Source organism: Neofelis nebulosa, chromosome 1 (assembly GCF_028018385.1).
Source record: "Neofelis nebulosa isolate mNeoNeb1 chromosome 1, mNeoNeb1.pri, whole genome shotgun sequence".
NCBI classification, from domain to species: domain Eukaryota; kingdom Metazoa; phylum Chordata; class Mammalia; order Carnivora; family Felidae; genus Neofelis; species Neofelis nebulosa.
Window position 1 is genome coordinate 181,727,237 of NC_080782.1, and position 144,179 is coordinate 181,871,415.

The 144,179-nt window shown below is 34.7% G+C and overlaps 1 long non-coding RNA gene across 3 annotated transcripts; it reads left to right on the forward strand.

Annotated features, from left to right (window-relative positions):
• Positions 1-12,923: 12,923 nt before the first annotated feature.
• LOC131483694 (uncharacterized) lies at positions 12,924-116,854 on the forward strand. 3 transcript variants are annotated; one of them, XR_009247883.1, is made up of 3 exons: positions 12,924-13,157; positions 54,261-54,455; positions 116,609-116,854. It is a non-coding gene; the product is annotated as an uncharacterized LOC131483694 (long non-coding RNA). The 3 variants fall into 3 exon arrangements; XR_009247881.1 differs by lacking the exon at positions 116,609-116,854 and adding an exon at positions 84,600-85,827; XR_009247882.1 differs by lacking the exon at positions 116,609-116,854 and adding an exon at positions 58,354-61,472.
• Positions 116,855-144,179: the final 27,325 nt, after the last annotated feature.

Here is a 144,179-nt window from a genome sequence, read left to right on the forward strand (position 1 = left end):
CAAGACACTGTCTATAAAAATGAGGCAGGGACTAGAAGCTATAGAAAGAAGCAATGAGAGTTTTGTTAGATATCAGGGCCCTTTAAAATTTCCCTCTATATCGCTTATATTTTAAGCTAGTTTATTTGTGTTTCTTTCCCCTGTTTTCTGGCTAGAATGAATAGTAAACTGCTTTCAACTAAAATAGTCTCTTTGTTATCTTTACGAACTAATAAAAAATAGACAAGCTGAGGACACAGATTCTAGTCTGCTGCAGGCTTGAGCAAAACAGGAGGCCAGGTGGGAGCAGGATGGGTTGCGGGCTGAGGAGAAAAGAAGACACAGATTGTTTGCCTGGGGCCTGCAGGAACAAAGGGAAGGCTTAGCTGGCAGAATAGCCATGGAAGAATTATTCAAGATTAGGGGACATATTTCATTTTTAAGACTTAATTACCCCAAATCAAAAATTTTAAGTTGTTTTATTGGTTATCTAATATTTTTGATATTCTGGTTTTTTCCTCACACATCCCCTCTATAGATGATCCAAAGAAATATGTAGTGTGCTTGATTTTTATAAAGAAGAATCGATTGAGAGAGAAATACAGGATACAGCATTATTTTTAAGATCTATTTTCAAATTTGGTATTTATATGTGAAAAGAGTATAAGTGTTCTTTTAGCTCCTTTTAATATTCCATTGAAATTTCGAAATTTTATAAGTATTTATTGTAATAAATATGAAAAGCAGTATGTATTATTTTAAGTTAATAATTAGATGACTGCTAAAAAGCTACTTTTTTGCATGAGTGGTAGCATCTATTATCATGTTTCTTCTTCCTCTTTCATTTTATACTTTGGTCTTTCATCCAATGGAAAGCATATCCAGAGGCTGTAAAACTTGCCACATGCTGCAATATAAAAATGAATGAGGCAGTCCCAGGCTTTGATACAATCAGCTTGTTGTGAAAAGACCTGCAAAAAAAAAAAAAAATCAATTCACTGAGAATAGAGAATGTTACAAATGAGGATGCTTCTAAAAGTCAGCCTGAAAACATAACTGTTTTAGAATGTGAAGTAATCCCCTAGTAGCAGGACTAGCTAATGGAGAGGGTTTATTTTTAGATCACCTCTTGAAGGGTGATTTAATCAACATTTGATTTTTTTTTTGTTTCCTCTCCCCACCATAATACTCCAACGTGCGTAGTCCAAATTGAAATCATGCTTTCATGCAAACCACTTCCCTTGGCCTTTTTCCCCTTTCAATCATATTCTCTTCCATTAGAGACATTCTGGAGCAGCCACTACTATTATGGAAGATTGAACAATGTTGCCAAGCTTAGGTGGAATGATTCTGAGTTATCAGTAAGGATACCTCAGTTTAGGGCTACACTGACATACAGAGTGCCAAACTGCTAATGCTCTTACACATTATCTTACTCTTCTTAAATGAGGAGGGAGGAAGATGCAGTAAAATACTCCAAATAAAATTATACTTGTATGAGAATCAAAAATCATGCTCCTAGTCATAAATGTGGTGCTGATTAACCATGACGCAACTATGGTCATTCTCCGAACAGTTGTTAAGTCATGTGATAGTTAAATAACTCCCATTAGAATGTGATGTGTGTATGCCTGTCTATATATAAGCATGCATGTATGTATTTATTTCTACCTGCAGTAGTTTCAAAATCTCATTGTGTTTTTTAATAATTTTCAAAAGGTTATTTTCAATTTCATATGACAAAAATATTTTCTTACGTTACTAATCCTCTGAGTTATATAAAATGACTAATGTAAATTCACACAATAATATAACTACTAAAACACAAAAATAACTATAATTATATTTTTCACACATAAAATGAAGATCACAGGAAATACGTTGGTAAAATTTTGCAAAAGAAATACATTAAATGAACACATTCAAAAGTATATTGATTATTTCACCTTCCCTTTCATTGCAAAATAGAATGTATACAATCAGTCTTAAAATACCAAGGATTATCTTAGAAAATTCCTAACCTGGGGCAAAAACTTGATATATCATGGGAATTTTCATCCATTAACTGCTTTTGAAACACGCTTTATTATCAAAATCATCAAGTTTAACCAATCATTCAAAGTGAGATTCTTGAATAAAATCATTCTGAGTGATGTAACTCTAAGAACACTGAGGCTGAATCCATCCTTAATAATTTATAATACAAATTCTGTAATTTAAATACTATCACCGTGTCAAATGAATTTTCCCATCATGAACTGAAGGGAATTTTATCATGAAAATACAAATGAACACATACTCCAAACACAAATCTGAACCAAAACCACTGTCATGCAAATGAATAGGTACCTATATTTTCTAAGAAATATATATTTTTGAGATGTGAATTTGTAATATTCTTTTGATATTAGTGACAGTGGAAAGAGAGAGTGACGATTTCTAAGTTTTATTTTTCTTTTGAACTAGCTCACACCTGTTTATTCAGATGAATGATTATAAAGTAATACAAAAAAGATTTGCAGACTGGTTTCTTAGACTATCAGTTTTTATGAATAACAATAATTATTAAGCCATTCAGGAACAAGCTAAGAAACATATTATTTTTTTTTCTCTTTATTATTGTGTCAATGAGATAAGAAAGGGAAGGGGCATTTAGATTATGAGTGACATATTTAAAAACCTGAAACCTGAATTTCTATAAAATATGGAGTGAACTGCAAGAAAATATACCTGACCTTCTCTTATGTTCTGTGTCTGAGCCTGTGATTGAAAGCATTTTTTACCTGGCTGAGGGCACAATGGCTCTGCTATACGCCTTCCCTCTGCATCCCGAGACAATATGCACTATCCTTCTACACAGCACCTATTATAACACCTGCAATCATGATGCTTTGAGAGGGGATAGAAGAAAATTCCTTTTCTCACTCGACTTGTACATACTTTCACGTGTGAGTGTTAGGTATTGTGAGGAATAGATGCTAACATCTGGAATATCAAACTGGTCATTCCAGAAGTCCAGAAATAACTGGAGACTTAATGAATTTTACAGTCAGAGAGAGTTCTTGTCACAATCGTTAGAGAGTTTGGAGGGTAACCGACAGGAATGATCTTGAGAAAATAGCAATTGCTATAAAAAACAACACAAGTGTTTTGAGCACTCTGTTTCTCCGAATCGCATTCAAGGTGGAACTCAGGCTTCTTCCTGAGCCAGGAGGCGTTTCTGGTTCAACAAAAGATCCCCAATTCTTCTGACTCTCAAAAGCATAATTACTTTTTCTCTGCTCTGTGGATAGAATCCAAGGGTGCATTGCTAGAGTGACATCTTCCACAGCAGCAAAAGTGGGTGGTGATCTGTAAAATTGTAAGGGGATTTTACTGTGTACATTGATATATAGCATTATTTTTTATTTGCAACTGTAGAAGTATAAAAAAATATATGCAATGTATCAGTTGTGTAAAGGAAAGAAAACAGTCTAGGTATTTAAGGTAGGAAGGGATTTAATCTAGGGTGTTTACAAAATCGATGGGAGAACTGAAAAACAGGCTCTATTTTGAGTTTCCCTCAAGAACATTACAGATATGAGTGAACTGTACTGTATTTCAGTTTACTTGCATGGGGCTAAACCAGGAGCAGAAAATCACTGCTGCTGCCATAGCTACCTCTCACACCCAGGAGACAAAACCAGAGAGGAAGGATGTCCCAGGGATGGCTCATATTTCCATGTCCTTGCTTGCCACTAGCATCAGTCAGGTACTGCAGTAAAGTGACCAGTAACTAATTTTTTGCTTCCCAGTCTCAAAATAGTACATGAAATGTTCAGTTGAAATCCCCAGGTGCAAGTGCTTGGGCAATATAGTTCCTAATTTTCCAACATTCTCAACTAAGTGAGATGGAACATGAAATGGAATGGAGTCCCCCCAGAAAACCCAGCACATACATCATATGGCCTACTAAACTTTAATGGACACAAATAATGCCAGACATTTGAAAAAAATGATATCATGTTTCTTTCAGAAGTGTAGATTCAGTTTATTTGAACCTTGGGAATTTTTTAAAAAGCTTAACTTAAATTGTTTTGATAATTCTGTTTCAAAATCATATTATCAAGTACTATTCAGATATCCTAATATAACTGATTACAGATTTATAGACATTTGTCAATTATTGAATATTTAAATTTTGTAAATTTCTCAGTTGTCTGCAGTATCTCTTAAACACATGTAGATATAAATAATTAAATGTGTAATGATTTGGTGTTAGTTACCAAACCATCTGAGCCTTATGCTGCTCTTCTGTGAAGTAGAAATAATAAGAATTGAATGTTCAAAAGTTTAAACACCATAATCCATTACAAAGCTTAGAAAATGACTTGTGTATGGCAAGCATTCAAATATTATTAGCTATAATGAGAAGATGGGCATGATTACGACTGATGATGTAGAAATCAAAGAAGACTCTTATTAAAATACCTTCAACATTTGATTCAGTGAATATTTAATACTAATATTTTTCTCTGTGACTCTTAAGACATTACCAGCATCACAGAGATAATTTGTCTTTATATTTTCTTTACATTTCCTTTGATGTTGGAAATTCAAACATGTTATCAGGTTACATGTTTTGCACTTATTTCCTAAATTTTGTCATGTGCCAAATAAATATTTTTCTCCCAAAGCCTGAGATCTATCTTGAGTTTATTATTACATATATACCCAAGTATACAGTATATAATATTATTATACATACTGTGTATATTTATTGTATCTATGTATATACTCTATATATGATTATATTATTTTAATTATTGTATTATATCATATAGTTATATAATTATTACATATAATATATAAATATACAATATGTATATATATCCCTGGATGCATAATCTAATTATCTTACATTCTCTTTAATCATATTTATCTCTATTTTTCCCCAATATGTGATATTTTCAAATATACATTTAAGAATAATTTGGATTTAAAAATATTTTACAAAGTTAGTACAGAATTCTTGTATATCCCATACCTAGCTTCCCCTCTTGTTTAGATCTTACATTACTATGATATATTCAACACAAGTAATGAAACAATGTTGACGTTTTATTATTAGCTGGAGTTCATACTTTATTCCTATATCTTTATTTTTTAACTAATATCTTTTTTATTTTCTAGAACTGCATCCAGAATACCATATTACCTTTAGTCATCATACTAAATCATACATATCACCTTAGTTTTAGTTTTGAGGGTTTCACAGCCTTTTTTTCTTTCTTTCTCTTTCTTTCTTTCTTTCTTTCTTTCTTTCTTTCTTTCTTTCTTTCTTTCGAACTGTGATAGGCTGGATGAGTACTAGTCAGGGGTTTTGTATAATTTTTCTCAGTTTAGTTTTGTCTGATGTCTTTCTTATAATTAGATTTGGGTTTTGCGTTTATATGAGGAAGAAACAGAGTGAAAGAACCATTCTCATCAAGTACTATCCCTAGTACGTACTTTGGGCATGGTTTATGACTGTTGATATTGACCTTGTCCACCTGGCTGAGACAGTGTTTATCAAGATGTCTACTGTAGTTACTTATTATGCACCCTTTCCATCCAGTACTCTTTGGGAGGAAATCACTATGTGCTTCACACACATAATAAGTGGGGAGTTATGTTTTACTTTCTCGAGAAGAAAGTATCTATATAAATTATTTAGAATTATGAATGGGAGTTTTATTTATCCTTCATTTATTATCTTATTAATCATTAATATTAGAATGGACTTGTAGGTACCTATTTATGGTTTAGTTTATAACTCAATATTACTTTATATTTTAAGGCGCTTAAATTTTTTCAACTTTAGCCATTGGAAGCTCTTTTAATTGGATCCTGTGCTCCTTTGACATATTTATACCAGTTTGAATTTCTTAGCATATCCTTACTTTCAGGTATACAGGATACTCCAGGCTCAGCTCGTATATTCCCTGGTCCAATCTTAAAATCTGTAATTTCCCCAAGGATCCCTTGTTCCTTTTTACATTAGCATTTGAAAACAAGATCTGAGTAATTGACTATTGAGTGTACTTGGTCTTAGAGTATCATTGCTTCTAGGCTCTCTCAGCAAACAGCTATTGGAAATGTGTGTGTGTGTGTGTGTGTGTGTGCGCGCGCGCGCGCGTGCGTGTGTAACTCAGTTTCGTGTTTATTCATCTGTATCTACATTGAGCTAAACATGAGTTCATACTTATGTGACCAACTCTAACCTGCCATCACATGGTTCATTATAGCCTCCCCAGTGCTTCTTGTCTATGACTTTCCACTCCAACAGCGAGAAAACTAGCTCTCACCATCAACCATCCACTTATTTATTTGTTCAATCCCAGTACGCAAGTGGCAAGTGTAGTAGCTTCAGAATTGTTAATCTTCCCCACTGAGAAACAACTTGGCTAACTACAGTGCACACTGCCTAAGTGGTTTGGTCTTTTTCTTAGAGTTACCACTCATTTCCAAAGTCGCTTGGATCAGTAAACATTTCCACCCACTGCTTCCATTAAATTGTTTAATACTTAAAACACAGTTTTGTGGGGTTTTTTTGGTCACAGTCTATATTCCATTCTGGAATCACTAACGTTAATAATTAATGTTCAAAAAATTTCTATACACTAAGGTTCACTTTTTTTGCTGTGTCTTTCTGTGCATTTTGACAAACGCATACTGCCGTGTACTCACCATTATAGTATCATACAAAATAGTTTCATAGCCCTAAATTATGCTTCATTATTCAGATAGTAACTATCTAGGGAGAGTGTTTTGGGGGACGTACACACCCATTCTGATTTCTTCAGTGGATATTGTGTTGGCTTTCACAGTTACCTCACTGTAAAGCTAACTGTTGGTTTTCAAAGCTCCCAAAAAGCTGGGAAGAAGTAATGGGAACAGTACAAGTTAAAATCCCAGAAAATTGCCATTCATACTGACAATCAGATATATTTCTTAAATAACTTCTCAGGTTTTTTAAGCCTTTCATTAATTTCCAGAGTTAAAAAAAACTTTATTTTGACAATTTTCCCAGGATTCATGTTCCTTATATGGAAGATCAGATTTCCTAAAGTCCTTAATACACCATCAGGGAAGTGGTTCCTTTTCACCTTCCTTTAGATAGATCTAGGTTTTTCCCATGACTTGTGATAAGGAAACATTGGATGCTATTTTTGTGCAAATATAAGCATGTTAGTAATTTATTTGAAATGGAACATTGGCTCAAAATAATTAAATATTATGTGTGTACTGGGCACCTGGGTGGCTCAGTCGGTTAAGCGTCCAACTCTTGATTTCGGCTCAGATCATGATCTCATGGTTTGTGAGTTTGAGCCCGGCACCAGGTTTAGCACTTACAGTGTGGAGCCTGCTTGGGATTCTCTTTCTCTCTCTGGCCCTACCCTCTTCTCTTTCCCAGTCTCTCTCTCTGAATAAATAATCAACTTAAAAAAAGAATTTAAATATTATGTGTGCATAAAAAGGAATGAAATGTTGATACATACCACATTGATAAACTTCGAAAACATTCTGAATGAAAAGAAATTAACACAAAAAGCCCATATTACATGATTCCATTTATACAAGATGGCCAAGATGGACAAATATGTAGACAGATTGTAAATTAGTAGTATTGGAAGAAAAAATATATCAGTATGGCTGGATAATAATAAAACAGGAAAAAAAAGGGGTTAGATTAGGTTGAAGGAAAAAAAAAGGGCCTAGATCATGCAGTTCCTTAATACTGTTGATGAGGAGCAATGGGAAAGTCATTAATGGTTTTAAGGGAGAAGTTATTTATATTAAGTGTGATGAATTGGAAGTTTGGAGACAGAAGAGGTTATGTGACAAATGAGAAAAGTATTATACTTGATGCTAAAGACAGTAGTGACCTGGGATATGTTAGTAGTAAAGATGAAGTAAGCAAATGCATTTGAGAAATAATTTGGAGCTAGAAATGTTAAGATCTGTTTATGTGCAAGTTGCAGGAGAAGGAAAATAATCAAGATCACTTGATTATGAAACTTGGTAAATACTGATAAATTATCTAAGATACAGAAGGCTACTAACAGATATGGGTGGTAGAGGTGGTAATCAAATATCCATTTGAATTTATGCTTGAAATGTCTATGCAAGGGCACCTGAGCGGCTCAACCAATTAAACATCTGACTCTTGGTTTCTGCTCAGGTCATGATCTCATGGTTTATGCGTTTGAGCCTCACATCAGGCTCTGTGCTGACAGTGTGAAGTCTGCTTGTGATTTTCCCTCTGTCTGCCTCCTTCTCTGCCCCTCCTCTGCTCTCGGTCTATATATTTCTTTCTCTCAAAATAAATAAACATTAAAAAAAAAGAATTTTCTATGCAAAATCTACATGGAGGTGTTGAAAATAATGAGTAAAGACCCAGGACTGAATCTTAAACCCTTCTATACCTAAAGGTAGTTGAGAGTAGGGGGATCAATTAAGGAAAAAGAATAGAAAGAATTCAAAAGAACATCCAATGACCTCAGAGTGAAAGCAAAAACTGTTTCAAAATACAGTAGAGAAACAACTATTTTGACAGCACTTGAGTAGACTAACAAAATGATCAGACAAAATGACCTGGATATTGAAAATATGGTGATAAGCATGGAAAAAAAAATAGCATGATGAAGACAGGAAGTCCAAATGGAATTAATTGAACATTTTAAATTATAGTATTTTTAAATAGAAAATATCATTTAATTTAGATTAAATCCAATAAGTATAATCAGAAGAAAACAAACCAATCCAGGAAAAAAGTATTGTATATTATATTTGGCAGACAAAGAGCAATTGTCTGAAATTAAATATCAAATATTGGTAGTCAAGAGATTCTAAAATACTTGAAGGTGCTTGAGTCCTAAGTCCCTGGATTAGTAATAAAGATTTCCCATTAAATCTTTAATCAATTAATTGTTCAAAATCACTTACACACTTGAGATAAATTACAAAGGTTAATAATATACAGCAATTTAAAGTTACAAAGCCAAAAAATAACAGAATGAATTGCTCTTCCAAAATGTGGAGTCTTAAACTTCTTCCCCCTCAGATCTCAACAAATATTGTAGAAACAGATATCAATTATTCTTTGTGTTATTTCTTCTCAAAAAATAGATCTATAATGTGTAAAATTGACTGAGTTTATCTTCTCATTTAGACTTATTATTATTATTATTATTATTATTTCATATATTTTTAAACTACAGATATAGAGAATTAGTCATGGTCTACATATGGCCTAATACCAGCACTGGTTGGTCTGCACAACCCCTCACTTATTTTATTGATCTATTCATTCATCCCATTTTATTTCCATTCACTCCTTCCATTCCCTACTTGCAGCACAATAAACCATTCTGATGTATTTGATGAGAATCCTTTCACTTGTGTGTGTTCTTACAGAAGGTATAATTTTATTTTATGGTTTTAAATTTTAATATAAAAATAAAATGATAATGTTACATAGACTCTATTCTCTTTCTATTTTTTTTTTTTTTAGGAACCATGATTTTAAGCTCTACTCTTATTTATGACCGCTCATCTTGTGTGTTGCTTCTAAATGCCATTTATTCAAGAGTGCATCTCTACCAAAGGCTACTCATTTATTCCAGTACTGATGAGTCTCTCCATTGCCTATACAACCACCTAACCCACAAATAGAACAATAGTGAATATTCCAATACATTTTCTTTTAGGGACTGGTGTAAGATTTTATTTTGGATATTTATCTAGAAGTAATGCTGGGGTATATAACAACTATATTTAATTTTATTTATTACCACCATTCCTACCTCCAGGATATCTGCATCAGTCTACACTCAATTCAGCAAGCAATGGGGATTCTGTATCCTATATTCACATTATGAAATTTTACTTCTGACCATTCTGATGTCTATTAAAGTTTCTATAATTTATACAAAGCATTATTTTTCCTGATAGTAAGTGAAGTCTGTAAACTCAATATATATCCAGAAAAAAACCAAAACAAAACAAAACATGCTTCAGTATGGATACTAAATACCATTTAGAAGCCACATATTCAATTGGAAAAATATTCTAGTTAGCTTTAAAAAAGAATCCAAAACATAGATAATAATTTATTGAGCACTTAAAATGAGTCAGACATTATTTTATATGCTGGGAAACAGTAGTGATAAAAACAATCAAGTCAAATAAACAGACCAACCAAACCGAACAAAAACTTGTCATGAACCTTTTAACAATAAGCATTTATATTGCTCATGAGTCTATGCATCATCTGGGTAGTTTTTCCAATTTTGGCTGGACTCCCCCATGTATCTGCATCTGGCTGTGGATCAAGTAAGCAACTCTGGTAAATTTGTCTGGGGTTTTTGTTTTTGTGTTCCACACATTTGGGGCTTGGCTGACTATAGCCTGGTCTAGAAGGTCCTGGCTGGGACAAACAGGTTCTTCTCCAAATGGTCTCTTATTTTCCATCAGCCCAGATTAATTTCTTCCCATAAGGGAGGCAGGTACGCATGAGAGATAATAGAAATGGGCAAGGCACTTATGGCATAGCCCCACAAATTGCACACCATCACTCCATACATATTTTATGAAGCTAAAGAAAACCACAGGAACAGTCCAGATACAAGGCATGGATAAACAGGTTTTACTTTTTAAAGAGAGAAGCTGCAAGGTCACATTGCAAAAAGCATGGATACAGGGTTGAATGGAAAGTTGCTATTATTTTGCAATCAAAACACACACAAACACAGCATATGTTTAATATATATGAAGAGCCATGGTTTGTGCTATGGAGAGCAGTAAGAAAAGAGTTCAACAGGATAATAGAGGCCTAATGGCACAGAACTTGTGGGCTACTGTAATACATTAGGCTTTTAATTAGAGTAAAAAGGAAAACTCCTGTAAGATTTTGAACAGAAGGGTGATGTCCACATTGGAATGAGGAAGCAATTAAAATCGCAAACTTGGAGTTCAAATGAGAGGTCTGAACTGGGAATAGACATATAATATAATCTGCTAAAATTATAAATTCTATTTTTTCATTTATATTAAATATAAATTTAATGGATTTCCTTGAATTTTGTTTATACCATTATAATAGGTCAGCAAATAATACTGATTTCTGGTTTGTGAGATCTATGTGAGAAAGCTGTATCATTTACAAATTTGATAAACATGGTTTCTACATCTACACCCAAGTTTACCATATAGGAGATGAGCTCAATTGTTTGCTTTCCCTTTCCATACATCAGTGGCTATTAGAAACCAATACATTTTAGTTTTGGTCCCTTTTTGCTGTGTTATCATATAGTTAATTTGAGTGTTGCCTTCCTTTGCATTTTGGTATTTCCATGACTCTCCTTCAGGACGGGACTACTTTTCACCTACATAGTTGTTAAAGACAACAACCAATGAAGTGTTTTACATTTAGTAAAAGGAGACATATGTATAAATTATTAAGTAAATGTGTACAATTGGGAGCAGTCAATGTAGAACTAAAAAAAACAAAACAAAACAAACAAATATGGCTTCCTTCCAACAGAAAAGGTATGTGCTGTGGTGTTTCTATATTTCTAGAAAGCTAACACAATCAGTCCAACTATGAGAAATTCCAATTAAATAGACATCTGTTGAAAACACAACAGAACAGCACGCAATCTGTTTCAAACGTGTTTGCATAATGTGGCTGACAGACAGTTTAATAAAACAAACAATAGAGGTAATAAGGTTAGCACTTACTGACAATTAAGTATGAGTAGTTGATATCTGTAAGGAAAGGCAATTCAGAAAATCAATGATAAGCAAGAAGATAATAGGGATTTAAAGCAGAATTTTAAGCAAAAAACACAGAAAATAATAATGAACTTCAGGAAAATATAGCATTCTGTTAATAATAAGAAGAAAGATACATTTAATACATGCTATGAGAATTATAAAAACAAATCAATATGATTATTAAAAATAGACAAAGATAATAAAGGTACTCTAGAAATAATATACACACATAAAAGAATAGATATGTATGTGTGCATATAATGAAGGCAAATCCCTTCTTCTGCTCCTGTTTTATGTTTTACCTATTTCACATTCTCATCAGTCCCCAGGAAAACGTATCTCTTTAAGATGTCCAACTCCTCCTCCATGAAACTGGATAGTTTTTATTGTAAAGTTTTTTCATGATTTATATTTAAATTTTCTGATCTGTTTTGCTTTTTACTAACATGGACATTTTAAACGCTAGCATTCTACTTTCTCCCTTTGTTGATGACATTTATTTCCTTTCTCATCACCAATTTAATTTGACCTGTCATTCTCCACCATTTAAAACCTCTACTTTATCGTCAGAATCTTCCTTTTTGCAGACTAAATTCCTTTATTTGAGGATATCTCCTTTAAAATATCTACTGACATAAAGAACTCTCAATGTACCATTAGTACACAGATCACAAACTGGCAAGTAGTAGTTTGAAACAAGGGTGCTTATGGGTTGGATTCATCTATATAATTTTCCTATTTTATTAAAGCAAATATATAAAGACTGATAGATTTCCTGTGTTAATAACAAATGTGACAGTACTTGGAGAAAATACTGACATAACAAATGTAATCTAGTCTGACTTCAGTTTTTAATATTTGGGTGCTATATATTTTCAGGCTTCACTCTCTCTTCACTTCCTGGCCTACGTTTGCACAGGCTGGGAACAACGTCTATGTGCTCCCTCATCTGGTGTGAGGTTCAAATCTCAGAAACAACTGGGACACGTGTGCCCACAACTAGAAATGTGGTGTCCAGCCCCACACCCTCACTATGATAAAAACCCCAAGCCAGTCTCCTTTCAGACTCTCACAAACCATTTCAGACTCACTCAGGAGGCTTACTCTGCTCTCCCCCAAAACTCTTATTATGCTAGTAATAAACTTTTCTATTCCTTTCTGTGTGTGTCTGCAGCATCATTTTATGACATACAAACCAGATTTTGAGTGGGTTCCACCCTGCCTCTGCAGAATGTTCTAAGGAGCAAGGATCTGCGGAAACTAGGACAACGCTCCCTCAGTATGATATTTGCATGGGCGCTCTGATGCTTCTCATTTATTCCTCACGTGCTGATCTCAATGGACATTTAATTTTGCAGCCGACTACCTTAAAACACATGGTAGGTAACTTTTTATATTTTTATATATTGAAATTTATTGATTGAAAAAGATCTATGAATTTTCTAATGATATCAAATGGAACCACAATCATTAACCAAAAAGTACTGTGTGGGGAAAAAGGATGTGGTAGTTATAAAAATGAAGAGAAGTTTGTTCCCTAAAAAGATAATGATGTGATTGGTATTTTTCTTTTGGAAAAACTTTGAGGGCTCTAGCTTATTTTTTTCTTTTAATTCTAAAACCTAGCTTACGGACAAAGGCCCGGTTTAGATGTTATATAACATTTTAATTTGTAATAGCATTTCAATTGTGCTAAAGGACTAGGAACTGTTCCAGAGAAGCAGATAAATGCAAAGTCAGGAGAGACTAACCAATATTCTAGTATCTTGAAGTGGTTAAGAAAAGCAAAATATTTTTCATAATTACCTCATTATTTAGCAATTGGAGACATTTGCTCTTTGTGAATTGTGATGTACTTATTTTATCCCTTGACAGAAATGGAATAAAAAGTAATTACAGTGCAAAAAACATTTGTATAAGAACAGAATGAAATATGGAACCGATAAAAAAAATCCTGGGTTATTTTGAGAATGAGTCAATGAATTAATACATATAAAAGGCACAGAATAGTACCTGGCCCATAATAAACACCCAATGTTGCCTAATATTATTGGTGCTGTTATTGTTGTTATTGTAAAAGTAAGGGAACAGGTATCAGACACCTATTGCTACAGTCATATTGTTCAGTTAGATTTCAGTTGTGGGGAATGTCTTGCACATTTTCTGAATTTGTATTTCTTTATCTACGATACATATTTATTTAAGTGGATGGGGGAATTAAAGTGGACTAACAATTCTAGTTCAATTCTTTTTTATTTAATTGCTTACCAACAAAATAGTTCTTATAATAACTATCAATTGCTTGTTAACTCTCACCCTTCTTCCGTTTTTCCCCTTTAATTAAAGTGCATCTCTAATTCTTAAATGATAAGATTGGTTTTGATAATTTTGCTGGAATTCCCAGTTTGAAGGTATTTAGAAAATAATACAAAGAAATATTCAGTGCCAGCTACTGACCTTGTGTCATCAGTGTCCAGATTAAGAATCCCTGCTCTTTTTTTTAAATTTTTATTTTCAGTTTCTTTGTTTGTTTGTTTGTTTGTTTTTTTGCTTATTTTTAAATTCTACATATTAGTGAGAGTATTCAGTATTTATCTTTCTGATTTATTTCACTTAGCATAATACCCTCAAGATCCATCCATGTTCTAGCAAATGGCAGGATTTCCTTCCATTTTATAGCTGAATAGTATTCCATTTGTAAATCCTCGCTCTTAAATGCCTCAGAATCCAGGGGCACCTGGGTGGCTCAGTCAGTTGAGCATCTAGCTTCAACTCAGCTCGTGAGTTCGAACCCTGCGTCAGGCTCTGTGCTGACAGCTCGGAGCCTGCTTCGGATTCTGTGCTTCCCTCTCTCTCTGCCCCAACCCACTCGCATTCTGTCTCTGTGTCTCTCAAAAATAAATAAACATTAAAAAATTTCTTTTAAATGCCTTGGAATCTGGTGTATTATTATAACTAATATTTATTAATTCATTTTTAATTCAAGGGTTATTTTCGGGAGATTCAAGCTGTTCCACTTGGCATGAATCTAAGCATAGCCCCTGTGTTTTTTATCCTTCCAGTTATATTCCTGTCCTCAAAAGAGAAAATTCAGTAAATAGATGTGCATACCGTTTCCTACTTTCTGTATTTCTAATAGAAACTCAATGTCTCGTACAATAGGATTTTCCACCAGGATGACACAACATCCCATTGAATAGTTTACTGTTTTATTTATGAGACAGTAAATGAAATTACAAAGATAACTCTTTGTGTTTTATTTATGAGACAATAAATGAAATTACAAAGATAACTATTTGTCTTTGAAGAGTTTCCCATATTTTTTTTTCTCATCAGTTGAGATCATTTCAAAAAGCACAATTAGGTTAAGATACCTTGTAGTTGTAGGTCAAATATTTAGCAAATTCATAAATAAATTTGTGTAAGTGAATTCTAATCACTGAAAGCAAGTAAAGTAACTAGCAGTATGCAAAAGCCTAGATTATATAAAGGCTTATGGGAAATGATTACATGTGTCATGTCTGAATGTTTGTGTCCCCTCCCCCCCACATTCGTATATTAAAGCCCACAAGGTGATGGTGTTTGAAAGTAGGGCGAGGCCCCCATGATGGAAGCAGTGTACTGATAAAGGGAGAAAGAGGGGACACAGTGTGTTCTCTTCCTAACACGTAAAGTTGCAGCAAGAAGGCAGCTGTCTACAAGTCAGGAATAAGTCCCTCACGGGAGGAGGCAAATTGGCTAGCACTTTGGTCTTGGACTTCCTGGAAGTCTGCAGAACTGTGAGAAATAAATTCCCGTTTAACCCATCCATTATGCTGCACTTTATTATAGCAGCCAGAGTTGAGAAATACCATACGGCAGGAGTTAATAACTCAAAAAGTAATTAAATACAATGTAGTTTTAATATATATTAATGTCATAAATGAAAATGTGATGTTTTAATGTCTCAATAATAAAAAAAATCAAAAAGAACAGAAAAAAGGATATACACCACAATTTTACAAGACACAAAGTGAAAACCGCTAGCGTGTATTGTGGTATTTTACAATTAGTCTGTCAAAAGCAAAATATAGGTATCAGTTATTTCTAGGCTAGAATTAGACTCAGGAATAGCCAGAATATGTGAACTTTTCTTGAATAACTCTTTCAAAATGAATAAATATTTTGTTTAATATTATATATATTCTTTTATTACCCTAGTTTTCTGATTATAAAGTATACTATTGTAGCTAACTTAAACAACATCGAAATATAAAAAGAGAAATAAGTTACTATATTTTCTATATTTTTTAATTCTCTGAGACACATACACTCTTAATAAATTCAAATTATATTTAATGTTTATATGAGTATGAAAATGTCAAAATTATTTTGAAAAATTTAAATGGCATTAAAATTTTTTATTTCATTATCTTAATTTCATATTCTCTTTTGAATATTGAAAATAGGTTTAAGATAAATACAGTACCTTATAGTTTCTAGTACTTGTATTTTTTTTTTATTTTTTTAATGCTTACTTATTTTTGAGAATGAGAGAGAGGGGGGGGATAAAGGATCTGAAGCAGGCTCTCTGATGACAGCACAGAGCCCGATGTGGGTCTTGAACGCACAAACCATGAGATCATGACCTAAGCCAAAGTTGGATGCTCTACCAACTGAGACACCCAGGTGCCCCTTTACTACTTCTGTTAACTATGTACTCCTGTTCTTGCCCATCTCTACCAGAAGACAGGAGATATTGTTGGTAGGTTTTTGGTAAATTAAATTTTTTTCTCATATAAAAAAATAAATGACATTTCCTTGCATATATATAACAAGTTTTTCCAGTTAACTTGTGTGTATGTTAAAATTTTCTTTGTAGTATAGTCTTTATGATTTCTAAATGTTGACTTGTAATGGGAAAATCTATTTTCTCAAAGGCTTTCTGAGCTTGCTTTTGATTTGATGGTTTTATTGATTTGAGATCAACGTAAATGTTTGGTATATAATTTACTTTTTGATGGCAATGTATTTTAAACATAAAGATATTATATGTTCCCTAGAAATTTAGAAAGTACAAAAAAGATTAACCTCCTAGTAAGCCTAAATAAAAGAGTATCTCTCTTAAGTTATTTTTTCATTACTGTGAAAGAATAGACTATTCTGTAATAATCTTTTAGAATCTGAAGATTTTTTTACTTAATATATTGCATTAGAAATTTGAGAGATTCTTTACTACTTAATTTGTAAAAGTGTTATATTAGCTCATTGTATTAGTATTTTATAATATATTAGGTCTTTGTTTTTTATTTTTATTTCTTTATTTTTTAATGTTTATTTTTCAGAGTGAGAGAGAACACAAAGTGGGGACGGGCAAGAAGAGAGGGGGACAGAGCATCTGAAGTGGGCTCTGTGCTGAGAACTGACAATGTGGGACTGGAACTCATGAACTGTGAGATCATTACCTGAGCCAAAGCTGGACACTAAACTGACTGAGCCACCCAGACGCCCCAGGTCTTTGTTTTTTAAATGATCACTATTACAGATAAAAGTAGAAAAATTATACCTTTAAGAAATCATGCTTCAATAGTATGCTTAAAAATAAATTCCTAAAACTATAATTTTTTAATAGAAAAGTGGAAAGCCTCCTAAAAATTTTAAAGTATGTTGGAGAGCCTCAGTGGCTCAATTAGTTAGGCCTCCGACTTGGTTTCAGCTCAGGTCATGATCTCACAGTTGGTCGGATTGAGCGTGTCACATTGGTCTCCGTGTTGATTGTGAGGATCCTGCGTGGCATTCTCTCTCGTCCCCTCCCTCTGTCCACTCCACACACTCTTTTATCTAAAAAAAAAAAAATTAATATATGTTAGTAAACACATCGCAGTTTATAGTTCTACCAAGAGTCTGGAAATTTGGTCCCTTCAGCCACTTCTTTTATTTATATTACAGGGACCACATTTTTCACCTTTATTTTCTCAATATACTTGAAATATATAAATCTCATTCTGACTTCTAATGTTAATTGCTTTTTATCTTATATTTACTTTATTTTTTTTTTTTTTTTTATTTTTTTTTTATTTATTTATTTTTTTTTTTTATTTTTTAAATTTTTTTTTTTCAACGTTTTTTATTTATTTTTGGACAGAGAGAGACAGAGCATGAACGGGGGAGGGGCAGAGAGAGAGGGAGACACAGAATCGGAAACAGGCTCCAGGCTCCGAGCCATCAGCCCAGAGCCCGACGCGGGGCTCGAACTCACGGACCGCGAGATCGTGACCTGGCTGAAGTCGGACGCTTAACCGACTGCGCCACCCAGGCGCCCCATCTTATATTTACTTTAATACCAATGGTAACCACAATATAATAAATATAAAACCTGACATATAGTTTATTTCTTCTTCTTGGCCAGTTTTCTCATCTTGCCACGGAGAAGCAACTTACTATTCCTAAAAAATACATTATATCTCTTGTTTTACTATTATATTCCACTTTTACCTTTTATGAAATAATTATTAAGCAATTTTAAATATTTATTATTAAATCTCACCATAATGCTAAAATAATAAAAACTGAAATCACAAGTTCTATATGAAATCCTAATACATAAATTTTTTTTCAATATATGAAGTTTATTGTCAAATTGGTATCCATACAACACCCAGTGCTCATCCCAAAAGATGCCCTCCTCAATACCCATCACCCACCCTCCCCTTCCTCCCACCCCCCATCAACCCTCAGTTTGTTCTCAGTTTTTAAGAGTCTCTTATGCTTTGGCTCTCTTCCACTCTAACCTCTTTTTTTTTTTCCTTCCCCTCCCCCATGGGTTTCTGTTAACTTTTTCAGGATCCACATAAGAGTGAAAACATACGGTATCTGTCTTTCTCTGTATGTCTTATTTCACTTAGCATCACACTCTCCAGTTCCATCCACATTGCTACAAAAGGCCATATTTCATTCTTTCTCATTGCCACGTAGTATTCCATTGTGTATTTAAACCACAATTTCTTTATCCATTCATCAGTTGATGGACATTTAGGCTCTTTCCATAATTTGGCTATTGTTGAGAGTGCTGCTATAAACATTGGGGTACAAGTGTCCCTATGCATCAGTACTCCTGTATCCCTTGGGTAAATTCCTAGCAGTGCTATTGCTGGGTCAAGGGTGGGTCTATTTTTAATTTTTTGAGGAACCTCCACACTGTTTTCCAGAGTGGCTGCACCAATTTGCATTCCCACCAACAGTGCAAGAGGGTTCCCATTTCTCCACATCCTCTCCAGCATCTATAGTCTCCTGATTAGTTCATTTTGGCCACTCTGATTGGCGTGAGGTGATATCTGAGTATGATTTTGATTTGTATTTCCCTGATGAGGAGCGACGTTGAGCATCTTTTCATGTGCCTGTTGGCCATCCGGATGTCTTCTTTAGAGAAGTGTCTATTCATGTCTTCTGCCCATTTCTTCACTGGATTATTTGTTTTTCGGGTATGGAGTTTGGTGAGCTCTTTATAGATTTTGGATACTAGCCCTTTGTCCGATATGTCATTTGCAAATATCTTTTCCCATTCCATTGGTTGCCTTTTAGTTTTGTTGATTGTTTCCTTTGCAGTGCAGAAGATTTTTATCTTGATGAGGTCCCAATTGTTCATTTTTGCTTTTAATTCCCTTGCCTTTTGGGATGTGTCAAGTAAGAAATTGCTGTGGCTGAGGTCAGAGAGGTCTTTTCCTGTTTTCTCCTCTAGGGTTTTGATGGTTTCCTGCTTCACCTTCAGGTCCTTTATCCATTTTGAGTTTATTTTTGTGAATGGTGTGAGAAAGTGGTCTAGTTTCAACCTTCTACATGTTTCTGTGAGTTCTCCCAGCACCACTTGTTAAAGAGACTGTCTTTTTTCCATTGGATATTCTTTCCTGCTTTGTCAAAGATTAGTCAGCCATACTTTTGTGAGTCTAGTTCTGGGGTTTCTATTCTATTCCATTGGTCTATGTGTCTGTTTTTGTGCCAATACCATGCTGTCTTGATGATTACAGCTTTGTAGTAGAGGCTAAAGTCTGGGATTGTGATGCCTCCTGCTTTGGTCTTCTTCAAAATTACTTTGGCTATTCAGGGCCTTTTGTGGTTCCATATGAATTTTAGGATTGCTTGTTCTAGCTTCGAAAAGAATGCTGGTGCAATTTTGATTGGAATTGCATTGAATGTGTAGATAGCTTTGGGTAGTATTGACATTTTGACAATATTTATTCTTCCAACCCATGAGCACGGAATGTTTTTCCATTTCTTTATATCTTCTTCAATTTCCTTCATAAGGTTTCTATAGTTTTCAGCATACAGATCTAGTACATCTTTGGTTAGATTTATTCCTAGGTATTTTATGCTTCTTGGTGCAATTGTGAATGGGATCAGTTCCTTTATTTGTCTTTCTGTTGCTTCATTGTTAGTGTATAAGAATGCAACTGATTTCTGTATGTTGATTTTGTATCCTGCAACTTTGCTGAATTCATGTATCAGTTCTAGCAGAGTTTTGGTGGACTCTATCAGATTTTCCATGTATAGTATCATGTCATCTGCAAAAAGTGAAAACTTGACTTCATCTTTGCCAATTTTGATGCCTTTGATTTCCTTTTGTTGTCTGATTGCTGATGCTAGAACTTCCAACACTATGTTAAACAACAGCAGTGAGAGTGGACATGCCTGTCGTGTTCCTGATCTCAGGGAAAAAGCTGTCAGTTTTTCCCCATTGAGAATGATGTTAGCTGTGGGCTTTTCATAAATGGCTTTTATGATCTTTAAGTATGTTCCTTCTATCCCAACTTTCTCGAGGGTTTTTATTAAGAAAGGATGCTGAGTTTTGTCAAATGCTTTTTCTGCATCAATTGGCAGGATTATATGGTTCTTATCTTTTCTTTTATTAATGTGATGTATCACATTGATCGATTTGCGAATGTTGAACCAGCCCTGCATCCCAGGAATGAATCCCACTTGATCATGGTGAATAATTCTTTTTATATGCTGTTGAATTCGATTTGCTAGTATCTTATTGAGAATTTTTGCATCCATAATCATCAGGGATATTGGCCTGTAGTTCTCTTTTTTTACTGGGTCTCTGTCTGGTTTAGGAATCAAAGTAATACTGGCTTCATTGAATGAGTCTGGAAGTTTTCCTTCCCTTTTTATTTTTTGGAATAGCTTGAGAAGGATAGGTATTATCTCTGCTTTAAAGGTCTGTAGAACTCCCCTGGGAAACCATCTGGTCCTGGATTCTTATTTGTTGGGAGATTTTTGATAACTGATTCAATTTCCTTGCTGGTTGTGGGTCTGTTCAAGCCTTCTATTTCCTCCTGATTGAGTTTTGGAAGTGTGTGGGTGTTTAGGAATTTGTTCATTTCTTCCAGGTTGTCCAGTTTGTTGGCATATAGTTTTTCATAGTATTCCCTGATAATTGCTTGTATGTCTGAGGGATTGGTTGTAATAATTCCATTTTCATTCATGAATTTATCTAGTTGGGTCAACTCCCTTTTCTTTTTGAGAAGCCTGGCTAGAGGTTTGTCAGTTTTGTTTATTTTTTTCAAAAAAATCAACTCTTGGTTTCGTTGATCTGCTCTACAGTTTTTTAGATTCTATATTGTTTATTTCTGCTCTAATCTTTATTATTTCTCTTCTGCTGTTGGGTTTAGGGTGTCTTTGCTGTTTTGCTTCTATTTCCTTTAGGTGTGCTGTTAGATTTTGTATTTGGGATTTTTCTTGTTTCTTGAGATAGGCCTGGATTACAATGTATTTTCCTCTCAGGACTGCCTTCGCTGCATCCCAAAGCGTTTGGATTGTTGTATTTTCATTTTTGTTTGTTTCTATATTTTTTTAAATTTCTTCTCTAATTGCCTGGTTGGCCCATTCATTCTTTAGTAGGGTGTTCTTTAACCTCCCTGCTTTTGGAGGTTTTCCAGACTTTGTCTTGTCGTTGATTTCAAACTTCATAGCATTGTGGTCTGATAGTATGCATGATATGATCTCAATTCTTGTATACTTATGAAGGGCTGTTTTGTGACCCAGTATGTGATCTATCTTGGAGAATGTTCCATGTGCACTTGAGAAGAAAGTATATTCTGTTGCTTTGGGATGCAGAGTTCTAAATGTATCTGTCTAGTCCATCTGATCCAATGTATATCATTCAGAGCCCTTTTTGCTTTATTGACATTGTGTCTAGATGATCTATCCATTTCTGTAAGAGGAGTGTTAAATTCCCCTGCAATTACCACATTCTTATCAATAAGGTTGCTTATGTTTGTGAGTAATTGTTTTATATATTTGGGGGCTTCCGTATTCGGTGCATAGACTTTTATAATTGTCAGCTCTTCCTAATGGATAGACCCTGTAATTATTATATAATGCCCTTCTTCATCTCTTGTTACAGCCTTTAATTTAAAGTCTAGTTTGTCTGATATAAGTCAATTTACATTCAGCATTATTATAGAAAGATGTGAGTTTAGAGTCATTGTTATGTCTGTTGGTTTCATGCTTGTAGCGATGTCTCTGGTACCTTGTCTCACAGGATCCCCCTTAGGATCTCTTGTAGGGCTGGTTTAGTGGTGATGAATTCCTTCATTTTTGTTTGTTTGGGAAGACCTTTATCTCTCCTTCTATTCTAAATGACAGACTTGCTGGATAAAGGATTCTCGGCTGCATATTTTTTCTGTTTAGCACACTGAAGATATCGTGCCAATCCTTTCTGGCCTGCCAAGTTTCAAAAGAGAGATCAGTCACGAGTCTTATAGGTCTCCCTTTATATGTTAGAGCACGTTTATCCCTTGATGCTTTCAGAATTTTCTCTTTATCCTTGTAGTTTGCCAGTTTCACTATGATATGTCGTGCAGAAGATCGATTCAAGTTACGTCTGAAGGGAGTTCTCTGTGCCTCTTGGCTTTCAGTGCCTTTTTCCTTCCCCAGATCAGGGAAGTTCTCAGCTATTATTTCTTCAAGTACCCCTTCAGCACCTTTCCCTCTCTCTTCCTCCTCTGAATACCAATTATGCGTAGATTATTTCTTTTTAGTGCATCACTTAGTTCTCTAATTTTCCCTTCATACTCCTGGATTTTTTTTTATCTCTCTTTTTCTCAACTTCCTCTTTTTCCACAATTTTATCTTCCAGTTCACCTATTCTCTCCTCTGCCTCTTCAATCCAAGCTGTGGTTGTCTCCATTTTATTTTGTAGCTCATTGATAGCAATTTTTAGCTCCTCCTGACTATTCCTTAGTCCCTTGATCTCTGTATCAATAGATTGTCTGCTGTCCTTTATACTGTTTTCAAGCCCAACGATTAATTTTATGACTATCATTCTAAATTCATTTTCTGTTATATTGTTTAAATCATTTTTGATCAGTTCGTTAGCTGTCATTATTTCCTGGAGATTCTTTTGAGGGGAATTCTTCCATTTTGTCATTTTGGATAGTCCCTGGAGTGGTGTGGAACTGTGGGGCATTTCCCCTGTGCTGTCTTGAATAACTTGCATTGGTGGGCGGGGCCACAGTCAGACTGTTGTGTACCTTCTCTTCCCTTCTCCTAGGGGCTGATTCACTGTGGGGTGGTGTGGCCTGTCTGGGCTACTTGCACACTTCCAGGCTTGTGGTGCTGGGGATCTGGCATATTAGCTGGGGTGGATTGGCAAGGTGCAGGGGCGGGAGGGGCAGGCCTAGCTCACTTTTCCTTTGGAGGTCTGCTTTGGGAGGGGCCCTGAGGCAGTGGGAGGGAGTCAGACCTGCCGCCAGAGGGATGGATCCTCAGAAGCACAGCCTTGGGTGTTTGCATGGTGCAAGCAAGTTCACTGGCGGGAACTGGTTCCCTTTGGGATTTTGGCTGGGGGATGCGTGAGGGAGAAGGCGCTGGTGAGCGCCTTTGTTCCCTGCCAAGCTGTGCTCTGTCGTCCGGGGCTCAACAACTCTCCCTCCCATTGTCCTCCAGCCTTCCCGCTGTCAGAGCAGATCTGTTACCTTATAACCTTCCAGATGTCAAGTCCCACTTGCTGTCTGAACACACTCCGTTCGGCCCCTCTGCTTTTGCCAGCCAGACTTGGGGGCTCTGCTTTGCTGACAGGCTGCCCCTCCGCCCTGACTCCCTCCTGCCAGTGAATGTATCACGCACAGCCTCTCCACCCTTCCTACCCTCTTCCGTGGGCCTCTTGTCTACACTTGGCTCAGGAGGACCCATTCTGCTAGTCTTCTGGTGTTTTTCTGGCTTATTTAGGCAGGTGTGGGTGGAATCTAAGTGATCAGCAGGACGCAGTGAGGCAAGCGTCCTCCTATGCCACCATCTTCCTGAAAGCTCTTGAGGTTTTTCTACTTTGCTTTAGATAACCTAACCTGCATCATGCTCACCATCTAAAACAAATTTTATTTAGGGATAAACAATCCCATTGGCAATTTTTGTGCCAGGTAAAATTTTCCACACCATTACATTAAAAACCATGACACTTTGCACAGAAAATGGAAATGGTATTTAAATGAAAAATCTTCTCGTATTTTGACACTTGAAAGATTGTCGTAAGTAGCAAATTTCCCCAATCTTTAGCTTAAATTATGGCACACTTTATAAATGTCCTTTTCTATCTTTCACATTAAAGTCACATTTCCATTCACCAGCATTTATGAGATTGGGCATTTATTGGATTCTTTAATGTCAGGAACTTTTTATGCACTTTACAAGTATTTGTATATTAAAATTTAACACCGTCTCTGTGAAATTGATATTGTTTATGTACCCATTTTACTGATCAAGTCTTAGAAGCAAAAGAAGACTAAGGGCTGTGTGTCTGGTAGCATGACCAGTAAGTTTCACAGCTGGGAGTAGAATTGCAGCAGCCTGGTTAGAGATCCCACCTCTCACCCACTCCACATTGCAGCCTCTTTAGGGTGAAATAATGACATAGATCAAAAAATCACCCTCATCCTTTTCTTTATGTAGTATGCAAAGGCACTTTAATTTAATAATTATAGTTATTTATAGAGACTAACGATATACATTGCTTTCCAGAACTACAAACATCAGGTACTTGTATTGGAGGCCTGAAGTTCAAGTTGTGTTTATAACAGGAAAGTAAAGTTTTGTGTTTTCCACGTATACAAATAACTGTCACCATAATAAAAACTTCACATGATTCATATCCAGAAACTTTCATCGCCTCCTCTTTGTTCCCTCCACTTCCCTTGCATGATTCTTTGAGCATCAGAGCAGTCCCCTCTCAAATCCCACTAGCATTGCATTGTGTTCTCAGCTCCTTATAGAATGTCTTTCATTGCAGATAACACCCTTCCCAAAACCCAGACACATAGATACACATACATCATTGAAGTACCCATTTCCAATACCTACTGGCCAGCATTGATTTCTGAATGATCTAAGGTACATTTCATAGCGGATGCACCGCTCCCCCTAACACACACGCACATACACACACACACACACACACACACACACACACATTCACGCATGCACGCACTCAAATAGATGTAAAAGCAGTCTTGAATTTCATCATTGGTGTATTTTGCTATTGTTTTCTTTCTTCTTTTGCTCTAGGTTCAGGTTTCTCTTTTCTAATTCCCTTATTCCTTTGTTCTCTGTTAGGATGTAAAAGATAAATCACTGTTAACCCTAACCAGATTTAGAAACTAATTAGTTTTTATACAACCCCTACCCTTTTATTTTGAACTAATTCCGTATATACTTCTTAATCAATCTTTTGTCCCCAAACTCCAGACTGGAACACAATCCATGTAGCTAATCAGAGAGTTTTATTAAATGACTATTTGTTGGGGGATTTCTCTATGGAAGCAAGATATTTCAGGTGTTTTAAGTGTTTATCAGTTTCTATTGTCTTTGTCAGGATTATGCTAGCCAAACTGAACTTCTAGAAATGAGAATTATACAGAAATAATATCTATTTCTAATCAGTCATCCAAGTAGTCTTACTATTTGTCTTATGTTACATAAAAAATAAAAAAAAGAATTAAAAACAATCAGCCTACATTTTATCTGCCAAGTGTTCACCTTCTCCAGGTTAAAAAAAATCAAAGTAAGTCCAGAATTTTCTCATTAATAACATTATGAATATTATAATAAATATTTTCTGGATAGAATTTTAAATAACCACACTCAAATTAAAACAATATATTTATCATTACCTGTTTTGTATGTTGATTCCAATATACTATACAAACAAAATTACTTTTGAAATTGCATAAACATTGAATTTAATATGAAATATAAATGTATTTCTGTGAACTATGCTATTTCTAAAAGTCCAGAGGACTCAATAGAATGCCATATAAAGATTTCTATTCTACTGTTATTCTCTTATTAGTTCACGATTACTTACTGGGATATTTCATCTAATTATTGTTTAAATCCAATCACATTCTTATAAAATTGGTTATAAATCCAGTTTTTATTAAATTTGGCATACCACTATCTTTAAAAATAAAATAGAATGAAATTAAAGAGGCAAGAAGAAACGTACATTAAAAATAATAAGAGGTAAAGTTTTTTTAATGTTTTTTAATCCACAAGAAGCCATATGGCAAGATAAGATTCAGAGTGATGGCATTCAGTTAAAATCAAAGTGATGGCTTAGATATTTCTGGTATTTAACAATTTATTTGAATGGGAAATTACTATCTTCTTCTGACCCAAACAAACCAAAACATTTTTCGTTTCCCCCCTAATCTTTGTAGGATTTGAAAAATTTGAGGAAAGGTGGCAGACATTTTGCTTGATATAGAGTGGTAGGAGAGAAATATTGACATAGGGACTACTAAGACTTTGATTTCCAATTCTCCAAATCCCAGTATACAAAGACAGAACACAAAATGGAAAAAGAAAATAAGCTCAGGCACTACATTCCCTAACCTAAAATGAATGCTAATAAAAACACACCGGGGGCGCCTGGGTGGCGCAGTCGGTTAAGCGTCCGACTTCAGCCAGGTCACGATCTCGCGGTCCGTGAGTTCGAGCCCCGCGTCAGGCTCTGGGCTGATGGCTCGGAGCCTGGAGCCTGTTTCCGATTCTGTGTCTCCCTCTCTCTCTGCCCCTCCCCTGTTCATGCTCTGTCTCTCTCTGTCCCAAAAATAAATAAAAAACGTTGAAAAAAAAATTAAAAAAAAATAAAATAAAATAAAAACACATCGGTTTTCAAAAAATAATATAATACATAATAATATGTAAAGTGCTTACAACTATGTCTAGCATATTTTAGTCCCAAATAAACATTAGCTATGTTAGTAAGAAAAACACAGAAGTATGTAACATTAGATTAAATATTTTGTGTTGTGTCTGAATTAATTAATTAGCATTGTAAGGAAGAAAATAATTGGTAACAAGAATCCCTAACTATAAAGTTAAAATCACACTGAAGGGGGGTGTCAGAAAATTACCCAAAGAGTCACAAAGATTTTTAAAAACTCCATCTCCTCTTGACTCCGACATCACACATGCCAATGATACCCATGTCAGAGAAGGATGCTTTCTAGTGCCCTAAGGCTCAAGGTCTTGCTCTCATTCCTTAATATAGCGCATGGTACTTTCCTATCAGCAACTGTACCCACATGCCTTTCTCTCCCTATAGCCATAAATGAACAATCTCTACCCATGCAGTGACCAAGGTCCTATCCTTTCTTGTCTACTCAAGGACACCACTCCATTGTTCACTCTTTCCCTTCTAGAATATCTCGTGATCCCTAGCTCCTGAAATATCCTTGTCAATGCCAACACAATATAATTTCTTCTTTTCTTTCTTAATTTTATTTAGACAGAGAGAGAGAGAGCAGGGAAGTGGGACAAAGGGAGAAAGAGAGAGAATCCTAAGCAAGCTCCGTGCTGAGAATGGACCCCCAATGCTGGATCCCTCGACTCTGGGAACATGACCTGAGCCAAAATCAGGAGTCAGGTGTGCAACTGATTGAGCTACCCAGGTGCTCCTCATATCTTCCTTTTGAAACACAGATGCAAGCTTTATTTATTCCATTTGTCTCACAAGCTACTTGGCCCATTTCTTTGCCAGTAAAAAATCAGCAAGAATCGCCTATAAACACTTTTCAGTTCCTCTCAGAACTGCACCAGTCTGACTTGAACCTCACCTTACTTTCCCATTGCTCATTCCAATTACTGACAATGTATCAGCACTATTCAAGAGAATGGATGGCTCTCTCCCCTTTGACTGCATACTGTCTTTGTCCCTTTGGCCTTGATGTCCCTTTTTTTCAATCTCTTTGCTGGTTCCTCTACTTACTCTCTTTTAGGGGAGTTCCCAAATGCACAGGCTTTAGCCTTCACCTGTTTTCATTCTACAGGCCCTCCTTTTATGATTTTGTCCAGTTTCTGTAACAACTTGCAAATTTATATCTTCAAGTCTGACTAACCTTCTGAACTCCAAACATATATAACTCTCTGCTTGAAATTTCATTTTAGTATCGATCTCATATGTCAAACTTAACATGCCCAGATCCCTACCATGCTCACCTCCACTCCCAAACTTGCTTCATCTACATTCTTCTCTCAGTCGAGTGAATGGCAACTAAGTCCTTCTAGCTGCCCAGTCCAGAAATCTTGGTTGTTCTCATTCATTTCCAGGGATACTGTCTGTTTCTCCTTCTTAGAAAACACTAAGGAAATTCCTCCTCAGCCTTTTTTATTTGCTCTTCCCTCTACCTAGAATAACCTTCCCCATTCGTCAGGACTCTATCAAGTAAAAATTTATTGAAAAGGCTTCTGCGTGTACCTTGTGCAAGAGTAAATACCATACCCCTTCTGAAAGCCTCTTCCCTGCCTTTACCCAACTCTCCTTAATATAAGTCTTTGGTATATGTGTCTATCAAAGGAAAAAGAGGTAAAATTACATACTCAAGCCACTAATTAAATTTTTTAAGTTAAAATTTTGTTTTCCAAACAAGAGTTAGATTTTGATCACTTCTTGATTTTCTTCCACATTAACTAGAAACATTCATGAAAATATTGACTTTTTCTATGAATAAAAACATAATCACTAACTACACTGTTAATCATTTCAACATATAATACAAAAAATATTAAGAATATAATACTAATAGAAGCTCATTAGAAATAAAAGTGTAAATAACAAACCACTATGTACCTGATATTTTGAATGAACATGTTCAATACTTTCTTATCCAAATAAATATGTCATTTTAATAAAACTAGGTTTCTCTCTCTCTCTCTCTCTCTCTATCTGTGCGCGCGCGCGCGTGTGTGTGTGTGTGTGTGTAATCAATGGAACATCTCAATTGACTCTATCATGGGATTCACATTATGATTCTGGTAACTTTGGTAAATTGGTAACTTCTCATTTGCTCCGCGGCATCTATTTGTATAAGAAGATAAATATGAGACATACATTTGTACTTTAATTGATTGTTTTCTTCTTTTAATTTTTTCTGAGACAGTGTGAGCTGGATTGAGGAGCAGAGGGAGAGAGAGAGAGAGAGAGAATTTCAAGCAGGCTCTAATTTTTTACATTCCCTCTTGGTTGTAATCATGGAATATATATAAAGAAAACTAAAATAGTGAATGAATGTGTGTGTATGTGTGTGTGTGCATGTTGCAAAAAATAACTTATTATTCATCACCCCGCATGGGCATCCCTATATGTTACCTTAAGAAAAAAAACAAAAAAACAAAAAAACAAAAAAAACACTTCCATTTGAAAGATCTTTGTCAAAATTGATACTGACCAAAATTAATTTTTAAAAATCTGACCACAGTGAGGAAAAACACTGACAGCAAGTCAAAGGCTGCGATAAGAATTTGCCAGGAACTGAGTGATGGTTTCAAAATATATAAAAATGTGATAAAAGCATGGGCATTATATTTCTGTTTCTTTAACTGGATATTGAGAAAAGTAATGGCTACAGACAAAGTGAAAGAAGCCCTGCTATGTGAAATAGAATGGGTGATCTTAGATTTAGAAATGACATTGACCTCTAATCTTAGACAGTGGAGGAGCTGAACACGGTGGAAGCAAGAGGGAGGAAGAGAAGAAAACAGATTATTTTATTAGAGCTGCAGTTTGTCTGAAGTAATTACAAAGTAGGACAAAAGTGTGGCAAAGACTTCTAGTGATCATCAAAGCTAGAGATAAAAAAACAGACCAATAAAAATAGAAGCAGACATGAAATGATGAGAGAATTACTGCTTCTGAATATGAGAACGAGTTCAGAAATTTAACTTTAGTTTGAATCTATTTACTCTTTATTCTGCTAATGTTAAATATTTAAAATGTGATAAAATGTTTAAAGGATACATAGAATACAAAAATCATAAAAATAACTGGACAGGTTTAAAATTAAAAATGTAAATTTGTAGTGATATTGGATCACTCTGTTATGATAAGATTAAAGAACCCAAAATAGATTTCATATTTGCAAACTTACTAAGAATTCAAAAGGAACATTTATAAAAGCATTTATAAAAAATATTTCTTGAGGAGTGCCTGGGTGGCTCAGGTGCTTAAGCGACCTACTTTGGCTAAGGTCATGATCTCATGATTCGTGAATTCAAGCCCCACACCGGGCTTGCTGCTGTCAGCACAGAGCTTGCTTCGATCATCTCTCTCTCTATCTCTCCCTCTCTCTGCCCCTTCCCTGCTAGTGCATGTTCTCTCTCTCTCTCAAAAGTAAATAAACATTAAAAAATTCTTTAAAAGTGATTAATAAATCATATAAAATGTCAAAAGAGCACTATATCACAGCCCTTACATATAAAGTCAGTTCCAGTACAAATAGCATTTAAAAATATTATCCACATGGAACAAATTTTACCCATTTTGGGGCCAAATTTCAATGACTACCATCTTTCCAAGGATTTCCGCAGTATTTCTCTTTCCTAGACAGAATTAACAACCTGTTACAGAACAGTATTTACAATGATAGCATAATGGTCAGCTTTTCTATTTATTTAAGTAATAATCTTTGAATACTTACATGTGAATAAATATATGAACAATTAATTTCAGGATGTGATGAATCTGATGAATAAATAATATAGATTACCATGATGAAAATGTGTAGGCAGATTCTTAAAATGAAATTGTCAAGGAGAACTCTTAGAGGAGATGATAATTAACCAAATCCTGAAAATCCAGTAGGAGCTAGCCAAGTAGGTCAGCGAAAGGGGTTGGTGAAAATCATTTTAGTGGCAGTGGCAAGGAGATTGTAACACTGTCTACATGACTTTTTCAGCATTACACAGTTTGTTCACCCACTAAAGTAAGGAGAAGTTAGAGCAATCCTATAGCAACACAGATGTGGATTCTAATACAACCAATTTCCAAAGAGACGTAGTGCTTGTGTCATCCCAAGGAATGTCAGCTTAATATGAGCTTGTTCCAGGGTGCTATGTCCTTATAAAATATCTTTTACATTGATGTTCCCACTAAAGTGAAGGATAAATAAACGGCCTCTCAGGTGAAATCCGCTGTTGTGTTTGGTGAAACTCTAGGCATGGTGGATACTGAGATACATGAATTCTCTAGAAGGAATTAAATGAAGTACTAAAAGAGATGTAAAACTGTTCAGAATTGGAAGATAATCCTTTTTTAAAGGAAAATTCATCAGTTGAACAAATCCACCAAGAAATAATAAAATACGTTCATCTAATGCAGGTTTACATATGTATACAGCAAGTTTGAGTCATGAGATTATATCAGGCCATGAGATTCTAAGCAATGATATATCAGTATCCTTTGAGTTGTAAATCAAAGAGGAAATCCTGGATTCTATGGGAGATATCAGATACAAGAACTAGAAAAAGGAGGAAGACATCCAGCTAATGAAGGGGAACTTCAGAGTTAAATATTTATCTACAATCTCAAGAGAGAGAGAGAATGATGGATGCACTATCTCACTGACACATGCAGCCAGTCATGAAGAGTCAGCTAGGTTGGACACATAGAATTGACCTAGAGTAGAAAGTTGTAGTTGAAAGTTCAGATGGATTTATTTAGTTATAATTAATTAGGCATCCAATAGAATAGTGTGTTGGAGTACAGAGAATGAAAGTTATAGAATGAAATACAGTGTAAATTTATGCCAGCCCATGCCATAGCAGAACAGCAACTATCAAAAGTCTCCTTGAGAGAAAGTTACATTGCATGTGTAGGATAACAGAGATTTCTGGATCTAACATTTAAGATATTTTTTGAGGGATTTCTATTGGCGGTTTATGATGGCAAGAGAGCTTCCAATGGAAAGAGAGAACAACCCAAAGACACTCAAATGTAGGCAAGCCCAGAGATCATGGACTATAGTTGATAAGTACCCTACATTAGCTAAAATATATACTACAATTTAGAGGAACTTTGATAGAGAATACGAGAAGGGCAGATTGAGGGCATATGGTCTCCAGTCTTAAATACCAAAATGTCTCAGTTTTAATTAATTTGGTAAGCAACAGGGGAGCAAATCATGGTTATTGAGCAGATTACATGGTTATACGAACAGAATTTAGGTTTAGAAGAGATTAACTTGGCAGCTGTGAAAAGTCTCCTTTGAATATTTGATATTAATGTTTCACAGCTTGCAAATAACTACCATAGTTGAAAGAGTATCACGTTCACTATGACAAACTCTCTTGCTGAAAAGTACATTTAATATTTTTATAAAAGTCACCCTAAAAGTGTGCTGATTTTGTTTCTGATTTACATGTTAATCATAAGTTTGTTGTTTCTTTAATGAAAGATGAATGAAATAAAATGAAAGGATGCAGTATGGACTGAATATTTCTGAAAATATGATTTTACAAAATCATGAAATGATAAACATGGTATCTACCTACATAAAATAGTGATCTGTGTTACGGAATAGTCTCAGAATCTCATAAATTATATGTTGGCAAAATATATAATAATAATTAATTATAATGATAATATATCTTCACTTATAATTGGCCAATATGTTTATTTATTTTTATTTTATTTTTCCAACTTTATTGAGGTATAGTTGACAATTAAAAATTATATATATTTAAAGTGCACAATTTGATGATTTGATATAGTCAAACTATTGTACATTAGACCTCCACAATTTTTTATCTTGCTTAATTGAAACTTCGTATTGACCAACATCAGCCTATATCCCTCTTTCCCTAGCCCATGGTAAACGATATTCTACTCACTGTTTCTCTGATTTTGACATTTTTAGATTCCACATACAAGTCATATCATGCAGTATTTATCTTTCTGTGTCTGACTTACTTCACTTGGGACGATATCCTCCAGGTACATCCATTTTGTTGCCAATAGCAGGTTTTCCTTTCTTAAGGTTGAATAATATTTCTGGGTGTGTGTGTATTACATTTTCTTTATCCATTCATCCATTGACAGACATTTAGGTTGTTTCCATATCTTGGCTGTTATTAATGCTGAAATGAACATGGGAGTGCAGGTATCTATTCAAGATACTGATTACATATTCTCCTTTGGATATATACCCAGAAATGGATGGTTATCATATGATAATTCTATTCAAATATTTTGATGAATCTCCATATGGTTTTCTATAATGGTTATACCAGTTTACATTTCTACCAACCATATACAAGTGATTTCTTTTTCTCTATATCTTCAGCAACATTTGTTACCCCTTGTCTTTCTCATAATGGCCATCCCAACTTGTGTGAAGTGATATCTCATTGTGATTTGGATTTGCATTTCCTCATAATTGAGGAGGCTTTTTACTTTTTTCTGTTGTCTTTTTTTATATCTTTTTATGTTTTTTCTTTGTTTGTTTGTTTGGTTTTTTTTAGTTTTTATTCCAACACCAGTTAGTTACATACAGTGTGATATTAGTTTCAGGTATACGATACAGTGATTCAAGCTTCTATACAACACCAGAGGCTCATCAGGACAAGGTCACCCCTTAATCCCCATCACCTATTTCACCCATACCCCCTCCACTCCCCTCTGGTAACCATTAATTTGTTCTTTATAGTTAAGCCTGTTTCTTGTTCTCTCTCTCTCTCTCTCTCTCTCTCTCTCTCTCTCTCTCTCATTCTCTCTCTTTTTTTTCCCCTTTGTTGTCTGTATTGTGTCTTAAATTCCACATATGAGTGAAATCATTGGTATTTTTCTTTCTTTGTCTGACTTATTTAATTTAACATAGCTCCATCCATATCAGGTCCTTTGTCCATTTTTTAATCGGGTGATTTGTTTCTTTTGCTACTGAGTTGTATGAGTTCCATATATATTTTGGATACTAATCTCTTATCAGACATATGGCTTAAATATGTTTTCTCCCATTCTGTAGGTTGCTTTTTCACTCTGCTGATTACTCATTTGCTTTACAGAAACTTGATCCAATCCAATTTATCAATTTTTGCTTTTGTTAACTATACTATTGGTGTCATACCCAAAAAATCATTGCCCAGACCAATATCAGGAGGCTTTTTCCTTATGCTTTCTTGTAAAAATGTTATAGTGTTATATGTTATGTTTAGGTCTTTAATCTGTTTTGAGGTGAGTTTTGTATGTGGCATGACATAAGAGTGTAATTCATCCTTTGGCATGTGATATCCAGCTTTCCCAGCACCAATTATTGAAGAAGCTATCCTTTCCCCAGTCGTGTGTACCTGGTGCTCTTGTCAAACACCACTTGTCCATAAATACATGGATTTATTTCTGGGCTTTATATTCCTGTTTTTATACCCACAGTATACTCTCATGATTACTGTAGCTATGTCGTATATTTTGAAGTAAGGAATGTGACACTTCCAGCTTTGTTTTTCTTGCTCATTGAGCTTCTTTGAAATAATTGTCTTTTTCATTGAGCTTCTTTAATTTGATTTTTAATTTAATTTTTTAGAGAGAAAAAATGCAGGTGGGGGGAGAGAGAAGAGGGAGAGAGAGAGAGAGAGAGAGAGAGAGAGAGAGAGAAAATCTTAAGCAGGCTCCACGCTCAGTCCAGAGCCTGACATGGGCTCAATTCCATGAACCCAGGATCATGACCTAAGTGGAAATCAAGAGTTGCATGCTCAATCGACTAAGCCACCTGGGGTTCCCTAAGATGATTTTTAAAAATTCTTTGTTGGGGAACTTGGAGATCTCCATTTCTTTAGAAAATTGTGTTTCATTGGTGGTGTCATGTTTTCCTGATTTTCATGTTTTTATAGCCTTGAATTGGTGTCTACGCATTTGAGAAATAAGTTACCTCTTCCAGACTTTATAGAATGATTACAAAAACCTTCCCCTATGTGTGGGTGGGAGGGTGGCAGCTGGGTGAGGTGCAGTGGTTCCAGCTCTGGGGAGGGACAGTGGCATAGTCTCCATGTGGATCAATCAGCTGAGTTCAGCATTGGCAAAATGGTGCAGGTCATCAGCAGCCAAAGCTGTGGGTGTCCACAGTGGCAGTGAGGGCTATTGGGGTTCTCAGTGGTGGACTGTTAGGGTCCTTTTGTTCTCTTTTTCCACTATGGGGGAAAATCATGACCAAAGGTGTTCCTCTTACCCCCGGGTCCGGCATGCAGGCATGCTCACTGCAGCAGTGGCTGCACTATTCAGTGAGCAGGTGAGCCCACTGTGACAGTGGATTTTTGTGCAGGGGCACTCATAGAGCCACCGTGGAGTGCAGATTGCAGGCCCACACTAGGAAGCTGGATGCTCACCTGTCTGGCTCTCCTCCCCATGGGGGGCACTTCTGGGTTTGGGAGTTCCTCTTGCCAGTGAGCTGTGCTGGCCTGTGGGGTGGGGTGATGCAGGTCAAGTGAAACTGTCCTTCCTACCCTTTCTGTGTGGTGATTCTCCATTTTTTCATCACACCATGTTGCTGTACCTTCTTAACTCATCTCCTGTGCTCCCACAAAGCTATTTTCACTTGTGGATAGCTGTGTAATTGCTGCTTTCTGTGAGGAAACGAAGGGTGGGATCTCTTACTCTACCATTTTGCTGATGTCATTTTTCAGTGAATTAATAAATGTATTTATATTTGAGAGAAAAAGTGCAAATGGATGAGGGGCAAAGAAAAAGGGAAAGAGAATCCCAAGCAGGCCCCACACTCAGCGTGGAGCCCCACGTGGGGCCTGATCCCATAACCCTGGGGTCATGACTTAAATGGCAATCAAGAGTCAGGTGTTCAAATGACTGAGCCACACAGGCACCCCTGAGTGAATATATTTATGATTCAAGGTTAACTTACATGCAAAGACATGACATTGGCTGAAAAAAGGACTTTTGAAAGAAAGTGGCTTGAAAAATTCAAATGCATTATCCTCTATGGAAAATAAATATTATTTTGTATGAGTACCTTCAGGTGTTTGAGAATAAACAAGAGCAGGCACATATGAGATTATTATGAGATATTAAACCAGATATGTGTTTTACTAACTTGCAACTATTTTGTATAGTAAAATCTTTCTTTCATAATAAAATTATTTCACTCTGTTATAAAAATTTTATTGAGTAATTATCTCTAACTAGAATATTATGAGTTCCTTGCAATAGCCAGTGTATTAGTGATGAAAAAAATGTACTTTACTAGCTGTAAAATTTTTAGAAAAAATGATGGAAACTCAGGGTTAATTTTGTTATAAAGAAGAAGTGGCCATGTCAGACACTGGAAGGCCTTGGCTAAGGAAACTCAGAAACTTTGTAAGATTTAAGGCATTAGTAATATTTTAAATTAGTCATAATCTATATCTGTCTTAATTTTATACATCGAAAAATTTAGTTGCTGAGTACTTAAAGACATGTATAATGTTATAGAAGTTAACAAAGCACAAAATGTTATCCACTAATCCTAATTTCTATTTTCAATCTTGTTTCCCCTAAATAGAGAAGCATAGAGTAGAAAAAATTACTGACATTATTTGTCAGCTGATTTTATTACCCTCTTCCCATATTTATTACTTTACTTCCATCATTTACCCTCAGCATGTATTAATTCACACAATTTCACTATTGAATTAAGTAGCAGGCATTGTACCATTATGCTTATCTAGGCATTGAAACATATGGTAGGATGAATACCATCTGGTGGAAGCATCCTGGATTAGAAAGTTCTCTGGCACAGCACTTGTAGAATACTGGCTGCTGGGCTAAATATTATTAAGCTAGGCTGTGTTTAAAATGCCCTATCAGTTAGTTGAATATTGCAACAGAGCATCACATTTGGCCTTATTAAAATTTGCTAATACAGAACACTGGAAGGCATTGGCCACACATGACATAAGCTGAAAGTGGGTCAATTTAGTTCTTACCAGTCTATTACACAAAATTTCTATGGAAATCATTGTTATTGTTGGTTAGATTCCAATTATTCATAATATCCATGAAATGGATAGGACAATTTTCTGCATAATGTTCTTCAGAATAATAGCAAGCTAGAGAGCATAATGATAATTTTCTTAAGAAAGTAATTCCAGAGAGTTATTTTTGGACAATGTGGTCCTTGAGTCCATAAAAGTAAACACTCACTCATACACATAATATATATTGATTCTAACAAACCATGGGGAAATTTCTAACTATAATAAAATTTTATATAATAAAAATATAGAATTATAATCTATTATACAGTGTAGGCAGTTCTCACATTTCATAGTACTGTATTAACTGCAACTAATACCATTCACAGTTGTGTCCTCACTTGACACAGTTATGTGGAAATAGATCACTGTTATATATGGCCTGTAACCTACTGAATTAACATCTTGTTCAACTCAATGACCTTGATGGTCCAAAATGAACAAACTCCTTGAAAATGGATTTATGTAAATCAAATTTATACTCTAGCATCTACAGACAGCCACTTGTCAAAGAGTTTAACACCGAAGATGGGTTAAATTCTCTTCTCTATATTCTCTTAGAATACCTACATATTTTTCTCCACCTGTTGTAGTAATCTAGTTATATGCATCTGTCTCCTGTTCTTCTATACTACTGATATTATAGATTGAAAGTTCTTTACATAAAGGATATTTTTCCTATTCCTTTTGAATCAAAACACAGTATGCTTATACAATTTAATTGTGATATATTCCTTTGGGTTGTGTTACAATATTTATTCTGAGTATGATTAACAAAAATAACTAACTAAATAATAATGTTTTGCAATGTAGCCCATCATTTTGACTCTGTAATCTAAATATAGACATATTTAAGGGATCACTGATCACTCACAGGTATACATAAATAATTATTTGCAATCATATTACTTTCACCTTTTTTGTAATAAAATGTTTGGCATATTTCAACCTAATTTCACCTCTTTACTGATTTTGAAAAATATTTTTAACAAATATTAAACATTTTTTCTAACTTCTACATGTTTTGTTTATAATTTTCCAAATATGTTGTTATTATATAATCTGGCGATATTTGATTCATTAAAGCAACCTTGGACATGCAGTCCACAGTCTCCATCTTTCACTCATCAACCGACTGTTTTTCACTCTGTTATGTGTATATACTCAACCCAGCTCAAAAAAATATTTATCATGTTATCATAAAATCATGCAAGGTTCAATGGCGCAGGTTTCTGTAGGTATTAATGGCTTATATTTGTGAAACGTGTATGGAATGCATTACACTTGGGATCATGATTCCTGGAGGGAAGTTCATTTTGAGCTAGAGTTGAAATATAAAAACTAGATGGAAATATCTCAGAAGAAGGCTAGATCCCAGACCCACTATGAGGCAAATAGGTAACCACAATGAATAGAAAAGTTAGAAGATTTCATGAAATTATAAGGGGGAAAAAAGTGTGTGTGTGTGTGTGTGTGTGTGTGTGCTATGTGTGAGAGAGAATGGGAGAGAAGGACATCAGACAATTTTAACTCAAACCCAATTTATAAAGTTTATAAATTTATTTTTATAAATTTATATTATAATTGTATAAAGTTGAGCCAGGAATAATTTCCCCCTAACATATCCAAAAAGTATTAATTCAATTTCAACATTCAGATTTTTATTTCTTAAAAATTGTTTCCACAGCAACAAAAACAAAAATAAACAAAAACATCCAACTAAAAATCTTCTATATATGAAAGCAAACCATCAAAAAAATGAAAAGGCAACCTACCAAATAGGGGAAAATATTTGTAAATCAAATCTTTATAAAGGATTAATGTCCAAAATATATAAAGCTCATACAATTCAACAGCAAGAAAACAAATAATCTGATTTTAAAATGGACAAAAAAATCTGAATTAACATTTCTCCAAAGAAGGCATACAGATAGCTATCAGTCCAATGAAAAGATGTTCAACATCACTAATCATCAGTGAAATGAAAATCCAAAGCACACTGAGGTATCGCCTCACACATTAGTATGCTATTACCAAAAGTATAAGAAATAACAAGTGCTGGTGAGAATGTGGAAAAAACCAACCCTTGTGTACTCTTTGTGAGAATGAGAATTGGTGCATCCACTGTAGAAAACATCATGGAAGTTCTGTAAAATATCTTAAATAGAACTATCATATGATCCAGCAATTCTTCTTCTGGGTATTTATGCCTCGAAAAAAGAAAAAGAAAGAAAGAAAGAAAGAAGAAAGAAAGAAAGAAAGAAAGAAAGAAAGAGAAAACTTTAACTTGAAAGAAAGAAAAGAAATAAAGAAATAAAACTTTAACTTGGAGAGATATATGCACTTCAATGTTTATGCAACATTACTTACAATAGCCAAGATAAACAATAATCTAAGTGTCCATTGATGGATGAATGGATAAAGAAATTGTGACATACGTACACACAGTGGCATATTATGCATCCATTAAAATGAAAGAAGTCTTGCCATTTGTGACAATATGAATAAATCTTGATAGCACAACAGTAAGTGAAATAAGTCAACAGAGACAAATACCATAGGGTCTCACACACAGAATGTAAAAACAAAACAAAACAAAAATCTTAGCTCATAGATACAAAGAACAGATTGGTGGTTGCCAAAGGCAGGGGGTGGGGATGGGCAAAATGAAGAGGGTTGAAAAGTACAGAATTGAAGCTAAAAAGTAATTATCCTTGGGTATGCAATGTTATAAAATAAAGTCCTGGCTATGTAATATACAACACAGTGACTATAGTTAATAATACCATATTGCATGTTTGAAAATTATGGGGAGAGTGGATTTTAAAAGATCACATCAAAAGAGAAAAACTTTGTCTAATTATATATGATGACAGGTGTTAACTAGACTTATTGTGGTAATCATTTTGTAATATATACAAATATCAAACATTATGTTGTACACCTGAAAGAAATATAGTATTATATGTCAATTAGAGCTCAAATAAATTGAAAAAAAAAAGAATAATAGTAAGAATAATATTATGTGGAGAAATCTTGAAGTCAAAGAAGAAAACTCTTACAAATTTCTTAGGTAAGATGTTTTAAAAATGATGAGATATAAAAATGATATAGTTTTGATGCAACATCAGGATACATATTTGGATAATATTTTTCTAATTGGGATTTTGTATTTAAAAAAAATTTTAATGTTTATTTATTTTTGAGAGAGAGAGGCAGAGCGTGAGCAGGGGAGGGGCAGAGAGAGAAGGAGACCCAGAATCCGAAGCAGGCTCCAGGCTCCGAGCTGTCAGCACAGAGCCCGATGCGGGGCTCAAACCCATGAACCTTGAGATCATGACCTGAGCAGAAGTCGGACGCTTATCGACTGCGCCAACCAGGAGCCCCTCTAATAGAGATTTTTAAAATCACAAGAAGTCAATACAGTATATTAGAAATAACATTTAACTTAAAATCAAGAATCTTAGGAATCTTGGGTTACAATTCTGGCTTTTCAATATTCCACTTGTGTGATATTGGACAAAGCATTTTATTCTCAATGTCTGAGAGATAGAGGGAGAGAAAGAGAAACTGATATTGCATGAGATTTCATCTGCCCTAATTTCCTCACCAGATGTTCTAAGGAGCAAATAATATATAGCAAGAACCTAAGCCACATATCTACAACGAATCCTACAGATCCAAAAATACATTTATAGACATGTGGGGTAAAATCTGTACCTCAAAGTTTGCAATGAACTGATTGTGCCTTCTGAAATATATATGTTGAAAGAAACCCTAATCCTATTACCATGGTTTTCAGAAGTGGACCCATTGAGTAATAATCAGATCATGAGGGTGGAGACATGAAAAATGGGAATAGTGCCATGAAAATGGGAATGGAGCCATGAAAAATGGGAAAGAAGCTAGATCTTAGAGTATACAAGCTCGCAGTATAAGATTAGCAAGTTTGGGGATCTAATGTACAGCATGGTAATTATAACTAATAATATTGTATCATACACTTGAATGTTGGGGAGAGGAGACATTATTGTTCTTACCACACACATACACACACACACACACACACACACACACAACTGTTAACTATGTAATGGGATGGATTTGGTTTCTAATGCTAGCGGTAATAAGTTTGCTACATATAAATACATCAAATCAATAGCTGTACACCTTAAACTTATATAATATGTTGGGTCAATTGTATCTCAGTAAAGCTGGGGAAGAAGAAGAAGAAGAGGAGGAGGAAGAAGAGGAAGGGGGAGAAGGAAGGGGAGGGGAGGGGGAGGGGGAGGAGGAGGAGGAGGAAGAGGAGGAGGAGGAGGAGGAGGAGGAGGAGGAGGAGAGTGTAAGAAGAAAGAGAAGAGGCAGCTGCCTCCACCAGAGAACAAGTTAGCCCTCTCTCTAGCATGTGAGGATACAATGAGAAGTCATCAGTGTGCACATTCAAGAGGGCCCTCATCAGAATCTGACCATGCTGGGATCCTAATTTCAGATGTCAGTCCTCCAGAACTGTAAGAAATAAATCTCAGTTCTTTAGAAGCCAAAGATAGATAGATAGGTGATAGATGATAGATGATAGATAGATAGATAGATGATAGATAGATAAAATTTCTTACCCTGGCCTCACTTACTTAGATGTTTCCACATGAGTGAAATCAATACTGAAGGAAGTTTTGAATTTGATATCTAACTCCCAGTATTTTAAAGGAATTTTTAATTTAGTGTGAGTTGAAAAATTGATTTAGTTTGAATGTTTTATTTATTAATTTAGACTTTAAATACATTTCTGGAAAGTGGAAAATATAAATATATAATCCATAATTTTACTATCCTGGTGTAAATTTATTGATGATCCAGGTATTTTATTTTATTTTATTTTTATTTATTTATTTATTTTAATATATGAAATTTATTGTCAAATTGGTTTCCATACAACACCCAGTGCTCATCCCAAAAGGTGCCCTCCTCAATACCCATCACCCACCCTCCCCTCCCTCCCACCCCCCATCAACCCTCAGTTTGTTCTCAGTTTTTAACAGTCTCTTATGCTTTGGCTCTCTCCCACTCTAACCTCTTTTTTTTCTTTTTTCCTTCCCCTCCCCCATGGGTTTCTGTTAAGTTTCTCAGGATCCACGTAAGAGTGAAACCATATGGTGTCTGTCTTTCTCTGTATGGCTTATTTCACTTAGCATCACACTCTCCAGTTCCATCCACATTGCTACAAAAGGATATATTTCATTCTTTCTCATTGCCACGTAGTATTCCATTGTGTATTTAAACCACAATTTCTTTATCCATTCATCAGTTGATGGACATTTAGGCTCTTTCCATAATTTGGCTATTGTTGAGAGTGCTGCTATAAACATTGGGGTACAAATGCCCCTATGCATCAGTACTCCTGTATCCCTTGGATAAATTCCTAGCAGTGCTATTGCTGGGTCATAGGGTAGGATCCAGGTATTTTAAATCTTGTTTTTATTTAATGCTTTATTTCTGTCTCACCTTGTTACAGACATGAGCTCATCTCACTTTGAATTTTTTGTTTAATTTTAAATTATAGGTAATTTCAAAATATTATTGTACTATCTTATTGATAGAACTCTTCCATAATGATATCTTTTAAGAAGATTATTTCATTGGGGTGCCTGGGTGGCTCAGTCAGTTGAGTTCCTGGATGTTGATGATTTTGGCTCAAGTCATAATCTCCTGGTTTGTGAGATTGAGCCCCGTGATGGACTCTGAGCTGACAGCACAGAGCCTGCTTGGGATTGTCTCTCTCTTTCTGCCCCTCCCCCACTCACTTGGTTTCTCTCTCTATTTATAAATAAATAAACTTAAAAAAAAGAAAGAAAAAACTAACACTAATGTTAAACTTTACACTTGATCTTCGCCAAAAGGCCAAGAAGTGATTAATGTTAAACTTTAAAAATAGGAGTGAAATATGGAAAGCATAAAATTGTTACCAAAAATAAAATTGCAAGAAGCACAGACCAGATACAGATAGATACATTACTTTAAAGTGTTCAATCTCATTGCCACGTAGTATTCCATTGTGTATATAAACCACAATTTCTTTATCCATTCATCAGTTGATGGACATTTAGGCTCTTTCCATAATTTGGCTATTGTTGAGAGTGCTGCTATAAACATTGGGGTACAAGTGCCCCTATGCATCAGTACTCCTGTATGGAACTGGAGAGTGTGATGCTAAGTGAAATAAGCCATACAGAGAAAGACAGATACCATATGGTTTCACTCTTATGTGGATCCTGAGAAACGTAACAGAAACCCATGGGGGAGGGGAAGGGAAAAAAAAAAAAAAAGAGGTTAGAGTGGGAGAGAGCCAAAGCATAAGAGACTGTTAAAAACTGAGAACAAACTGAGGGTTGATGGGGGGTGGGAGGGAGGGCAGGGTGGGTGATGGGTATTGAGGAGGGCACCTTTTGGGATGAGCACTGGGTGTTGTATGGAAACCAATTTGACAGTAAATTTCATATATTAAAAAATAAAAAAAAATAAAAAAAAAAAGTTGGGAAAAAAAAAAAAAATAAATAAAAAATAAAGTGTTCAATCTCAGCAGATAGGAAAAAATAATGATTTATCACAGTTCATTTATCAAATTGCTGACACATTTTTATTTAATAATAAGTAGGATTCGTGTATAAACAGATATTTATAAAGTTGCTAGAAAATCATTAATTTCTACTCCTGAAACTAATATTACTACTGTATGTTAATAACTAGAATTTAAATAAAAACTTGAAACAAAAAATATAAAAAACAAAGTTGTTGAAAAACAAATTTGTAAAATTTGTATTTTTGAAAACTAAAATTAAACTAACAAAAATTGAACAAAAGAAACTTACAAAACTCCCGGGTTTCCCATCTTAAATTCTATTTTTATGGATATATATTGAAGACATAATAGATAGATGCAATGTATTCTTGGGAATTACTTCAATTGGAAAATATTTAAATTTCAAATATGGATGACTTATTTAATAAATAAATAAACTCAGCTACTCAATAAGATACTATGTAACTATTCACATAAAATATTAAAAGTATTTAATAGTATGAAGAAATGATCAGAACTTATTGAAAAAGGGGCGCCTGGGTGGCGCAGTCGGTTGGGCGTCCGACTTCAGCCAGGTCACGATCTCGCGGTCCGTGAGTTCGAGCCCCGCGTCAGGCTCTGGGCTGATGGCTCGGAGCCTGGAGCCTGTTTCCGATTCTGTGTCTCCCTCTCTCTCTGCCCCTCCCCCGTTCATGCTCTGTCTCTCTCTGTCCCAAAAATAAATAAACGTTGAAAAAAAATTAAAAAAAAAAAAAAAAAAAAAAAAAAGAACTTATTGAAAAACTTGGTAGATAGCACATGAGTCCATTTTTTTAAAGTATTTTTTATTTGAGAGAGAGAGAGAGAGCAAACAGGGTAGAGGGGCAAATGGAGAGGGAGAGAGAATCCCAGGCAGGCTCTGCCCTCAGCACAGAGCCAGATGTGGGGCTTGATCCTACAACCCTGGCACCATAACCTGAGCTGAAATCAAGAGTTGGATGTTCAACAGACTGAGCCATCCAGGAGCCCTGAGCCCATTTTTAAGTAAAACAATTACACACATACATTAAAGCATTTTAACAGTAGTTATCTATGAAGTTATCCCTAACCAAATATGATTCATGATATTTAAAATATATTCACGTTGTTGTATTTCTCAAAGTTCCTAATTAAGGCTATATTATTTTCATAATAAAATATTTATTATAAAATATTTTTATTCAGCTATTTTCTGAAAGCATGCATGATCTGTGCATCTTACTAACGTGGCATGGAAAGGAAGTACTTTCTCTCACACTGAGGAAGCACTGTCCTTCCACCCCACATCTTCTCCTCTCCTAGATGCTGATAAGAATCCTTAGTGTATATGTCTCATTGACCTTCAGAGATTACTTTTGAAAATAGAATTTTATGTCAGTACATAAATTCCTTGTCAGTAAAAATGAAACTGTGTGTCAATGGATTTCTATTCCAGATGACTGAGCAAATTACCAGCTGTGTGACTTTAATATCTCATCTTCATTTCTTGAGCTTCAAAATGAGAGAGTGAGAGAAGATAATAATCTCTAGAATTTCTATTACTGGATTCTCAAGCTAGATAGTAGCAGTAAGAGATTTTTCAGTTGTTAGATACTTTAAAGAGTGCTAAGACATATATCGTTCTGTATGGATCCCTGAATATCAGGATTCTCTCTATGGGATACTTTACATGTATGAGATATTGAAGTCACAGGAGATTATACATAATCACATAATAATTATATATATATATATATATATACATATCACATAATAATGTGATATTATATATTATTAACACAGTGATGTTATTAAGTTAATTTCATTAAATATTAAAGAAATATGAAAAATTTCTTTCTGAAAAGCTGCAACCCATCCAAAATACCAATACATACAAAGGTAACTTATTCTCACATAGATGCCAGAAAATCATGTTAAATTAATAATTATAATTTTTGATATTCTGAACAATGCAATATGCATGTTTACTTGATTTTTTAAAAATTTGTCTGTTGAGTAGTAATTTTCATCTTCTAGTCTTTTTTCTTTCTTTCTTTATTTTGGCCCAGCTCTTCTCTAAGCTGTCTATTCATTGCCTCCCTATCTTTCAATTAAGAACTAGCAAATATTTTCTTTGGAAGAGTCCTGATGACATTGGATGATCCTGATTCAAATTTATGGGCCAATACATTAAGATTAGAACTTTAAAAGTGAGGGTAACTTTTTTTTTCTTTTTGCACGCACGCACGCGCGCGCACACACACACAGTTATTTAAATAGCTTTCACTGCAGTTTATTTTAGATATAAACTGCATGCAATTTCAATCTCTATTTTAGTACGCTATTGGAAAGCATGAGGGAGAGCATGATAGAGAACTTGACCCTGAAGAAAAGTATGGCTAGGGAAAATTTCCCAGTTGCAGAGCTTTCAAATGACTCTTAAGGAAGGTAAGACTCCAATAAAGTTTTTAAGAACACAGTGAAATAAAGGGTAGTTCCACAATCATACACAAATGGTTACTATTTATGTGTTATGGACATGTTAAGATCACCAAGGACTGGAAGACGGAGGGGAGGAGGAAGAACAGAGAGAGGAGAAAGGAGACAGAAGGAGGTACAGTGAGAAAGCATGGCAAGATAAAAAATGAATAAAATGAAGCCTGATAAAAAATATGGCAAGAGACAAAGTTTTAGTTGCAGAGTTGCCAATTCACTCCAAAGATCAGAGTTTTCTGTAAAACTATTACATTTTAAGAGTTTCTTATTTTTCCAAAATCACCTGCTTTGGTGCATGTCTTGCTACATATATGCCTGAGTGAGTGATGTGGGGAAACATTAATAGAAAGGATCCTTGTCCTGTATCTGAGTCGAGAACAAGGAGACAGAGAAGCTGTGGAAATACACAGTAAGTACAATTAAGTGGAGAATGGAGAAAATTGAGAGTCAGAAATGGTCACATTCTTTTAAGCTCCAAATATCCTCAGGTATCCTGGGAAGGGCACTGAATTTCCCACAGGAAATTTTCTCAAAGGACTGGGAAATCATGCAAGTCTCAATTACTCAAAATCCCAAACCTGTTTTTAAATATGTCATTTATTTTTAATACCTGTTTTATCTCATTTCTCTTTGTAATTGTATTTTTCTCAGTTTTTAAATGTCTTTTCGTCTCTTCTCCACTTTGCTGTACACTTCTTAGTCTTCACAGTTCAGCTTAAAATGACATCTTTGATCAACTTTCCTGGAGAACATATTTTATAAGATAATAAGGATGATTGTCATTTTATGAATTCATGTTAAATTTGAGGTGTAAGAAATCTTGGCAGTTAGAAATGCAGGAGTAGGCCTGTAATAAAGATAAAGACAGAATACACTGATAAGAAATATTTTACATAGAGGTGACAGTTGAAAATGCTCATGTGCAAAAGATCTCCAAGAAAGTGAAACTTTTAGGAAGTATCCAGAGTAGGAAATCAATTTTGAAATGAGTTTTGAGATACGTACCTTGAAAATCATTAAAATACAAAATTCAGTACAATACATATATAGTATTTAATATACTTCACAGTGCTAAAATTATTTGGAAATCAGGAATACATATGTAGTAAATAGAAGGAAACTATGAATACTCAAAAACTAACTTCCTCTACCAGACTAGCTAACATATATAAGGCATTATTTTTTTTAATGTTTATTCATTTTTTACAGAGAGACACAGAGCATGAGCGGGGGAGGGGCAGAGAGACAGGGAGACATAGAATCTGAAATAGGCTCCAGGCTCTGAGCAATCAGCACAGAGCCCCACGCGGGGCTGGAACTCACAGACCGCGAGATCATGACCTGAGCCGAAGTCAGGCGCTCAACTGACTGAGCCACCCAGGTGCCCCAATAATGCGTTATTTTTTAATTGGGATGTAACAATATTTTCTTTATGCATATTTATAGATTGCCACATGATAGAAAAATAGGAACAATCATAACGGCTTAACTGGTGCAAATTTATGCCCAGTGACATCTATTTCTGTTGTTTCATTAGCATATTTGGTTTCAATGCCTTTTTGAAATAATACCCAATTGTGTTTCAATCTTTTCTTTTTATTTTTTTCTTTATTTTCTTTGTCTGTAGGGAAAGTAATCATATATAGTTTTTCTAACCCATAGGCATATTAAGAAGACTGCACAGAGGCCTGGTATGTGTTTAGCGCCCTGGTACATGGTTTCTTGAGGCTAACATTGTTATGTACTTCTGTAAGTAGTCGTTTTTATTTTAGATGTGCTGTATTTAAATTTCCATGAAATGAAATAAATCATTCCAATATATTATGTCAATACTTTTCATTTAAAAAGACTAGGATTGTTTTCTCTGTTTTATACAGCAATAATTTGATTTTCAGATAGAATATATTACATTAGAAATCATTACAATTTTCATAAAAGAATCACTGTTCTCCTAATGCAATTTCATCAAAAATAAATCTTACTAAATAACATGATGTGCTATACTACAGTTTTTCTTAACTTCCAAATGTGCAACATATTATCCTAAGAATATTACATGATGTGCAATTCTAGCAATGTAAGTTTTTTTTAAGTTCAATATGAATAGTGATTTTCTCCACAATTATTTGGCATGTTGAATAATCAAAGCTACTTGTTGTTTAATAAGTTTTTATTACTAATATAATAAGCTATTATAATTTAATAGTATACTGTGATGCAGTTTAAATAGATCCTGGAAAGAAATAATAAATAAATAAATCCTGGATATAATATGAATAAAATAATTAATCTTAATATAAACAGATAATATTTCATTTACTAATATATATTGCATTGATAATATTACAGTCATATAATTATACCATAAGTGAATATGTTAATAAAATAATTCATATTAGTATACCCAGTTACATAATATAAATCCATTTGTAAAGTGGAATAGTATAATCAACACTTACCATTTTTACATTTTGGCAATTATAACAGGGAAACATTTCTTAAATATTATGGAAAAGTTGCTATCTTATGATTAAGAACGCAAGCCAATCAATCAGGAAATGTTAAGGACACCCCGAAACATCCTTAATCTTTAAGGTGACTTCTTTTAAGTCAACAATGTGTTATATCATGACTACTGAGTAGTCCCCTTTCAACACCGGTGAAACACCTCTGTGGTGCAAGCTTTTGCTCTAAGTATGCTTCTGAGTAAATGATTGTTTCTTGATGGGGAAGGGGGGAGCCTAAAACTAGGGAAAAAACGCACAGAATTTAAATGTTATTATTCCTATTGATATTACTATAAACTTGAGGTTTACATTTTATATTAACATAAAATATAATATAAATTATTTTATAGTTTATTATTCTAAATAATTAAAATAACTTATTGATATTATTAATATCTATCAATAGTTTACACTATTACTTTTAATATTGCCATAAATATTAATAGACTATATTATTACCATTCATGTAAGTATATAGTAAATATATATTTTACCTTGTATAATATGTATTTTAAGATGTATTTAAGCACATAGAAAGTATGGATTTTGAATCTCCAGATTTCTCACATATCTATCTACCTGTGTAAGCAATAGTAAATTCTCAATAATATCTATTTTTATGACATACTATAATATACATCCATTAACAAAAATTGAACTAGAACTCACACTGAAAATGTTTTGAGTTGCTGTATTATTTTATTGTTTCACTGTTTTTCATTGGAAATGACAATGATATTTACAATTTATGAAAACTATACCAATATAGCAATGCAATTTATGACATGGCATTATTTATGTAATTTCACAAAAATTTGTATCTTCAACCTCCCTTGGAGTCATAATTCACAATGAACTCATAAGTGTTTTCTTGAAATCAGATATTTTATTTATGAATTATGTTCTTTAAGCTTTAAAATTATCTTATAGTGATATATGTGCTTATTTAAATATATACATTTGCATTTATAATCTTTATAAACAAAATAAGCAAATTTCTATGACCAGAGTGAGTGATTCTTACTGAATGTATTATCTTCACATAAATAACTGCCACACTATTTGTACTATGCTGAACTCACAGATGTGATATTCAATATGATTAAGTAGTACACATTTCAATTATAAGGGATGAAGCAAGGATGTGTACTGAAAGTTGGTAATGTGTATTTTTAAGAAATCACAAAGAATGGAAAGGAGGAAGACAATGGGAGATGTTCACATTCCTTTGGGTTATGAAAATTAAGTTTGCATGTTTATAAAGGCTTTACTTCTTTATAGAATATGAATACAGATCCAGCCTCTGCCTCAATATTAGAACATATGTAGTAAAATGAGGACAAGAATAAATCATTAAAATATGATTAGGGTCACTGTTTGATTTTGCATAATCAGTTTGACTATTGAATTATGCTAAAGCTCAGGATTCTTCTCTGTGTAATAGATAGTTCACCAAAGGAAAAATAAGAGTCCGTTAAATCAAATTTGGGGAGTTGGTGGTTTTCTTCCTATTATCCCTGCAGTGAATGAAATTCTTAGCTGTAGTTTCGATCAATGCTGATGCATCGCTATTGACAACTCTTTGAGGGGTCTTTAACTCCCTATTTCAACAAGGTAATGGAAGTACTGAACATGATTTGCTTGGAGAGGCAGTCCACCATGGGCCCTGCACAGCCTTGAGGAGTGTGCCAGATGGCCAGGTTTCTCTGTCTTCTGATACGGAACAGTTCTGTGCCTGGTTACATAGTCATCTAGTAGGTCAAGACAACTACAGTGAGAGCTGCTTATTCTCCAAGGGAAAGTAGACTCACTTATTTCCTGCTTGCTCTAGGGTAGGTTGCTTGCTTAAAACCGGTGGACTTTTGACCCTGAGTTTCTCAGCTATTCCAAAACTCACAGGAAAGTGGGGGGCCTTCACTGGAGTCCATCAAATGACTCCATAGACATGGTAGACAAGGTAACCAGTGCATATATGCATATCTACTAGCTATTCTGTACTTTTTTCCTCTCTGATCCAAGAGTTTTGTAAGTATCATGTTAGTTTGCAAGTAGGATAAGATCTCAAACCCTTCACGAGTTCTGATATAATTGACTTCTTGACTATAAATTTTACCAAAATTTAATTTGAGCACAAAATATAAATACATGTCATTGTACAGTTCTGATTAAGTTTCAAACATCTTTTTAATATTTTTTCATGAATAACATTTCACCTGCCAGTTGGTACTATGGCTCAAAATACAATCATCTGGATGGCACTTTTTCATTATTGTAATTTTGCTAATCACCTTCTCCTTGTTTCTTATCTCTTTCCACATCTACATTTGTGAAATTTTGCTTTCCTCCTAAATTCCTAAACTCTCAGACTTTTTCACCTGTTAATGGTCAAAGTTTATTTTTGGTATTCTTAATAGAACTACTTCTCTCCAAATCAGCTATTCTATATGAATTACTCTTAATGTCTTTAATATGTATCCTAAAGCTCATTTATTACTTGCTTATTCCTACAGCTTCCTTCTTACACATTTACTATTTTTATTGGATCTATGATTTCTGCTGTACTGTGCTATCTACTTTATTGTGTTCTCTCTCTCATGGTAGATATTTTGCAGATTAGCCTTTTCTTTCTTGAAGTCAAGGCTAAAATCAAATTCGCTATTTTGTAGAACTATGATTATATTAAACACCTTGCACCTAAGAATCAACATCAGAAGGTGTTTTCTCTAAGCATAAAATATGAAAATATTAATTGTAGATAACATGTATATCCTTACCATGTAGCAAACAGAGGTTTTACATTTTTCTGAATAATAACTTCTATCCTTATAATCTCCACACATCTTTAAGTAAATTATACAGGCAGTACCTGGAAGAATTAGGATTTAAACTGGGGCAGACTGGCTCAAGTATTTAATCTCTTAACTATTAGGCTAGAAGGCATTGGTTTGACGAGTTAGTAAATTCAAAAATTGAATTCCAAGGTCAAATTTTTCTCATTACTCTTATGGGAGTAGCATCCAAATTAATAACTTGAAATTTGGGAACCTGTCTTCATTACAACCAAATTTTCCCCAACATGCCACCAACAGAAGCACCTAGTGACAACATTGTTGTCACTACATACCTAAAATTTTCCTTATTATTATCCTTTGTGCTACTATCTTAGAAAAGAATGTTCCTTCTGATATAAAATAGAAGGGTGTAGTGGACAGATGATAGGGAGTCTTCAACCATCTAAAATTTCTTGACTGACCTTGGACTAAGTTGCATTCCTTGGATTTTAGTTTCTTTCACCGAAAGTCTCAGATAATAACATGTTCTTTATAGGGTTGTTGTGAGCTTTAAATGGCACTGCTATTTATGTAGTGCCATGTAAGCATTCAATAAATATTATTTCTTTCCCTTCCTTGTAAAGTATATCATGGATTGTTATTTAATATCCAACATCTGTTTCAATTTCACACATCACTGCTCTTTGGTGTACAAAATGGGAAACTATAGTACATATTTATTAAATTACTACAAAGAATATTAAATTAAAGGCTAGATCCTTTATTATAGTGAATTCCAAGGTGAATTCTTTGTAAGGCAAATATTTTTTTTTTGACAAGGGGAATCTTCTCTTACATTTTCTGTTTTTTAAAATTATTGAATCAGCTTTAGTAGAAAAAGGCATATCAATAATAAGTTTTCAATATTTGAAATTGAATTAATGAGAGCAACTTATTCCAGTGAAACAAACATATTTTTCAAGTGAAATACATAATTAAAATGAAGGATAGGCTTTATAATTTTATTTTTATTACTCCCATAAATTTTTAATCCTCTTTTATTAAACAGAGCTTTGGTGGTAACTTCTAAATGTCCTAAGACAAAAATCCATGTCTTCCTTTTAACCTCAGAGTTTCTATTGAAATTAAACTACCCACATAGGCCAATAAAATCAAATGGCTTTTAATATAAAGCTCTTAAAAATATAAAGAATAGGAATATTTTAATCTATTGGGATTTCAGAACAGTGAGCCAAATTAGGACTCTACACAGGCTAAGCTCTAGTGTGACAGAGTATTAGTCTACAGAATTAGATAATCATATCCTCATGATGTGATTCTCCTCTTCCCAAATTCACAAAATAGCTTGTCTACCATCAACATCTACCACATCAGAAAAGTATTAATCTAGAGAAAGTGGGGTACTGGAAAGAAAGAACGTCTATGAAGTCAACTGAGGCCCAGAGAGTTAGTATAGTCTCAATCCAAAACAGCAATTCAATTTTCCATAAATAACAGAATAACTGTTTTACTTGGTCACAGATACTGATTTTAGAACTGAGAACTGGAATTTTATATAAGATAAGAGCAAGTGTATCACCTGGAAATGTGAGTTGGGCTTTCACAAACTGGTTATCCATGTGTTAGTGACAACCTTGAATCAGCACAGATAGCATAATGACTCAGTCCAGCTGTCTCCTGCTTTATTGCCGCCACTGGGTAGTAGATAAAGACAAGTAGCCTCAGAAATTTTCATTCATCCATGGCCACAGCTGAGAAACAGGGGTGCCACATGTCTCCAAGAGATTTGAGAAAATTCCTTTTAGTCTGCCGGAATGTTGATCCAGAGAGGAAGGGCTCTGGATCTTTGCCATTGCATAACATTGGGCTTCTACCTGGGATCTTTAGCTATACAGGAAAGTCACCATAATGCCACTTTGTTTCCATGTTAAGATTTCAAAAAAGCTCCATAATTTATTGGGTCACTGAATCTATCTCTGCTGATGGACAGCTCCATTGGACATCTCTCAAAGAAAAGGCAAAGCTTTTTGTAGCACAATCTCCAGCCAGAAAGGAGGAAAAAGCACATTTTGCAATTCATGATAGTATCAATTGTATGTTACATATTATATTCCCTACTACAAATACCACATATCTTTACTATATATTGTGTATAACATATTATATATTTACACATGGAATATATACTATATACCATACAATTTAATGTATGCAACATATTTTATGACACATATAATATGATATATATTATAAATTTCATATTATATACACTAGACACTTGTATATGCATTTTAATTCATTTAATTTCTTACAATATTGTTACGAGTTAATAGCTATTGTCCAAACCTTACAGATGAAGATTGAGACTAGCTATACAGAGCATATTACTCTTACCATATTATTATTATGCCAAAAAAATTACAGTTAAAAATCTGAGATAAGGGTAAATACTATTACATCACATATAAATTTCTCTGATATTAGTTGTGTCAGGAATAACTAATGCCTAGATGCTAGTGGCACTCAGGTGACCTTAGCATGGCATTTAATCTTCAGGGCTACCCAACGCACCTTAATTTTCTGCCGCTTGGAGGCACTCTTGCACCATAGGACGAAACCTTCTGGCTTTAACCTTGGTTTCTTATGAGCCTCAAAGGTTAGGACAGAGGCTTAAACCATACCGCAAAATTTGGAAATAATTTCTGCATACTTCTAAATCAATAATTCTGGTGAACAAAACCCATATTTTCTGGACTGGTGTCACTATTCAACTGTATCCTAAATAGGGAAACAACGAAAAGATCCCAAGTTCTTCAAGTTAAGAAAATTCTACCCCTTTCTCCCTTCCAGACAAATGCTAGTATGCAGCCTAGAGCCTGGAAACAGGAATTTAAGCTGAGCCCTGGATGTGGTGGTGCCTGCCTGCAGACTGTGGCGCCCGCGGCCTGAGATGACTGTATGCTTGACTGAAGCAAAACGGATAGGAAGTCCTAACAAGGAATCCATCCGAAGAGCCTGGACTTAAATGTAGAGGCAATGCATAAGGTAAGATATCAGAAACCTCACACCTTCGATGGCTTTGATGGGAGAGTGGGAAATCGAACCCAGTGGGCATCCTGGAAGGACTATAGCTGAAGGACATTTTTCCCCATCTCACTGGCTGCAGATGGTGAGCGAGCAGTTAGGGAGCTAATGTAGCTGAAACAGAATTAGAACTATGATTAACAATTGTAAAAACAATTCAAGTTTTAGTGTTATTAATACTATCCACATGTATAATGTAGGAAAATTAACTTTAACATATTATTCATATGAAATCATTTTTAGAATCATATACAACTAAAACTCAGTATTATACCAAAATGCACTTATTTTTTAGTAAAAAGTTACCTTATTAAAGTTAATGTGGCATACCTATGTATTATATGCAAAAACACTAGAATAAGATTCTTTTGCTCTTGGTCTTGTCACCACCTGACTTCGAGTTGCCCAATTTGGCCCCACTGAAAACGTTTTATAATATTTTAACTATAAAATGCACTTGGGATCTCTGACCTCCTGGTGGCTTTAAATACTGTGGTTTCCAAAAAAAGGCACACCCACAAAAAATACATTTTTTAATTGATGGGAGATTGTATCTCCTTTAAATGAAATAGAAGAAAGAGTATTGTTCTTAAAATGTTTGATATAGTGATTTCTCGTAATTGTTTTTCCTCCCGCTGTAAGAACATGGCTTAACAACTGTGATGTTTGATGAAAACTGAAGATTTTTTTAAGTCAAAAATAAATAAATTGGAGTGGTTACTCAGAGCTACAACAGCTGTGTTTTGATGTTTACAAGCACAGATGTTAGATGTTTCCAGATGGAAACAAGGTTGTCAGTCTTCAATTTCCTCGAAAAAGAACTATATAATGACGGGTAGTTAAAAACCAGTTTCATAGTTTTTCCATGATGCTAGTCATGAAATGCTATAGTCTGCTTGCAATATATGTCTAATGTAGCTCTCTGGTGGTATATTTGGTTCAAACATTTGAAATGGTCTCTCCGTTTGATATTATTCCACATCAAATACTGACAAGAATGTTCACAGCAGTGTTTCAATTAACGTCACCATAAAAAAAAAAAAAAATCTTGGATGTTACCTAGCTAGGTTATGGCCATGGGACTTAAAATATTAGCAAATAGAATGTGAGAACTCCAAAAACTTCACATATTTGAGTGATTATGTCAATCTCCTCAATATTTGACTAGACTGTTTTTATAAATGGTAATAGTGGGTAATACAATATTCAGCAGTATGCTGAATATTTTATAAACAATTCTATTTCATATGCAAACCTTGCAACCATACTATGAGGAAGTTACTGTTATCCTCATTTTCCAGGTGAATAATTGAGGTTTAGAGACGTTATATAACTTTTCAAACTTCATAACAACCAAGCACATGATGCACTGAGTTTCAGATCCAGAAATCTTGATTCCTCCGCCCAAGTTCTTAACCAATATCCCTCCAACCTCCAATTATGCTATGTTTGTGCCAAATATGATCCTACTTCATAATCAACCCAACTGTAGGAGAAAAATAATATTTTTCTAAATCATTAAAGAGAGGAAACTAAAACATAGAAATGATAGATTAAGAATAACAAAGATCATGTCAATGTTCCAGACCCAAAGGTTCTAAAAGTCCTCCTTGCAAGCACTCTAACGCTGTAAGTTAAGAGTCCCAGAGGGCTCCATCATTTTCTGTTTCCATATGAACAAGGAAAACCCCTTTTTAACACAAATAGGTGGCCAGACATGCTTAGTCTCCTTTGACCTACCCTCAGAATACCCAGAAGCTAAATCATTGATCAAATATTAAGGTAAAATGAAGATATTTTAGATATAAAATTCTCCAAACTTACCTGCTATGCATTGTTTTTTGCTTTTCAGTTTCTTTATTTCAGCTTTCTTGAGATATATTTGACAAATAAAATTATAACATATTTAAAGTTTACAACATGATGATTTCATGTATCCATACACTATAAAAGGATTTTCTCCAGAGAGTTAATTAACATGTCCAACACTTCATCTATTTCCCTTGTATTTTTTTTAAGACTTTACACATAAGCAATACCATGCAGTATTTATCTCCCCTGTCTGGTTTATTTCACCTAGCATAATGCCCACCAGGTTAATCCATGTTGTCACAAATGGCAAGATAGTCTTCTTTTTTAAGGCTGAATAACATTTCATTACATATGTATGTGTGTATATATATATATTTTTTTCCTTCATTGGTATATTCATAAACAGATCCTTAGGTTATACCATACCTGTTATGAACAATTGAGTAGGAACAGGGGAGTAGAGATATCTCTTCAACATAAGAGATGTCTCTTCAAGACATTTTGTTTCCTTTAGATGTAATACCCAAACGAAGTGACATTGCAGGATCACATAGCAATTCTATTCTACTTTCTTGAAGAACTTCCATACTGCTTTCCAGAGTGGTGGTACCAATTGACATTCCTATTAACAGTGTATAAGAATTCTTCTTTTTCTTCATCCTTGCCAGCATTTGTTATCTATTATCTTTCTGATTATAACCATCCTAACAGGTAGGAGGTGATAGCCCATTGTGGTTTCAATTTGCATTTCCCTGATGAGTCGTGATGTTGAACACCTTTGATATACCTGCTGACATTTGTCAATATCTGACCTTTTTGAAGAGGCTAATTCTTTTTTTTTAAATTTTTTTTAATGTTTATTTTTGAGACAGAGAGAGACAGAGCATGAACGGGGAGGGTCAGAGAGAGAGGGAGACACAGAATCTGAAGCAGGCTCCAGGCTCTGAGCAGTCAGCACAGAGCCTGACGCGGGGCTCGAACTCACGGACCGTGAGATCATGACCTGAGCCGAAGTCAGGCGCTTAACCGACTGAGCCACCCAGGCGCCCTGAAGAGGCTAATTCTTAAAATAAACATAAAGGAACTATCTAATCTTTGGATCAGAAAACTTTATACAGGTATATTTGAGGTACAAATCTAGAACTTTTTTGAATAATTATATGGTGCATATCTTCACCACGTTCTAATTACCAAAAGCTACATTATTAAGTAGGAAAATGATAACAACAGAGAAAACAAATATTCCAGAGTATTCTTTGAGTTACTTATTAGCTTTATAGTGCCATTGGAAAATATTGAGGTTGCTGATAAAACAAAGCAAAAACACTACTCATGTTTAAATCCCCAGGGTTTCACTGAATGTTCAGAAATACAGAAAAATGAACACAGCCTTAGTAGAATTTCCTGATGATACTGGTTGTTCCTTTATCCCTTATGAAAATAAAGAAAGATTGGGAAGAATTTTTTTAGCCTTCATACTTTTAATATTAATTCCTACAAGGTTTGTATCTGTTAACAGGTATGACCCAAGAACTCAAGTGTAAGACCTTAACCTTGGGCATATTATAAGAATGAGAGACCCAATACTGGGCAATAAGTGAAATAACTTTTTAACTTACTTTGAGTATCATGAGTATCAAAGGCTAAGAATGTTCAATAGAAAGCTTAAATACCCAACATTTGGAGTTGATTATATTCTTGTACTAAACAATTTTCAATAACAATGGATAAATATTTGATTATATTTGAACTCATGGAGAAACCAGTTACTTCATACTCTAGGTAAATAGCACCCCCTAGAAATGTGGCATTTCCAACTTGCACAGCTATATTTGGCACCCTTGTATGTAGGAATGTCAGTAATAAGAGAGTAGGCAAAAGTCAAGTCTCTTTTGTATTTACATGGAAGACACTGTAACAGATGATAGGATAAAAGGGAAGGATTGTTTGAGGAAGCATTAATATTAAGAGCAGTATTCCTGAAAGGTATGTTTTATTAAAACAAGTTCCCACACCACAGACAGCCTTTATAATACTTGTATTACAGCATGCAAAAGGTAAATGAAAATTGAAAACCAAACCAGAGAACATAAGGTGATGACACAGAAGATCTGATAATTTCTGGAAGTATGGAGCTGGAGATTTCTTGAACTCATGTAAGCACACATGTGTGTGCACTTGTGTGTTTGTGTGGTTTGTCTCACGTGTCGTCCATTCTTATTCTGTTAAAAAAATGCCAACCATTTCTCTAATTCAGGAGATGAACAGGATCCAAACTAGAATACCTGATTCATTCTCCGAGGTTTAGTGAGTACAACTAGTGGGAAAGGTTTTTCCTGGCAGGCCATGAAATTGTTAGTGTGAATTCAGAACTACCAGCAACATATCCTAATGCAGATAGCCTTGACTGCTCTAAAATACAGCTAAAATAACCTAGGAAGGAAATCATAAAAGACTAATGCAGAGAGAATCTTGAAGACATTCAGTTTTCCAGTTCCATTCAACCTCAGTATCACCTTTGCCCTTCCTGGATATGTGGACCAATAAATCTCATTTTGAACTTGAGCTAGTTTGCATCGACTTTCTGTCAGGTACTACTAGAGAATAGTGGCTATTACAGAGGACTTAATTCAGTGGTTGGAAACTATGCCCCTGGCTCTATAGGCTTTCAAGGAAAATACATGTGTGTATGGGTGTGGGGAGGTTGGGGAGTGGGGTTGCTTCTTGCTAGCTCTTAGGCCCAGAGAGCTGGGAAAAATATAAGTGACCCAGAAAACCAAAAGATTATATGCAAACATATTAGAGCTAAAAATAAAACCATACCAAGCTTCCTATGGTTGCAGAAAATTACAGAAATCTCAGGAAGAGGCAAAGGGGTCTGGCACTCACAAAAATAAAATCATGTCGGGTGAATGTTCTAACCCTAAAACACATGGCTTGGTGAAGCACATAGTATTGGTGTTGAGTAGTGGTGCTGGTGGATATCAAGTAATTGCACTTGGAAACTCTTTTCTGGAGGCTACTATTTAAACCACATTTCATTATAATAATTGTGTGGATTGATATTATTCATTCCGAGTAGAGAAATCTGTATGTATCTTGATTACATGATATTTGTAAACTTGAAATTTTGTGAATTACTTCTATAAATTTGCATATGTGATTATAAAAGAACCCACACATTCAGCACTCGTTCAGAACTAGCACTTGGTCTTAGACCCAAGTAGAATAAAATGGATGACCACACTAATAACACAACTCTGATATATGTAAACTATTTCCCCAGGCAAGTAGACATGAAGTTGGTCAGATTTTCGTGATCTATATCCTTTATGCAGAAGCTCAAATAATGGTAGGGCCCATTGTTTATATGTTACAAAGCGCTGAAATTGTGCTAATCCAATTCCTAATAAAAGTTAGAACGCTAACTCTTCTAGACGTCTCTCCAAATTATATGGGACCTAATATTATCATAAAGGGGAAGAATAGAAATTATCAAAATATACACCTCTTCAAGAGTTACCCGCTTGACAATTAAAAAATAATTTTGGTATTTCAATGCTTATCACAGTATACTTATGAAAATCTACTGCAGGATTAGAAAGCCTCATAATGTCTCTGTCAAAAATTTGTGGAGCAGGAATTTCAGACTAACAGAATGAGGGAAATACAACATTACAAGAGTTAAAGGCTGAGAATTTTTCAGAACTTAATGAAGATGTGACTGCTTATGTTTCAGTCACACATAGGATCCTGAGCAGGAACTCTGAGCTAGGGCTAATGCAAGAACAACAACAGTGCTAGAGTGTAGAGTTATAAACTCACATATAACACATATTTTAAAATAATAATAAATATAAGCATAATAGAGTTGTGGAGATAGTCTCCTATATCTAGACATTTTACCCTCTCTGAATCCACCCCCATATCTCATTTTCTTTATTTTTAAATATTTAATGTTTATTTATTCTTGAGAGAGACAGACAGAGAGAGAGAACATGAGCAGGGGAGAAGCAGAGCAAGAGAAGGACACAGAATCCAAAGCAGGCTCCAGTCTCTGAGCTGTCAGCACAGAGCCCGACACAGGGCTTGAACTCACAGGCCGTGAGATCATGACTTGAGCCGAAGTCAGATGCTCAACCCACTTAGCCACCCAGGCGCTCCCACACATGTCATTTTCAACAGCCTTTATCTACTTTTCTGCAACTGGTCTCCTTGCCTATATTCTTATTAACCACATATCCATTTTCTACTAAACACCAGGAATAATCTAGCTAATAAACAAGTATAATAGAGCTCACTCCTGTGATTTCACATAACCTTGAAAAATAAAAGTCCAAAATCTCTGCACAGTGTGTTAGATCGTCTATGCCTGTCCATACTCATATCCCTATTTGTATTAGTTATATTTGAGCTGTACTTAAATCCTAATGTTTCCTGGTCTCTAGACCATGCAATCTCCAGCCTCTTTCTGTTTTCAAGTATTCTTGCCATGGCCAGGACATACCACTATAGTGCCCTCTCCCACCTGCAACTCCACACCCCACCCCATCCTTGCCACACACAGAGCTGTCTCTGTTCAGATATGTAAATAACCAAGAAGCACATGGCAGGCTTAGAAGGTACTCTCATTGTTTTGATGCTACCATGAGAACATACCTTCCATAATATTTATGAAAAATGGCAGTGCCCTTTGTCTACCTCTCTAACCTGAAGGCCTTTTGGAAAAGGGATTTTATCAAATATATTTTTATTGCTTTTAGTATTTGGAGTGTTTAAAACAGTCGACTACATGCTCAAAAGTCATTTATCATATGAACAAACAAAGGAGCGTATCTTCTTATTTGCTCATATTTGTTTATGCACCAATATCCAATCGTACCTTAATTCATTTAGCAGATATCATTAAACGTGTGATCTAAAAACAATCTCTATTAATGTGAAATCTGGTACAGTGATATGAAAGTGTTCCAAATGATGTGAGAAGAACTCATGTATTGAAACTCTTCTAAGGTCTGTTGATGTTTTTACTCATAAAACATTACATAAGGATGCATTACTTAACATTTCTGAATCTCAGTTTATTGCTATGCAAAATGTATATGCTCATAAATGTCTAACTTATTATTTTGAGAATTAAATGTGAAACATATGTTCAAGTTACTATCTTACTGGCTGACAAATTGTAGGTGCAAATAAATACCATTCTCCTTTCTTGGTTGAAATGCATATATCCAGATGTCTCCTCATCTCAAAGAAATAAAACTCCATGAAGGAATGCGATGGAGTGATATGGCAGAACACTCCTGCCACAGCCTCAATACTAGGTCAGCTTTATTTACCATTGAAATTTTAGTGAGACAATGTATTTACTCATATTTTATATTTGTTTCAAGAGAACAGAGTAATATATCACAAATATTTAGAATGGAAAACCATCAGTTTCCTCTAAAGAATTATATTCATTTGTGGTAAACATTAAGCTGCTCTCTCTCCCCTTCCTTGCCAACTAAAGCCCAGTTTCATTTAAGGTCACTAATTCCCTCACCACAGGGATATATCTTGATGAATCTTGAGCAATTATAGTAAGCCCATTCTCCTCTACCAGATATTCATGTATCCACTTTCCCTTATAGCCAGGGGTGGCCACGTGACCAAGTTCTGGCAAATACAGCATAAAGGGAAATCTGCAGGGCATAGACAGTGGTTTGTAGGAAGTTATTGCTTTCTGATACCAGACATATCATGAGGATAACTAATTTCTGCAGTCCACTTTTTTTCTTCTCTTTGAACACGATTTAAGGATGCAATAACAGAGGATAATTACAATGTTCATGTGATCGTGAAATAATAGAACAAATTTCAAGTCTCTGAGGATTTCAGAATAAACACATACGGGATGTCTGGTACCTTAACTACTTCGCAAGGCTGCTGCATCCAAACTACAAACAACTGCCTGAAAATTTTATGTGAGTGAAGGGTAGGAAAATGTGCCTCCCACCCCCAGAATGTGCTGCTTGGGTGTACTGATTATTTTGAGCTGTAGGCACTTTAAAAAAATGGAGCAAATGGCTTTCTCTGAATGCCCCTTATCTGCCTAAAAACAGATCCTCCAAAAGAAACTAAGTTGTCATAAATCCCCTCCTCAAGAGTTTCATCAACCAGGGAAGATTGACTCTCATCATAGTCAGCTTCTAGGATACCAGAAATGGACACCACGCTTAGACAGACTTTGTCACAAGCCATCATATCTCCCATCTGCTTTCTGGGTGATTTGTGTCTCTTAAAAATCATTTACTCTCCCCCAAGAGGTCTATGTACATCTCCCACCCCCCTGTCCTTATTAAGATGATATTTAAACTTAAATGTAAGTCACTTCAGAGAGTTACACCTGTTCTTTTCTGGATATTGACTGTGTACACATTAGGTGTACATGTTAACAATCTTCTGTTTGCTTTTCTCTTGTTAATCTGGTTTTATTATAGGTTTCACAGCTAAGAATTCAAAAGAGTGAGGGAAACTGTTTTTCCTTCCTTACATGAGAAAATCATGAGTTTCTGTTACTCAGTTCTTCTGTGACTTGTGATTAAAGCATTCCTGCCTGGTGTTACACCCAAATAAAGATAACCCTGAAGTAGAAAAAGAATGAGGTATGACACCAGTGTTGCAGTACTGTCCTGAAGAATGTGAGGGTAACGTGGATTGCAAACTCTATAGCTTCTGAAAAATCTTGTGTATGAGTTAAATTGACAAAGTTATATAAAAATGGATTAATGCTGACAAATTGGGTGTATCCAAAGTCTGTTGTATGCTTGACTTCCTGCTTATTTCCATAGAGTTGATATTGCTTATTGCTCTTAAGAAACGAATTCTTGGAGTTTGGGGAGACTAGAAAAATTTTAATAAAATGATAATAAGATTATCAAAACATCGGTTCATATTCTGTTTTCATTTTCATTTTATTTTCTGTTCCATGTAATGTCTTGTGGACTTTGCGTGTATGTGTGTTTGTGTCTGTGTGTGTGGCTGATTGATACCTCATAGCTTTCAAAAACACACTAAACCTTGAAATAACTTCCAACCCCATTCTCCACATATGCCAGGCCTCCTAATTCTTATAAAAGATACATTTTCAGGGAAAAATACGTGTACTCTTTCATGCTGGTAGACAAATGATTTGTAAATGTGCCCATCAGTTTTCATTTCTAGCAATGTTTAATTTGAGTAAATGATTTAATGGAATCCAAGTATTTGTCACAAGGAATGAAGATATTTTTTTTAAACAAAGATGGCCTACCTGTTATCTTTAAAATAATTCTTAGGTGTCAGCTTACTCATGAGGAAAGCCATGCCTGGAGCAAGTGTCTAACTATGTCATAAAGTAACTGTCATGGCAGGAGGATGAAAGATGAAAACTACTAAACATTTTGGATAATGATTCAAAAAACCTGAAGAAGAACAGATAATCCCAGAGCATAACTTCTGAAAATAGTTTAAAAATGTATGAAACTGTTGCTTCTGCATAATTTCAACACCTTTTGAAGTAACACAATCAAAGAGGCACAGTTCTTCCAGATTAAACATATTTTATTGATTTTTATCTTCAATGGAGTGAATGCTACTGAGGTTTCATTTGTACAAGTTTGAATACCTGGTTTAAAGTTATATTTGTGCACTGTGAACTTCTCCCAAGTGTACATTGATCAAGTCGTGCTTTTTTTTTTTTTCTTTTGATTTGTTCTGTTTTATCAAAGAAGCAGTCTGTTCATATCGGTACAGCCAAAAAAGTGGACTGTCTTTTGGCACACATTCCCAATAGTGAAAGTTACTGTGAATTTAAGTAAAGTGAATTAAACCAAAGAAAAATGTGAATAAACCAAATTTAACTGTAATAACAGGATGAGAGTTGTAGTGATATGAGTAAGAAATTACTGGTCACATGACTAGAGTTCTGTTTCTGGCTTTACATTTTCATACACATCCTGAATAAGTTTTTAAACTCTTCTAAAATGCTGTTTTCCTATACAAAAAAATGGGAATTACCTGATCATAACTGAACTATTTCTTAATAATAAAAAGTGACTGAAGGGATATTTTAAAGTGATATAATAACTTACATTTTTTAATTCCTTTCAATAACATTCCTCTCACCTTTGGTGAAATTGCTTTAAATTTCACAAATAACCTTCTTACTTGAGATTTAGCTAAAACTTGGAGATATTTGCTATAACTGATCACATCATATTTTAAAATGTTTACTTTATCCTGTATAGGCTTTCTTATATTCTGTGGCTGTTTTCTTTTCTGGACCACCCCTCCCTTCCCTTCTTCCTTTTCTTCCTTTACTTCTTCTTTCATTCCTTTTACTTCTTAAATTTCGAATCACAGAAATCCTGAGAAAGTTATAATATCCTTGTCTACTCTTCTTCATAAAATATTCATATTAATCTCTATGTATCTTTCAAAGTGTTCATGGACCATCTATCGCCCACCTATGGTGACAAGATAAATAATTTTTGTCCCGGAAAAGTAAAATGAATGGATGAATGAATGAATGAATACATAAATAAATAGATAAAACAACACAAATGGAAGGACCCAAGACCAAAGAGGATGCAAAGGAACATCTGATTTCAGATCGTATTGTTCTGCAAGGCTCTGATTCTATCACTTCGCTTTTCTCTCAGCTCCTGCTCAAGAACATTTGCTTGAGCAATTGGACTTAACAAAAATGAGGTTGTTAGTAAAATTGTTATAAAAAATTGGTATAAAATTGATAGATAAGTTAGAATTTTTATGAGCTATATTAAAGTGTGTAGCCAAATATGGTAAAGGAGTGGTCTTACGAACCCACAAATGAAAGAAGTCAGCTCAAGGCTATGAATAACACCAGGGATTACTCTAGTGACACCACACGACAGGAAGAAGGCATGTGTCAACACGAATGCAGTATCCTGCACAACAGACATTAACGGGGGCTTGGCAGTGTCAGTCAAGCCTTCAGAAGCCACCTTTGAATTGACTGTATATTCAAAAGATGAAAAAGTACCATCTCTTATATCCATCCCCAGCCCTACTATTACTCCTTAGCATGGTATAAAGTTTGGTATCACAATGTGTCCCAAATATCTTCATTTTAACTCAGTGAATATCACTGTAAATCCACAGAGTGCCAGGTCCTGGAGATACACTGATGACCAAAGAGACATATTTCCTATAATCATGAAGCTTATGGCCTCTGCGTAAATCTCTATAGCTCTTACTCTGGCCTAATGATTATTCTGTAAGTATGCTTTCTTCTGCAGATCATAAACTCCAGGAGAGTTCATGCTTTGTGTTTGTTTGTTTTATGGATGTATGCTTATTACAGTTATTTGTATATGGTATACATCCAATGAAAATTAATTTGAGTTAAAAATCTCTTGGACTTGATTCAGAGAACATAATAGGTCATCAAAATTTGCCATTGATTTTAGAATCTCCTCTCATTTTATCTAATTCTTTGTGTTCCTTTTTTTCCTATTTATTGTCTTAAGTATGTTTCTAACTAAGCACTAAATCCACCCTTCTCCACTCACTAAAAATCATATCTCAAATCCATGCAAATGGCTTTGATTCCTAAAGCAGTGCTCCCAGTCCATTGGTCTGAAAGCAGAGCCCCCAAACATATGGATTGTTTGATCAGAGACTTCCTCTGTCTTAGGGTTGAGACAGAGCCTGACCATATTCGTTGATATTCTCTAATAATGCCGTCAGCCACCTAAGAGAGTAATCCACCAGCACCCTCTCCCAGCCTGCACTTTCCCTTCATCACAAGGACTCACAAGCATGCAGATCCTATGGGACAGCCCCTCACACAGATGGGAGTTTGGAGAAGATGACAAATGACCCATATCCCTTATTAGGACTATTTTATCCCATTAAATGAATGACGGCTTAAAGAGACTATTTGTCACTAGGGCATAATTTAATCAACCTCATATAGGAGGAGGAGAAAATGAGGAATTAGAACAAGTGCAGAGAATATGAATCAATTTTTTTCTCCGTCCAGATGCAAATGTGCTTCAAGCTATTCCTGTCTTCTCACCTAACTGCTGCACTTACTTGAAAAACCATTTTTAGTCATTCGTGCCCATTAGCTAAAGCTATTAATTATGTGAAGGCTTTCAAAATTAAAAAAATGATTTCTGTTGGATTATTCTAAAATAATAGCAAATCAATTAATTTTAAAAGTTAAGCTTTTCACCAGCGCTTTCAATGTAAAATTAAAATTCTTAAATAAAAAGCATGTGAAATAAAACAATTTGATTCGCAAATTATCCAAATGTTAACTCCAATTAATTCATACTTAGTGAGTTCAAATTCTTAATGAATATAATAAATCCATGTGATGAAATAATTAATTAGATAAATAAAATAATTAATATTTTGATTTTCATGTTAAATACATGAAGTCAACATATAGTCCTAAGGATATAAACTGTCAAACACATAATAAACCATTCACGAACAAATCCAAAGATAGTACAACTATGTAATCCACTCAAAATGGTAGAAAATGTATGTTTTCTGCAAAGAACAATTTACAAACAGAGTACATAAACAGATACGATGCACACGTTTCAGGAACTAGAATTAACTTTGAGGATAAAGAGGAAAAATTAATCTTAAATGTTATGTAAAGTTAATGGTGCATACAGTTTTTATGTTTATTCATTTATTTTTAAGAGACATACAGAGAGAGAGAGAGAGAGAGAGAGAGAGAGAGAGAGAGAGAGAGAGAGAATCCCAAGCAGGGTGGCATTAGCACAGAGCCCCACGCAGGGCTCGAACTTGCATACCATGAGATCATGACCTGAGTGGAAATCAAGAGTCTGGCGCTTGACTAACTGAGCCATCCAGGCGCCCCAATGGTGCACACATTTAAGTGAGTCAATTATTAAATATCTATGGTCTTTCTGCTGATTATTATCATTGAATCATTGTATTGGTTAACGGTCTAAATTCACAATCAGGAATAGGATATTTCCCAAGTCCATCACTGCAATGATACACCAAATCTGGTGCAGTTTATCTGCCTCTTTTTTTTAAATTTCTTTGTTTTGTTGGCTCCTGAGAATGGAGGTTTTAATGCTTTTGTAAAGTATTATAGCATCCTTAAAGGTTTACCTAAATAATAATATTTTTATTTAAATTTTTTTTTTCCCAACGTTTTTAATTTATTTTTGGGACAGAGAGAGACAGAGCATGAACGGGGGAGGAGCAGAGAGAGAGGGAGACACAGAATCGGAAACAGGCTCCAGGCTCCGAGCCATCAGCCCAGAGCCCGACGCGGGGCTCGAACTCACGGACCGCGAGATCGTGACCTGGCTGAAGTCGGACGCTTAACCGACTGCGCCACCCAGGCGCCCCAATAATATTTTTATATTGTTTATTTATAACTAAATTTGGATAAAAGAACAATTAAAACTGAGGAAGAAAATGACATATCATTTTAAAAGAAGCATCTGTAATAATCTCCATCACAAAATAAGAATCAATCCAAATCTTAATTTACATGCCACTTTTCCACGAAAACTTTCCCTGCTATTAGGACTAGGCCATATGGTCCTAATACACATTTTCTAAGCATGTAATATTGTCCTTTATAGAATTTACCACAGTTACAGCTAGTTGTTTAATTCTTTGCATACTATTTGTCTTTCACAGGAAACTATGGGTTACCATTTGAGGTAGGGATCAGGTTTCTTTCATTTATCAATCTACTCCTGTCAGCTAGCCCTGTGTCTGGCTTACAGAAGATACTCAACAAATATAATTATATGAATAATTACTAGTCAAATGTACTATTTTAGCCAGCAGTGCAATAATTAAACCCCCTCCAAGCCTCCAAGAGCTTCACCATTAATAGAGGGAGGGGAAGATGTTTTTGTTCAGATTGATGAGTTTTAAGGTTTCATTGAGATATGGATAAGTTTGTTCTTGCAACACAGACATTTATCTTCCCTTCCATTGCACTCCTACAAAAGCATGCTTAAATTTTGGAACAAATAAGTTTATTGTGTATGAAAGTCTTTAAGAATCAAACAGGATAGCAGTTCATAAAAGAAAATCACAGGGCTGTGTGAAGAATACAGTCACTTAAAGGCAGAACTAAGAGAATGAATATGTACTTGTCTCTATGTACTTATGCTTGTAAAAAAAGTTTATGGGTGTAAGGTTACATAAGTTACTTCAGGAACTAAAATGTTAGATTTTGTACATGATGTACTAAATAACCTGGCAGAATAATAACACTAGAATTTTATCTGGTATTATTTCTTCAAACTGTGGAACTGCTATCAAATACATCAGTCATGATGAGGCAAAATGTGGGAAAGTATATAAAATTAATTAGTTCTAAAACAGCCTTTTGAATCTCAGGCAAACATTCGAAGACATGCCAAGCAAGCATATTTTTAATAAATAACTACATTCAGAATTATACCAGGCAACATAGTTGGTAAAAATAAATTTTACATAACACATAGATGTAATTATTCTGTGCAATAAAAAATGAAGATTTTCAAAAATTTTGTACTTTAAGCTTTAATTTCAAAGATCTTCAAATTGAGTATTTTCTCCAAAAAATATTGGAGCTTTTGGTTAAAAGGTAACTTTACACATATACCCATAAGAACCCAGGGAAGACAGAATAGAATTAAAAAAAATAAATACGAACTACATTTTAGAAATAAGGAAACTAAAATTCAAATGGCTATGTGACTTGCCCAATGTCCCCTAGGTAATAATTATCAGGAGTGAAACCATCCTAATTCATTTTTTCTGTTATTACATGATGATATATCTTCTCAGATAAACTCTCAGAGTAAAAATAGAAACATTAATATTATAAGACAATCTTTACATATTTTAAAATTAATTAATATACTGTTTACATTCAACCAATAAATATTGAATGTCTCCTGTGTCCCACGTCTCCTGGATATGTACAAAATACTTTGCCCTTAAGAGGTTATAGTCTGGTATCCTGAATAAAGTGACATTTGTTTTAAGATATCACATGAATCAGTTCAAAACAGTAAACACTTTTAGAAACATAATCTAGGATGCATATTTGAACTTGAAAGAGCTAGACATGTCTCAGAGGGGGTAAATGTATTTCACATTGCATACTTCGCCATACATAAAATATGAGGATATGTAAAATAGAGAAACCCAGTATTTGATATTTGCTGTTTTCATGTAGATGAAGAAAGCTTTCACAATTAGCTTTGCAGATCCACTATGAAATAGGTATTTGTCAAGAAATGTTTTCATTTCTCTTGCTCTTTTTTTTTCCTTCTGATTCTTGTCCTGAGTAGCTATTTAATTATGTATTTTACAACTACAACCCATTATTTTACCTTTCCCTTAGAATAAATTTTTAATGAACACTACTTTCTCATAATTTGAATTATAGACTATCAATATATTACTTGACACCAAACAAAATAATTTTCCATCATATATATTTCTATGTATAAGCTATGATATATTCAGGGTAAGTATATCAATGTATTTATTCATGACAGGTTTTGGTCAAATTTGGAATTCAAAAAACTGATATATTCTGGAGTCACAAATTAAAACAGGATCCACAAAATGCCTACTCTACCAGGAAAAAAATAATTGCCTTCTGGCTGAAAATAACTAGGTATTAAAGTTTTAAAAAATTGTATTATGCTCACCAGTGCCAGCTGATTGAATCTTTTCAGACTCAATTCGCTAGGCACAAGGTCATTTATAATGTTCTCCATTTAGTATCCGAAGGGCAATTTTCTGATATTCCCCCATATGTTTTAGTCTTTGTAACATAACTGACCCTTTGGAAGACAACTATTTCTATCTACATGTGAAAAGTGCTGAATGTTTCCTTTAGTGAGATTTAAATTGCTTTTAGCAGGTCAGGTCATCTCATTTAATAGTTTCACATTACTTTTATTCAGCTTGCAGCTCTTAGAAATACAAAAATGGCTCACTACAATTCTTCTTTTCAACGGTACTTAATATTGTGTTTGTATGGTTAAAAAAATTACTCTCTGGTATATGGGTTTCTCTTTTCTCATATTCTCTACCTTCTTATACGTTTGGTTTTAAATGGTGAATAAACTTTTAGAATTTTAGATTTTAAATATGATTGATGGTGTAGGGAAGGAGAAATAATTTTTCTCTACTTTTCTGAGTTCTTAGCTGAGACTCCTGTAATAAAAGACAGCTTAACAAGAGAAAACAAAACCAAAACCACAAAACAAAAGTTTGTTAACATGGAACCTCAAGTGTACATGGGAATTATGCAGAAGAAAATGAGTAACTCCCCAAGGTGGCTTAGAATTCAGGCTTAAATACTATCTTAAGAGGCAAAGGGAGAAGGATGTAGGCTTCTTAGGGAAGAGTGAATGATTTTCAGAGAAGATGAATAGGCCCTTAGAATAGATGGGAGGTAGAATAGATTGGGACAGTACGTCAGGGTGTGGTGCAGACATCTAGTCTCCTCTCCTGTGATAAAAGTCAGTTTTCTCTGGTTGATGAATCTCCTGCAGAGGGGATTTATGACATTTGAGTTCCTTTTGGAGGATGTGTCTTTAGGCAGACAAGGGGAGTTCAGAGAAAGCCTCTCCCTGCATTTGCTGTTTTTCAGTTGCCTACAGCTCAAAATAATCAACATGACAAAGTGGTTCATTTTAGCATGTGCTGCAGGCCTACAGAGATGGCATTTGGAGTGGCATATTCTACTACCTTTCACTGGCCAGACAACCTCTTGCCTTGTTCCTATATGCTTTGATATCCCACAAAGATGTTTTGGAATGCCACTGTTGACATTTAATTAGAAGTATGTATTGAGCAATGATCAGGGCTAGATTGTCTTGAATAAGTTTCAACGTTTTAATTCCTGAGTCTCCTTTCACTACGCACAAGCTAATTCCTAAAATTTCCCTTTCCCTTAGGGGCTTAGGGGCATTTGAGTTAAATGACTACCAGTTTAAGCTTTAACATACTGTTAAATTTTCTAGGGAATTCCCTGGGGAAGTACCTCAAGCCTGACATAAAAGCATACCTCTAGAGGCTCTCAACCCTGGCATGCTTATATTAAATAAAGTTTTCTGAAATTTCTCACTTCGGGTATTATTGGGACCTAGCCTCAGGCATTCCGTTTGCTTTCCACTTCATATTTTTATTGTCAACTTGCCTCTTGTCTGCCAGTCACAAGCCTGTAGATCTTTTGCTTTTATGATCATCCTGTTTTCTTAAGAAAATAAAGTGACTAGTGATGTAACAATAGCAAAATATAAATCACCTTTCATGATTTCATGTAAACTGTGTGTGACATTTGAAAGCTTTTCAAATTTGAACAACTCCTTTAAATTCTTTTCATAATGAACATTTTTATCTGGTTTGTGTTAAAGAAAATCTCCCTAGCATCTACCATGTGTGCTCTGAACAGCAACAATAACAAAATCGCCTATATTTCAAAACAAATTGTAGCTAAGAAATACATAGAATACAAATTCTATAACCATAGCAGTGGTTGGAACTTTTTGCTATTTCTATTGCTTTAAAAATAATTGATTTTTTTCATATTTAAAGACTTAAATTTACAGTAGTTTTAAGTTCACAACAAAACTGGGAAGTACAGAGATTTTCCCATATATACCCTGCCCTCACACATGCACAGCCTCTCCTACAATCAACACTACACATACAATGGTACATTTGTTACAATTGACAAACCCACACTGACACATTATTAATATCCAAAGTCCATAGTTTCCCTACAACCTCACTCTTGGTGTTGTACATCCTATGGGTTTGGACAAATGTGTAATGACAAGTACCCATCATTATAGATTCATACACAATACGTTCACTGCCCTAAAAATCCCCTGAGCTCTGCCTATTCAATCCTATCTCCTTATGTACCCCTGACAACCGTTGATCTTTTACTGTCTCTATAGTTTTGCCTTCTCCAAAATTTTATTTACAGTAGTCTCCCCTTATCTTGGGGGTATGTTCCAAGACTCCCATTGGATTCCTGAAACCACAGATAGTACAGAACCCTCTATATTCTGTTTTTTCTCCACATACACATCTATGATCAAGTTTAACTTGTAAATTAAGCACTTCAAGAGATTAAGAACAATAACTAATAATAAAAGAGAATAATTATTAAAATAACATGTGCAGTGCATGTGGTCTCTCCCTTTCTCTCTCTTTCATAATATCTTATTGTGTTGTACTCATGCTTTTTCTGATGATGATGTGAGATGATCAATGTCTATGTAACGAGATGAAGTGAGATGAGTGACGTAGGCATTGAGACCCAGCATTTGGCTACTACTAACTTTCCACCTATACATCAGGAAGGTTTGGCTCCTGGACTGAAACTTCGGACAGGGAAACTGCAGATGAGGTGGAACTATGGCAGTTGGACTCATACACTATGTGGCCTTTCAGATTGGCTTCTTTCACTGCTTGTACCTATTTAAGTTTCCGCCATGTGTTTTCATGGGGTTTTAGTTCATTTCTTTTTAGTGCTGCATAATATTCTAATGTCCGAATATTCCACAGTTTATCCATTCTCCTCCTGAAGGACACCTTGGCTGCTTTAAGCTTTGACAGTTATTAAAAACGTTCCTATAAACTTCTGTGTGCAGGTTCCTGTTTGGACACAATTTTCAGCTCTTTGAGGTAAATACCGAAGAGCATGATTGCTGCATCATATGGTAAGATGGGAGAGTGTGTTTAATTTTGTAAGAAACTAATGAAAGGTAGTAGAATATGCCTCCCCAAAACTTGGCTATTTGGCATGGGATTATTTTGAGCTGATTATTTTGAGAAACTACAGACACAGAAGTTCTGAAAACAGAATAGAAGTTACTGTTTTCTGTAAGGGAAATTTACATTAGAAAGGGAGCTTGTACCAGGACTAGAGTTAGTATCAGATATCACTTTTCCACCCAAGAAACTTATCGGCATGGCAGGACAAACTTTGTTTACTAAACTTCTCCTCTTTCCTTCCTAAATTGTATTTCTCCCATTCGAAGTGCAGAGCCCTACCCTTTTCTTAGCTCAGGATGGGATATAAGGGCTCAATCATTTGGTCATGATTTTTGAGTGCTCTTTCTGTATGTACAAATATACAAAAGAGAAAAGAGAACCTGTAATACAAATGTGTCCAGAACTAAGGTGAGATTCTCCAAGAAGCCTGCTTCAACCATTCCGCTCATCAATGTCTTTACACAGACGCTGAATAAATAGCAAGACCCATGTTTTAAACTGACTTCTTTGTATTTTCTTCCTCAGCAATTATCAACTTATCAGTTTCATAAAATGAGTTCCAAGAGGTCTATAATGTGTACACTGAAAAAGGTACTTTGGTTTCTTTAACTTTTCATTTTCAAGAAATTTAAGAGATTTAAAGATTGTACAAGGACTTTTAGTCCCCACTGTAAAACTGAATAAAGGAAACCTCGCTTGAAATGGATTTGGGAGGCCAGAGGAAAAGCTCTTACACACTACCACTTCCCCTCAATTGCAGACCCCGACAAGAGGGGCATGCCACATTCCCAACAGGGAGAAATAGGCTTCAGTACTCCAACAACAGGAAGAATTTCTCCTTGACTAGCAACAAGCACAGCCAATAAGAAATACCGCAAGTCAGCCAATAAGAAACTCTCACTATCGGGGCGCCTGGGTGGCGCAGTCGGTTAAGCGTTCGACTTCAGCCAGGTCACGATCTCACGGTCCGTGAGTTCGAGCCCCGCGTCAGGCTCTGGGCTGATGGCTCAGAGCCTGGAGCCTGTTTCAGATTCTGTGTCTCCCTCTCTCTCTGTCCCTCCCCCGTTCATGCTCTGTCTCTCTCTGTCCCAAAAATAAATAAACGTTGAAAAAAAAAAAAAAAAAAAAAAAAACTCTCACTATCCTGAACTCTCCTTTTCTTCCAATGGATTTTCATTCAAAGCAGTTCTTCACAACTTCATTCTTTTCTTGATAAGGTAGTATTTCACTCCTTTGATCTCTGGGCTTGCCTATGGTTTGGCCATATCTTGCATGTCTCAAATCACGATTTCCCTCCTATTCCTGAATAAATAACTAGCTGTTTTTCTTTTAAGTTTGACATCACATACCCTTCACAGAATTCTAAAGTAAATATGTTATATAAAGTTAAATTAATAATACATGCAGACTTGGATGAGGAGGGACTTTATTTGAAAAAGAACAATGAGAACACTCTGAAATATGATCTGTTAGTTTCACAAGAGTTGGGCAAAAGGGTTTTTCTTTTATAGAGAGTAAACAAGGCTAGAAAGAACTAGGGGTTGAGGGGTAAAAGGAAACTGTTGTATAATTGGAAATTATATGAAAAAATGTTTGATGCTGAGGCACTTGCTCCAGAGTGGCCCTTATGGAAAGGCTCTGTGGTGAGTCAGTTTGAGGGCGGACCAAAGTTCAGGGATCCCAGGGGAAGAAGAAGATCCTTAACTTTGGTTTTAGTTCTGACTGATAACTAGTGGCAAAACAGTTCATCTAATAATTTATAAGGTGACAAATGGGAATTTAGAGGGACCATGTCTGGCCTTGTCACAGGTAAAGTTTTATCCAAGTCTTATGAATGTGGGTGGTTCTTTGTAGTGAGTCATTTTCTGGAACACAAAAGGGTGGTGGGAGGGGGATTCTCTAACCATAGGTGTTTTCCAAAGTCAAGGGCTTGGGTAAAGTTCAACATTGTATACAGTATAAGAAGTAAGAAAAATAGTGCAAACCAATTAAAAAGTAGATATTAGCATAAAATTCTCAACATGAATTTTAAACTTAAATCATAGCTAGGTACGTTGTTATAGCTGAACTATTGTTTTATTCAAATAAGAGTTGAGGGAATAGCAAAGCATCAGTATAATATGATATCATGGCAACATTTTCATTTCTTATGATCACTGAGTCAAATTCTAAAAGCAGCAATTTGTTAGAAAACTGTAATAAATAATATAAAAAAAACCTTTTTTCTCATTGGCCAGATGGATTGGTTTTACTCTAAATGGCAAAATGTGTTTTTAAGCTTTTATTTCTAGTTCATATTTATTTAATTTATCAGTGAGCATTCTGTGAGAGAATAAAAAAAATATTTATTTTTATTGATTTATACTTGCCATGGCATTTTTCATTCCACAAATGCTAAATGACACAACATTTAATTAAAAGCAAACATTTGATATATTGACACTGAATGAATTCCTGTTTCCTTTAGCTCTCTCTCTTCGGGAGGTTTAGCATGGAAACTTTTATGAAGTAATTGGGCTTGATTAATGTGACCATACAAGTGCCTCTTAACCAAAGGCCAAATAGTATACACATTGTTTCACTGAAAAAAAAAAATTGTCTCTTGACTAGAACTCTGTGCCCTCTGAAAGTAATTGGCGAAATATGAAGACATGATTGGCAATTATTAGGAAAGTCAGTATTACAAAGAAGAAAAAGATAAATGTGTTGTCTCTAAAATCTTAACCATACATGTGACTACTATGCCAAATATAGCACAATATGGACAGTAAGGTTTAAGGGAAGAAACAGATGGTATGTTTACATCATGTTCATTTTTTCTCGAAAACAAATATTGCTAGAATATCTGGGGCTTCTTTCTTGCCTTTTATCTATAAGTTAGTTTTACACAGTTTATGAAAGTATTTTTCAGCTTCAATTCCAATAATATGCCATAGATTGGATTTATAGGATTTTCAAATATAAAAGTAACAGAAAAAGAAAATGAGGGGTGAGATAGAAAGCACACAAGTGAGAGAGGGTCATTTTTTACTTAGGCTGTTCAGGAACCTTAATTAAAAAGGAATTGAAAGGATTGTTACTGCCTCTGTGTGGGCTAAAAGCAGGGTAGGTCTCAGGGTCATGGGATTTGAAGTTCAGGCAATTATAGAAATTCTTTCCAAGAAAAATAACACAAAATTAGTCACAAAGTAAACAAATTTTTAGATAGAGAAAATAAATCACAGCCAGTTATAAATTTAAGTAAGCTGGAAATAACAGACATGTCAAAATCCAGAAAAGTAGCATACTATATTTATGAATTTAAATGTTATGAATAGATTTGCATATAGATATAATTTATATTTATAATATTTATAATTAATTGCCTGATGCACCTCTATAATACTTATTCTGTACATTTTTGACTCTCTACTGTTTGTATGTTGAACCAATAAAACACTTGTTGCATATGTTTTATTCTGATTAAAAATTTTATAGAATTTTCTTGAAAGACAGAAAAATAATTGTCTTTTCCCTAGTATAGTTTATGAAACTTTATTTATTTTTTAATTGCTAGTTTAGAAAAGTGTTTTTTGTTTCACAATATGTAATTGGTAGTACTTGATTATGGAAAACTCCTACCAAGTTTCTTTCATATCCTCTCCCTGGTCAAAGGAATGGCCAGGGCATAAGCACTGAGAAAAACGTTTACTTTGAATAATGAAAGAAGAAGAAGTGGGGAGTATTCTTGGAATGTTGAAGGCAAGAGAATACATCATAGGAGATGAGGTTAGAGATATAGGAGGTCACGTGGAGTCTTGAGGCCACTATAGAGTATTTGCTTTAACCTGAGCAATACAGGAAATGGTGGAGGATAGTGAGCCATGGACCCTCATACAATTTCACTTAACACTTTAGCATTTTTGTCTGCTGTGTGTGGAAGGGACTACAAAGGACATGAGTGGAATAGGGAGCTAAGTCTAAAGATAAAGAGTAACAAAAATAACTGCAACAAAAACATAGTTTAAACATTTGGATTAGTTATTTCCAAGCACAGAATAGGGACCATCTTAAGCAGAAGAACAAGTAAACTGAAAAAGGTAACCAGTCTTTGTCTGTTTCCTTATCCTATGGAGGTAGTTTCTATACTCCTATGGGTGAATATCCTACATCCTATAGTAATAGTAAAAAATACAATAATGTTTTAATATCTTTGTATAAATTTAGGACCAAGTTATCAAAAATGTAAAAGTTAGATTTTTCTTACAGTAGAAAAAAAAATACCCAGCTTGAAACAGTAAACTTAATGTCTGATATTGAAATAAGAAAAATATGATAATTTTATTTACAAAAAAAATCTGAATTTAACCTTTGGAAAGCAAAAGTCTTTGTATTAATTAATGTTTAAGTGTTCATTTTATAGTTTCTGACTTTTCTGGAATTATTTATCTGTTCCTTCCTATAGACTGTGAGACCCTTAAGCAAAGAACCAAGTTCATTCCATTCTGCTATTCTTAGCTTTTCATATACTGAGATATAGAAAATGGCATATAGAAAATGTTTACTGGCATATAGAAAATGTTTCAAAAACATTTTAAGTAAAGGAAGGAAGGATTTAGACAATCTTTCATCAACCAAAAAGCAAGCACTTACCAGAATAATGGAGGGAATAGATCTACTATGAGGTTGGTTAGCATCAACCTCTCAGAAAACTGACAAATTTCCTAAATTTCTTACCCTTTAATCTTGCTAGCAGTATCTCTAAAGAGATGGGACATCTAAGCAGAAAGGATAACATGTGAATATTCCCCTAATTCTTACCACTCAAGAAGCCTACTTAAAAATCAAAGATAATGGGGCGCCTAGGTGGCTCAGTCGGTTGAGCATCCAACTGCCGCTCAGGTCATGACCTCTCAGTCCGTGAGTTCAAGACCCGCATCCGGCCCTGTGCTGACAGCTCGATGCCTGGAGCCTGCTTCGGATTCTGTCTCCCTCTCTCTCTGCCCCTCCCCCGCTCATGCTCGCTCTCTCTCTCTCTCTCTCTCTCTCTGTCAAAAATGAATAAATGTTTAAATTAAAAAAAAAATCAAAGATATTTATTATATTCCAAGTTCATTAAGCAAGTAGTTGAGATTCTAATAAGCTGAGATAGTTGATTTAATAATGTCCTCCAGAGAATGCACTAATAAAGAATTCCATTGGGAAGCACAAAACAGAAGCAATTTATGTTTCTTTACATGACGCTGTTGACAGATTTTAGGGAGTAATCATTTCAAGTATTGGCTTTGGATTTAGATTGACCACTATTTGAATCATGATTCGGCTACTGACAAATGATCTACTAACTTGTTTAAATATTGTAGAAGAAACAAAATCTATGAATCAGTCAACTATCTTATATCTAATAGACTTCCTAGGTGCTAGAAACTTTGAGGCCTTAGGAAATATTCTGAGTGAAAATTTTTCTATTCTTTTTTTCCTGGTAATCTTTAAAATGAAAAAAAAGTTAAATGTGACTCATTCAGAAAACACACTATAGAAAACTTTTCTTCAATGGCCCTTATACAGTCATCTCTCTACTCAGCTATTGTTTGCATGAATAATTGTACAGCAGTTGCACATGAAGTATTCTTTATCATCTAGGCACGTTGCTGATTTGGGTTCTTTAAAAAACCTTTCTAATTTTTGCAAGTATGTTCTAAATGGGCGTGTATGAGTCAGACCAATGTGCCACCACAAGGGCTGCTTTTATCACAGTAGTTCTGATGATGCATTAGTATAGGATATCTTCAGAGCAGTGTCTCAGTAATGATTTATTAGGATGATACATCATAATATTGATAGAGAATAGAAACTGGCCAAGGAATGACTTGGTCATTTGCAATATTAAAAATTATACATTATATATGGAGCTTGACCCCATTTTTAGGAATGGAAATATTCATTTATTCTATCTATTTAAATAATGGCTACATCATCCATCTACAAGAGTTGTACTATGTCAAATTGAAACCAGTATCACTTAATATTTTATTTTCCCTGCATGTATATTCCATAGCAGTGTAAATAAAACATGACAAAAATGCACGTAATTTCTTACCAACTTGAACTGATTATTTAAAAAAAAGTGTAAAGGAAGACATTATAATATTAGTAAACTAATTATTTATGCTTTGTAACTATGAAGACTGAATTCCTTTATATTAAAAGGATAATTTGCATGGATGTTACTAGTTTTCCTGAAGAAATCATGGTATTGCATTTCATTTTTTTTTTTTTAATTTTTTTTTTTTTCAACGTTTTTAATTTATTTTTGGGACAGAGAGAGACAGAGCATGAACGGGGGAGGGGCAGAGAGAGAGGGAGACAGAATCGGAAACAGGCTCCAGGCTCCGAGCCATCAGCCCAGAGCCTGACGCGGGGCTCGAACTCACAGACCGCGAGATCGTGACCTGGCTGAAGTCGGACGCTTAACCGACTGCGCCACCCAGGGGCCCCTCATTTTTTTTTTATGAAATGAAAGTTTATTTTCCTATGGCCACTAAATTAAAAGTAAATAAAGCATTTACTTGTTGGATAACTTGAGTTGTTAGTTTGTTTGAGTAATAAAAAAAAAAATCAGCTGAAACTAATAGAAATGTAGTAGATGTACTGTTCTTCTCAAGGGGTTGTATTTTTTCACCACTGATAAAATTCTCGTGATCACAGTCCTGGTGCTAACTCCAGGTCTCCTGATAGTCTACCACTTGTTTTTTCAAAACCACTGTTTTCATTATTTTATTGGAATTCTGGCCTTTTGACTAAATTTGGGATCCAATTTAAGTAGATACAATATGGACAACTTTTATGAGATGTACAACTTAAAGCAAGTTACTTCGATAAATGTGGGAGAAATTAACAACTTTACCTTATTGCCTCCAATTCATAGAGACAAAATGTCTTTCCATAAAACTACATTTTCTTCATAAACTTCCTTCATAAATGTTACAAATTTCTTTTTTAAATATTTATGTTTATGTTACTATAAATATGCATTATTTTTACTGTATTTTCTAATTACTCTTACCAATGCCAAGAAAATAAATTGATTATTTTTAAGATTACATATCCAATCACCTAAATTTCTTATTAATTCTAGTAATTTGGTAGTAGATTTTATTTTGGATTTTCTGTGAACAAAATGACATCAACTGGGATTGATGAGGGAAATAAAAGCAAGAGAAATAAATGTAGCATAAATTAAACCTCCTTACAGCTCACAGCCTACTGATAGACACCTGAAACATGCAGAGTGTGACCTTCCTCAAGCAACACATGGCTGCCTTACCTCCTTAATGTTTTTGATTTATTAAAGACCAAAATTAACCTTATCTTAACAGTAGCTAGTCCTTCAAGGTCCTGAAAGCCTTGCTTTCAAATTCCTTAGAGACTTATGCTATCCCTAGCTCCCACTAACTTAAAAGCATATAATCAGTCACTCCTCACAACCCCAGTGCAACTCTTTCTGCCCACAGGTCCTGTGCACGTGCTTTAAGAAAACCACCTATTTGCACCAAAGATGTCTCATGAATTCTTTCTTAGCTGTTTGCTCAAGAACCGCATCAGTTTGGCCCCTTTATGTGGTCCTTTGAGTCTTTTCATCTAGACTCTGAACCTTGGTGCAAACTTGGTGAGTACGTTCTCTTTTCTTCCTTTACTCTCATTTCACGGGTTTTTCAAGAGGTATGATCTTATCGGCACACTTTCTTGTTGATTGGTCAGGCTGCATTCCTCTAGCCTGTGGCTACTCTGTGGGGAGGAGAAAGCCTGCCTTTTGGCTGGAAGTTAGTACCCTGGCCAGAATGGTAATAAGACCCAGAAACTTGATGCCCTCTTTATTCCGGTTCTTATACCAACTAATATGTCTAGGGCAGGACACAGCCACATAAGTGACTGGCATGGCTGTCAATCTTAAGACTCCCGTGTGAAGTTTCCTTCTCATTGGTCTAATGTGATCCCCTCCACATCTCTGGTCTAGCTGCTTCTGGCAATGGGACCACCCCTGGGAGCCGGCTGAAGCCAGTACCTGATTAAATTAAACCCCAAACAGGGACTGTTTCCTAGGGAAGTTGGCTGTAAAGACTATATGTGTTGAAATGTTGCTTAGATCATGATGGGATGGATTTCCATCTTTACTGTTTTCTCTCAATGCCCTCTACTAACTGCTTAAATTACAAAATTGGGTAATTACCACTTGTAAAACTTTTCTAGTGTTTTCCACAGGATTGAAAAAAAATGGCACACCCTTCAAGGAAACTAAGGTATAGCCTTCATGACATGCTCCTCAAAACAAAGTAAACTAAGGCACGGCTTTGTACAGCATGGCCTTCTACAGAATGGCTTTCAAGGCATGGCGTGGCAGTTTCATCCATATGCCAGGCACCCATTTGTAGCCTAGGATGCAATAAGGAAGCAAAGGGACTCACATCTCTTCTCCGGGGAGCTTAGTGGCTGATCGGTGTTCATAGTAATTTTGTTTGAGGGACACCTCCAGTCACTTTGACACCAGGAACCTCTGACATATCCTGTATTGGATGCCACCCAGCAGTCAGGGCTGGGGAAGGGAGGGATTTTTGGTAATGGACTTTCTCTATTTTTCTAGGAACATGGGATTTTCTTCTTCAGTCCCAAAGACTCTCCCTTGGGATGCCTTTTAACCCACTGTAATAAATTCATATTGAAAAATTTAGGAAAGGACTAATCTTCCGTAACACTGCATGGCTTAAATGGTATCTATCAGATCTCTTCTGCAAGAAAAAGGGAAAATGGACTGGGGTACCTAATGTCCAGGCTCTCATGGCCCTAGATCAGGATCCAGAATTTGGAGGCTTCTTGCAGGATCTGCTTGGCCACTAACCAGGATGATAAACTCCCTCCTGATATATTGGTTGATTTTTCTAAACAGTCCTCTTCCTCCAAATAAACCCATGTTGTTGGAGGAAACAAAGGCCAACCCTAATGAAGGGGACTCTGACACTCTCTCTTACCTCCTTCCTAATAGACTCAGGTTACTCTAGCTGTACATGGGGGCTTCTCCTTCATTCATTTCCTGGGTTAATGACTATGATAATTGGAGCCAATTTTCTCTGGTTAGTCTACCTTGGGATGGAGAATTTAAGGAATATTCCAAAGGAGCTGCCAAGACTCCTTTCGTTTTAGAAAAGTTCCCTGTATTTTATGACCTGACATGGACTGCCCATTTCTACTGGGTGGAAAAAAAAAAAAAAAATCTGCATATGCTCATCTGTCTGAGCTGACAGGCTTTAGGACTGGGAGATCTCTTTCTCTGTCCACTGGATTTTGTCCACCTCCAGCCTGCTTGGCTTGGAGGCACCTCACTTCTTCTGCCTTCTCCTCCCCCTCCTCCTGTTTCTGCACCACCTTTGGTGCAACCTACATCTTTCATGCCTCTGGCGCCATCAGCTACTCCTCCTCCCCTCACTGTCAAGGAGCAAAGGGCACCCACTTACACCACTCACTTCAGATTTCCTCACCAATGTCCCAGGTAAAAAGTCACAATGATGAACAAATTGCTTGACTTTTGAGTGAACCCAAGTGGAACTTGTTTGACATTTAAAGTAATTTAAGTTTGTTGGTTTAATTAAGATAGACAAGTCTTTAGCCTTCTCAGCATTAAATATATGAGACTTTTTCTACCTAGGTTTATTGAAGGTCAGATAAGCTTATGAATATCTCTGTTGCAATTTGTCAGCAAATGTATGACTTAAAATAGTGGTTCATTTTGTCTTTCTCCAAGTTTTCATAGGTAATTATTAAGAGAGCTTTCAAGGTCTTTGGTAATCTAAAACTTTAAGGTTTTGTTTGAATGATAAACTGGATTGAATTCATTGGACATCTAGGTCCTTTCCAAATAAGATAAAATCCTAAGCATTGATTATTAAACATAGCTTTATGCTTTTAACTTATTGCAGGGAAAATAAGGATATTTGAGTCTATTGGAAAACCTGGTTTGTACTTAGTTGATTCATAAATTGCCATGAAAGAATTCTGATGTAACAGTTCACACTTGGTTACTACTTAGTTTTCACTGGAGACTAAGGATTCTAAGAGTTAAAATTCTGTTAAATGTAATTAAGAATGATGGAAATAGGGAAAACAACTCTGTATGTAGAAAATTAGGAGATACGTCAGAAAAATATAATAAATGAAAATAAATTTTTGTTAAAGGTAAAAGAAAGTAATTTTGTCCTAAATGAGACTACTTGTTTGGAGGGAAATGGCTTGGTACAAAATCTGAATGAAAAGGAAAGTTGTAAAATGTTCTCAAAGGGAAATCTTTGGAAAGGGATTTTATATGTAGTTAGGATGGACTAAGGTTGAAGTAAACAGATTTTAAAAATTAACAGATTTTAAAACAGATTCTAAAAAGACAAAGTTGTCTTGGATTTTTCATCTGCTGTTGAAAAAAAAAATGTAAGCAAAGGTCTTTTCTCTTTTGTATGCCAGAACCAAAGCTTTATGTTTTGTTTTTATCAGGTCTTTGATTACTTAGTTAAAACTTCTCAATGTTAAAGGAGCTAGGTTTTGCTAACAACTATATAACCTTACATATTTGCCTTTAGAATCTCTTATGGCCACGTTGGTGGCAATCTTAATTAATAATTAGGATTTGTAATGATCTATAACCCTATTTAGGATGTGCCTTATAACTTCCTAAGGTTTTAACAAACTTCCCAGGATTTAAACTATAATTTAAATCTTTTTGACCAATTGGGCCTTTTTATTTGGTGTGTTACTTGGAAAGCCCTTTCAAACAAATAATGGTAAACCTTAGGTTGTATTGCTTGGGTAAATGCTATAACTGCTCAAATATACATATAAAATTACTAAAAGTTTTAATATGTTTGGTATAAGGTCATCACTTGATATTCTGATTATCAAAGTATTATGTGTCACAGAAATAACCTGAATTTCCTTGTCAACTTCATCTTAATGAACTCTCATATCAGATAGTTGACCATGTCCATTTGTTAGTCTTTTATCATTTATTGTTGTTTTTCCAATTCTCTTACAAAATATGTTCCATGTTCAAGGAGATTTATAAAAAGGACTTTTAAGACAAATACCAGTATTTGACATCTTTGAGATCATAGAACAAATGGGTAAAAATTTCCAGGATTAAAGGCTGCATTCCAACTGAACAAGAATTAGTAACATGGAAATAAATAAATGGAGGAAGAGCATAGTTTTGTGACTCTTGTTGGAAATATTGCTATTTCTCTAATGTTTGCTCTTCCAGAATAAGGAAACTTTCTCTTAAAATATCTCTGACATACAGAAACGTGAAGTATTCATTTGTGAACAAACTGAAGCGTTTAATTTTTCTCTGTACCTGAACTCTCTGATATTCAAAAGATCTCAGTAATTAATTCTTTCTTTCATGGCAATTATAGTTATTTGCATAAGTTCAATAAGAATCTATTCTCCTTGTAACAGGTCACCATTGGAAATACTGGCTATTTTACCAAGGCTTTGACTAGAGTGTCATATTTGAGAGAGACATGAATAGACTCAGATACGACCAAACAGTTTGAAGGAACTAAGGTTGACTATGAAACATAGAGTCATAAAGTCTGTTGGAAATGTTGGCCTGGTACCCTTCTTAAAAAGTTCCCAGCAGCCTTACCAGGTGAGTAAAGAATGTCACTTTCTGATAGGTGCAGGAACCTCAGGATATCTTTGGGACCTCCTGGAAAAAAATTCCCCCGAATCCACAGGTATTGCAAGTATATCTGACAGCAAGTACTTGGCTTGGCTTCTGGCCTGGAGAGGCTACTAATAGTTCAATCTAGATTCCTTATAAAAAGTTCCAGTAAAGCAAATTTTGAAAGATCTATATGACTAATTGCTGTTCTTGCAGAGCTTATGTAAATAATTAGGCTGAGTTTGTTAAAACTGGGCTTGTTCTACGAATGAATTAGTTTTGATTTGGCTATCTCTGGAAATGAGGGTTATTAGAGAGAAAAGTTATGTTTCAATAATGCACCCTTTTGGATACTTAATTCTAATTCTAATTGTCTTTAAATGTTTGTTGTTTGCCTAAACTAGACAACTTGAGGTAAACTTCAGAAAAATTGTCACAAAACTCATATTTGGCACTTTGTCTCTGTTGCTCTATAGCCCACTCAAAAGAATCACCACAGACATTTGAATTACAAACAAGAAAAAACCATCTGATTCCTTTTGCTCCAGGAATCCATCTGAGCATGCTTCAAGCCTGACATCTAAAAATCTTCTCACTGGGACACTGGCAGACCCTGGGTTTGTAATTTGCTCTAACACTTAACCCATATTTTTGTTGTTTCTGTAAAATGCCTCTTGTTAATTACCTGATTGCTTACTAAGCAAAACAGAGTCTATATGATGGTCAATACCACCTACTACACAATCACGGTCTTAAATGATTCTCAAAATAACTTTAGATTATTAAATACTAAAATAACTCAAATGCATTAAACTGTTCTACAAAATAAAATGACGTTAGCTATTTTAACTGCTGTACAAGATGGAGCTTATGTTCTCATAAAAAAAGAAAGCTGTGTATACATTCCAGATTATCACAAAAAATATTTTTGTGCACTCAAATTGATGTTTTAAATTATCTCTCTTTTCTTTAATATTTGGCTAAACTCCTGGGCTAAAAAGATTTTTGTCAACTATCAAAGGACTCATACTTGGGCTTCTTTTTCTTTTTGTTAATCATGTTTTGCTCTTTTCTCCCATGTCTCTCCTTCTAGTGCCAAGACTCCTTGATCCTCTCTACTCAAGGAGACTCCCATATGTTATCAACTCTAGTAACAGATGCCTTCACTTTTCTTAACTCCTATTAAATTCTCAACTGACCAACCTTGACCCATTGGTAGGGACATCTTTATGCTCCAGTTCAGCAGGAAGAAGCTATAGAGATGAGACATTCAAGGGGCACCTGGGCGGCTCAGTCGGTTAGGCATCTGACTTTGGCTCAGGTCATGATCTCGCGGTTGGTGAGTTCCAGACCCACATCGGGCTCTGTGCTGACAGCCCAGAGCCTGGAGCCTGATTCAGATTCTGTGTCTACCTCTCTCTCTGCCCCTCCCCCACTCACACTCTGTGTCTCTCTCCTTCAAAAATAAATAAACATTAAAAAAAGAAGAAGAAGAAGAAGAAGAAGAAGAAGAAGAAGAAGAGACCTTCTGCCTTCAACAGCCTTAAAGATTTAAGGGTCAAAGTAGTTCCAGGGGAAAAACGATGAGGGGAACAAAGGCAAGAGAAATGTAACATAAATTAAATCTTCTTACAACTTGCAGCCCACCGATAGACACCTGAAACATGCAGAGTGTGACCTTCCTCAAACAACTGATGGCTGCCTTACTTCCTTCATGTTTTTGATTTATGGGTCTAAGAGTAACCCTGTCTTAACAGTATCTAACCTCTCAAGGTCCTGAAAGCCTTGCTTTCAATTCCTTAGAGACTTAACGCTATCTCTAACTCCCACTAACTTAAAAGTATATAATCAGTCCCTCTTCCCAATCCCAGTGCAGCTTTTTCTGCCCACAGGTCCTGTCCTCATGCTTTAATGAAATCACCTTTGCACCAAAAACATCTCAAGAATTCTTTCTTAGCCATTTGCTCAAGAACCCCATCAGGAGCAACATTAATTTTGGGTTTTGTTTTTGTTTTTACCTCTAAACTTTATATCTTTCTTTGTTTTTATTTACTTCTGGATAGGCTAGAACACTGCCTTAGAGGGTGAGATGCTGGAAATCAGAATCATAAAGTTTCATTTATAAATAATGACAAGTCTTGGGTATGCCTGAAGAGGTAAATGGATGAAGTGAGAGAGGGGATGAGACTATTACCATCTGGGTGTTCACAGAACCGAAAAGCCTGCTTATTCTGGAATCTAGATAGAAACTGAAATCACAAATGATGTTACAGGCTTAGCAATTGAGAGAGTGACTATAAATCAGAGGCTACAGGCTTGAGGGAATAAAAAGGAGTGGCTCTAAGAATAATAGTTACTTCACTTAAAATATTTTAATGTCATAAAATTCAAACCTGAAGTTTTTATAGAGGACAGAAAAAGAATTGTCTGGAAATGGCAGTGAAGATTAAAGAAGACACCAACCCCATTCCAAGCATTAAAGCAGGTAGTTTGTTAGGTTCTAACAGGATACCTGGAGGCCAGCAAAGCAGAAGTCAAGGTCAGCTATTGGGAAAGTCAGAGGCCTTCTGGCAGCATCTCACAAAAAGGCAGATCAAACCAGACACGCCCAAGATAGCCACAGCCATGACAGGAAACCTCTGACCAAAAATTAGGAAGAAAAGGCCTGAAACCTTGCTTCCAAGAAATCCTGTTCCCAAGTAATGAATATTCCACCCCTTGTTAACAATTGTCAGTAGGAGATAGAAACCCAAACCCCTAAACTCACGTGCGTGTGTGCTCTTTCTCTGGCTATCTCTCGTATCTTGAGGGTGTACTTTCGCCTTAATAAACTTTCCAATTTGTATCATTTTTCTTCTGTGTTGTTTGTCCTTGAGTTTTCTCATAAGGAGACAAGAATCTTCAGCAACATCTTTAGCATGAGCTGGGTCGAGGACTCTGGGCTTGTGGTCTCCCCAGTTTGTCCGGCAACACATGTATGTGAGGGTGAATGTAACAACATCCAACACTGGGAAGACAATGGGGAAGCAGTGTCCTGGGAAAAGCTACATTTCAGTTAAAACAAGAAAGCAAAGGAAATTTTCAGAGAATATATTCAGGTTGTAAGGGAATTCATTATTTACCAGCTCTTCCTCTCAAAAGAAGGCACAGTGAAAGGTTTCAAAGTTGATTACAGTTGGAAAATAGGTTAAGAGAAGGAGATGTGCATGACCACATGATAATTAGAGTCTCAGCAATGAGAAACCAGCTTTATTGTGGCCACTTATCAAGAAGTTACTACTAATAGGCTCAGTAGTGACGGGGCTGTGCATCTTAAGGGTACAAAGGAGAGGTGATGCTAACACAGCAATTCAGGGTTTTGGGGCTCCCATTTTTTTCTCCTAGTGATTAATGCGTGAAGAGGGGATGCAGTCTTATTTTGAAAGAGAGAGAGAGAGAAAGTGAGATCCTAAAATGCATATAGATTCTAAAAGAGGAGGAAAAACAAAATATCTTAATTATAGAGGACTGATTTCCTAAATTTTTTTGATTAAATACAGGTATATTAGCTGCTTTAGACCAATTAAATACAATAAGTAATGACAAGATACATTTTAAATACTTCTTTGATCTATGTTATTATTTGGATTATAATTTATTCATAAATGTGCATTTTTTGAGAAAGTACATGATTGGTGTTTTAGGTCAGGTTCTCTAGAAAATAGAACCTGAGTTTAAACTTTGTGGAGGCACATGATCTCCTGGAGTAAAAAAGGGCAAAAGAGAAGTAAGAAACACATGAGAAAAAAGGTGGGTTTTGGAGCGCCTGGGTGGCGCAGTCGGTTAAGCGTCCGACTTCAGCCAGGTCACGATCTCGCGGTCCGTGAGTTCGAGCCCCGCGTCAGGCTCTGGGCTGATGGCTCGGAGCCTGGAGCCTGTTTCCGATTCTGCGTCTCCCTCTCTCTCTGCCCCTCCCCTGTTCATGCTCTGTCTCTCTCTGTCCCAAAAAAAAAAAAAAAAAAAAAAAAAAACGTTGAAAAAAAATTAAAAAAAAAAAGGTGTTTTTTTTTGTTTTTTCTTTGTTTTTTTTGTTTTGTTTTCTTTTATTTCTGTAATAAATAACTGATTTCTTGGTTTCAGACCACATTTCTGCAGAGGCCAAATGAGCTGACTAGATCTTAGAACTGTCTATCTAAATGGAAGACAAGGGAAGAATTTAACCCACAGATCCCTAAAAACTTTTGTTAAGGCCCAATCCATGGATATGGATGTCTTGCATGTCTCTGGGTAGCCTGCTCTTCCAAAATTCTTGCCCAGCAAATGAAAAGGCAGAGAGTCCTCCCCACATCAGATGGCAGAATGCATGGATCCTTGATTAGTAGTTGGCTCTTAAGATGCTGAAGCTGTGTGAGCCCTGGGTAATGGCATTTAGGCAATGTAGGACAGCAAGCATTCAAGACCCAAGATGTTGCATATCCTGAGTGAATCATAGCTTCTCCTTGGGCTTGTATTCACTCACATCCTTTTAGAATATATCAATGTTGTATGAGAACAAGAGGTCCTCATTTCTTTCCTAAGAGGGTTGGTACAAGTGCAATCCTTCAAGGCCAGTTATATTCTCTTGAAAGACTGAAAAGGATGAGTAAACTAATCTACAATCATTGCTAGGACAAGAACTTAAATATTAGTCATCACCCCACCTCAGCCAATCTCTCGGTTGGGATGACCCAGAACTCCATCTGCCTTTGCTCACTGCCGTTGCCTCTTCATCCTTACTGCGAGGCATAAATAATAAGTACAAAAACATACCTGAAAGCATTGTTTAGGTTCTGGAAATATTCCTCCTTGCTCCTACTGTTTATCAGTAAACTTAAACACTGACGGTATTTAAAGTTATTTTCTCCAGCCTGTACCATAATGCCTTTCTTTGCATACTAGTCTTCTGGCTGAAAGAATTCAAAATGGCGAGGTTGCATTTGTCTCTTCTAGTTCAATGAAATTTTCATGATTTCCCCTGGAAGGACAGTTTACCAAAGAGGAACCAGGTTGTCTTCACCATAAGACCTCAAGTTGTGGAGAAGAGAAACACAAAGTGTATGCACAAGCTTTGCACTGGGAATGGTGATGAATCAGCCATACCCTTTGATTTCCAGACTCTGAATCCTCCCAAACACAAACTTATATTGGTCACTTCTCGGTGCTGGGGTGTTAGAACATATTAGAGTGAACTTGTAATCAGACACTCATTGATATTAGTCCTTCTTTGCTATAAAATGGGTCCCTTTGTTTGATGCCAACTTGTATGGGAAACTAAGTCAATTCATTAGGCATTGCACAAGTACTGGTGTAGGTGGACACCTAGTGCATAAGGAAGCCAAACCCATGTCAATAGCATATATTGATTTTGTTAAGGAAAATTACTTCTCCCACCAACATGGAAGAAATCTGGTGTAGTAAACCCATTATGGGTTCCTAGCAGTTTTACATGAGGAATAGTGACAGAATGAGGTCTCAGTGTTGGTTTCTGCTGCTGACAAGTAGAAATCTTAGAGCAGTTATTTTAGCTAAATGAGGTTTAATGGGAAGAAATGGATGCTTTTGAGTTTATAAAGAGCCTCGTCTCTATCATGGCCACTTTCTTCACAAGCCCTGTGCACTAGCACTATCGTTGTTAAAGAGGGAGGATGGTTGATTTGCTAGAAGGAGTTAATATGTGCACTGCACTGACGAGACCATCCTCTGCAGTGGATAATTTCTGGAAAGCATTAATGTGACACACAAAAACTTTATATACTTTTCCTAATTCTCACATGAAACTTCCCCAGACCCCTTGACATTGAATTTTCTAGTCTTGTTCCTTTCAGACTCTTGAACTACAGCCAATCCATTTTTTCGTGCAGAGGAGTCAGTGAATATCCCCAGGTCAGGCCAGATCTCACTTATACAAATGGAAAAGCACTTTACACCACCTGCAGCTCTACCCACTGAGAAGATTCCCCTTTACCACGTCTCTTTAGGTCTAGCTCACAATGTGGCTATATTGTGGCAACTGTGTAGTTTCAGCTAATGCTAATGAATTACAGCAATCTGCTTATAAGACATGCTCAATTTCTTTCCTCCTCCTTGTTATCATAGAAAATCACCTGTGGGACCATAGAACTTGACTGAGAAAAAACTGCCAGTGTCACACAGATGGGTGATGTGGGAGTCTAGGCCATTTCTTCAGGCAATTTATTCATGTGTTTTGGACCAGCTCAGGATGACACTAAATTGACCTGACTGGACTTTATGATTCATGGTTAGATAACTTTTTATATCATTAATGACTGGATATAGTCACTTGGTATCCTATGACACTATGAAACTATTTTTCTGATCGAGTGTAGTTCTCTGCTGCAGATGACATAGCATTGTTCCAGAGTCACTGGGATCTACACATATGTCTTCTGTAAGGACTTACTAGAAATTCCACGAAGCATTTTTATCCACCAGAAGCATCTTCAATAATTGTACATATTGGACTATCTATAAAAAGTGGAAAAATCTCTTCGCCCTAACCTACATATGCTACAAATTCTACTTTTGTGACCTCAACTGATGAACAGATTTCAGAACCATTTTCAGTGCTGTCATGCTGCCTCTAAAATCCAGAGTTACCCTTAGACTGTTGGGCATCCTTAGTGGTAAGAAGTATGAGATACAAAAACTCTTCCTTTACCCTTAGGGAATTATCCTGGAATGTTCCAAATCAGTTGATTCCTAAAAATTTCACGATTGTGGGAAAGCCCCTGGCACACATATGTCTTCCTGGGAAATCTAGTGTACCCATTACTTTCAGGTCACCAATGTCAATGAAAGTCATAACACGTACATAGCGACCAGTACATTGTTCAGCACAATGCCAAGAATACCAAGGTTGGGCAGGCAAACCATGAGACTCAACTGGCAGTAAAGATTTAGTGTTATATTACCGGTGGTAACTAAGATCAATAATATTGAGCTTAGTTATGACAGCAACTCTTACTATATTACCTCTCCAGATAATCTTGAGCTCATCTAAAGAAATGGAGACAACTGAAAAAGAAGATTTTGTCAGTCCAGTAATTCTCAAACCTGGTTGTCCACTGGAGTGATTTGTGAAACTTTTGATATCAGCACCCTAATATTCTAGAAATTTTTATTTAATTGATCTGAAGCAAAGAAAAGCAACTTTTTAAAGTTTCCCTGACAACGCACAGATAAGATATGAGAGCCACTTCAATTAGACTCTCGGAGAACAGAGACTAATGTCAGGGCAAGGAATACAATTTATCCATAATTATCTCTGCGTCCAGACTGGAAAATAATACATTTCTAAAAGTGATAGTCCATCATCTCCAATCCACCCTCCTCTAAGAGACAAATAATTATTTAACTGTAAATTTAATTAATTGGGTAACGGGCTTGCCCCTTAGGGAATCAGAGACTAGAGGTGGATAGAGTTATTGGTAATATTGTTACCCCAGTCCATTTCTGTGTCTTTGTAGTTAAACATGGAAAGATAACCAGCGTACACTTATGTAAGTCATTTGTCGTGTTTGCTGTATTGCCAAGATTTCATGGCATTTGGAGTTTGTTTCGGGTTTCTTTACTTCGTTTTTGTATTCCAGTAATATGCAAAACCAAGCTATAGTGAATAATTGAATTCAACAAATGCATAGAGTGCTTGATTAAGTTCAAAACATTTCCACACTCTAACAATGTTTTAGACACAGGGATAATAAAAGATCAGATGGTTCTTATTTCAAGATATTCACAATCTAGTAAAAGCCAACTGTAGTTTTATGAAATAGCGTTGTTGCAGTAACTATGCACAAGAGAGTTTTCTATATAATCCCTATACCACTTTGAAAGATACATATTATTGTCCCCAATTTACCAAAAGGCAAACTAAGTCCCAGTGACTTTAGGTGAACTGATGGTTTCATATCTATTTAACTTAGAAAAGATATTTGAATTCAGGTTCTTTTGGTTTCAAAGACCATTGTAATTTGGGGCAACTGGGCAGTTTAGTCAGTTAAGCATCTGACTTCAGCTCAGGTAATGATCTCACGGTTCGTGGGTTTGAGCCCCACATTGGGTTCTCTGCTGTCAGTGTGGAGCCCACTCCAGATCCTCTGTCTCCCTCTCTTTTTGCCTCTCCCTGACTTGTGCATGCACATGCACGCACATCTTTCTCTCTCTCAAGGTAAGTATATAAACATTAAAAAAAAAAAAGATCATGGTAATTCCACTGTGCTATGCTGCTTCTGACGGTAAGGCTCCAAGAGAAGTGTTTTTGTTATTTCCATTTCTAGGGCCTAGAATATAGTAAATAACAATAATAATAATATATAGTATATATATATATGTGTGTGTGTGTATAATATATAATATATAGTAATAATAAAGCAATAATTTCTATTGGTTCAATACATTCAAGTCACTAGAAATATTCAGGTAAATGAGTTTTTCTTTAGTCTTCAAATCTTTCAAAATTTTGCCAAAAACATATTAAATCATCTCCAATTTATTTAATTCAATGCAAAGATGATTTCTCTGTAGACAAATAGGAGTTTATAGATGCAATTGTCTAAGCTGTTTAAGTCATGTGAGAATTCATGTACACTGATTCTTAAATTCAAAATTGCTGTTTAATGCTGTATCTCTGAAGCAGAATTTTATGGATTTTTTTCAGTGGCCAAGCTAAAACTTTTTCTTCTTCCAATTTCATTGTTGAAATATTAAGTTCAAGGACGAGTATTTTTTTACTTTCTCTCAAATATAGATTTTTCTTGCAAAAGTCCCTTGCTTTAATAAAAAGTTTTAAGAGAATATGACCTATGTCCATTTCTCCTTTATCATTTCCCCAGAGTGCCTTTAATTTGCTCAGAATTCACTCTTTCTCTACCCTTAGTGCTCACATGGAGAACTGTGATGAGCAATATCTATAGCTTGCCTTTAATTCAAATTTACAGCAGTGACCCAATTGGTCATTCTGCATTGGCCTCTGCTGTTGTTCTTGTTAACGAATAAACTTCCTAAAATGTTTGTTACTTCAAGCTATGCTAATAGTACTATGCTAATAGTAGAAAAAGGCAACATTGTAAGTTTACTCAAACACTAATTTTGTTCTACCTTGATCTCTATTTTCCTCCCATTTTGCTTGATTTCTTATGTGTGACTTTTAAGAAGTCTTGAAACATACACATACACATACACACACACACACGCACATGTACACACTTATTGAATGTCTCAAGATCTGTGAAAAAAGAATGTAAGTTTTATTAACTGTCTTTCTTCTCAGTTTAGAGCCTTAAAGTGTAAGGCCACTACATTTTTGGCTGAAGAAATGTCCCCTGAGACCTATAAAACTTGCCTACACTAGATCCTGAAACCTAACTTTTATAAAGCATTTCGACTTTCATATGCCTCTCTTGGAATGTCTTTTTTTTTCTTCCCCATTTACTTCCTTATCTTTTCTTAAAGTCTAGAAAAGATCTGTCTGTGGATTCACCTTTGAAGAAAATTATTTTCAAAAATAAATTTTCTCAACATGGCAGTAAAGAGCTTTGTCAGGAGAAGCAAGAGGGAATACATTTTAACATTTATGCAGTTCTGATCCTTCTAAAAATCTCATGTACATGTTATATTTAACTCTGTAAGTTAAACAAAAAGAATGAACATTTCACATTTCATCTCATGTTCAAATTTTCAATTCATTTTATATTGTATTAGTAGAATCTGTCTTTTTCAAAGATGTTTTCACCTCTTTTGTCATTTGAAAGCTGGCAGTTTTAATGATTTTTTGATATACTCATTACCTAAGTGGAAGAATGAGCATTAATGGTCTTAATATCACTAAAGTAATACAGAATAATAAAATCATGGTTATATTTATTAAATTTATTTTTATATGCTAAATCATACCAGACCTTCAAATTCTTTTTTTTTTAAGTTTATTTATTTATTTTGAGAGAGAGAGAAAGAGAGAGAGAGAGAGCGCCTGTGTGTGCAAGCAGGAAAGGGACAGAGAGAGAGGGAGAGAGAGAATCCCAAGCAGTCTCCATGCCCAGCATGGGACCTGACACGGGACTCAATCTCATGACCATGATAACATGACCTGAGCTGAAACCAAGAGATAGACGTGCAAACAACTGAGTCACCCAGATGTCCCAGAGCTTAAAATTGTGATGTTGAACATAATATAATGACTTTTACTTAACAATAACTATTGCATAAATGATAGAGGTATATTAAAACACTTTGCCAACTCTGGTTAATACATTTGAGGATGCTGAATAGTTCTGTTTCAAACCAAGAAAATTTTTGCAGCTTTGATTTATTTGACTGACAATTTATGATCCATTCAAAATGATCTATATATTCTATGGTAATGCATTATTCTTTATTTCAGTCAGTATCTTTTGCTGTGTTCAAAACATTTGTCCTGTGTGCATATTGTAATGTGCTATTCTATAGCAAACTAATTAATAATAAAATGCAATAACTTCAAAGTGTATATAATATTTTGAATTTCATTTATTGACTTTTTTCATATTTGCTACTTTGGTTCATAATAAAATTCTTCAGTGTGCTGTATTATGAATATTTTGTTAATTTCTGACAACTCTTTTCTTCGATATTTTAGAAAATAAAGTATTAACATTTCTCTTACTGTAAGTGAACATCCATTAGCAGTAAATATGCAGGATCCCCTTTGAGGATTTTTCAGGATTCCTTCCTTATTAAAAATAAATCTACTGGGGAGCCTGCATGGCTCAGTTGGTTAAGCATCCGACTGTTGGTTTGGGCTCAGATCATGATCTCATGATTGATGGGACTGAGCCCTGCATCAGGCTCCACGCTGACAGCATGGAACCTTCTTGGGATTTACTCTCTCCCTCATGCTCTACCTTTCTCTCTCTCTCTCTCTCTCTCTCTCTCTCTCTCAATCTCTCTCTCTCTTTCTCAAAATAAACAAACATTAAAAAGATAAAATGTTTCAACAGTAAATGTGAATAATCTTTCAAATTACTAATACACATTTGCAAAATGTTGACATGAAGAATAAAAATCATATGATCCTCTCAATAGATGCAGAAATAGATTGAACACTCTTTCTTGAAAAAAAAAAAAAAGAATTGAAAAAAGCTCCAAATAAACTGGGTATAGAAGAAACATATCTCAACATAACATAGGCCATGTAAAGTAAACCCACAGTGAACATGATACTTGATGCTGAAACGCTGAAAGAATTTCCTCTAAAATTAAGAATAAGAAATTCTCTTACTAGTCTTAAACAACACAGTACTGAAAGTCCTAGCCAAGCAAAAAAAAAAAAAAGAAAGAAATAAAATGCATCCAAATCAGAAAGGAAGAAGTAAAATTGTCTCTGTAGATAGCATGATCTTGTATAAAGAAAACCCTAAAAACTCCACCAGTGAAATGTTAGGACTAATAAATGAATTCAGTCAAGTTTCAGAATGTAAAAATCACTGTCCAAAAAGCAATTGCATTTCTTTACCTTAACAACTAACAACAAACTATCCAAAAAGCGACAATCTTTTTACAATAGCACCCAAACAATAAAATAAATTTAACCAAGGAGATGAAATATCTACTCTGAAAGCAATAAAACATTGTACAAAAGAAATCAAAGAAGACACAAATAAATGGAAAGATATCTCATGTGACAGGTTAGGAGAATTAATATTGTTACAATGCCGATATTACCCAAAGTGATCTATAGATTCAATGCAATCCTTACTGAAATTCCAATAGCAGATTTAACAGAAATAGGAAAGACAGTACAGAAAATCATATGGAACTATAAAATACCTTGAATAGCCAAAGAAATTTTGAGAAAGAACAAGGCTGAAGGCATCACACTTCCTAATTTCAAACTATACTACAAAACTATAGTCATCAAAATATCATGCTACTGGCATAAAAACAGACATAAAGATCAATGAAATAGAATAGAGAGCCCAGAAGTAAATTCATGCATATACAGTCAACTAATATAATACAAAGGAGGCAAGAATACTTAAAGGCAAAAGTATAGCCTCTTCAATAAATGGTGTTGGGAAAACAGGATGACCACATACAGAAGAAAGAAAATAGTCTCCTATCTTAAACCACTCACAAAACAAAACAAAATGGGTCAAATACTTAAATACTTAAACATAAGAACTGAAACGTTAAAACTCTTGGAAGAAAACAGAGGAAAAAGTTCCTTGACATTTGGTCTTGGTAATGATTTTCTGGATTATAACACTTACAGCATAGGCAACAAGAGCAAGAATAGACCAGTAGAACTATACCAAAGTAAAGTGCTCTGCACAGAGAAAGCAGCAATCACAGACTAACAAGGCAACCTACAGAAGGGGAGAGAGTATTTTCAAATTATGTATCAGATAAGGGGTTAATATCTAAAATAAACATAAATCATTATCAGCATTAAATACAAACTGAGTACAAAAGTAAAATTAATCATAAAATTGAGTTTATTTTGAATACTTTCACGGACTATAGGGCGCAAATAAAGGTGTTTACAAATTTATGAACAAAGTCTTAGGGAACACTTTTTTTTCAAGCTATACCAAATCTTAACATTATGAATAGTATTTATTGAAACGTATGACTGTTAAAGTAAAAAAGCAGAAAGTATATTATAAATCTCTTCCAGAGACCAATCTTTAAATTCTAAAATCCTAGACCATAAATTTTCACGAGGAGCTTTTAAAATTAACTGAATGACTCATTAACCAAAAAAATTATTAAATAAATAATAATGTGAAAAACAATCACGTAATAAAAATCCCTCCATGTTTTCCATCAGCTTTCAAAATTTAGGATTAGCATTCCGAATTTGTGCTTACTTAGGTGAAAATAGGAGATAAATATTTCATGCAGAAACAACTTGTGATCCACATGGACAGGGCAACAGAATAAGACTCTCCTGAACTGTCTTCTCATGTATTTATTCAATTGAACCATGTGCTTTTTAAAACCATAATACTAATAAGAAACAACACAAAAATCAATAACACATCTTCACAGACTAATGTTAGAGAAATATATACCCAAGGATTTAATTCTCATAAACATTTTGTTTAAAATAGTTTAAAAATATTCTCCACTGATACACTTCATGTGAACACATACAGCAATAACGTAATAGAACAAAAGATAAACCAATGACTTTGAGAAGAGAGTTATGAACTTAATACAGTAAAGTTAGTCAATAATTTAATTTTTTTTCAGGCAGAAACCTTGAAAATATGCAATTCACCTTGCTTCTGTGAATTCTAAATTATTTTAGAAAACAGCAATTTCTGCTAGTGGAATACTAATAAGTAACACTTTCAAATTGGTCATAGGCAGTTGAATTTTTACAGATTAGAAATATTTTGGGAAGGACAAATTAACTGATCTATACAAATCATTGTCAGCTTAAGATGAGAGTGATTAAATTAAAAATGACAACTTTGTGAGGCTAAGCCACATATAAATCAAGTAAGGCAATCTTTGTTTGAAATAAGAAAGTGTGCTACCTATGAAAAATGGATTTTAAATACACACATGCACACACACATACATACACATACACACACAGAAATATAATCAGTGAAATCATAGGATCTCATAATATAGTTTATGCATCCCTGGATCTCCTAGAGGCACTTTCAGGGGTTTTAAAAGGTCAAGATCATTTTCATACTAACAGTAAGACAATATTTGTCTTTTTCACTATGTTGATTTTTATAAAATTGTCATGAAATCAGGGATAAAACTGCTTACATCTTGACATTAATAAAGGCAGTCTTTCTACACTAGATTTGCAGTATACATTCTGCACTATCTTGAACTCACTAGTGGGAGAGTGAGGGGATCGAGTTTCATTTAATTCCCTGATGAAGCAGTGAAATTATTACCTTTCTTATATCTTGATTCTGAAATACTTTACAGAAATATTCTGTGTGACCAAAGATAAGTACTTATAAAATTGCAATGATTGTTTTCAGGAAAAGCATTTTTGTGATTGAATTACAAGCTCAAGTAGCTGCCTTTTTCCCCATAAAACACCAGTTTTATTTGAAAGAATGAGTGACAAATAGAGCTATCAGATTTGGGTGTTAGGCAGTATCTTAAAAATGAACAAAGTAAGCCATCCACTTCAAGAAAACTGACAGTATTTGCTGCCGATTGTAAAATCCAACCTTTGAGGAGCAATATAATTCTATAAAGCTTGTATCTGCCACTATAACTTTGACAGATTCATAATACTTAAGAAACATCTAATGAGACTGGCAGTATTTTTGTATTAAATAATTACAGGTGTCAAATTTCAGAGCATCTCCGTAATTCTGTGAACCAGTACATTCCAAATGGCCATTGCATGAAGATACAAAAGTACATATGGGCAAAGGCTTTTCAGAGTTCAAATTAGTCCAATGGATTTTAATGTGTAAGAATAGAAAATGTTCACTGTTATATTCTCAGATTCTACATGACAGCTAAGCCTTACGAACCTACCTTCTGCCACCTTTTGGTGTGGTAACAAAACTATTAACAATTACCTGAAAATTATTATAATACTCCTCCTTTTTATCAAGCTGCTTTCTATTTGTCAGACGTTAAAAAGATCTGCAAAATGTGGAGCGATGTCACTCTTCTCATTAATTCTTTTTTTTGGTTTTGAAAAAATGCAGTCATTTATTTAAAAATATGTTTTTATGTTGACATATAATGGGTTTATTTTTAAAGTTTATTTATTTTGAGAGAGATAGAGCATAGGGAGGGAGGAGCAGAAAGAAGAAGAAAGAGAATCCCAAGCAGGCTCCACGCTGTCAGCTCAGAGACCTACACCGGGCTCAATCTCATGAACTGTGAGATCATGACATGAGCCAAAACCAAGTGTCAGACGCCTAACCAACTGGATCACCAAGGTGCCCCTATTTTTGTTTTTAAGTGAGTAAAATATTTACTTTTTTTCAGTTTTGTTTTTAATACAGTAAATATATATATGTTATATATATATGTAACTACACACACACACACACACACACACACACACACACACACATCTATTCAGGGGCATTATCAATCAATTGATGAAAAATTATTGTCCTTAAATATTTGAAGTGTTTTTTTATTTTCTGTGGAAATCCTTAATGACATGGTTTTCAAACAATATGTTTTTCTAGAGGCAGATCTTTAAAAACGAAAACTTCAGACTAGTTGTTATCTTACAGGTTTAGATATGAAAGTAGTAATGGCTGTAATCATCACAATATGCAGTCACAAAAATAGGATTTTTACAGTGTTAGCTCATGACAAGCCATGGCAAAATATTTGCTTAATTTATCACCTATTAATCCTCTTTAGAAAACAAGATATATATCTAGGTATATAGTTATGTAGATATGGATGTTCTAGTTTTGTTAAATAACACGTGCAGGTACACATACATATTAATGTGTACACAAACACATGCACGCAAAATAAAATATTAATTTTAAATATTAAATGTGTAATATTAATTGTGTAATATTAATATGTTATATTAATACTATAACATTAATTGTATTCCTTTTATTTTTTTAACTATTTTTTTAAGTAAGCTTTACACCCAAGGTGGGGCTTGAATTCACGACTCCAAGATCAAGAACAGTGTGCTCCACTGACTGAGCCAGCCAGGTGCCCCTACAATATTAATTTTAAAATAAATAATTGAGGATAATATTTGAAATATTTTAAATTATTAAAAATATTTAAATTTTTAAATAATCAAATTTTATTTTCATCTTAGGTAATCACAATACGGACAACCAAACCAGAGACTAATCAAAATGATTCCCTAGTGGTTTTGAATGGAAACTGAATGGAGAAAATAGGAATGGAAGTAAGATTTTTTTAACATAGCTTTGATTTTGAGCCATGCAAATAACTTATTAAACATTAATCAATAACAAAAGGAAATCCTGTAACTGTACACAGAAGTCAATATACTTAATTCTGAATCAAACTGAAAATGTAACCATATAGAAAATATTTTTTTCAAGTAACTTTAGAATACAGTGTTTTGGTTTTTTTTTGCTTTTTTTTAAACCAGGATATTTTCTCCACACAAAAACAACTGCAGAAAAATACTGAATTTCACCAAGGTACTTTATTTCTAGAATCAGGAATGATATTAGAGGTTTTAAAAATATTTATGCTTATATAATAGAAACAAATACACACATTAAAGTAATTAAGACAGAATTCTTGGTTTTCTTTTTTTTTTCACATCTATTTATTTATTTTGGAGGGAGAAAGAACATGAGAAGGGTAGGAGCAGAGACAGAGAGAGAGAGAGAGAGAGGGAAAGGGAGAGAAAGAGAGAGAGAATCCCAAGCAGGTTCCATGCTGTCAGCACAGAGCCCGACACGAAGCTCAGACACCTGAACCAAGAGACCATGACCTGAGCTGAAATCAAGAGCTGGATGCTTAACCGACTAAGCCACCCAGATGCCTTGAGGAGTCTTTTTTGAAAGTAAAATTTTTAAATGATAAAGACAAATTGCAAACATAAAATTTTAAAAGCTCAGAAAAAGTGTGAGAATGTTAATTTTGAAATGGAAATGTCAACTTGGGTTTGAGAGTACTGATGATCCTACTCAAAAATAAGGAGAAAAAAAGAAATCCTCAAGAGTTTACGGATTCATAAAAGTTCTCAGTTCCAGTCCAGCATATGCTACATTGTCAATTCCCTCATTTGAACTCCATTCACCTCCGTAGAAATGATTTGCCACAGCTTTTGGCTGTGTTTCCTCTGGTCTTTCTTTCATTCTCTAAGTCCTCCTTTAGTAAGAACAACTCTTTTTTTTTTTCCCCCAGATACATAATATTTCAGTCTGCACCTTATCTGTATCAGGTTGTGAGTACAAAGGCTCTTTTGATTTCAAACAACCTTTCTCATGTTCAGTCCAATTTTCTTATGCATTGCCTTTAAAATATTAGAAGCTCCCTATATATCAATGACTTATAATGAGCTCTATTAGAAAAAAGCCAAACATACAAATCAATTCAAATAAAGCTCTTCTCTACCTGTGGTCCCCTAAAAATCTATGATAATATGACACCTTTAAATATTCCTAGAAGGTTTATTATTAACAGAGCCAATCTATAAGGTATAAGTTAGGTAGGGCTTAAAACAACTATTCTATTTTGCTCACAAGTTTTGGGCTAGAAATTCAGGAATGGTCAGCTCAGAGGTTCATCTGTGACCCAAATATCATCAGCGGGATATGCCTTATTGAGCTAGAAGATTGTATTAATTTCCTAGGGATGCCATAATAAATACCACCAACTTGGTGGCTTTAAACATCAGAAAATTATTTTCTCACAGTTGTGGAGGCCAGAAGTCCAAAGTCAAGCTATATCATTTGCTATCCACAATGCAAATATGTAGAAATATGTAAATATGACTCTGAGAAAGGATCCTTCATTTTCTCTCTCTGTAAGTGGCTCAGGGAAATCCTTGACATGACTTGGTTTGTAGCTATATCATTGCAATTTGCTTCTGTCTCTGTTTTTATGACTCTGTCTTCACCATGGCATTCTTCTCTGTATCTTCTCCTTTTCTGATGCCAGTCATTGGATTTAAAGCCCACCCTCATCCAGGATTTAATCTTGCGATCCTTAATTAATTATATCTTTAAAGACTATTTCCAGATAAGGTCACCTTCTGGAATTCAAGGGGGACATGAATTTGGGGGGGGATACTATCCAATACATAGCAATGAGAGACGTTATTGAACAAGCTGGGCATTCAGTAAAATCTAAAGAAAGGCTATGCTTTAGGGGAAGTACTAATCTAGGCTTAAAGGATGCTCAACACATGCATGAACACAGTTCTAAAATATGCTACAAAATATGGTCCACAGGGCTTTTGCTACCTGCTGGAACAAAACCAAACTATTAAGAAGGCAATAAAATTCAAACATTCAATAGCATAATGTTCACAACTCCAGCATTCCATCATTAATCTTTGCTAATGCAAATATGTAAAACATATGACAATAAACAAGGAAGAAAATGAGTTGAAAGGAAAACTAACAAGTGATAAAGACAATGTAATGAAATGGCCAGGATTTTTACTATTCTAACATCTATTATATTTGTTCAATAAGATAAAGGCAAAAAAGGAAAGAAAGTATTAAAGAAAAGTGGAAATATATTTATATTTTAAAAGAATCAAGCAAGAGTTCTAGAATAAAAAAATGCTTAAAACTATAAACTCACTGCAAGGGCTTAAGAACATATTAGATAAATCGTGAAATACAAAAGAACAGTGAACTTAAAAAAGACATTGGAAAATATGAAAAGTAAGAGTGAGAAAATGGATTGAACAAAAATGAAATATTAAAATGTGTCCTAGGTTTAAAACACGTTGAAGTAGAATATATGACAAAAATAGGACAAATCATGGAAAAAGCACAAAGGAAGGGTCTTGTTATATATCAAGTGCTGTAATATCATTTGAAGGTGTACTGTAATAAGATACAAATGTACATTATGAATTTAAGATGTTTCATTTTCTGTTGCCCCCATAACAAATCACAAACTATAAAACAACACATATTTATTATCTTACATACCTGTGATCCAGAAGGCTAGGACAGGTATCATTGGACTAAAATTAAGGTGTCAGCAAGACTCCATTCTTTTCTGGAGTTCTAAGGGAGAATTAATTTCTGCCTATTCAGGTTGTTGGCAGACTATAGTTATTTGTGGTTGTAGAAAAGAAGTGCCCATGTTCTTGCTGTCATCTGAGGGTCTTTTCCAGTTTTTAGAGGTCACTGCCTTCCTTGGCTTATGCCCTCCTTGGCCTTTCTCAAAGCCCAAAGGCAAGTTGAGTCCTTCTCATGCCACATAATCTAACTCTCTTCCTTTTTTTCAGCTCTTTGACCAGCTGGAGAAGTTTCTCAGTAGTCAGGACTCAGGTGATTAAACTGTGCCCACCTGTATAATCCAGGCTAATTTCCTCATATCTAGATCTTTAGCCTTGATCACATCACCAAAATTCCTTTTGCCATGAAAATTAATACATTCAACGTTTTTAGGGATTAGGGCATGGACATCTTTGAAAGGCCAGTAATCTATTGCTCTAGAACAATCATTAAAAGTATATCATAAAACAATTGCAGTAATTAACCAAATGATATGGACATGACTGTGGATGTAACTCAAAATATATGAGGCAAAAACAGACAGAAATGAAGGACGCTAGATAAACTCACAATTACAGTTGGAGATATCGCTACTCTATTCTCGGAAGGTAATAGAAGAAATAGACATAAAATTAGTAAGATATTGAAGACATAAATAGTACAATCATCCAACTTGGTCCATTTGACATTTGTGAAATGTCACACTCAACAATAACAAAATTCACATAGTTTTCAAGTGCATTGTGCTAAGCTTCAAGTGCACTACATAGACCACATGATGGGTTCATAAAACAATGAAGCCCAATGCATCTTACTAGTTTGAAAGTATAAAGAGTGTATACCCTGACCACACTGGAATTGCATTAGAAACCTATGATCAAGTGGTGTCCACAAAATTTTCAAATAATTGGAAACTAAACCACAAAATTCTAAATTATCTATGGATTAAAGAGGAAATTTCAAATAAAATAAGAAAACATTTTAAGCAGAAAATAATAGCAAAACCTGTCAAAATTTGTAGGATACAGCTGAGGAAATGCTTGAGATAAATTTATAGCTATAAATACTTTTATTAGAAAAAAAGGTAAAATGATGACCAAGATTTCCTGAAGAAACTAGAGAAAGATGAGCATTTTAAGCAAAATTCAGCAGAAAGTAGGCAATAATTATAGGAGCAGAAATTAATAAACTGGAAGGCAAATGAATAAAAGGAATTTAAAACACATATACATACGGGCAATGAAAAGTTAGTTTTTGAAAAGTACAATTAAACTGACAAACTTTTAGGGGCACCTGGGTGGCTCAGTCGGGAAAGCATCCGACTTCAGCTCAGGTCATGATCTCTCGGTTTGTGAGCCCGAGCCCTGTGTCGGGCTCTGTGCTCACAGCTCAGAGCCTGGAGCCTGCTTCGGATTCTGTGTCTCCCCCTCTCTCTCTCTCTGCCCCTCCCCTGCTCATGCTCTGTCTCTCTCTGTCTCTCAATAATAAATAAACATTAAAAAAATGAAACTGACAAACTTTTAGCTAGACTGAAGGAAGGAAGAAGAAAAGACAAAGTTAACACCATGAAAAATTAGAAAATCTGAACACCACTACAGTGATTGAAGAAATTGAATTAAACATTACAAACAAATTGTCCAACTCCATTTTGACATCACTTCACTCATGAATTTTATAAAACACTGAAGAAAGAAATAATAAATACACTTTTTTTTAAGAAAAATAAAGGTTGAAAGAGCAACTCTAAGCTTATTTTATTAGGCCAACATAACCCTGACTTTAAGCTGCACAAAAGTGGCAATATATAACATATTAATCCCAGCTAGATGTACAAAATATAATGCAACTTTGCAAGTTGGATTTTTCTGAGATGCAAAGGGTGTTTTAACATTTGAAAATTATTCAGTGTAATTTGTTACTTAGTAAATAAAAGAGAAAAATATATATGATATCCCTTTCTTAAAGAGGCAAAAAAGGTATTTGACAAACATCAAAACCCATTCATAGTTAGAAAAAACAACACCACGTAGGTAGAAGGAAAATCTCTCAACCTGATAATGACGAATAACAAAAAAATTTAGCACTGATACCATAATGAGCTCTACAGCAACAAAAAATATTTAATCCAAAAAAAAAAAAGTGCCAAGGAGATAGAAATATCAAACTGATAAAGCAAGAAGAAATCACTTAGTGAGACAGTAAACTAAAACTAAAATGGATTTTTCATCATCCGAACCCTTGGTATTCAAAGTCTGGCTATTCAATCTTGGGATTAAATAATACAAAAGTCAGATGAACTTGTAAGATATTTCTTTCGGATAATATTTTCCATCTTAGCTCTCACCACTTATCTAAACTAATTAGTTAATGCATTCAAATAGTGATGGATGCTTGTATACCAGTACTTTAAAAACATGCTGTAAAAACTCTATGAAAAGACATCTTGAGACTGGAAATACATTTCCAAATGTACACTCAGATTGTAAGTAAAAATTAGAAATAGTATATTCCATAGAAGTATTAACCAAGAGCAACTATTAAAGTAAAATTTACAAAATAAGAAAAAAAAAAACCCTGAATTATCAGTGTAGAGATACACTGTTAGAAAGTAAAACTAAAAAAAAAAAATCAAGAAATTTATACCTCAGCACAATAAAAGCTATATATGACAATCACACAGCTAACATATACTCAATGGTGAAAAACCAAAAGCTTTCCCTCTAAGGTCAGGAACAAGACAAGGATGTCCATTCTGGCCACCTTTATTTAACATAGCATTGGAGTCCTAGACCAATAAATTAGGCAAGAAAAAGAAATAAAAAACATCCAAATTAGAAAGAAAGAAGTAAAATTGCCACTATCTGCAGGTAACGTATATCGAAATCTCTAAAGACTCCACCAAAAAACTGTTAGAACTAATCGATGACTCCAGTAAAGCTGCAGAATATAAAAATATGCCCAAAAATATGTTGTGCTTTTATACACTGATAAATGAACTATCAGAAAGAGAAATTAAGAAACCAGTCCCATTTAAAATTGCATCAAAAGGAATAAAATATCTAGGAATAAATTCAGCCAAGGATGTGAAAGACCTTTATATTGAAAACTACAAGAGTTTAAGAAATTGGAAAAGACACAAATAAATGGAAAAATATTCCATTCTTGTGGATTGGACAAATTAATATTGTTAAAATGTCCATTTTAACCTAAAGCAATGTACAAATTCATGTAATCTCTATCAAAATTCCTTCCTGTTTATTCGGTTCTGTGCTGCTATTTCTTCCCATTTTGATTCCAACCCAGACCCCAAGGTATTCTTTATTTTTTTTCTAGCGATGGTTTATAATTCATTCTCTGACCTTACATGTGTCCATTTGACTGAAGCTGAGATCAGCCTTCCTTTCTATCCCCTATGTCGCAATGATCCCTTTCAAAGAAAAGATCAACATTTATAATGCCAGAAACACAGTAAAGATGCAAGTTGCACTTGTGGCCTTATCTCTCTTGTTCTAACATTTTGATCCCTGTTCCCAGTGCCATTGCCATCCTGCCTTCTGCACAAACTTTACAGTTACCTTCTGGTACAAACAAGGTAGACATGAAAAGATAAAATAATACAGATTTTGAGTGACTGTAGAGCAAAATGGAGAGAGAACACAAAATAGTAGCCAGGAGGATGGAGTCTATAACTAGATCACATTCTTTGTAATTAGTTGTGTGAGGATGAGAAATTTACTTAAACTCTGTATTTCAGTTTTGATATTTGTACAGAGGGCTAATAGCATTGTATGCCTTCTAATAAATTTACAAATATTAAATTAATTCATCTTTTTATGGTGTTTAGAAGTACATAGTAAGTCCCACACAAGTATTAACAAATACTTAAATAAATGGAATACAAATTGTACTGATGACAACAGACTGTACCTTTTAGAAGTTTTCCTAAAGGAAATTAAGTATTCTGTTAGTGTTTTTCTTTATTAAATAATAATCTTAGGCTATATGTGAGGAATTGAGGATATAGTCTTTGCATGGAATCGGAGGAAAATTCTCAAGACAAGGGGTTGCTCTTCCCACCCCCCCACCCCGCCAAGGACTTTCCAAAATAGAGAGGGTCAGTTACATTTAGAAGAGGGATCAGCAATTTAAAGGCAGATGCAAATAAGAGGACAAGATCTTTTAAGAGACATGAGGTTATGCTTTAGTTTGGGAAGCTCTATAGACCTTTGTTATACAGAGTAAGAATTGTGGACTAAAATTATCATCATTACCTGGAAGCTTACTAGCAATGTAATATGTTGGAGTTTACTCTAGCCCCACTGAATCAAAATTGCTGGGAATGGGTCTGGGCATGTATGTTTTAACGAGCTCTCCATGTTTGTTTAACGATTCTTATGCACGCTGACCTTGGACTACTGGTCCTTGTTGCACTGTGCCTCATTATTATTGGACTGTAAGAAAATACTCATTAAAATGTACATGCAGTTATCAGTTTGTGCTTAGGAGAATTAGGAGAGACTTCCTATTGTACTGAGAAGTACAGAAGAGGGCAGCCTCTCCTCTGGTTTCAGGCAGACGAAAGTCGTAGTTACAGAGAAGGTTGCTGAAATTAGGTTGTTGGCTAACAACAAAAACATCAAGTTTGTGGAAGACGAGAAAGCCTGATAATAACCTGAAAGGTTTTTTTCTGAAAACATATGAGGCTAAATCTTTGAAAACTCTCACAAATTGCTGGGTAAAAGGTGTTGGTGAAATTATTTTTGACAAGTAGGCTGTCTGAGGCTCAAGTATTTATATCTTGGTTATGGAAGGAAATGGGACCTTATTTTTCTCAGCACAGAGGAATAAGGCCTCATTCCTCTGTACAGACAGGCCTCATTCCTCTGTGTCTGTTTGTCTATCAATCATCCATCTGTCAATCACTTATCTCACTATCTCATTTAGTGTCATCGCCTCTAAACACCATTTTAGATTGTAACTATATACTGTTTGCTCTGCTTCCTCAATCCTATCCCTCTTCAGTTTATCTTTCACACATCAGTAATGGCAACCTTTCTAAGACCCAAATCTTATATACTTCCCCTTGCTTTCAGATAGATTGAAAACTTGTATGGTAAATAGGCCTTTTTTTGGTTCTTGATCATTGTACTTTGCCAATACCCATACTCTGATCATTAGCAGACCATTGTTTAGTCTTACTGAACATCTTGGTATTCCTAGATAAGTATATTCTGTTATTTATAGATGTTTTCAAAGGTTGACTTCTCTAGACCTTTCAAGTAGAAAACTGATAATTTACTCTCAAGGCAAGCTAGACCTCATCCTCTCCAAATAACATTGCCATCCTCAAGACTGGATTAAGTTAGTTTTCCTGAAAACTTGTATTTAAATACATCATAGTATATTGTAATGATTTGTTTACTTCTCTGAATATCTCATTAAATAATAAGCTTCTTAAAAGAAAGTATTGCATTTAATTCATTCATAAGCTCCTGGTGTGTAAATCAATGCCTGACTGGAAGAAGTTATTCAAAACATATTTGTAAATAAATCAGTGAATAAATGAATGGAAAACTAATGAATGAAGTATGTGTCCCTTAATTAGTTAATATGGTCTGAGCACAAAGAAAAGTAGCTGTGTGGGTAGGCTCAGATTTCAGGCCAACACTAGTTCACGGAAGGGTAAATCAAGGAACTTTAGCTAGCTTCATTAACTGGTCAATTCACATGATGTCCATCTTTTGCTCTGATTCTGTCACCGTATTTATGGCCTCATTTGCCCATGTTCATGCTCCCTTCTTCATGTGGATGAAGTGTTCCAGGTATTTATTTCTAGTACTTCCTAAATTCAAGCTATTCTCCCTCAAGAAGACTGAGAGTGTCCTCCACCATGTAGCATAATCCCTGTTAACGTCTAAAAGACTTTCCTAAACTGCAAATGCATAGTTGTCTTTCTGGATATCTGATTTTGACATGGTCCTGAAATTTCAATCACCAAGTGACTCATCTGTCTAGGAACACACTTATTTTTTAATGTTTATTTATTTATTTTTGAGGGAAAGAGTGGGTGAGGGGTAAATAGGGAGAGAGAGAATCCTAAGCAGGCTATTGTGCTGTCAGCACAGAGCCTGATGTGGGGCCTGATCCAAGAGATCATGACCTGAGCTGAAATCAAGAGTCGGATGCTTAACCGACTGAGCCACCCAAGAACCCTATCTTTGGTTTCATCCTCCTAATACCCCTTTCTTGCTTCAACTGTCACTATCTTGTTTTTGAACACTATGCCCTGTATATGGATCTCATTTTCATTGGTCTGTGTCTGGTGCCCATACCATCACTGGAACTGAGTCTCTTTCCAGTTTCTTCTCTTGTCACTCTGCTAATCCACCTCAGCACAGAAATAAACAACTTGACTGTCTTTGTATTCTCCACTACACTCAGAACTCAAAACATGGCCAATGCCCAATAATGTCTTGTTATATATCCCATGAATATATATATAATTTTTCTTCATCCTCCAATTGCTATTTAATTTTAAATAATTAAAAATCCTTTACTATGTGGAACATGATATTTTTAATACAGTATAGATCTTAAAATCAGCTTTGTTATTTAATACCTTTATAACATGAGGTAGTCACTTTATCTCTCTGAGCCCCATCCGCAAAATAGTCATAATATATGCCTCTAAAGGATAACATTAACATTGAACTGTGGCGTGTATTTCACATTATTGTCTCATAGTAAATAATCACTATAAAGTGATTATTCCCATTGGCACTATCATCAATATCAGATAAGTTTCACTGAAACCCAGTTAACACATAGTAAATGTTATAATACATTAATTTCATTATGCAATATATTCAATGTATATTAACACATTAGTGCTATGTGTGTGGATATAATATACACTCTTCCTATATTTTTACAATATTCCTCCCAGTAACCTTGGGTTAAAATCTATACTAATTCCTATTTTATAGAAATTCAAATCTTATAGGAATAAAGTTACTTTTCCAAGTTTACACAGATAAATATTGGTGGAGAAAAGACTCAGGGCTGTCTGACATCAATGTCTGTGCTAATACTGGCTAATTTTTAAATGCTAAGAGATTAAAAACAAAGGAAAAGGAAAAAAGAGAAATATGAAGATTAAGAGGAGAGTGAGAAAGAGGAGGAAAAATTGGGAGATTTCATCTTTATGTAAAGAAAATTAAATCCATTAAAAAGCACTACAGAAGTAGTTTCAATGTTATTTCATCATCTTATATATGTACAATATGCATGGATATTCATAATTCCTGATTTGTACTATGTTTCAAATTATATCACCTCATCCCTAAAAGGCAATTAGTAATTAATAAAGAAGTCATATCTTGTAGTAAAATTACACTTATCATGAAATTTCAGAAATTAATCAGCCAGTGAAGCATATTAAGCTTTTGCAAAGGCTTTCCTGGCCTCATGCACATACGGTATAAGAATTTAAGTAACATAAAATGCATTGAGGGAAGTAATGTCAATGAACATAATAAGGCAATATGTTTGACTTACTTTATTTAAAGGCTAATACCAAAAAAATTGGTCTTGAAGATATGGTAATATGATTTGCATTGAAGTATGCAAATATCATGTGCTTATGAACAAAAAAAATTTTTTTAAATGCTTTAATATAAAATAAAAATTAATATTTAATGTTATGGTGCATCAGAATTTATAATACAAGACTATTTTCAAGGAAGACAAATCCTTTAATTTTTTAAAAAAAATTTTAAATGTTTATTTTTGAGAGAGAGAGAGAGAGAGAGAAAGAGAGACAGAGCATGAGCAGAGGAGGGGCAGAGAGAGAGGGAGACACAGAATCTGAAGCAAGCTCTAGGCTCTGAGCTGTCAGCACAGAGCCTGATGTGGGGCTCGAACTCACAAACCTCGACATCATAACCTGAGCCAAAGTCAGTGGCCCACCCAACCAACTGAGCCACCCAGGTACGCGGGGGAAAAAAATCTTCAAACTTATTTTTATGAAGACTCCTTTAGGTCATGAGTAATATAAGTAAATATAACTGTAAGCAAAAAATACAGATGATGTTTACTGAAACTTTATTTTCACTTATTTACTTTCTTAACTCAAATTATAAAAGTTATTTTTAACTTAATGTGAAGATTTAATCTTTGTTAAGTCATGTTAGCTGTCAAACTTTGAGTTATTCAATTATATAGAGAAAATCCTCAGTTAATAAAAGTTTAATACAATTTAAGCTTCCCAAGACTATTAAATCTCACACCCATAATGTATCAAAAGCACTTGTTAGATATTCAAAGGTAATCTGTAGGCATTCTACAATAATAATGAATGCAAATCTCTGTAGGCATAAAAGGTAATACAAAAATCAGGTAGAGCACATTATAAGCCAGGATGTCCAAAGTTTATCTTCATAGTGCAGCATCACTGCAACTAAAATAATACCAAAAAATAAATTAAACATACATAATGTCTAAGCACTTGCTTCTAATAATGGGTGGAGCAAGCTTAGCCAGATAACATAGAAGTCTGCTAAATGCACTCTTGGCCAATTTAAATGTTTGGTCAATTGCTTGTACTGTAATTTTAAGTGTGTTTGAAGATAAATTTGGTTGTTTACATTTGAATATTGGTTGGTTGACCACGACACAACAGAAATTTGAAAAATTACACTGTATGTTGTTAAATAAAATGAAATGTAATCTATTTAAACCAGATGATGATTTTATCATTAACACTTCTGAAAAAATACCTATTTGTCTTACAAGACATTTACATACTTTAGATGACAAGGTGTTGAAATTAAAAGTGAAAAATTAAATACTGCACTTCTTAAAATGTGTATTTTGATCCTAGGAAAGATGTATAGGAATTCAAAATATAACCTATGGCATAGTCACATAATTAATACATAAACACTAACATTTACTCAAATAACAAATTTTTAAGAATTAATAATATATTACTAGAAAACATAATTGAGGGGTGCCTGGGTGGCTCAGTCAGTTAAGTGGCTGACTTTTGCTCAGGTCATGACCTCAAGGTTCATGAGTCCGAGCCCCATGTCGGGCTCTGTGCTGACAGTCCAGAGCCTGGAGCCTGCTTAGGATTCTGGGTCTCCCTCTTTCTCTGCTCCTCCCCCACTCACACTCTGTCTCTGTCTCTCAAAAATAAACTTAAAATTTTTTAAAGAAAAGAAAATATAATTGAGATGGTGATGAGCTTAATTTAAAACTCTGGATCTTTCATTATGTAGAATGTTATTGGTAAAAGTCATTTGACGAGAGTAAAGGGGGTCTTAGCATGCCTTTTGTCTAACTATGAAAACATTGAGGAAAATTTCAGTATTGGTGCTGAAGCTTATCAGCACTGCTAGAGATTGTAATTCATTGATAATTTTAAATGTAAATTTCTCTTATTTAGTTTTGTTAAAAAGAAAAGACAGATGGAAGTAGACAGTGAAGAAGGAAGGAAGGAAGGGAGGAGGAAGGGAGAGAGGAATGGGGAGGAAGGAAGAGAAAAGACATGTTAAGACTATAGTTCAGCATTTTTTGAAAACAAAGACTTTGAAAAAAAACATAAAGTCTAATTTGAATTATAAACCAACATTAAACTATGTGACTTAAAAAAACAAAAAAAAATATTTTCCTCATCTATAAATAGCTCATAGGTGTTATGTGAATTTTAAAAGACTGTATCAATAAACTCTTGGGACACTATCTCAAGAAGTGAAAGCTATGTAATAATGATAGTAATACAGTCCATAACTAGAAGGTTGTGTTTCGGCAATGAAAAAAAAAAGGTAAAAATCTTCACTCTCAAGGACTTTATACTGTATTATTAGTTTCTCAGGCCCACTGGAATAAAGTGCCACAATTTGAGTAGCTTAAAATAATAAAAATACATTCTTTCACTGTTCTGAAAGATAGAAGTCTGAAATCAAGATGCTGGCAGAGTTAATTCTTTCTTGGGGGTCTCAGAAGAATATTGTGCTTCATGCCTCTCTCCCAGCTTCTGGTGGTCGCTGGCCATCGCTAACCTGCCTTGGTTAATGGCAGTATAACTCCAGCCTCTGCCTCCTTCCTCACATGACCTTTTACCTGTGCCTTTTCTCCTGGTCTTATATGGATATTGAATTAATCATCTACCCTACTCCAGTGTAACCTAATCTTGACTTAACCAGTTATATCTGTAATGACTCCATTTCTAAATAATTTCACATTCTAAGGTTCCAGGAAGAACACAAAGTTTTCCAGGCACTAATACAATCAGCAAAAACTCTTAAAGGATGAAAATAAGTAATACACAAATATGTAAAATACATAGTATATTATACAATGCTAATTTCTGGAAATAAAATACAGCACAGAAGGAAAAGGTTGTCATCTTAAATGAGGCGGTCAGGCAAGTTAAACTTAAGGAGAGCCTTACAACATATAGCAGAGGAGTGCTGTGTGAATCAATATACAGCGACATGATATATCAACTAATTAATGTGTAGATAATTCTTAGAAATCAAACTACCACTTCTATGTTCACAATAGCAAAGTTCTAGCTATCTTAACTATCCTAAACTCTCTCAACTTTTTGTCTTTGGAACTTAATCAGCTAACTCTAAGGGGAAACCTGATATTGAATATCAGGCTTACTTCTCTGCATTCTGTTAGCTCCTATGCCTTGGTCACTAAGGACCTGGCTGTTTGATAACCTTAAACTGCAACTTTTATCTCCCCTTGGATTGCCTAAACAATTCTGGCTTCTGTCTCCCTGAAGCCTTTGTCCAGATTCTCATCAGTCTTTTTCTCCATAGAAGAATCAGCAGATTCCCAAGAGGAAGAGTGGTGTGCAAAAAATTCCACTTGGCTCAATGAGCTTCTTCTGTTCTCATTGGCATCTGGCTGCCTTACAAGATATTTGTTGTATTCAGACAGTTTTCTCTATTTATCTTTATTTTTTAAGTGTTTTTTTAAAATTTTTTTAATGTTTATTTATTTTTGAGACAGAGAGAGGCAGAGCATGAACGGGGGAGGGTCAGAGAGAGAGGGAGACACAGAATCCGAAGCAGGCTCCAGGCTCTGAGCTGTCAGCACAGAGCCCGATGTGAGGCTCGAACTCACGGACCGTGAGATCATGACCTGAGCTGAAGCTGGACGCTTAACCAACTGAGCCACCCAGGAGCCCCAGTTTTCTCTATTTAAATATGCTTCAGTGATGGAAATTTTAGTCTTCTCAGACTTTTTTCCTATTAAGTAGCAGCTGAAGTGCTACTGAACTTTTAATCCATTATGATGGCTTTACCATCTGATTCTCTGTTTTGTTATCTTTCTTCTCCCTAACCCAACTAATTTTGTGATAGTCTCTTTGGCTCATTTTTCTCTAGCTAGATCTGTTTAAGTTCTTTGAACGTATTAGGCTTTTCTCATATTGGGACATTTGCCTGTGTGAGGCTGGAAATAACTCCATACCTGGCTCTACCTATAGCTTTTTGCATTTTATCCTTTAGATCACAGATGAAATTTAAAATGTCATTGAGAGACTTATTCTGGCATAAGTTTTAAGTAAAGTAGATTCTCACCTACCAGTTATATTTCTCAGATATTGGTCACTTTCATTAATAAACTGTATCATGACTTTTATGGCATTATTGTTGTCTTACTTATCCCAAGAATATAAAACGACCATGAAATAAGAAACTTTGTCTTCCTTATTTTGCATTTTAACATTAGTTCCTGGTACTGTGCTTGATATATAAGTATTAAACAAATATTTGTTGAATTAATTTTAAAAGCCTATTGAACAAATGAAATATGAGCCGGTTCAGATACATAAATGCATCATGGTTTTGCATGAAATTAAATTTGATGCAATTCATCAAAAAAGAAAGGGAAGTGTTTGACTCAAACAGCATTAGAACCTCCATTTTAGGAATCAGAACAGATCTTCCTCCTTGTCAGGTTACCCAATGAAATCACACAATCTCTAAACTATTGTGAAACTTTACAGGAATTTTGAGGCAATAATAAATAAGTAATTTCTATAGTCATGTGAGTACAGATTAATGATTTTAATTTACTAGTAACACTTTTTGGAAAGACAGGTTTTAAAATCATACATGCATCATATATGCATTACATTTTAGGAAATAATTTTATTTTCTTAATTAAAAATTTAAATATTGTTTTAAGACCTCATTCTCTACATATTGTCCCTAATTTTAGCTTTTAGTCATCATGTCAACATCTTCTAGAGTTTCTGAACTTCAGCTTCTCAATTTCTAGTACTCAACCAGTTATCCCCCAAATTTGTATTTTTATTCTCACTTTTCCCTCCATATGAGTGACTCTCCATCCTCTTTAAACCTCTCTAACATGTATATTCATTCAACAAATACATATTTACAAAGAAACTGCAATGTTCCAGAGAAGTGCTAAATCGTAGTGATAATATGGTGACAATACAATGGTAATATTTTCACTTCGTTTCTACTCTCACAGAGCTTATGGTCATATAAGTTATATAGTTAGTTGAGATGGACATTAATAGAAAATAGGAAATTTAACTGTAGAAGATAATATGAAATGTATATGCACAATATTATATATTTTGTAGATAATTTCACATTATCAAGGATGTTGGAATAACCTTCTTTAGGTATTTAATGTGTTAATTTATACAGTATTTAATCAATCCTCTGATGCTATAAATATGAAGAGTTAACATTATTTTATACACCAAGAAATAAAATGTATATAAGTTAAACTTTACCACTATCTTTTATTATTTAAAATTTTTATTTCATACTATTGAGTGGTTTAGATGCATTTAGACAGTTGTTTAACATGTAACTCCTGCGCATATACACATTAAATGGCAACTCTTTAAATTGGCTTTTCTAAGTCGCTTCCTACTTATTGTCATCAGTAACATCTTTTCCCACACAATATGATCTTTTGTAGCATCAACGGATTATTGGCACAATCCTTTTTTGCACAATCGAAAACCTGCTGATGATATAGCATTTCTTGAAATATTGTTCCATCTATTCTTTTTCCAGAATGCTTTTCCAAGACACTGACCCCTATTCTATAAATTGGTTGCTGCTCCTTCCTTATTTCTGAAATGACCTTTCATCTTTCTCTCAGTAAGTTCACGTATATCTAAATTTTAAACCCTGTTTGTTTAAGGCATAGGAAGTCTCTGACAAATTGATATTCATGTTTTCATAATGCTACTGAACAATATGTGACCAGCCTCTCATTACTTTAAAATACCTTTCATCTCTTCTGTGGGATTTGGTCAATTCTTCTGTCTTGACTTTCTTTGCTGTTTGTAATTATCCATATTTTTGCACATACCTCAGTAGCAAAATATAACAAAGTTTTATCTGCTTGCAGGCATTGTCTTTGGTTTTCATTAAGCACTTGCTTGTTTCCTTGAAATAAATAATTAAATTGTAATTATTATTCTGACAATGATTATTTGCTTCACTCATAGAAGTTATTGCTCTCTACTCTGTTTTAGTGCCTTTCTGAACTAAAATGACTTAGTATCTCAATCTAATTTATAATGTCATCCTTTCAAAGACATTTGAAAAGCAATTAAATACAGAAGGTGTATAACAACAATAACATAATTCAATTGAAATGTCAAAAATATGAAAAGCCATGGTCAAGTTTGTATATTGTATGCATGCATGGCTCATACAATTATATTCTGGCTGACAACTAACAATACTTGTGCAATGCCAAAGTTTTCAGATGTATCCCATGGTCAGAGATGTTACAATATGAAAAAAAAATGGATATGAGAAAAGTAAAAGGAGTTCTGCTTCTGTTCAGGATGTGGAAATTTGCACCAGACCATTGCACACAGTGAGAGCAGTAGCTATTTTCCTGTTTATGAGCATGTGTGATTCTAAGCACTCTTGGAAGATGGGGTTGCCATCTGTAAAAGAACTGGGTTGGTGAAAATAAAATGAGGGAAGTTTCAATGGCCTTGTAACCAGATTAGAACACATGACTGGTTTCCCCATCCAATGTTTTCACCCTGACAATGTTGTTGAGTGCTTAGGTGATGCTTGTAGACACTGGGCTGAAGAGGAAGAGACAATTATCCAACAGTTCTGTCATCAAGACATTTAAAATCACAAGTGAACTTAGGTCAACTAAATATACATCCCAGCCCTGACCTAGTTCAATTCCAAATGGATCTAAGTATTCAGCCCTTACTCTATTTTTCTAATAGTGAAAGACACTTGCCTTCTCTGTGGAAAGAAAAAAAAAAACCCATAAATTTGGTGCCAGGATTCTTTCATATGGACAGGCTAACATACAAAGAAATAAACAAATGAGATTCAGAATACCAGAAATAAATAGAACAACACAAGCAGGATAAAAGATAGCCAAATTGTTGGAATTAGTAAAATATAAACAAACAAATAAATGATATTAGTCTGAGTGAATAAAAGGATACATTTAAACAAAGAAATTATCTCTGAAAAAAACTAAAAGAACATTCTATAATTGAAAAATTAAATATTTGAAACCAAGAAATCATTGTTAGGACTTAATTGGAATTCAGCAGAACACTGAACATAGGATCAGTGAAATCAAAGACAGGTTGATAAGAATTTTCTGAACTGAATCACAGACAGGAAAAACAGAATGACAAAGATGGAACTGATGATAGGTTTGTGAGACACTATTGAAAGCCTTTAAAGATCTGTATGATGACAAATTAGACATACCAGATAAAATGGAAAAAAATCTGAGAAATACACAAATTACCCATGTTGGTTTAAGAAGAAATAGAAAATTTCAACAGAGCTAAAACAACTAAACAGATCGAATCACTAACCATTAATTCCCAGCAAAGAAAAGTTCAGGACCATATGGCTTCACTGGTAAAATTCTATTAAACATTTAAAGAAAAATTAACCACAATCCTTCTCAAACTTTTCCAAAAACATTAGAAGAGGAAAAAACTCTTCCTAAGTCATTCTGTAAAGCCAGCATTACCTAGGAAGAAAACTTTATAAACCTTTTCCCTAGTGAATACAGAGTCAAAAATCTTCAACAAAACACTAGCAAACCAAATCCAATAGGATGCAAAAATTATTATACACCACAGCAAAGTGGAATTTATTCCAAGATTACAGGGGTGATTCAATGTAAGAAAGTTAATACAATGTAATATATCACATTAATGGAATGAAGGGAAAAAATCATCATCTCAACTGATGAAGAAGTAATTTGAAAAAAAAATCCAACATTTCATGGTAAAAACACTCAGAAGCCTAAGAAAAAAAGAGAACTTCCACATGATAAATGGTATTTATGAAAAAACCCATTGCTAGCATGATACTCAATAGTGAAACACTGAAAGCTTTTCCCTTAAGATCAATAATTTGACAACAATATCCTCTTCCATAGCTAGTATTCAACATTGTACTGGAAGTTCTAGCCAGAGCAATTAGATAAGCAAGAGAAATAAAAGGTATCCAAATTATAAAGGAAGAAATTCTTTAAAATCTCTACACATGGCATGATCTGATATATAGAAAATGGAAAAGAATCCACAAGAAAATTCTAGAGCTGATAAGTACTTTAAACAAAGTTGCAGAGAACAAGGTAAACACAAAAAATAATTGTGTTTCTATTCCATAGCAGAGGAACAAAATTTATTATGAGAAATTGACTCACATGATACAAGACTGAAAAGTCTCACTGCACTATCTGCTTTCTGCAAGCTGGACACCCAATAAATCTGGTGGTGTAATTCAGTCTGATTCAAAGGCCTGGGAACTGGGAGAGCCAATGATGTACATTCCATTTTGAGGATGGACGCTGGAGTCAGGTGGGCAAAAAGGGGCAAAGTTCTCCTTCCTCGGCCACTTGTTCTATTCAACACCTAGATGAATTGGATGATGCCCACCCACATTGGAGAGGACCATCTATTGAGTCTACTCATTCAAATACAAATCTCATCCAGAAACACCCTCACAACTACACCCAGAAATAATGTTGAATCTGGGTACCATGTGACCAGTCAAGTTGACACATAAAATTAACCACCGCACAGACTCTTGTTAAATTTTATCACTTTCTAGTCTAACTTCAGGGATCCCAGGAATGATAAAGGACATAAGAATACATAGTGGACAGAACCAAACTGATTAAGAATATCTGAATCTAAGGTTACAGTTATAATACCAAGAATCTGGAGAAATTTAATAGCAATTGCCAATTGTAGTCATGGTGTTGAACTATTAAAAAGATGTTATACTCATGCCATTGTTTTGGAGCATAAATCAGAGTTTATGAAATAATCTAACAGAAATTTAAATTAAATTCATTTTAAATATTCAATAGAAAAATAAATTAAAAAATATAAGATAAGAGTAAGACAAAAGGAGAAGAGGACAAATGAATTTCAAAAAGAACCAAACAGGGGCACCTGGGTGGCTCAGTCAGTTAAGCTTCTGACTTCAGACCAGGTCATGATCTCACAGCTGGTGAATTTGAGCCCTGCATGGGGATCTGTGCCCATGGCTCAGAGCCTGGAGCCTGCTTCAGATTCTGTGTCTCTGTCTCTCTCTGTTCCTCACCCACTAGTTCTCTCTCTCTCTCTCTCTCTCTCTCTCAAAAATAAACATTAAAATAATACAAGAAAAGAACCAAACAGAATTGTAGAAATGTGAACAGATATAATGAAAAGAGAATAACTAAATTGTATTACAGAATAAGTAGAACAAAGAATTAAAAACAGAATGAGATGCAGAAAGAAGAGAAATATTAAAAACACTAAAATAAGTTTAGAAATATAGATGATATCTAAATTGAATATTTAAGAATAAGGAAATGATTAGGATAGGGAGACTCAATTTTCACAAATGTAATGTCTATGTTGCTCACTGTTGCAATCTCAATGCTTGACACATTTCTATCATCCAGAATATATCAATAAATATTTATTTCATAATAAAAGTTTCTAACAAGTATTGGAACTCAGTACAAGCCCACATTATCACCTGTAGTTCCCATAAAAGAATTTAGAGGCACCTGGGTGTCTCAGTCAGTTAAGCATTGGGTTCTTGATTTCTCCTCAGGTCATGATCTCATTATTCATGGGATCAAGCCCTGTGTTGGGTTCTGCACTGACAGCATCGAGCCTACTTGGGATTCTCTCTCTCCCCCTCTTCCACTCACACACACACACACACACACACTCTCTCTCTCTCTTTCTCTCTCAAAATAAATAAATAAACTTAAATAAAAAGAATCTGAATGCCAGTGTGGTGCATTTATTATATAATATATAATAATATATAATATACAATAATATAATATATAACATAAGATAACATCACATAACATAATAAAAATATTCAATAGTTACTGCATACTCTGTGAAAAACAGGGAGCTGAGTGTTATATAAAAATCTTACCAATTAGGTTCTCTTATTACCTCCATTTTATCCATAAAAATGTTGAGAGTTTGAGAAATATATTAAGTAAATTACTCCAATTGGAATCTTTTAAGATACCGGAACACAGATGTTTCTTATTTCAAATTTCCTTGCTATTTAGAATTATACATACTTTGCCCCTACTTTTAGAAAACATTAAGTACCCAGGAGGGTGGGTATTTCTTGCACCTAATAAGTATACTTTTTGACTTTTCTATCATTCTGTTTATTTAAAAAACATTTTTTTAACGTTTATTTATTTTTGAGACAGAGAGAGACAGAGCATGAACGGGGAAGGGGCAAAGAGAGAGGGAGACACAGAATCAGAAGCAGGCTCCAGGCTCTGAGCCATCAGCCCAAAGCCTGACGCGGGGCTCGAACTCACGGACCACGAGTCGTGACCTGAGCTGAAGTCAGACGCTTAACCGGCCACCCAGGCGCCCCATCTATCATTCTGTTTATTACAGAATTCTCCCTTTAGGAGAGTTTGGAATTTTTTTTTTCTTTTTGGAATAGAAGAACCCAAAATAAATGTCATGTGTTTTGAACAACCAAAATTATAGTACAATTCCTAAAGACTCTCATAATTTTATCTTTTACCATTTCAAATTTACTTTGAGGTGTAATAACTAACTTTTTAATCTGTATTATTAGAAGAGGAGTCAGAACAATGATAAGTTTGTAAAACAAGATGTATAAGCAAATGTTGAAAGTCCTGATGGTATATAATAAGGAAGAGAGAAGACTTATACATACAGAAGCATGATATCTCTTCAAATAATTAAAATTCTCCCAAAAGAGAAGGAGTTTAGATTTATTTTGTAGCATTCCAAACAGCAGAACTGGTGTCAGTGAAGGGAGAATATCTAGTTTCTTTTATTTTTTTTTATTTTTTTTTTTATTTATTTTTTTATTTTTTTAAAAAAATTTTTTTTTTCAACGTTTTTTATTTATTTTTGGGACAGAGAGAGACAGAGCATGAACGGGGGAGGGGCAGAGAGAGAGGGAGACACAGAATCGGAAACAGGCTCCAGGCTCCGAGCCATCAGCCCAGAGCCTGACGCGGGGCTCGAACTCACGGACCGCGAGATCGTGACCTGGCTGAAGTCGGACGCTTAACCGACTGCGCCACCCAGGCGCCCCGAGAATATCTAGTTTCAACTAATAAAGACATTTTAATTTTCTGTGTGTTTATTTATTTATTTTGAGAGAAAGAGAGCACAAGCAGGGGAGGGGCAAGGAGAGAAGGAGAAGGAGAATCCCAAGCAGGGTCCGCACTGTCAGTGCAGAGTCCAACACTGGCTCAATCCTGTGAACCATGAGCTCTTGACCCGAGCTGAAATCAAGAAAGCTGGATGCTTAACCAACTGATTCACCGAGGTGCCCCCAATTGATAGAGACATTTTAAATAGGAGACCTCTCTGTGTATGCAATGTTTAGTCCTTGGAAGTGGTATGCCTTATCCTCTTCCTTCAGGATGATTACATGATGATATTTCCCATAATACAGTGGGGGATATGTGTGTGAAAGATGATTTTACAAGAAGACTTTAAAGGCTCCCAAATTTAAGAACTGGATTCATTACAATCAATGTTTCAAAGTGCACATGAGTGTGTGTATAGAAACGCAACAGATTTCTGCACGTTGGTTTTGTATCCTATGATTTTACCAAATTTGTGTATCAGTCCTAGCAATTTTTGTGGAGTCTTTTGGGGTTTCTACATAGAGTATCATGTCGTGTTAGTGAAAGTTTGACTTCTTCCATGATGATTTGGATGCCTTTTATTTCTTTTTGTTGTCTGATGACTGAAGCTAGGACTTGCAGTAGTATGCAAAATCATAGTGGTGAGAGTGGACATCCCTGTCTTGTTCCTGACCATCAAGGAAATGGGTTTTTTTCACCATTGAGGACAATATTAGCTATGGTGTTTCTTATCTGGCCTTCATGATATTGAGGTATGTTCTCTCTATCCCTATTTGTTGAGGGTGTTTATTAAGAATGGATGTAGTGCTTTGTCAAATGTTTTTCAGCATTGGTTTAGAAGATCATATAATTTTTATCCTTTGTTTTATTAATGTGGTGTATCATGTTGACTGATTTGTCAACATTGAATGTCATTTGCAGCCCAGGAATAAATTCCACTTGATCGTGGTGAATAATTCTCTGAATGTACTATTGGATTTAATCTGTTAGTATTTTGTTAAGAACTGTTGCATCCATGTTCACCAGGGATATTGGCCTGTAGTTCTCTTTTTTAGTGGAGTCTTTGTCTGGTTTAACTCATAATTGTATAGACTATTACAAAAATTTTTTTTAAATTTTGTTTATTTCTTTTAAGAGGGGGGGGGGAGGGGCAGAGAGAGAGGGAAAGAGAGAGAATCCCAAGCAGACTTTGAGCTGTCAGCGAGGAGCCTGATATGGGGCTCCAACTCACAAACCATGAGATCATGACCTGAGCTGAAACCAAGAGTCAGTTAATGACTGAACCACCCAGGCAACCCAGTTACAAAAATTCTTAAAAGAAATTTAGAGATGAGACCAAAGCTTTGTGTGTCTCTTGAAATAGAAATTTGCTTTTATGGATTCTTATTTCTATAGATTGTCTTTTATGAATTTTATTTTTATTTCTGAAGGTTGAAAAATGTAGAATTATGTAAGTAGTGAACAAAATGTCCATATAGCATATTATATGTCTATTAAATCTGTGTGTATTTTCTATGCTTTTCCTCTTAAAAGATACTGTGTATAGAGTGATATTCATCAATAATATCTATCTGAGTAGTGGGCCTATAGATAAATTTTCTTTCTTCTTTATAGATCTTTATGTTATTGTGTTTTTATATTTGTGATAAAGATCGATGCTTACAGGAATTCATTAAATAGGGTATTGAAAGCTTTTCTAAAAGGATGATATTGAAGAGCAGACATCAAAGATGAGAAAATTTTATTCAAATAACAAAATAAGAAGGAATTTTAGGTAGAGAATAAAATGTAAGAAGTCTTAAAATGGTACAAAGATATGTTTGAACAACTAATTTAAATCCTATCTAGGTGGAGGCTGATGAGTGAGGAGCAATTTTCTAAGCAAAGTTTATAGAATTGGTGTCAGATTATGTAAGACGTTAAGACCATGGTGAAGAGTTTGATTTTTTTTTTTCTTGAAAGTGCTGGCAGCGGAAGGGCAGAAGGAAAGGGAAAGAGAGAATTTTAGTCTCCATGCCCAACGTAGAGCCCATCACTTGGCTCAGTCTCACAACCGTGAGATCATAACCTGAGTCGAAATCAAGAGTTAGACACATAACCAACCGAGCCACCCAGACACCCCAAAGAGTCTAATTTTTATCTTAACTGTACATAATTCAATTTTCATTTTAAGAAGCTCATTCAGACTTATGAGTGGTGAATGGACTATAGTGGAAACCAGGGAGACCAGTTGCAAGCTGTTGTACAATACAGAAATTATGTTATGTGGGCCCAGCCTAGGATGGTAGCAATGCAGATAGATTATCTAAGTTTAGGTATTTTTGGAACAGACCCTGAGTGGAAAGCTAGGTAAATGGAGAAGTCAAAGATGATTCCTGGACTTATGTCTTGAACAAAAGAGTAAATGAGGATGCACTTCTTAAAATGGGATAAGAAATGGGTAGATGTAAATAAAGCCTGTGAGCAAATATTTGCATTTTGGGACACCTACTGTTTGAGATTCGGCATACATGCAAGTGGAGGTGTTAAGAAGGTAGCAAGAATTTGGGGTGCCTGGGTGGCTCAGTCAGTTAAGCACCCGACTTCGGCTCAGGTCGTGATGTCATGGTTTGTGAGTTTGAGCCCCGCATCGGGCTCTGGGATGATAGGTCAGAGCCTGGAGCCTGCTTCAGATTCTGTGTCCCCCACTCTCTCTACCCCTCCCCTGCTCATGCTCTGTCTCTCTCTGTCAAAAATAAAATAAAAACATTTAAAAAATGAAAAAAAAAAAAAGAAAGTAGCAGGAATTTGAGTTCAGGGTTTGGAGAAGATTTGATTAGATTAATTTAATTAGCACCATCCCGCAAAAGTATATCCAAAATAACATGATTCTTTAAAAGATAACACCTTAACATGGAAATACTAAGCAATAGCATATTAAGAGGCAGGTAACCTACAAAGATTAAAAACAAACAAACTAAGGGCACCTGGGTGACTCAGCCAGTTAAATGACTGACCTCGGCTCAGGTCATGATTTCATGGCTCATGGGTTTGAGCCCCTCATAGGGCTCTGTGCTGATAGTTTGGAGCCTGGAGCCTGTTTCAGATTCTGTGTCTCCTTTCTCTGCCCCTTCCCCACTCGTGCTCTGTCTCTCTGCCTCTCAAAAATAAATAGTCATTAAAAAAAAAACTACATTCGCCTCTGTAGAGTCAAATACTCAGTCTTAATTTTCATTTCTCTAAAATTAATATATTAGCTCTTTTGTAAGTAAGTTTGTTGTAAAAATTGAATAAATGAATGTATTTAAAGTATGTTTTAGAAATTATTAAGTCATATAAATGGTGATTATTTAGGAAATAGGGAAAATAAAGGAGTGTAAGAGAATGAGAATGATGTATAGAAACTTAGATTAGATCTGTCTCCAGAAATATTGAGTTTTCCTAAATAGATGCTGGAATATTCCATCATATCCTATTACCACCTATTCTTTGTAGCTTCCTCAATCACATGGTCAGTTTATCCAAGACCTGGGTTTTTAATTCCTTGACCTCCTCACTCTTTTTTTTTTTAATTATTTTTTAATCTTTAGTTTTGAGAGAGAGAGAGTGTGAGTGGGGGAGGGTCACAGAGAGAGAGATACACAGAATTTGAAGCAAGCTCCAGGCTCCAGGCTCTGAGCTGTCAGCACAGAGCCCGATGCTGGGCTCAAACTCACAAACTGTGAGATCATGACCTGAGCTGAGCATGCCCAGCATCTGACTGCACCACCCAGGCGCCCCTTGACCTCCTCACTCTTAACAATCTATTTCTTCTATGAACTTCAGGCAACAGATTAGACCTTGTCAACTTCAACTACTGCATTAATTGTAATAACTTTTTTCTCTCAACCCCAGCTTTCTGCCACTATTAGCTCTTCCTAAACATTCTCTGACCCTACATGGATATCCTGTCAATTGACTCTCCATTCTCCATGGCTTTACTTCTATCTCTATTCTTCTTATCCACATTAGATTACAAAGCCCATTATCATATAATCACTCCAGCACATATTCAAAACTCACTTGTCATTACCTTCCATATGCTTATTTAGTTAAGACTCCAACCATGATTATACGTCAGTTTCCACCTACAAATAGCTAAAAAATCTAGGAAAAGTTACCTATGTAATATTGTTTTGTTTTATTTTTCCAAATGATCATACTCTCCTACTCACTACTCAATTACTCAACTATTTAAAGTATCTTTGACCCCTTATACCACCATCAAACTCTCCCTTCTTGACTCCCAGGGAATTATCTTTCTTTTTACATCACTTAGAAAAGAAAAGTGCAGTAGTGTTTATCATCATCATAACCATCATCATCACCATTTTTTCCTAATCTGCAAGCCTACTTGAACTTCAAATGTTTATTTATTTTTGAGAGAGTGAGAGAGACAGAGCACAAGCCGGGCAGAGAGAGGGAGACCCAGAATCTGAAGCAGACTGCTGACTCTGAGCTGTCTGCACAGACCCTGAAGCAGGGTTAAAACTCACAAGCTGTGAGATCATGACCTGAGCTGAAGTTGGACAGTCAACTGACTGATCCATCCAGGTGTCCCAAGGCTACTTGAACTTCAATCCATGTTATGTGGATCTTTCATATGTGTGTATATGTATATATATATATATATATAAACTATAAAAACAATGACCTGTGTTTCGAGTCAAAGCCAACCTTTCTAAGGTACACTGGCTTCTATTCCATTCCAGACAGTAAGGACAAAGACCATGTCTTTATTTCTCTCTTTTATATATTACAGTATTTTTTATTTGCTCAACAACTCCAATTAGCACACAAACATACAAACATACTGGATTATATACTATGTTAAAAGGAAACAAAATAAAGAACTCACTTAAAGTGTGTCATCATCTGCCTTCTGCCCAATGTCTATATGTCTTTCCAGAAAAAAAAAAGTCTATAATCATTGCCTAAAATATATATACTTAATCACACACAATACTTCCTTAACTTACTCCAATTAAATGTTTCTGCCTTTGATAATCTGGCCTAAATTTTAAAATTTCAAACATTAATTTTTAGTCATTATACAACTTAATCCCTCAACAGTCTCATAAAGTGGATCAGATCAGTTCCTACATCATGAAACACTTCCAGCACTGAGTTTACAGAACACACACCCCTGGTTTTGCCGCTATTACTCTAGCCTTTATTTTTCAGTCTCCTTTGCTGGTCTCTCCTTTTCTTCCTAAAGTATAAATGTTGCCATAGCCTAAGGCACAGTCTTTAGATCTTCTGCCTTTTCTATTTACACTCACTTTCTAGGTGATATCATCCACTTCCACAGCTTTAATAATGTCTCTCTACTGGTGACTCGCAAAACGTTAACCTTTAGCCCCGATTTCTGTCCTGGACACAGAATAAGATAGCCACCTGAATACTTGACATCTCCTTTGGAAATTTTAAAAGCTTATCACATTTAATATGTCCAAAAAGAACTCTTGGATTTCAACTACCACCACCCTGACCACCACAGTTGTGACACTATTTACAGAATGGCTTGGCTTAAAAACCTTGAGGATTCTCACTATGTCCTTTCTTTTCTCATGCTTCCATCCAATTCATTTGTAACTCCTTTCAACTTTATCTTTAAGTCCATCTCAAATCAATCGTAAAATTCAAATCGAGATACAGTCATCTGTCACCTAAACTACTGCAGTACTTTCCTGCTAATCTTTCTGTTTTTATCCTTGTCTCCTAAAATCTACACTCCTAACAAATAAACATGATTTTATTTTTTGAACTAAAATGTTCATTGATTCCCTACTATACTCAAAATGAAATTTAAATTGTTCACAATGCCAAAAAATCTCTTCAGCAATTTTTGAACTTCATTTTCTTCAATTGGTTATAATCAAAATAATTTTATTAATGTTCTCAACTGCTCTATTTTGTTTTTACCTTAGAATCTCTACAAATACTGATCCCTCTGTTCAGGAAGCATTCCCACCAATTATTCAGAGAGATAACATTCCCATTTTCCTCTGGTTTCAGTTCAATTGTCACCTCTTCAGAGAGATCAATCCTGAACAATCCACATGAAAAAGTGGCTCATCAGTGTTTATCTCCTTAATTGTTTTATTTACCATCACTACTAACCCCCTGAAATCTTCTTTTGTATTTATGTAATTTTTTTGTATTTTAATTTGTCTATTGTGCATCTCCCATGTAAAATGTGAATTATGCAAGGAGAGGAAATTTTTTTGCACCTACTATATTTCCAGCGCCTGCAAGAAAGGCTTGTATGAATTTAGGATGCATGGATATTTGCTGTAGCATACTGCAGTTAGTATATTTTAGTCTATCCAAATTTCAAATAAAGGCAAATAGGATTTAGGTAATTATTATTTAGATACAGAGTTTTAAAAATCATAACTCATATGAGTTTTATGTCTAAAACAGTTTTATGTCTAAAAACAGGATTGGCATTTTGGGTTATATACATTTAGACAATTTGGATTACTGAGAATGGGAAACACATAAATGAAATTCATCTAACAATTTTTTGTTTAATAACAATAAAAAAGATGTTCAGGGGCGCCTGGGTGGCTCAGTTGGTTAAGTGGCCGACTTCGGCTCAGGTCATGATCTCGCGGTCCATGAGTTCGAGCCCCGCGTCGGGCTCTGTGCTGACAGCTCAGAGCCTGGAGCCTGTTTCAGATTCTGTGTCTCCCTTTCTCTGACCCTCCCCCGTTCATGCTCTGTCTCTCTCTGTCTCAAAAATAAACATTAAAAAAATTTTTTTTAAATAAATAAATAAAAAAGATGTTCAGAAATATTACCCACTGATTCAATGACCATTCAATATCTGTTATGTTTAGGCACTGCCCTAAGTGGTAGAGACACAGCATGCATCACGGTATACAACAATATGCCTACAGATCTCATGTACTACTGGGAGGAATCAGACAATAAAGTCAGTTACAATGAGCCTATCTAGTATGTCAGAACGTGGTAAGAGCTATGGAGAAAAGTAAAGTAAGAAAAGGAGATGAAGTATGCTGAAGGAATTAAGAGAACAAGTCAAGTGTACATATGGGGAAAGAAAATTCTTTGGGAACCTTTACTGTGAGACACAATGTACACAGTACCTTGTTTGCGTCATATCATTTTGTGCAATTTTTATAATAATCATCTTAACATTTACTAATTTTTCTTTGCATATGGATGCAGGGCTCAGTGCAATTTGGATGTGAGGCTGGTTCAAAGTCACTGTTTCTATGTAGCAAAGAAGGGTGCAGTGTTAATTTGCCTGAATTCAAATCTCATGTGAGATCATGGTTTTTATCTATACAATATTTAGTGAGGAGATAAAAATAGATGGCTTATATGGAAAGCTCTTCTTCCATGGAATAGTAGTAAATATCTATACAGTGATAAAAATGACCTTTTTGTTCCAATAAAACATCTTTCTTCACTGAGTTCAGCTAAAATAAGTAATAACCTAGATGCATGTTGATTAATATGAAATGAGAATAAACATTTATTTTACATGTACTAAATAAGCACTTTTCTAAATGCTACCTGATATAATTCTCCCAATACATTATGAAAAATTAATATATTTTGCCGGACATCTTATGTTTGTTCACAGCCTGTTAAATTCCCTAAATTATAATATATGTGGATCATGATGAGCAGTATCATGAGATTTGGTTCACAGTTTTCCGAAACACCACTGTATTGATTGTCAGACAAGGATTTCATTTTTTACAAGACTAATTCTTAACTATTAGACAGAAAGAATGGCAGAATTAAATTTAAAAATTCAGTGCAACATATTGGTTGATTTTCTGAAAGTACCATTAGCGAGAACACACATCAGGTCTCCCTACTTAACTTCCAAGGAATCTAACTGAGACGAGGAGAAATTAGAGCTCATAGAGCTTGCTGGCTCTGAGCCACCTAACCTAATCAGCTTCACTAGAATAGCAAATCATAATGACTACGAGTAGCAGGAGAAACTGAAATTAGCAAATTAATATATGGCAAAGTGATTTCTGTCCTCTTTAGAGACAGAATGGCTTAGAAAAATCTTGAAAAATTATTTTCAGTATTATACATTTGTGTTAGCTCTTGGCAGCAGTAAAACACATTTCCGTGGAACGTTAATTGGATGTTTTCCCTTTTGCAGTAATACGGTGACCAAAATACCTACTGTTTCACAATTGCTGTGCTACAAGATAACAGATAAACATGCCTGACAAAGCACTCATTTCAAAGTAAACTGCGCTAGACTTCCACTAATTTGATCTTATAAATGTGTTTCATGGAACTCCATGTTCAATGTTCAGTTCTTAAATCTTTCCTCAATGAATTCTCAATGTATTTTATTTTTTCAAGCAGATACTAGACAAGAACTTTAAAAATTAGTATCATCCAATTTGGTAGTCGGGTAGGACAACATAGCACGTATCGCTGACAAGATTCACACAGTAATTGGCTATGGTGAGATTTAAAAATGTTTTACTATGGGTTTTGCTTCTTTATTTTTTATTTTTATTTTTTTGTAAGCATCAGACTAGTTACAGAAAAGAGGTGTTTATTACCAAAGATAGATAAGTTTCTCAGAGCACCTGGGGGGCTCAATCAGTTAAGCGTCCAGCTCTTGGTTTCAGCTCAGGTCATGATCTCACGGTTTGTGAGTTCGAGCCACACTTTGGACTCTGCACTGACAGCATGGAACCTGAATGGGATTCTCCCTCTCTCTCCTCTTTCTCCCCTCCCCTGCTTGTGTGCTCTGCCTCTCTCTCTTTATGTCAAAATAAATAAATAAACTTAAAAAAAAAAAAAAAAAAGACAAGTCTCTCACTAGAGCTTGAGGGCAGTGGTTGTGGTTATACGTGGGATTCATACAGACTGTAATTGAATTCAGGGCACTTTAGAGGAAACTTCTAGAAGTTACTTATTAATTATAATTTTGTTACATTGTTATTAATGTGGCTCAGCTACCCTTGTGTAATATCCCAGTACTATTTAACAGATTCCTTCATTGTGTTTTAATCAAATTCCCAATACAGAGTTTATTGTGTTTACGCAGATATTTTTATCACAATCTTTCATAAACCACAAGCCAATCTACTAGCTATGGGCCTAACCCATAAAAATGAAAGGATAGAAGAAGACACAGAGATTGTAACTGAGAGATACAGTAGGAATAATCAGTTTTAGGAATTCAAATTGCCCTCCAGTATATCCTTTAGATGCAAAATAGTCTTAATTTAAAATAATGGTTCAAAAGAAAACTCATATAAGAAAATCATTCATTCACTAATTCAGCACTATTAAAGATATTCTTATATATGGTGGAATATATATTAATGTGTTAAAATTATTATTATTATTATTAATGTTATTGGTATTATGTTAATTTTTATAACTCCCTGAAGAGAGAATCATTAATGTGCTCACTATGTTGTTAACTGAGTTTTAACTCCAAGCAATTAGAGTTGCATCTAATTTGAATAAAATGACAACCAGTCTCTGAAAGCTGTAGAAATATTCTCAGTGGAACCAATATTTTATAAAAAATGGAAGAGACATCCTGAAGGGAACTCAGTGGGTCTTTTTACTCAAAAAATATCTTTTACTTATCAGAATCCAAAAATTCTCACTCAGTAATATCTTTGTGTTTTAAAAGCCCATACATTTACTCTTCTAAGGGATGGTCAGTGTCAATATCTAAGACATAATTTTGCAATAAAATGTCATAATGCACTCTGTATAGCCTTCCCTCCTTGAAATGCTAATATAGAGCTTTGGATTATATGCAAAACTACATATTTGATTAGTAAAAAGACCAAAAAACAAAAAACAAAGCTTCCTGATGGTCCCTTAGCTCCACTGAAAGGAAACTTCTCTCATTGATAAATGTCTTCAATATAAACATACTTAAATGAAAATTATCAATGGCTTGTATAGAGATTAACTTCTGTTGTTGTTTTTGTTCAGAATAACTCAGACTGACCAATATATAATAAAACCTAAGATAAAAATAATACATAGAACTGAAAAGCTTTTATATGTACTTCAATTTTAGGGTTGAGTGGGCATCATTACAGTTATAAAATTGATCTGATTTTTCCATAACTATTAATAATGGCCACCCATTCCTCTTCTGCTTCTTTTATACCCTTTGTATTATGTGTATTTTTCCTTTATATTTAGCCTTTTTTTCCAAAAAACACCATGGTATAATATTCAGTTTCAGTTAGCCATTTGTAACACAGATCAATATGAATTCTAATTTATTTAAGGTGGGTGGAAAATCTTAAATATATCAAAACTCAGAAAGCTCTAAAATTATTAAGCAAGTGAAGATGTAATGCAGCCTATTTTGTTTTATGTTAGATATTTGTATAGACTGTGAGCTGAGTCATGCCATTCAAGGCATATTTTACATAATAACTGAAATAGTATATTTTATTGTATTATTCTATTTTTAATCTCAAATTTTTCAAAATAAATTTACCATTGTACTAGAGGAATATTATTGTAGGAATATTATATTAATTTTCCACATATGTGTATAGAAAATGTGAAAAATAACTTGCATTATATTCTTATCATCAATATTCTGAACTCTTCATGCATACATGTGCAACATATATCATGTCTTCTTTGAATAAATGGCTTTCACTACATGTAACCAAATAAATATGTATAGTTTTTATATAGCTTTGATGCACATGGTAGTAAAACTGCCTTGCTTGTTTCTATATTTAATTAAGCAAATAGGATATATATATATATATATATATATATATATATTGGTATCTTATTTAGGATATATATATATATATATATATATATCCTATTTGCTTAATTAAATATATATATCCTAAATAGGATATATATATATATAGATATATATATAGATATATATATATATCTCCTAAATAGATATAAGATCTATAGATCTCTCTCTCTCTCTCTCTCTCTCTATATATATATATATATATATATATATATGATATATACACACACACACACACACACACATATACACATATATATTAGAGAGAGAGAGAGAAAGAGAGTGAGAGCCTGAGCTGGGTAGAGAGGAAGAGGGCAGAGGGAGGAAGAGAGAATTCCAAGCAGAGTCCCACAACCCTTGGATCATGACCTGAGCTGAAATCAAGAGTTGGATGTTCAATTAACTGAGCCATCCAGGTGCTCCTAATACATTTTTTTTTAATCTTTAAGTTTTTCTAGGAATTTTGGAAAGAATTAATTGTTGTACATTTATGTAGACAAAAGATTTGCCAGAAATGTTTTTGGTGAACTCTCGCTCTAATGTAATAGTAGGTGTTCTGTGATCAAAACCTGGTCTAGTCAAATAAGTTTGAGAAATTTAATCTTCACATAGCTCACCCTTCTTGAAGCATAGTCAAGGCTCACCGAGCCTTGCTGGGGGTAAAACAATCAAATATATAATTCAGCAACAACTTTATCGACAACATCACAACCAAACACACAAACAGAAACAGTTTAACCTTGTGTTGACCAAGTGTATGTGATTCAGGAATTTCTTTACGTTATAAAATTTATTTTTTAAAGCACAATTTGGAGACTAAGTGAGATTTAAAATATTAAATTATACATTGTAGAAAATGAAAAATCAGTTTACTTAAATTCACTTTCTTCACCTTTAAATGGGAATAATTTTAGCATTTTTATTGTTACTATTTGAACTATTAAAATAAGCATAGTTTTAATACATGACACCTATTATTTTTAATACCCCCAAAATGTTTTCTGACGCACTTGTAACTTTTAATGGTATAGATTTTTCAAAATTTTGTTATTATTTTTTACTTAATTTCAATCAGCACAGATTAAATCCTTCATTCGACTAAGCATTAAGTTAAGTTAAATTCCAACAAGCAAACAATTATAGGGTCAATGCTAATGGCCTAACATTTTGTGGTAATATTCACACTTAGCTCTGTGCTCTTCCAAATGATTCTATGTTCATTCCTTAAGGGCAAAGACCATGATATCATCCCTTTCACTAATGTCAAAATCTCTGGCCCTTATCTTGCCCTAAGAAGAGATTGTGGGGAAAAGGTGAAGAGTTTGCTATTCACAATGTCATAACTTAGATATTATTATATAATTATTATATAATACTTTTTTTACTCATTGTATTTTATTTATTTTTTATTTTTTTATTAAAAAATTTTTAAGGTTTATTTTTGAGACAGAGAGAGACAGAGCATGAATGGGGGAGGGTCAGAGAGAGAGGGAGACACAGAATCCGAAACAGGCTCCAGGCTCTGAGCAGTCAGCCCAGAGCCTGATGCGGGGCTCAAACTCACAAACTGTGAGATCATGACCTGAGCTGAAGTCGGACGCCCAACCAACTGAGCCACCCAGGCACACCACTCACTGTATTTTATTTACTGTGTTAAGATGATGGGCTCTTCTGAAGCTTTCCTTTTCTGAAATTGCTCTTTTTCTAGTGTATTTACAATTCTCCATATCCCCTGAATTAGTTTTACATTGCTATATGACAAACCACCACAATTTTAGCATCTTAAAACATCCTATAGTACCCCACAGTACCTGTGGGTCACCAATCTGGGTTTTCCACAGGGTGTCACTCAGAACTCAGTTCTTATCTGAAAGCCTGACTGGAGAACGGTACAATTCCAACTCATACAGGTTATTGGTAGGATTCATTTTCTGCAACTCAAAAATTCATGGAAACTTGAGGTTTCGAAGTCAGCAATAGAAGGAGAGAGAAAGATTATTGAGCAAGTCAGTAAACAAGATGGAATTGTGTGTAACATAACATAATCGTGGGAGTGATAGCCTATCACCTTTGATATGTAATGTTATATAATCACTGGAATGACATCTAATCGCTTCTACCATATTCTATTGGTTAAAAGAAAGTCACAGATTCTGCCTACACAAAGGTGAAGATTTTACAAAGGAGTAAAGGTGAGTACCAATATGTGTCTCTGTCTAACCCAGGTGTCACCAAGGAGGATTTGTGAGGGACCAACAAGTACTCTGGCATTCTTCCCTGCTCTGGGAAACCAGGGCTCTTCAGGCTCTGGGACACAATACAGAACTGTAAAGATCAAACACCTCAGCTCCCTCTCTCTAGGACCCTGATGAAATAGCTTAGATGTCCAAATTTTCATTTCCCTCTCTAGGGAAGAATATTCACATGAAGGTGAGGAGGGTAATTGGAAGGATAAGACAATATAATGCTGAAGAACACATCCCATGACTCCAACTATACCCAACCTATAAGGCTGTAAAGTGGACACTTTCAACACCTCAACTAACAGTATCTTGTGTGTCAGTGAAACACTGGCTAGTATACTAGTTATTGTCACAGACACACAGCATTTGTCGCCACCCCTTCCTCCTACTCTCGCCATACTGCAAGTACTGACGCAAACAACTACAATCCCAGACTCTCTTTCCATTTAACTTGGAGATGTGATTCAGGTTGTTCCAAGGAATCAAGCGGCTGCCAGATTGCGAAGGCAGAATCTATTCATCCCCAAGCTGCAGTGGAGAGTGATACGAATTCGTAGAATGGAAGCCTCTATGTTTCAATGTGTAAGAAAAGCTTTATGGGTGTAGGGCAGCTATGAAATTAGCAATGGTTTCTGGCAGCATCCTGAACCCTAAGTGGTTGCAGGAGCTGCTTGATGATTTCCAATTGCAGCAATGGCTCCGATGGCATGAGCCTGAAACCTAGTGGCAGCGACCTGACTTCAAACCCAGATCTTCCCGCAATTATAATGCGTTTGAAATGCCTATTGAGGTTTTTATTTTTTGCATTAAAATTTGTATAAGCATCTTCAAATTGCAAGTCTAACCTATAAATCTTCTAGAACTTATCTGCCTTGCTTTGTTAGCTTCCAGGTTTATAAGCAAGGATGATTCCAAGGTTTATGGTCTTTTCTTTGTTCATTGGAACAAGCACTTAATTTCTTTTGAGCATAAAACCTACACATTTAAACATTGAACATCTTAGATTACATTTATGTTTCAATATAGAACAATTTACCACTTTCACTCTATTTATGCATGAATTCACATTGTGTGGATGATTTCCATAAATAGCTGGCAAGAATTTCATAACCATGAGACTAAGAAAAGTGGCTCTATTGTGTATGTTGTTAGTGATTTAATATTTTTAATAAAAAGTTCATTTTAAAAGGTGTCATAAACAATGTTAAAATACTTTTAGTCCCAAACTATAACCAAAAATGGTTGTAAGACCCCAAAGTTATTTTTCAATGAAGTGTTTAGGAAATAAAAACCTGCAACATGAAGAGGTCTATTAAATTAGTTTTAATAAGAGTAGTCGAAAGAGAAATGATTGTATAGCACTTTTAACTAAACATAGATATATTGCAGTACATTTAAATTCGCTGAAGAAAAATTACTTGTGCAAAGGAGATTCTGAGTCAAATGACAAGGGGAAGAAAGCTGTAAGCATATAGCACCACTTATGTTATTAATCTGAATGACAGGGAGGAAGAAAAAAGATAACAATAGATGCTGACAGTGCATAGTGTGAGCCATGAATTAATTTTCTTTGACAATGACACCTTTCAAAGGACACTCTTTGGACACAAGCGGTAACATTTTGCTCAGAACGTAAAATGCAAATATAACAGAATCGCTTGTTTAAAAAAATTGCAGGATCATGTTAGGAAATATTTTTCTATTGGATTTATTAATATATGTGATATTGTTGATAAACTACAATTTCCATTTCTCTGTTTTCTTACTGTTTCAGATTAAAAATGTTTAGTTACATTAATCTCTAGAAAAGGAATACAATCCTAAGAAAGCCATGTCTATGAAACAATGGTTGAAGCAGCTTCTATTAATTTTGTTAACATTACTCTTTTAAGCAATCGCTCCAAGGTAAATGAAGATTATATATATTTTAAAGCAGAATATAACTCTGTAAATAAACATGGTGAATTTAGGAACAAATGTGTGCCACCCCATATTGAAACAGAATCATAAACTGGGGAGCCAGAAACGGGTTATACATCTCCTTCATACACAAAATTACCCTAGAAGGTTTAGGGTGACTCACATTCCCATCTGTTCTTTTATATCTAGAAATACGGTCGGAGGAAATGTTAATCTTTACTGAATCAGCACAAATTTGGATTGAGGGAGTTACTAGCCTGATTATTTGCATATTTGCAACAGTTTTCAGAGTTGTGGTCCATGTGCTAATGGGGAAAAGCCTCCTCCATTTGTCTACCACTGTGCCTGAGAATAATATTCTCCCAACAAAGATATATTCACTATCAAAAAACATTGCTAGTATCATCGGTTGAGATGGATCAGGCATCAGAGGAAGCAGGGGATTGCATTAGTCTTAGAACAACACCACTTACTGAAATATATTATTGATTTAAATTGAAACCTAACAACCACAATGACCTTCATATTACTGGGTTTTCCTTTCTTTGCTCCTAGGAAGAAGAAAAAGAGACAACAGAAAAAAATACCTGTACGTACACTTGCCAGAAGTGAGAAATTGTTTCCCATCAATATTTGTCACTAGAATTCGTCTTACAAATCTGTGTTTGTTTGTCAAATATCCTGAAAAACATTTGGACACATAAACGTATCCTGTATGAGGCCTAGATATGAAAATAATTCTTGGATGGAGACAAGAGTGTGGTGGGTGATGAGACTGTGTTCTAACTTGGAGAGAAAGAAGGAGGAAGTAGGATAGTAAGATTTGCAAGATGGCTGGTAGCCTGCCCACTTAGAGATCTGAAGCTTTGCCGGGAAAGACAAAATATTCAGTGAAGTTAATTTAAAGAAGTGCTTAGTTTGAATGGATCGCCTATGGGAAGTGATGCAGGAGTGGATTTTGCACTGGACTCGCGACTTTGTTGCTGAGTATGGAAGCAGAAAACACAGGATGAAGGAAGTCGTGGAACTCCTAGAAATCATTGGAAGAACTCTGAGCTATCACAAACCTTGGGGTACGGGACTAAAGTGAGTCTTACTATATACATACATACATGCATTGTTACATACATTCACAGTATTGATATTATGTCATTTCTTTTGATGAAAATTCCAATATTCATAGAAAAAGGCTATAATTTTATGTTCCTTGTAAAATTTTATTAAACCCCAGTATTTACTAAAACAAACAGAATTATAATTTATATACTTTATATACCTTAAATATGTATATTCCTTATATAGACTCTTACAGAAATAGGAGTGTATATATGGAAACATATATGGTACATACTTATATACTCTCTTACAAAAAATAGGAGGTAAAATATTAGTGGAGATTTGGGCTATGACCACTATGTAAATAAAGGTGCACCATAAAAGAAAAGTTAGATTTGAGAAAAAAATCTGCCCAGTGGCACAAAGAATATTCACTGCTTTCATCAGACGCATGGGTACAAAGTTAATTCATTCTTAGATTTCATAACTACTAAACTGAGTATCATAGGGGTCTGAGGTTGGAATTTATACTATGTTCCAGAAATCCCCCAAGCAATAAATCCACCCTTCCCCGACCCCCTGCCAAATTGGTTCCAGAGCAGTAAGACTCTTAGTGTACATGGGCCTGTCCTGTAGGGACACGCCCACAATGCAGGGCTTTCAGTATTTCTGCTTAAAAAAAAAACCACTGTGAACAAGGGCTCATAATCTGGACTATAGGATATGATAGGTAAGAAGTAATAGGCACATAAACTAAAAGAACTAGTATGCCCCAACTCCAGATAACAGCAATGTTAATATACTGCCTAAACGTAAATTAGAGCTTAGGTCATAAGAATTTATGGAATAAGGAGTGCCAGCAAAACATCAACAAAAGGATAATTTAGCAGCAGTGAAGAATCCTTGATTAACTCAGACTCACAATGAGGCCAACCTACACAATTTTTGACCAGGGCATACATTTGCCCTTTAAAACATAGGTCTTTACGAGGATTTTTCTTATACCATATCCCTAAAGGCTTTTTTTCTATTCAAGTCATGCTATTACTTTAAGGAGTAAAATAATTAATAATACAGAAAACAAATAGTACATGCAAAGAGAACTTTCTGGAGAGTGAGCTGTTCATCCTTTACTTCATACTCGTTTATTATTCTAGTAAGGGTTAGCTTAAGATTCGAAAAAAATGTCATTCTGCATTTCATAGTTTAAAAAACAAAAATGAACACATGCACACATACACAGTCTTTTTTCTAAGTAAGAAATAAAATTTTAAATATTTTTGGTAATATTCAATTTTGGACTCAGACTTATTGCTAACATATGCCTAACATTATCACATATGAAAGCGACAGAGATTTCTATAGAATTTTTGCTTTCTGATAATCTTAGCTTAGAGTTCTTCAAGTTCTTCCATTTTAAAAAAAATTTTGATGCAAGAAAAAAGTAAGAAGTTAGTTTTATTTTTTGTAGTAAATTATAAACAGATACAATTACAGAGGTTAATATATATATGGATAGTGACGCAGATGTAAAATCAGATATATGGATAAGCATGAGCATAGATATAGATATAAGCATAGGTGTAAGTGAAGGGTGACAGGATAGCCCACGCCAAAATATGCCACTTTGGCATAAAGATTATTTTGAATTAAAGACACTTGAAAAATAGCAGTTGCATAAAAACAAAACAAAACAAAACAAAACAAAACAAAACTCTGACCTTCCCTTTTATTTTTTTTTTTCCCTTAGAGGCCATAGATGAGATTCCCATGTGAAAGATGTCCTCCCTGTACCAGAAGAGAGTAATATTTTTAAAAGGTTGTTTTGTTGTTGTTTTTTGTTTTTACTTTTTTTGAGAGAGAGAGAGGTGCAAGTGAAGATGGGGCAGAGAGAGAGGGGAACAGAGGATCCAAAGCAGGCTTCCCACTAGCAGCAGTGAGCCTGAGGTGGGGCTCAGACTCATGAACCGCAAGATCATGACCTGAGCTGAAGTTAGACACTCAACCCACTGAACCACCCAGGTGCCCCAGTAACGTTTTCACTGTAAAGGACAAAAAGTAAAGACAGAGAGAATTCCATTCTAAGAGACCAATTGCCTCTCTGTGTTTAACCTACTATAGAAGCATTATAGGCTCCACCGTTTTTTTGAAACTTCATTTCTTATGAGGGCTCCCATGTCGTGTAAAACTTACATAATTTGTATGTTTTTCTCCTGTTAATCTGTGTTATGTCAATTTAATTCTCAGGCACACATGAAAAACCCTAGGAGGGTAGAGAGAAAAATCTGCCTCCCCTACAAAGGTATAGATACAAATAATGATACACTGATCCATACTGAATGTAAGGTCATATTCTCTTACTTAATCATTAAAATTATCAAAGCAAGTCAAAGCAACGTTGTACATTTTTCCATTATAAAGAATAAGCATAGCCTTTAAAATTTCTTTCATGTATTTATTTTTAATAAATTTAGTCAGTTAATCATTTACCATACAATGATATTATTGAAAGATTACCAAACCCAATCCATCATAATAAACGTGCAACTCTTTAATATGAATGTGACAACCAAGGGGAAAATATGCACATGGAAAAATATTAGAACACTGTTAAGGAAATAATCTAAGCCTTAGATTCATTACCTATAAAATGGAGATTATTGTAATCTTACTTACCTTGCAAGGTGGCTTTGAGGATTTAGCAGGATATTGTATCCAATCCATCATCTGGCACAGATTCTGGTCTCAATATATTCTGATTAGTATTACATTTAGTAATCCTCAAAACTAACACTGGAATCCCCTGGAATCTAAATGTGTTAAACACATCTTGGTTTGGCTCCTTATTTAATTCCAAATTCATCTTCTCTGGGAATCACCCTTAATATACCAGAAAGTGCCTCCAGCAGCTTTTTTCTCAACTATATGGATAAAACACAGGTATAGACAATTTAAAAGTAGAAATTTATACTGCACCATGCTTATCATTGTTCTTTTATTCGTCTCCATTAAAGTAGAATATTAATCCACGACACTCAAAGCTTGGATTTATATCACTTAATGATTGGGCTTTAGAAAGGAATCTTGGTGAATTTATCTGATATCCTCAGAACAGGCCTACTTCTGGGTCTTCTCAGGTTTGATTAATCAGTGAGGCCTTAGAATTGCTCACCTAATCCTAGATTATTCCATTATATTTATTGATGCCTTTGCTATTGCTGTTTCAGTTTACTTATTTACTTATTTTATTTCTTAAAGCAATATAGAACTCTTTCCTCTTATTTAAAATCAAAAGAAATTAATGAATAGAGCTAATCTTATATCCATTAAAGAATTCATTACATTTCATGAAATATATTATGGTTCTTTACTCTTGAATAACTTGGTGTCTTAACTGATGAAAGAGGGAGCTCCATAAGTAAATAATTTCAACCTAATATAAAGATTGCTACCATACTGCTGAACTCAGATTGTATTGCATAATATAATATCTGTTGAAGAAAATGGGAGAGAAAAGTTAGAGAAAAATACATAAATGAGCCACAATTACAAATGAGATTTTTTAAATGAAAAAATATAATATTCTTAGTCATTCGCTTGCTCAGACAAAAGTGACTTTTATCATATTTTTAAAATCACACACACACAACAAAGAACATAAAAATGCAGTTGAGAAAATGATCAATGATATGGAAGTGTGAAATCAGGAATCATGTAAATTAGAAAGTGAAAAAAACTAAATGTAAGGTCATTGTTTGCATAACTCATTATTCCAATATTTAGCAAATAAAACAGATTTGCTTAAGGCCACAGCAAGATAGTTTACATAATTTAAGTGGAAACATTAGGTTTAAAAATAAAGTGTGTTGGCTTGATTTTGATACTTCAATCTATATGAAGCAAAATTAGTATAAAAATTTTCAAAGATCACTTTTTCTCTATTATTATGGAAGGAAGACAAATAATTATTCAGAAATACTTACAATAAACTCAGTAAATACCCGATGTTTTTTATGTTAATTTTAATAAAAGACAAATATAGTCAGAATTGTATATATTATTTAAAGTCTGTAAGATATTTTAAACTAAAACGTGAGATGTATTTCTGATGAAATGGGTAAAAACTATGAGAGTTGTGTTTCTAGTCTTTGCAAAATTGATGGGGTAACATGCAAGGACCAAATTCCACTAATAGGAAATCTATTCAACACTTCGGCGGAAAACAGTCAGTAACAAAAAAGGATGCTGTCTATTATCTCTAGAGTTGAAGTATGCATGTAAATACATATAATGTGTAAAAAAATATTATACCTTATATATATATACACATATATACACACATATATATATACATACATCTATATTATATATATACACATATACATATATACATTATATATATATACACATATATACGTATATATATATATATATATATATATATATATATGGTTACACACACCATATGGAGAGACACTAAAGATGAAGTTACTTTGTTTACTCAGCTGTATCTAAAAATAATATATCACTTTGGGGAGCCTGGGTGGCTCAGTCATTTAAGAGTCTGACTCTTGATCTGGGCTCAGGTCATGATCTCACAGTTTGTGAGTTTGAGCCCTGTGTCAGGTTCTGAGCCTGCTTGGAAAATTGTCTCTCTCTCTCTCTCTCTCTCCCCCTACCCCACTCGTTCTCTCTGTCTCTCAAAATAAATAAATAAAACTATAAAAAATTTTTAAAATGTCACCTTTAAGTTAGTAGGAAGGACTTTGTAATGATGATCTAAGTATTTTATAACCAGGTTTTAAGGCTATTATGGGAATACATTGATGTCTAAATGACACTCTTGTTGAAAAGGAGAACAGAACAATTTTCACTCTTGCTATGTTCTGTAGAAGTGTATTTGGTCCCTTCAAAAATCTGGAAAACAGAAGTTGCCAATGATGATTTCAAAATGTGACCAAAATGCAGAAGTCTTAAGGGAAATGCTTAATTAACATTAGTACATATAGTAATGGAAAATTATTTTAAAACAAAAAGTGCCACCAATTCGGACAAAAGAATAATTTACAATATACCAATAATCATTAAGAAAGATTGACAACTCAGTTTTTTAAAAATATAGTACAAACTATTAACAAGTTTCATAAACAGTGCAAAATAAATTAGAAATAAACATCAGAAAACATACTTCATTTATTAGTAATTAATGACATCCAAAAGCAAACGCTTTTTAAAGTTTTATAGCAGTATGGTAAAAATAAGAGATATAGGAGTATAATTAGAGCAATATTTTGGAGGGCCATCTGATATTATTACTAAAGAAAGTTCATTTGTAAGTGGGAAGATGTCCATTGCAGCACTTTGGGTAATATCAAAAAATCTGGAAGCAAACTAAGTATTCAACAACAGAATACTGTTTATACAAAGCATACAATATTCGTGTAATGGAATATAAATATTATCCTTAACAAAGAGTGAGATCAATCTAAAAACAATGATATACATAGAGTAGCAAGGTATATTTTTATAATAAAAAGAGGAACAGGGAGAGTAATGACCTAAAATTCCACTGATGTCATTTTGACATGAATTTTCTATTATATAAAAATTGCAAAGTTGAAACTGTAGCTAAAATAATGGTTTATACTATAATACCTGAACATTTGACTTATAAAAACAGACACAAATGTTATTTTATTTTAAAGTTACTTTTTAGATAAATTTCGTTCTATTGAAACAAGCAAGGATGTCTTAAGGAAAAAATTTATACACTTTCCATTCTGTTTCCACTGACATGACTGATTAATCTCCTTGTGTGTTTCTTCCCTTTACTTTTCTATATGATCATGCAAACATGAATACACACAGAAATTATTGCTGTTCCTTTGTTTTATTTTGTTTTTGTCATGTTATTCTTCACTTGGCGTATTCTTAAGT